The 144,179-nt window shown below is 41.9% G+C and overlaps 1 protein-coding gene across 6 annotated transcripts; it reads left to right on the top strand.

Moving 5' to 3' along the window:
- Positions 1–35,877: 35,877 nt before the first annotated feature.
- Positions 35,878–141,306, top strand: ZNF608 (zinc finger protein 608). Of its 6 annotated transcripts, none has more exons than XM_045204472.3 (10): positions 35,878–36,162; positions 39,495–40,586; positions 83,669–83,924; positions 130,486–130,573; positions 131,104–133,558; positions 135,467–135,884; positions 136,447–136,619; positions 137,670–137,823; positions 139,673–139,754; positions 140,335–141,306. In XM_045204472.3, exons 2-10 carry the CDS (start codon positions 39,681–39,683, stop codon positions 140,339–140,341), a joined length of 4,539 nt encoding a protein of 1,512 aa, XP_045060407.1. In that variant the 5' UTR covers positions 35,878–36,162; positions 39,495–39,680; the 3' UTR covers positions 140,342–141,306. The 6 variants fall into 6 exon arrangements, with proteins under 6 accessions (XP_045060407.1, XP_053766728.1, XP_053766723.1 ...); XM_053910748.1 differs by lacking the exon at positions 35,878–36,162 and adding an exon at positions 37,439–38,481 and having other exon boundaries at positions 139,708–139,754; XM_024571474.3 differs by lacking the exon at positions 35,878–36,162 and adding an exon at positions 37,440–38,481.
- The last annotated feature ends 2,873 nt before the right edge of the window (positions 141,307–144,179 follow it).

The raw sequence follows: 144,179 nt of genomic DNA, 5'->3' as shown, positions 1-144,179 counted from the left end.
TATGATAGTTTTCACATTGAGAAAAAAATACTAGCGTTGGTCAGGTGGCTCAGTTTGTTGGAGCATCGTCCCTTATACCAAAAGGTTGCTGGTTCAATCCCCGGTTGGTATATGTGCGGGAGGCAACTGACATATGTTTCTCTCTGTCTCCCTCCACCCTCCCTCCCTCTCTAAAATCAATAAACATATCCTCAGGTGAGTATTTATATATATATATATATTTATATATATATGTATGTATATATATATATATATATATATAAAAGAGACTTGAGGATTTGTTATGCTTTTATCTATCTAAATGAAAGTAAACTGGACACAAAGTAATAATTTCTAAAAGAGAGAAATTTAACAATAAATATTAGATTAAAAATATTTCACCATTGGCGGATATGTATATATAATTCAATCTGTATCTAAGTTGCTATTGGGCTTATATTTAGAAAGTAATGTTTCATATAAGAGGCTAACATTGTTTTCAACCATTGCAGCTTTCAATGTTCATGGTATGAATATCTAAATATGTTCTTACACTGTCTGGGACAGATGTCTGTACTTTCCATGTCACCATCGTACACTTCCATTGGATTTACTTATTTTAAAAAATGCATTTTCCCCTAAAAAGAAGAAATTAAATAATAAAAGCACAAAGTTAGTGTTTATAGTCTAACCAGTACTCTTATGCAAAAAAAAGAGAAAAAATCAGAGTTTGTGGCTGTCTTTCTGTGTTGAATAGAGAGAGAAGACCCCGGAAAGAGCTTAATTTTTGGCCATGGAGCCTGCATTTCAAATAAATTTTCCTAACACCTAGATATAACAAATGTGAGAAACAAAATGTCACCTTCTAATAGAGCAGAAGGTTGAAACTGTGTCCATTTATGCTTGACCTCACCTTAATAATACTGCAGATGTAAGAATTGGATATCGTCCAGTGGCAAGAAGTTATTGGAAGAATCGGGAATATGTGTGGAACTCAGAAACACCATTTGGGGAGGTTTATGCATTCCTACTCATTTTCTGTTCATTCATACAATAATGCCTTCATTCAGTAAGGGCTTACTAAGCAGCCGTAATGTGTCACACCTGGTGAGTGGGCATGAAATGGTGACACAGTCCTTGCATGTAAGGAATTAATGCTCTTGGTAAGAAGATGAGATAAATTCTCAGGTTACTTTTGTGATAGGAGGTGCAGGCTGGGCTCGTGCAGCTCCAGAGGGAGCTGGTCACACATTGGCTACGATGCAGCCCTGGAGCCGCCCCAACCCAGCCAGCAGGTACCCCCATCTCCCTAGACGCGGTGATTAGTTCAGAGATGGGCGGGTGAACCAGTGAAAGCCAGTTAGATGTGTGTGAAGAGATGTTCGCTGGAACTTCTGTCTGCCTGAGAGGCTACCAAAAGGAGCCCATCTACTTTCTGGATGACGAAGTATGAGCTGAGGTCAGGAATTGCTTCAGGTGTTGTGACATTGGGAGCTGTGAGCCTGGGGTTGTTGGACTGCATCATACGGAGCTTGAAGATGAAGGCAGCAAGTAGGCGGACAGAACGCCCACCTCTAAGGGGCAGGAAGGCCCCCGGTCCTTAGAGACATCACGGGAGCAGCGGAGAAAGCCTCTTACAGAGCCAGGACTAACTCAGTTGCATAAACCCATAACCCCAACTTTTGTTTGTTTGTTTAAGCCAGGTCGGATGGGATTTGTGGAAACATGCATTTATGTGTGTATGTATTTTTAATTAAAGTATAGTTGATATACAATATGACATGAGTTCCACATGTACAACATAGTGTTTCGGCACTTACACAGCTTACAACATGATCATCATCGTAAGTCCAGTAGTAACCAATTGTCCGCCAGCTTTTTTATTGCTATGATATCGTCAATAATTAACTGAGATTTCTTGTCACAACTGCAAGAATCCTGACATAGTCACCAACACTGACATGTCCCCTCTAGGTAGGTTTTGTGCCTCGTCAGGTCACGCTCTCCTAGAGGTCCATTCTAGTTTAGGGCAAGATGGATCCCAGCAGAGTCACGGAGACATGGATAAGCTCAGCCTCTTTGAGAACTTGACCTCTAAGTGCAGAGGGGGAGCCAACTGCTTCCCAGTCCATCAATTCTCACTCAGCCTGATGTCGAGATGGTGACAAAGAGAATGGATATTAAATGGAAGTATTTTTAACACTCAGAGCTAACCTCCCAAGTGACTCGACACTATACTCCTGGATGGGGAGGCTTTTATTTTAATATCCTCAGTGACACATAGGAATGTGCTCAGCATTTCTGCAATGCTTGATGAAGTTTTGCTTTAATTTTTTTGTTATTATTGTGGTCAAATACACATAGCACGAATTTACCGCTTTAACCATTTGGGAGCGTACTGTTCAATGGCATTACGTTTATTCCCAGTATTGTGCAACCACCACCTCTGCCCACGTCCAGAAGTGTGTCATCTGCCCAAACGGAGGCTCTGTGCCTATTCAACGACACTCCCCACAACTCCTCCCTGCGTCCTGGGAACCTCTATTCTAATTTCTGCCTCTAGGAATTGGCCTATTCCAGGTACCTCATCTAAGTGGAATCACACTTGTCCTTTTGCATCTTATTTCACTTATATTTTTAGGGTTTATCCATGTTATAGCATAAAGGTTTTTAAAAGCATATTCCTCCCTCTTATACCCTTAAGTGTGTTTAAGTTCTGCTATTCAAAAAATAACATCACTATTGGGTTAGTTTTTTTTTTAATTAGGTTATACTCTGGAACTGACACATATTTAGGACTCAGGGGGAACCAGGTAATATACCAAACCCTTTACATACGTTACATTGTTTAGTACTCACAATCCTAGGAGTTACGTTGCTTTCGAAGCCCCAGAGTTGCAAGATCACCTGGCACTGTAACTAGGATATAATCCCAGATTCCTCTGACCCAGGGCCCATGCTTTTCCCACGTGTTCACATTGTGATGGTCCAGATACTCCAAATCAGAGAAGTTCTAACTATAAACCTATTTCTAGTTTTTGAATAGCTTTAAAATTTCCAGGATAATATGTTTATCCTCCCAACTATGTTTTACTTATGCTGACATAAAAACTAGTTCACTGTAGCTGGCTTTACTTAAATCTTTGGCTTGGGGCTACCCACTAGAAACCTACTGAGTGACAGATAGTCTTACCTGGGGACTCAGCTTTCTGTGTCCAAGCCTGGGGTCACCACACATCCAACACACACACAGACTGGCATTTGTCTGAACGCCTGCTGTGCTTTGCACACTCTAAGTGCTCAATATATTTGCTCTATGCACGAGGTATCCTTGGCTTCTCAGAGAGGATCTAGGCTCCCTCAGACATGAGTGCCAGTGAACATCCATGACCATTCTCCAATGACCGATAGACCAGGGGAAAGTTTAGGGATAGATGGAGTTTGCCTCTGCCTCTTCTGCCCTCTCTAATCCCTTCAAATTCTCTTTTCTTATTCCCTTGAAATATAAATAAATGCAAAATTACTTGTGATTTTCTGGATGCTTATTGTTATTACAGAGCTCACTATTCTTCTTGCCCCTCTGTGCTACCATCCTGACCAACCCAGAGGAATCTTGCCCAGCAGCCCCAAGGGCAGAAGGTCCAGGGCCACTTCCCAGCTCAAATCCTGTGTGATCATATGGAGGCTTGTAAAACAGGGTGCAAAAAGTCATTGAGCAAAATGATATCTTGTTTCCTAGAGGCAGAAAAAAAGTGGGTCAGAGGTTTGGGTTCCTAATTTAAGGCAAACCTGGATTCTGGTTAAGGACTTTAGAAGACATTGTTCAATTTAACAAGCAAACTGCATTGCCATTTCTTCTGAGACCATTTCTCTGAGTTTGGATCATCGCTAAATGTGCAATTATGCACTGCATTCTTCACTCACATATAATTTAGCCTTGTCGATGACTCTTTTGGGACACGGGGGAAGTAGTGTATATACTGGCAAACGAACAGGCAGTGCAGTTAGCAGGCCTAGGTTGGAATCCCAGCTCCAACACTTCGCTTCCTGTGAGGTTATGAGCAACTCTCTGAACCTCCCTCTGGCAATTATTTACTTATCACTGTGTAAAAAAGCAGCCTTAAATTTAGCAGAGTTTAAACAATAACTTTTTTTTGGTTTATTATGTATGGGTCAGAAATTTGGACTAGGCTGTACTGGGCAGTTCTTGTCTCTCCTGAGTCACCCATGCAGATAAAGGTATACAGTGGCTCGAATGGGCTGGCCTGGTCTAAGGTAGTGTCACCCACTTGTCTGCTTGTGGCATCTTTGTTCCCCTCCCCTCACCATTCCAGCAGGCTGGCTTGGGCTTGTTCACACATTGGTGTCAAGTTGCAACCACAGCCAAAAGAAAAGAAACCCATGTGCAAGCACTTTTCAAATGTCTGCACACACTTGTAATGTCCCATTGGTCAAAGAAATTCTCACGGCCAAACCCAGATTCAAAGGGTAGAGAAATACACTCTTACCTCTGGCTGGAAGGAAAGGCAAAGCCACATTTCAAAAAAGCACCGTTACTGCAGCCATCTTGAAAACAGACTCCCTTCTTTCTCTATGAAAGGGAAACAATAATATAATATGGAATATAACATTGTTGGGAAAACTAAACTTATTCCCTTCTCTTTGTTAGCTCAGTCAGTAGGGCATAGAAACGGAAAGAGTGTGGGCTAAAGTAAACTCGCTTCACTATGGAGAGTCGGAATGCTCAGGTGAGGCATTTGTTGTCCAGTTTCCCACTCTGTCCGCAGCACATACCACTTTGTCCAGCTCGGGAAACCTTTGCTGCACGATGAGACGCAATTCAGTCACTTCTAACTTCCTCTTATGACGTGACTTCCAGTCTTTTCGGTGCACTGCCCCATATCTAGACGTGTGATGTCCTCTCGTCCTCAGTTCTCCGCACTGCACACAGCCGCTTGGTATATTCAATGGCAACTAGAGAAGGATAGAGGTATCTCTTGGTTTGGTTACTTCACTTTTATTAATGTAAGATTGAATTTCTTGGCTTGTGTGGAACTTGTAGGTAACTAAACTTCCTAGGATTTTTCTCTAGAAACTACTATTAATCCAAATATTAATCTTGTCCAATCTCAAAATTGTCACCAAAAATAATGTTTTAAATACCATAAATAAGTGTTGCCCTTGTTCAGTCGATCTTCAGTTTCCGGCTCATCACTCTAATTTGCCAAGATTTGTCTGAATTTACATTATGCCATCAATAACGTTGGCTTGCCTTCTCAGCTTTGTACCAAGTTCGTATTTGATAATTACACTTCCTTTGTCTTCAGCGAAGTAGATGGTAAAATGTTGGGCAGGGAAGCGTTTATATGGAGACCCACCGCTGCTACATCACTAGAATTCTCCCTCTTGGTGTAACCAGCCACGCGCCCACTCAACTCTCCTCTTCTCTGCTTTTCATATCTGTACCCTCTCTGAGCATGTCAGGGCAGTCTGGCATATGTCTTGCTGAAGTTAAGGTATCCATTGTTTATAGCATTCCATTTTACACCTACCTATTTAAGCATTTCCATTTTTTAAAAAGAAAATAGTTGGTCATGGTTTGTTTTCATGTTGTTGTTGACCCATCTGCAGCCTTACCTACACTTGGATCCACCTTCTTTACCTGGCCTCTAAAAAGAAGGTGTTCCCAGGGAAAATATCCCTAATTCAATCAATGTTCTGCCCCTCTATTAGGGTCTCCTCAAGTCTTCTTGCAGAGTCCAGGCATTCCCTCTCTTCTGCAATGTCTTCCATCTTTATTAGATCATTGCCATTACCACTGCAGTATTGGTTCTCAAACCTGACTTTGTATCAAAATCATGCAAGAGGCTTGTTAAAACACAGATTGCTGCATTTCACTCCCAGAATTTCTTATTCAACAGGTCTGGGGTAGGAGTAATAATTTGCATTTCTAACAAGTTCCCAGCTGATGTTGATGCTGCTTGTCTGAAGACCACATTGTTGAGAACTACCAACCTAATATATCCCATCTCATTAAAAAACATGTATAACAATGGTGCTCTCTCCCTCCTGGGAGCATGGCTGCTCCTTTCCCTTGCCCCTCTCCTTCCCCCACAGGCACACATCTCCTAAACTCTAAGGGACCGCTCAAGACTTGCAACCAGGGGAGCAATGGGCAGTGGCAGCTCATCCCAGGCTAACCCCCTGAACCTGTTCCCAAGGTTGCCTTTTCTCTGACTCTCCAGTGAGCTGACAGCAGCCCCACCTTGGCTCACTTCTTTCCCATAATGTTTCTAGAGAGCCAAAGCAGGCCCGCCGAGACTCTCGCCTGTTGCTTCTTCTAAGCCCTTCCTTGCTTCACTGTCTCCAGCTTTAATAGATATATTCTCAAAAAACGAAACCCAAAACTCCCCTCTGGTTTCACAAATACTTTCAAAAATGGTGCTCCAGTTCCCTCTTTCTCTTCATGAACAAACTTCTTCAGATTATTATCTAATCTTACAATCTCCATTTTCTCACCTCGTGTTCACTTTGACACCATGGAAGCATCTTTTAGCAAGTTCACCAGTGGTTTCCTTCCTTCCTTCCTTCCTTCCTTCCTTCCTTCCTGTCTCTTTCTTTCTTTCTTTCTTTCTTTCTTTCTTTCTTTCTTTCTTTCTTTCTTTCTTTCTTTCAAGATTTTATTTATTTGTTTCTAGAGAGCAGGGAAGGGAGGGAAAATGGAGGGAGAGAAACACCAATGTGTGAGAGACACATCAATTAATGGCCTCTTTGCATGTCCCTAACTGGGGACCTGGCCTACAACCCAGGCATATGCCCTGACTGGGAATCAAACTGGCAAACTTTTGGTTCACAGGTCGGCACTCAGTCCACTGACCCACACCAACCAGGGCACCAATGATTTTCTTGTTGCCAAATCCAAAGAACATTTCTTGCCCTACTCTTATTCTCTCCCTCTACTACATTAAGAATGGCTTTCTTAAAATGCTTTTCTTTTCCTACTAGTTTCTCAGATATCATATTCTTTTATGCTTTGCCTCCTAATTCACCTGCTTGTTATTCTCTTTTGCTGGCTCCCCCTACTCTACCCAAATCCTAAATGTGGACTGCTTCCAGGCCTGGTTCTAACCTTTCTTCTCTATCATATTCTCTCCCTTGGTGATCTTACCTAGTGCCATGGTTTTAAATAACACAATTTCTACATTTATACCTGTTAGCCAAGACTTCTCTCCTCAACTTTAGACATATGTGCAAGTGGAGACCCTACGTCCATATCAAATGTCTCTCAGTCATCTCAAAGTTAAATCTTTATGTATCATTTTAAACCTAGTCCTCTCCCAATTATCCCCGTAGTAGGAAGAATTATGACCTCCCAAAGATGTCCACTTATGAATTCCTACAACCTGTGCATGTTACCTTAGGTGGCAAAAGGGACTTTGCAGATGTGATGAACATTAAGGACCTTGAGTTTGGAAGACTATTCTGGATTATCTGAGCGGACCCAATATAATCCCAAGGTTTCCTAAAAGGCAGAGAGAGGATAGGGTTTGCAACAATGAAAAAGAAAACTAGAGGCATGACACTGGTGTGATTATCCGGGTGGGCCCGATCTAATCCTTCAAAGCACAGAAACTTTTCCACCTAGGGCTGCTCCCTGCAGCCCTAACAACCACCAACCACCAATCTGCTTTCTGTGTCTATGGATTTACCTATTCTGGCTATTTCATATAAAGACAGTCATACAATATGTGCCTTTGTGTCTGGCATCTTTGCTTAGCATAATGTTCTTCAAGTTCTTCCACACTGTAACATGTATCACTACTTTGTTTCTTATTAAACTGAATAATATTCTAGTGTGTTTGTGTGTGTGTATGCGCAGCAATTTGGTTTTTTAATTGTATTTTTTCCATTACTATTTATCTCCCTTTATTCCCCACCCCCCAAAATCACCACACTGTTGTCCATGTCCATGAGTCCTTTCTCCTTTTTGCTCAATCCCTCCTCCCGCAAACTCCCGTCACCACTAATAGCTGTCAGCCTGCTCTCTATCTATGAATCTGTCTCTATTTGGCTTGTTAGCTCAGTTTGCTCATTAGATTCCACATGTGAGTGAGATCATGTGGTATTTGACTTTCTGTGACTGACTATTTCACTCAGCATAATGTTCTCCAGGTCCATCCATCCTGCCACAAATGGTAAAATTTTTCTTTTTTACAGTCAAATAGTATTCTATTGTGTAAATGTCCTGTAGTTGTTTTGTCCACTCACCTACTGATGGACACTTGGGCTGCTTCCATATTCTGGTGATTGTAAATAATGTTGCAGTGAACACAGGGGTGCTTATGTTCTTTGGAATTAGTGTTTTGGGTTTCTTCGGATAGGTATAGTCCCAGAAGTAGGATCACTGGGCCAAAAGGCAGATCCATTTTTAATTTTCTGAAGTATCTCTGTACCGCTTTCCAAAGTGGCTGCACCAGTCGGCATCCCCACCAACAGTACAAAGGGTTCCCCTTTCTCCATGTCCTTCTAGCACTTTCTAGCACTTGTTTGTTGATTTGTTATGATGGCCATTCTGACAGATGTGAGGTGATATCTCGTGGTTTTAACTTGCATTTCTCTGATGACATTGAGCATCTTTTCATATGTCTATTGGCCATCTGTATGCCCTCTTTAGAGAAGTGTCTATTCAGGCTCTTTGCCCATTTTTTAATTGGATTCTTTGTTTTTTGGTTGAGTTTTCTAAGTGCTTTATAAGTTTTGGATAGTAGCCCCTTATCAGATACATCAGTGAATATGTTCTCCCCTTCTGTGGGTTGTCCTTTTATTTTGTTGATGGTTTCTTTGCTGTGCAAAAAACCTTTAGGTTGGCTGTAGTCTCATTTGTGGGTTGTTACCACTTTTTCACTGTTGTGAGCAGTGCTGCTACGCTATGAACAATCATGCACATTTGTGATTAACGAGTCCCATGCTGGCATTTGGGGTGCAGGCAGTGACTTCTAGAGCATGAGCCATATTTAGTTCTTGCCTGTTTCTGACTGTCCACGCATCTCTCACGCCCCAGGATTCCTCAGAGTCATCAAGAGCAGCTCCATGATCACACCTGCTTAATCACCGTAGAATTCCTAATCAAATTGTTTACTCTATAGATTCATACAGCAGGTTCCATTCTTAATAGGGCTGGAGACAGAACTGGTGGTAGGAAGAGGTTATGAAGAGTTGTAGGTATAGTTAAAATGATGATTAAAAAAATACATATTATGAGATAACCAATGTGCTAGTCTGGTGATAAACTCTGTTTCCCTGAGAAGAGCTAGTAACCACCAATATTTCCTGAATTAAGCACTTGGAATCCCTTGGTGGTATGTTCAATGCCATCTCCCTTGTTAGAAAAAATTGATCTGCAATTAGATATATATTAAGCCATTACAATATCATTGCATTTTAATGATTTGAGTCTATGAAAATATGTAAATTAGTAATGGCTTATTAAACTCTACAGTTTTGGGTTATTTTACAAAAAAGATCTGTAGATATAAAATGTTAGGGGGGGACTGACTGGGGTGGGGTGGAGGGATGGGGAGAAAATGCAGACAATTGTAACTGAATAAAAAAAATAAAATAAAATAAAAAATGTTAGGGGGGAAAGCCTTTTGTATATTTCTTTACATCTGTCTTCAGTGAGGATGACAACAATGAAAATGTTCATGCAATTAATAATTTTTAAAAATAAGTGTATTAGCTATTACGAACAGAAACGATTTCCCTGAAAGCTGAGTACCAATACTTGTTTAGGTCTAAGCACCCCATCTCCATCCCTGGCACTCTGTTTTGTGCTTTGAAAAGCTCTACTCAATTCAAAACATAAATTTGGAAAAGCCTTCCTCCCTGGCACCCTCTGAGAGCTGTAGTGATGGCGGTGACTTAAACACTATTTCCATAGCTACGCTGGCTTCTAGACACAGCTGAAATGCATCTCAACAAGCATGTGTGAAAATGGGAAGGGAGGGAAAAAAGAGGAGACAGAGGACACTAATTTTCCTTCTTTGGAGTAGGAGGTGTAATGTCTTTATAAAGTAATAATTAGGAGAAAAACAATTACTGGAACCTTATCTGGACCATGCAGCTGTACTTCCTCCTTCTGCATTAGCCGTGTTTCTAAGGTTATGACAAACCATGAAAATTGCATCTTTAGAGAAATTTTATTCCTTTTCCTATGATTTGATTGAAACAGACAGCTACATTTTGTGTATATATAATTAGGCAGTAAAATAGGCTTTGAAGGCAGGTTTCCATTTAGTATGTGAGTCACACGCACAACAGCCTTTCATTCAACAGCCAAAGACTGATCTTTTTAATGCCCCAACTCGCTCAACATGTTTTCTGAATGCTACATCTTGCACGGAGGGGGGAAGAAAGGGAAAGGGAAGAAAATCTGCTTTTGCCCATATTTCTTTCTTTCTTTTTTCATCTTCTTTCCAAAGGAAAAACAATCTGAAAAGCCAATCTAGGAAGTCTTTGATGATTGAACCTTACGACAAACTGATTTTTATCGTCCTTTTCCCAGATTGTCGTCGGGGCACCAGTGGCTGCTGCACCAGTTCTTGGCGTGTCTAATCCCTCTCATAAAAGGCCATTGTGGCAGCAAAACTGAGACCAATGGCTTTTTCATTCTCCACCTCTCAGCTCTCCACAGTAATGGCACCGGGTCTCCTCATCATGTTTTTCTTTCAGATGCATAGTTTCCCCCCTTAACAAGGTTTTTTAAAAAGGGAGGGAACCAGAGGGGAGAAGAAACACAATCCCATTTTCTTAGTGCTGTCTCCATATGTGGCACTAAGTGCTTTTTTCCCCCCGAACTTAAATTAGGAAGAGCATTTGAGATGCAGCCTGTTTTATGAAAGAGATTTTTCCTCTGAGGTTTTGAGTGCAATGAGAACAGCCCTGGGTGTACTTTTTTTCTCTTGTAATAGAAATCAGGCCGATCAACTGTGCATCATCAGGCCTTATCTGATTAAAAAGCAGCCGCCTATTAATCTCTATCCTTTCATCTCACTTATACCATTTGCTATCTCCTGTCCCATTCTGGCAAATCCAGAGACGGAGAGAAATAATATCCAGCTACTTGGCTGATTTATGCAAGTGATAGTTTGTGTTTGTAGAATGCCTTTCATCTGAAGACCTCAAAGGGCTTCACGAACATTATCACAGTCACCGGGCCCAGCTCCAACATAAAGAGCCTGGGACGGCCATCATCATGTAAATCTAAGTGTCTAGAGTGATTAGTACCCTGGTGACCAAGAGCGATGAACTAGGATCTCATTTTGGATGTGAAATTTGATGTCCATGCAGGAATTTCAATTTCCAGTTCAGGCCCCATCATAAGATAAACCACTCAGTATTCAATTTACCTCCTGAGATGTCCCCCTGGGGAGTCTACTCCCCAAGATGAAGGGCTTTACATGACAGGCAGGTGTATATATTTCTTCAATTGGCCTAATCTAATAAAGCTGGACATGATTTATACGTGCAAAATGTTGCCGTGTTAAATAATTCAGAATGAAACTGCCTTTTCTAGTTGTGCTACAAATAGATGTCAATCTGCATTTGATGATGCCTGTATCCCATAGAGAATTTGGACAGACCGGGAGAAAATATATTCCTCGTGCTGGGTCTGAGGGAAAGCCCCGGGGACAGCTCTCCTAACTGAGCCTCCTGAGTTTGGCCCAGACCCAATGAGATCTTTCAAAGGGGGCTGTCCTTACTGGTTCTGTTTGTGTGAGGAAGAGGACTGGCTTCCATTGAAGACTGGGGTGCCTATCAGGGTTTCTATGCAAATCTAACACAGAGACTTCCCTTATTCTAAGAGAGGTGTCTGTACGTGATCAAGGCCCCAAGAATAATCAGCTCCACCTCCTAAATTTCATATTCCTCTTCCCATTTCTCCCCTATTTCCTACCTCACACTCTCCCCATTCTAATCTCATTCCCCCAGCCAGTGGATTTTTAAAGGTTTTTTCCCCACAAAAAAAACCCTATATCTCGAGCCAGTATTTTTTATTGTAGCTTCTCTCAAATAAGATCATAAAGTTTGCATTCATCATTTTCATATTAGTCTTATCGACACAATAGGGGTCATCAGGTTGGAAAAACAAGCCATCCACATTTCCTCAGCACTCTGCTTCTGAACGTCACTGACGGTGTGCATTTACCACGGTCCTCTCTTGTCTTCGGGCTCACATTCCACAGTTTCAGTCGTAAACAATCCAAAAACATTAAGTGGGAAATTCCAGAAATAAACAGTTTTTGTTTTATATTGCATGCGATTCCGAGTAGCGTGAGGAAATCTCACATCATCCCAGGCCGTCCCCACCCATGATGTGAATCACAGGTTTTCCAGCACACCCGCGCTGTGTGCACGCCCCGCCCCTGAGGCCCTCGGTAGCCATACCGGTTATCAGACCGACTGTGGGGGAGTCGCAGTGTCTGGCACTCACCTCGCTTCCCCTCATCACATGGGCGCCGTACCATCTCCCATCACTCCTAGTATCACAAGAAGAAGAAGGGCGACTATGGTACAATAAGATATTTTGAAAGAGAAAAGCCACATTCACATAAATTTTGTTATGGTATATTGTTATTGTTCTACTTTATTGTTAGTTATTGTTGTTAATCGCTTACTGGCCCTAATGTATAAATTAAACGTTATCATTGGTACATATGCATGTTTAGGGGAAAATGTACTATATATGGGGCTTGGTGCTGTTGGCAGTTTCCGCATCCCTCAGGCATAAGTGGGGACTACTGTGTTCCATAAAGCGTAACAGGCATTATGTCCCATCCGGAGCCTCTTGGCTGCTGAATATGAAATGGCAGCATTAGGAAAATGATTCAGCCAATATTGGGAGATTCTTGATAACTTCAGAATGCCTATTTATAGTATCAACTTAGCCCAATTTTATCAATGGATATGATAAACCAAAGGAAATATATATCCTGTACCTTTATTAGTGAACTAACCCAACCCAGCAGTCAGGCGTTTCATCCATCTTTAATAGCTGACTAGACACCCAGCCTGCGTTACATGAAAGAGGCTGCAGCCAGTGGCCGAGGGGGAATGAAATGTGCCCCTGAGCCCGTGCCTCCTGTGCTCACAGAGAACCAAGAGAGGACTTTTCTGGGGCTGGCTTTATTTCAAAGGGCAGTGCTTAGTTATTATTCCCTTTAATGCAAGCCTGTTTTTTGTGCTTATTTTCAACAAAATTTAGAGGAATATTCTACATTTAGGAAAGGAAGTTTTTATTAATTTTTAATGAAGGAGTGAGTACAGTCAGTATTAAAATTTCTCCTACCCCATGAACTTCCCTCATGTCATCCTTTTCTGTTTTCTCCTTAGCATTTTTTTTAGTTTCAATATGCTGTAGATATTTATTTTTTAAAGTATATTTTATTGAATATGCTATTATACTTATCTTATTTTTTCTCCCCTTTATCCCCCTCCACCCTGTACCCCCCTTCCCTCCAGCATTACCTTTCCTTAGTTCGTGTCCATGGGTCATACATATGTTCTTTGGCTTCTCCATTTCCTATACTATTCTTAACCTCCCCCTGTCTATTCTATACCTACCAATTATGCTCCTTCTTCCCTGTACCTTTTCCCCAATTCTCCCTCCTCCCCCTCCCCAATGATAACCCTCCATGTGATCTCCATTTCTGTGATTCTGTTCCTGTTCTAGTCATTTGCTTAGTTTATTTTTGTTTTTAGGTTCAGTTGTTGATAGTTGTGAGTTCTCATTTTACTGTTCATAGTTTTGATCTTCTTTTTCTTAGATAAGTCCCTTTAACATTTTATATAATAAGGGCTTAATGATGATGAACTCCTTTAACTTGACCTTATCTGGCAAGCACTTTATCTGACCTTCCATTCTAAATGCTAGCTTTGCTGGGTAAAGTCATCTTGGGTGTAAGTCCTTGCCTTTCATGACTTTGAATACTTCTTTCCAGCCCCTTCTTGCCTGCAAGGTTTCTTTTAAGAAATCAGCTAATAGTCTTATGGGACCTTCTTTGTAGGTAACTGTCTCCTTCTCTCTTGCTGCTTTTAAGATTCTCCCCTTATCTTTAATCTTGAGTAATTTAATTTTGATGTGTCTTGGTGTGCTCCTCTTTGGGTCCAACTTGTTTGGGAATCTCTGAACTTCCTGGACTTGCATGTCTATTTCCTTCACCAGATTGGGGAAGTTTACCTTCATTATTTTTTCAAATAAGTTTTCAATTTCTTGCTTTTCCTTTTCTCCTTGTGGCACCCCTATGATTTGGATGTTTGAACGTTTAAGTTGTCCCAGAGGTTCCTAAGCTTCTCCTCATATTTTTGAATTCTTGTTTCTTCATTCTGTTCTAGTTGAATGTTTATTTCTTCCCTATGTTCCAAATTGTTGATTTGATTCCTGGTTTCCTTCCCTTCACTGTTGGTTCCCCATATATTTTTCTTTATTTCACTTTGTATAGCCTTCACTTCTTCCTTTATTTTGCGTCCATACTCAATCATTTTTGTGAGCATCCTGCTTACCAGTGTTTTGAACTGTGTATATGATAGGTTGGCTATCTCTTCGCAACTTAGTTCTTTTTCTGGAGTTTTGATCTGTTATTTCATTTGGGCCATATTTCTTGGTCTCAGCATACCTGTTACCATGTAAGGGGCAGAGCCTTAGGTATTCACCAGGGCAGGGCAACCTACTTCGCTGCATCTGTGGTGCAATATGTGGAGGAGGTTTCAGAGAGGGAACAATGCCACTTGCTCAGCTCTTGCCCCACTTTCTGTCACTTCCCCCACTACCCTCAAGTGAATTATGCCCTTTGAGGTGCTGCCCTGGAGCTGAGTCCTGGGTGGTTGGGCTTGTGTACGTTCTAGGACCCTGTGGGCCCCTCCAATGGACTGTCCTGTGAGACTGGGAGTTTCTCCCACTGCTGCAACCCCCACAGATTTTTACAGTCAGAGGTTTTTAAGGTTTATTTTCCTACACTGGAACCCTGGGTTGTGTGGTCTGTGTTACTCCCCAGTTATTTCTCCCGATTTATCCACCCATAACTGTGGGGACCACCTGGTCTGCCAACTGCCACCTTGCCACACATCCTCTCTGCCCCAGCTGCCCATCTCTTCCCCTCCTACCTGTCTGCATGAATGTTTCTTCTTTAACTCCTTGGTTGTCAGACTTCCCATACAGTTAGATTTTCTGGCAGTTCTAGGTGGTTTTTGTTTCTAAATTGGTTGTTACCCTTCTTTTGGTTGTGTGAGGAAGTGAAGCCTATCTACCCACATCTTCATCTTGGCCAAAGTCCGCTCTCTATAGCATTTCTTATTACCTGAGATCATATTTATTTACCTGTTTACTTACTTATTTTTAAACTTCACTAGAATGTAAACTCTGTGACAGCAGTGAATTTGTATACATAACAGATATGTCTGGGTGCCTGCAACAGAGCTTAGAACACAGTGGGTGCTCAATAAATATTTGTTGAAGGAATTAATCAATGAATGAATATTGGTAATATAGTGACTATCTAAAAATAGATTCTGCTAAACATATAGATCAACATTTGATAGACTGCTAATTTTTTAATTTTATTAATATTTAGTAGTATAGAAATGACCTTTATTTCGATTGTTGTTTCTAAGAAATATCAATCCACTAGAATTAATTATAAGCTAATGTCCATTAATTTTCTATATCCACTTTATCATATCCGCATTAAAAATGAAAGACAATATGAATACGAATGACACCAAATCAGTGCAAGATGCTAATGTGAAGTTATAATTCTGAAACAAAGTTTAGATGTAGGTTCTTGGTAGTTTACAGTATTCAAACTTATTGACTGCTTTTTTGTGGAACTCATACACCAAGCCTCTTTCAACTAGCCTATGAATGAAGGACTGGTGTTGCTAAAGCCAACACATGTCCTCGTACTGTCCCTTCCCTTCTTTGCAGATCACGGACCACAGCAGTTGAGCATGTGGACTTGGCACTTATGCAGGCCAAGCCCCAACTCTCCCACTACGCCTTCATTTCCTACTCCCCACAAGGGGGTAATAGTTCCAATCGTAATTGTGTGTGAGTGTGTGTGTGTGTGCGTATACATGAGGGAGAAAGATTTTTGAAAGAGAATTATGTACAATACCTAGCATTGTGCCTGGCACATAGTACTCCATAAAAGTTAGCTATAAATAATATTAGTAGGAGCAGCAGTAGTGGCAGTGGTTTAGTCATTACTATCTTATTGCTTATTCCCAAGCACATTTTGTTTAGCCAGTCTTAACTTCTAGAACAATGTTCAATCTTTTTTGTCTCAAGCCACACATAAACTAATTACTAAAATTCTGTAGCCTACCAAAAAAAATGTATTGTGATTTTTGCCGATCTGACCATGAAAAGTAGGTGTAATTTTGATTCATTCTTACCAGAAGGCTATTGTTGTGTTGGCTGGTGTCATTTCTTTGCTTGGCAATCTAAGGAAAAGAGGTCAGTGCCCCTGATTAATAGTCAGGTGTTGCATGTTTTAGAAATTATTGCAGTGCACCAGTTGAAAATCACTGTTCTAGAATCTATTCTATGTCTACACTTATCTCCATCCCAAGGTCTCCCTTCAAATAGCCTCTTTCCTTTGGAATTTGTCTGGCCCACTTCTGCTTTTATTGGAATGGATTAGTCAGCAAATGTGCCTTTACTCATGGTTGTCCATGAGCTTCATTGAGCCTCCTAGCTTGGCCATTATCGCCAGCATCATCCACTTTGCCCATCTCTGGAATCCCAGGTTCTTAAGCCAGCCACCACCTTGAGCCAGCCTCTCACTCTGAGGTTGAGAAATGGTTTCAAGAATAGCCCTGAGCAATCATGCCACTGCCTCAGGTGTGTGGTCCTGAACAAAACACGTGCAAGCTGAGTTTCCATGTTTTCAGCTTCAAAATTAAGGGAGTTGGGTTAAAATAGTCTCTGAGCTCTTTTCCATCCAAAAATATTTGATTCTATTTATGTAATATTTTCTTTACTCCCATACCTGCTCAGGTTAAATTTTCAAAGAATTTCTACTGTAGCAAAATGTTCAACCTCCCTTTATTTCATCAAACGTTAAACTGACTGATCTAGATGGCATATTTGCTATTATGTCTTTATCTCAACATCTCGCTATAGCTCTCAGTTTCTAATAGATCAGTTTCTTAGGCGCCTATGTATAGAACTGTTTTGACTCCTCTACCAGTTCACCCTGGAACTAAAATTTTGGTGTGTAGTATTGGCACACTGATTACACCCACCTGTAAGATCCACACCAGTCAAGATGGAATATCGTCCAGCTACACATTCATTTGATAGTTTTACTAGTCAAGTTACAAAGTAAAAATGCATTACATTTACAGATGGCTTTATGATTTGTAAGTATATTCATACACACTAGCTCCTATGACCCTCTCAAGAAACTAATGAGGTAAGTAGAGCAACAACTTATTGTCCCAATTTATAACAAGAAAAACTAGGGCACAGCAGAACACTTAAGTGGCTTGCCCTAGGCACCACAGTTGATTAATGACATCTAGGACAAAAACTCAGGATTCTAACTCTGAATCTAGGGTTCTTTCCACGGTGCCCGGCCCCATTCTCAGCCAGCTTGCTCATTCCACTAAGTGCAAGGGCAAATCACAACATCCTCTACGGCTGTGAGAGATTGGTTACCCACGAACCACATTGCTTTATTTGGGCAGAGTTAGTCAAGGAATTATTATATAAAAATAGAAAAGCATATATATATTCATATACATATGTATATGAATATATACATACATGTCTAGTCACAGCTTAAGCCCTGTGAAAGAAACATACGAGTACAAAGTACCATCTGTCCACTTGAAGTCTTGAAAGGCTGATGTGTGTAAGGAAGCACCAGAGAGAACACGTGAAAATCTATGGAGCACTAGATCATGTAGTACACAGTGCAAAGAAATAATTAAATCAGAGATGTAAAATTTATTTGGGCTAGAAACTGCGGTGTGTTTAGGTTTACTTTTTAACCTTGGAAGAATTGTATGACTTGGATTGAGGAAACAAGTGAAAGGAATAGTGAATTATAGGTAGTCATAGGGTGTTGGTTTTAGGAAGACAGCTTGGAATCATGTAAAAAAAAAAAAAGGCAGGAGGAGGGGCTTTGGACTCATGTAGACCTGGGTTCACATTCAAGCTTGATATCATTCTAGCCTCCGTAATAGAAATGACCATATGAATGTCTATTTTGTGCCAGGTTTTATGTTACATGCATTATTTCATTTAATCCTGTAGGCAACCTTGCTACTCTCAGTGCCTGAGAGAATGCCTGGCCCATAGCAAGAAGAATGAATGTTTGTTAAATTATTTAATATAAGAGTATGGTCCTTATCTTATTTGTAAGGAAACAAAGGCTCAAAAAAGTTCTATTACTTGCAGTAAGCCACACAGCTAACAAAGAATAAAACTGGGACTTGAACGAAATCTGTCTAATTTAAAAATGGGGATAAATACTCTTCTGGGTTGGTCATGGGTTAAATGAAATAGTCTGGCAGAAGGCTGAGAACAATGCCTGGCACTCGGAGAGCGCTTAAGTAAATATTAGGACAAAATATCTCGCAGAAGTAAACTGATATGGGCTAAATGCAAAACAATAAGGAGGGCAGGCGCACAACTATTTTTGGCTTTTCAACAGTTTAAGGCAATGTGTTCAAAGTTGATAGAATTTCAAATGACCCATGTAAAGCAAATATTTGATACGATGTTTGCTTTCATGCTCAGCCATGGCCATTGTGACTTAGTTTTTTCTGCCTAATAATTTTAACCTTAAGCATAAGAGAGACAACTGAATGACTTTTCCTGGAATAGTCTCCATTTTCCATATTTAACAGTGGTTTAAGAATATTTCCTATAGTGATATAAATGTCATTTGATACTTCCAATTCATATAATACCTTAATAACTCTTTGAGGTGTTGAAATAAAAAAATAAGCATTTTGTAAACAACCTACATATCCAATGTTAGTCTGTTCAGGCTGCTATAACAAAATACTATACCCTGGGTATCTTATAAACAGGAGAAATTTATTCTCTGCAGCTCCGGGGGCTAGAAGTCCAAGCTACCAGATTCATTGCCTGATGAAAACCCACTTCCTTACTGAGACACTTCCTCATTTCTGGCTGTCTTCTCACTGTAGCCTGGAGTGGTGAGCAGGGCAAGCTAGCTCTCTGCAGTCTCTTTTATAATCTCATTCATGAGGGCTCCACCCCAATGACCTAAGCACCTCCCAATGATCCCATCTCCAAACACCATCACATTGAGCAATAAAATTTCAACACATGAATGGGGTGGAGGGACATAAATATTCATTCTACAGTATCCATCAATTGGAGCACTGACACAATAATATAGTATTTCCATCCTAAATATATTATGCATCACAAAAATAATGAGATCATTTATATGTACCGAACTTGGTAGATCTTTTTCATTTTTTCTTAAGTGAAAAAGTATTGACTAATTGCAGAAAAGTTGCAATAGGGCAATCCAGTTCTAGCAAGGCAAAAAACCAAACTTCTATATATCATGTATATGACTGTAAATTCATGGAAAAAAATGTGTGGAAAGGTACATGGTAAACTATTGGGAGAAATACTGGGGAAGGGAACATGGTTAGGAGGAGGTTGACAGAAAGCTTATGGCTTTTTGCTTTAGGTACATATGTATTTTATCCTTAAAAAAAACTTTTTGAAATGGGCATGATTATTTTTTATTACTTTCATTTAAAATTCAATAGGGATTATTAATGCCCTAAGCATACCTATATAAAGAATATAACAAAGAATAATTCTTGCCCTGGTTGGTGTGGCTCAGTGGGTTGAGTGCCAGCCGGCAAACTGAAAGGTCGCAGGTTTGATTCCCAGTCGGGGCACATGCCTGGGTTGCTGGCCAGCTCCCCATTGGGGGCGTGAGAGCGGCAACTGATCGATGTTTCTCTCACACATGATGTTTCTCTTTCTCTCTGTCTGCTCCCCTCTCCCCTCTAGAAATGAATAAATAAAATCTTTCAAAAAGAGAATAATTCTCTACACAACACCCTTCTACCCAAAATTCCATTGAAATGCCAGAAAGTCATCTTTAAGAGTGTGACAAAACATGGGTTACCATATATTTTGAGAAATTCCTGGAAGGTAGAAACCAGTGGAGATGGAAACCAGGATGAAAGCTACTACAAAGGTGAGATCAGTAATCTCAAAAATGGCCTAATGTGTCTAAAATGCAACAAGGTCCCAGTGTAATCCTCAGGGCTCCTGAAAAACCACACTTGAGAAAGTTTCAGTAGTAGGGCTCATCTCCTTGTTCCTTTGCCACATCATCTGAACAGCCAGAAACAAAGGTTTTCTACTTCCAGATTATTACCCTAACAGCTTTTGAAATAATAAGAAATAACTGCATTCAAGTTGGAGAGAAACTCTATGTAACACAAGGTCTGCTGAGGGGAGGAAATATATGCTGAATTCAGTTCCCCTCCTTTCCTTTTATATGACATTTGCTCCTAGGATAAAACCTTGACCAGGGGCCTCTGAAGCGGTAGTTCTTACAGGTGTGTGCTGCAGGCAGCCCCCGAAGGAACTTACAAATGCTAAAAGGAGCTCCCAACCCAGAAAATAAGCTGTGAATCTACTCTTCCTTCCCAGATGGCGAGATATCACCAAACATTTGAGGAAAAACACTTTGAAAAAGAGACTTAAAATTTAGGATGCAGAAGAACTAAGGCCTGAGGGAAATGTCTTAAATTATAGAATCATGAATTCAAACTAGAAAAAGAAATGTAGTATTTTGAAAGATTTGCCCTGGCTGGTGTGGTTCAGTGGACTGCTGGCCTGCGAACCAAAGGGTCACTGGTTCAATTCCCAGTCAGGGCACATGCCTGGGTTGTGGGCCAGGTCCCCAGTAAGGGTCATGTGAGAGGCAACCACACATTGCTGTTTCTCTCCCTCTCTTTCTCCCTCCCTCCCCCTCTCTCTAAAAATAAATGAATAAAATCTTTTTAAAAAGAAAGATTTAAGAGAATATTGTATATATAAAAATAGACCGATATTAAAAAGAAACATTAACATTTTGGAATTAAAATTTATGATTATAATGAAATAAAAATCTTCAATAGCAGAAAGAGCAAAATGGATATGCTGTGATCCAACTAATGAGCAGGGAAATTGAACCCAGTGTTTCTATCAGAATGTAAGGCAAAAGGACAATGTAATGGCTGAATGGCGTTCCCCCCAAATTCATGTATTCAAGCCCTATCCCCCCGCTGCACCTCAAAATGTGGCTATATTTGGAGATAAGGTCTTTAAAGAGGCAATTAAATTTAAATTAGGTCATGTGGGTGAGCCCTGGTGAAATCTGAAGAGTGTCCTTATAACAAGAGGGAGTTTGGACGCACAGAAAGAGAGAGCAGGGAGGCATGCGCACAAAGGAAAGGCCATGTGAGGACGCAGCAAGAAGGCAGCTACCTGCAAGACAAGGGGAGAGGCCTTGATCTTGGACGTCTGGTCTCCAGAAGTGCAAAAATAAATTTCTGTTGTTTAAACCACTTAGTCTGTGTTATTTGATTCGGACAGCCCTAGCAAAGTAATATGGACAAAAGTCTGGAAAGTATGAGAAAATAGTTAAGAAGATATATCCAGAATTTTGCACATTTATTCAATAAGATTTCTAGACAGGTAGAACAGAGGTAATGGAAGAAAGAACATAATCAAGAATGATTCCCATCCCTGGCCGGTGTAGCTCAGTGAGTTGGGCGTCATCCCACAAAGCGAAGGGTCACAGGCTGACTGACTTCTGTCAGGGCACATGCCTGGTTGTCGGCCCAGTCCCCAGCGGGGGCGCCGGTGAGAGGCAGCCGATTGATGTTTCTGTCCCTTTCTCTAAACAATAAATAAATAAAATCTTTAAAAAAAGAAGAATTCCCAGATCTGAAAACAAATAAAAGCCTGCTAATTAAAAGACTTGCTGAGCAAAACACATTAAAAGAACACCCACAACTACACACATTTTGAAATTTAAGAAACAAATCTGAAAAAAAAAAAGTGACGTGAGCTTCCCTGTAGGTAGTTATCTATTTGTAAGCTAAATGGACAGGGAGTTTTTTGCAGCCCAGCAGTAATTCTTGATGTCTTTACCGACTCCCACTGAAAGAATCAAAGTTTAGAAATGGATCAGAGCCTAGAAGCTGCTTTCTAAAAATCTCTTATTTCTTTGAAATAAGGAAATTGAGTCTCAGAGAGATTAACTATCTAGGTGTTTTAAAAAAAAATACTTTCAAGTGCTCCCTTTGGCAGTACATACACTAAAATATAATTTAAAGTTCTTTGACGCCCTCCCATAGACCCCACAGGGGTGGGATCTATGCTCCCTCCCCTTGAATCTGGGTGGGCCTGTGACCACTTCTACGATGTTTACCACCGTTCTGGTGTTCCCAGGACTGCCCTGGATTTAGCACTGCAAATCCCCAAGGAAACAACTCAGAACCAGGCAAACCAGGGTAGCGGGTCCCCAAAGAGGTGACTTAGGTGTCTTCTAATGTTGGATCATAAAAGGCCACGCAGTCATCACTCTGTTTACTGGAACGCTCACATTCGGAGTCTGCCGTGCGGCTACCAGGCTGGACCGGCCTTGTGACGGTATTTTAGTTGGCAGTTGCAGCTGAGCTCAGCCCTGCAGGCCTCTCCCCAAGGCGCGAGAAGTGCGTCCGAAGATGTCTTCCGTGCAGGAGGCCAGCTGCGTACCACCACTGGGCCTGACACCGCATGGGTCAGAAGGATTCGTCAGCAAGGCCTGATCTCGTTACTGACCCTCAGACTCATGAAATATATAAAATTGGTTGTTATTTTAAGCCACTAAATTTGAGGGGCTGCTTGCTGCATAGCGATGATCAGAAGAGTGACTGAAAAGGTCGGGATCCTCGGTGCCTTCAGTTCTGGTGCAGGGATTGGTCTGCCATAGATCAGCAATGTGGTTGTATTTTCTTTCAGAATTAGCGTACATTCTCTTCTTAAATCGAGCTGTGGCTTTCTAGGGTTAGATACAATTATTGGTCTATATAGTAAGTTAATGTTAAAGTAAACTCATTTGTTCAGGAAATGATTATAAAGATTTTTTTAAAGCATCTATTTCTGGCTCAGAGTATATTTTTATATGAGTCTGCATCTAATCAGAGAAAGAAACCAAATAGTAAGTTGAACAAGGGAAGTTTAATATAAATAATTATTAAGTATAACAGGGGATTGTAGCAATCAGAGACTGGCTGGTAAGAAGGTGAAAGCGTCATAAAGAATATAGGAATAACAGATACATAATGTAATATCAGAAATAACAATATAGTACAGCCACTATCCCTGGTGTGGAGATGCAGATCCCAGGAAGAGCTCTCCCCCCACTCACTCAGAGCTCCGATCCAGACCTGTGTGGAGACGACATAACCTTGGCTCAGTGGACGGCAAAGAAGCCATTGCGGGGCCCTGCCAGCAGAGCTTGGAAGAAATGGCCCGTCAGAAAACTGCAGGAAATTCGCCCACGAGTGTGTTGGAGAAGGCTATACCCAGGGACGTGTCTCAGAGAGGCATTAGGTTGCAATATGGCCAAAGGAAGCCACTGGTCACTATACTTCACAGGAGCAGTGCCACGCTGCAACAGGAGTATCAACCCTTTGGCGTCTCTGGGCCACCCTGGAGGAAGAGTCATCTTGGGCTACACATTAAATACATTGCGACATGTAATCACAAAAAAATCTCATAATGTTTTAAGTAAATGTATGATTTTGGGTTGGGCCACATTCACAGCCATCCTGGGCCACACGTGGCCTGAGGGCCGTGGATCAGCTGCAGGAGCTTGGTGCTGAAAAAGCCACCAGTGCTGCCACAGCCTACCAAGTGACTCTGCTGGAACCAGGATACAAGACCCTTTCCTTCTGCCACGTCTCTCTAGTGCTCTCTACCAGCAAAGTGTAACATTGTGCCAGCTGGCAAGGAAAAGTGTTTAACAGGATCAGATCCACTTTCACAAAGCAGGCAAAAGGGGCAGAATCAGAGTAGAATGGAAAAACAAATAAACGAATAAATAAACCTGTCATAATTATTAACTATGTACATCAGGATTTTACTTTAACATATTAGTCTTCTCATATAAAGTTCTGTAAAGGGTTATCCAGATGTTTCCAGAAGGTGAATACTTTTGATGGTGACAGTCATATGTTTAAATATCATGCTAATTTTCTGATCATAACTTTGATATGTACCAAATCATGAAATGTTGCTTCTAAAATTATTAAAAACCCCGTTAGTGACTGTACGTAGGCACAAGGCTACTACTTTTTACTTTTTTAGAGTGATAGAAATATTATAAAATGAAATGTGATGATAGTTGAAAAGTTCTGTAAATACACTAAAATTCATTAAATTGTACACTTAAAATGGGTAAATCACATGGTATAGAAATTATACCCTGATAAACTTTTTCTTAAAATCAGACACTAATTATATGACAAACTTTTCAAATGGGAAAATGGATATATATTTACAGGTCTGAAAAAATGCTGGGTAACCTGTTTTTCCCCACTAATTCATTTAATAATTTTCATACTGTTTTCACATATTACATGCATATCCATTCCCTATATTTTTCCCTTTGTATATTTTTCCACAGCTACAATATTTCATGACTTCCATAAATCTTTTCTGATCCCTCTCGAGAATAATACACCACTCCCAATTATTTTTTCCATTAACATATCTGAATGTTTTAGGAAATATTTTTAGAATATTTGTATAATCATCTTTAATATACAGTTTGATACTGTTGGTAGCAAAATGCTGTTTATCATCCTAGGAACTTTTCTCTTTCTAACTATTTCTTCTTTTGCATTGAAATAAATTCTTTGAAAGGGCCGCTGAGGTTGCAGATGATTTTTATTTTGTTTTCTACTTGAAACAGTCTTATCCTGGAAGTTATCTGTGACCTGGGGTTACCTGAGATTTTGATAACCCGGGTCCTGGAACCGGACGTCCTGGGCTCTGTTTTCCAATACCCACGTATGCCTCAGCTGAGCCGGCAGGGGTGTCCAACCCACGGCCCCCGGGCCGCATGTGGCCCCGGATGGCTATGAATGTGGCCCAACACAAAATCGTAAATTTACTTACAATTATGAGATTCTTTTGTTTTCGTTAGTGTTTGTGTATTTAATGTGTGGCCCAAGACAACTCTTCTTTCAGTGTGGCCCAGAGACACCAAAATGTTGGACACCCCTTAAAGGGATACCAGAAGTCTATTAAATAGTTTCTGGTTTATAGAGGAAAAGGTTAATGACTTTGCAGAATTATGTTCATCTTAAGTGACTGTCCAACTTTAAAATATATATATTTGAAAGTAAAATATAAAAAATGAGTCCTTTTCAAGATTTAACCAACAATATTTTTTTTTGTATTATCAAGTCTACACAGTGTCTGGAATATAGACAGTGTCTACTATATGATATTTAAATGAATTAATAAAATAACAATACAAAATAAAGTAGTGCGATTTTAATGTGAACAGCTCTACTTCGCCTCAAATGTGGATCAATGACAAACATTACTTTTGGTTTACATGTAGCCATTTGGGTAAAACACAAACTTTTACTTCAGACAAATGTAACCCCATGGGATGTAAAAGCCCTAAAGTTCCTTCTTATTTTTGTCATCTAACCCTGTTGAGAAAAGGAGAGACTAATTTACATCAATACACCCATTAATTTTCATACTCGGACAAGACAAATCTGTTCTAATCTCCCAAGTCAAGTTTCTTCCTCCTTAACTCATCAGCTTCCCAGAAAGCTACTGAATATACAGAATTGTTGAGAGCTGTAGGTGTTTGAATAAAAATATTCTAATTATCTCAGCCTCTATTCATGTGAGCCGTCTCATGTCCATGGCTTGCTGGGACTGCCCTGAGTCTACTCCCTCCAGTTTGAGCTTCCTGTGCTAGAAATGACTGAATGGTCTCTGCCCCTTTCCCAATATGCTCAGCTAGGATCTTTGTTTGTCAGTGACCCTCTTAAACTTCAACTACCCTCTCTGCTGACTCCTTTCTCTCAACGGGTGCGTTGGAGGCTGTTTCATATTAGAATAATACAAAATAACAAGACTCTTTCTTCAAATTACCCTTCTCTATTCCCTTTCAACACCAAGCTTCTAAAAAGAATAAGCTTTATCTAATCTGTTTGCTCCCCTACATTTTGGTTTTGAGCAGACTCGTTTCTGCTACCATTTTACTTAACAGTTTTCCCTCTATGATCAATAAATCTTTCTCCAAATAAAAACTAATTTAGTCCTATACTTACTTAATTCCCTGGTGCAACTGGAATTGTTGATCACTCTCTTCTTTTCCGAGGTACCACTTACCTAGTTGTTTTTTAGTGTTTGTTTTTTAATCTCTCTGCTCAGACATCCATCATTCAAACAGTTATATTTTCTGCTCCGAACTTAGATGTCGGTGTTCCCCAGGGATCCCATTTTTGGCCCTACGTACTATTTGTTGACATTAACTTTTGCTTCAATCAACATGTTTTTGTTCTTAAAGACCTATCTTTCAACAGGGTTTCATTCATAAAGACCTCTTCCTGCTCTGGATAGTTTATTTAATTTGGTTTAGACTATTCTTACAGAATTTTTACTTTCTAAATAGAGGGTTTCTAAGTTCAGGGTTTGTTTATTCCATGCTTACTATTATTGTTTGTTCACTGCCGATATATTTGGTGGCTTGAATATTATCTCAGTACACCTTGAGCTGCCCATTAACCACTATTGTCGCCTGCATTTGGGGGAAATTCTTTCTTCTATTCTCACATGTACAGGTTCAATATAAGTTCAGTAACTTTACAAACATTTTGATCACTACAATTTCCAAGAACTCAGACAGGTATGCATGATATACAATTTCCAAGAACTCAGACAGGTATGCATGATATAATTCATTTACTTCTTCACGGACCTTTTCTCACATATGTGTGACTGTAAACTAACTTATAAAAGATCCAGGAGTTTTCCATTGAATCTACTAGAGCTAGTGCATTCATTGTCCTGTGATAAATTCAAACTCCTCATTACAGGGGATACAGGCACTCCTTTAGTCCAGTCTGGCGGAGCACACTTTTTTATCCATTATGAAAGACTACCCTTTTGTAGGCTGACACAGCACAGAGACAGGGCACATAGCTTGGAGAGCAGAGCATAAGCTGGATGCCAGCTTCCATTGTCCCCTCCCCACAACACCTTTGTGAGGGCTCATAATGGCCCTACCTGAAATAAATCTTCTACCTACAGCCACCATTCCTCCCCTCCAGGGTCCCCATGAGCTAGCTAAGCTGAACTAACGCTGCTCTCCTATTCTTGTTTTGCCTCTGTACCTGGGCTCCTTGTGTTTCCTGAGCGTGGCACGACCTTCTGTCCTCATCCGAATGTGGCACAACAGTTTAACCTGTTTTTTTCCTAGAGCCTATCCTGATTCCTTATATAAAGCTAGCTGGTCTTCTTCCAAAAAGTAATATTTTCTTATTTATTATCACAAACCCTTTTTGAGTTTGTCAAGTATCTTATGTCAACTACAAAACGTGAAGCATCTCAAGAGCAGAGGTGATGTTTTCTTCCTTTTCTGTATCTTCTGGGAATGTGTAAACACAATAGAGGCTTGTTGAATGAACATCTCAGACTTAATCAGGAAATGGGTTAATATTTGTCAAATGCTTAGCATAGTAACTTTCACAGAGTAAGTGCTACACAAGTGTTTGTTAAATAAAATGAAAGGTTGATAGGACATGAGTTCGGGTTTGAGAGGACTATTGTTATTATAATGAATGATAATTGAGTTCATAATTTATTAATATACTCAGAAATACTTTCCTCTTTTATCACTAGACATTTAGTAATGTGGAACCATGGATAGAAACATTGCTTTCTTTTTATATTCCATTCGTTTTTCTAATTATATAACATTTCTCTCACAGTGATAGTTAAATCTCATTATATTTAATGATTTATCCATTTTCTGCTGTAACAGTTCTATCAGTGACTCCTTGTGCTATAATCTCATTATTTCACAAAATTATATCCTATTTATTAAGAATAGTGACTATTACCATGACTTCATCTTCTTCAAATGCTCTTTTTAGTCTCAGTGTCATAGCCTTTTTTGTGAAAAGATTAAATATTTCTTCTCTTCAGTTAGCTTAATTCTATTCAATGTTGCATATGTCATATAGTATCTTTTGCTGTGTGTTGCTATTTTATATAAAAATTTAAGTCTGTGTCTGAACCGTTAGTTTCGTTTCTACAACTCTTTTTTTGAATGAGATAGAAAACATGCACTGAAGAAATCTAAATCACCTAATGTTTTCTTCCAGTGTATAATATACCTATAAAAATATTGAATCTCCATTCCTTAATTTCTACATGGGACTGATTTTTTCCTTTCTTGATTGAAATATAGTTTGTACAAGAAATTTATAAAGTGTTCAGTTGAGCCTCCTAAGTACACGTTGAAAATATAAATAGAACATTACAGATTTTTGCCATATATGTATGACCTAGCAAATGAATTTTAACCCAAACAAATAAATGAAACATGGTAGGAAGCAAGTGGAATCTGCTCCTTGTTTAGTATGCACCCCAATGTCAATGGGGACAATTTTACCCTATTGGGTTAACGCCAAAAATATTCCAAAGCCAAGGGATAAACTCTGTTTCTGAGGAGCTCCTTCCTTATCTAAGACCTAATAGCTTTGTTCTTTCAAATTTTAATACAGATATTTCCAAATATATGTGTGTTATATGAAGAATAATATTATGATCCCAATGTACATACTTCTAGTTTCAAAAACTGGCCAGTCGTATGCCACTTTTAACCTCATTCTGTCACCCATTATGGTATTTTTTTTAACGTTTAAAAATTTCCAATTGAATAATAACAAAAACTGATTTAAAAAAAAATCCTGAGTCGTAGGTACCACTTCTCTGTTTGGCATAATATTGATCTGTGGTGAAAAATGACCATGTAGCTTTTCTTTGATTGAAAAGCATTTAAGTTCAGTATTCTTTGGGGAAGAAAATTTGTCAGTGGTCAAGCATCCAGGCACCAGCTAGACTTCCTATGTTGAACCTTGGTGCCTCCAAGATTTGGCCGTGATACTTGAACAAACCACTTGTCTTTTCTGAGTCTCAGTTTCCTCCTCTGATGATAATAGTACTTATCTCATGGGCGTGCTATGGGGATTAAATGAGTTAATATGCATGAAAAAGTAAAATGTTTCTGGAACATGGTAAGCCACACCTATATTTCCCATTATTATTCACTTTCTTGAATTAAAAACCTCTTCTAAATTTGAAAGAGTTGTGCATCCTTAAGGCAGGTGTTGTCTATAAGGATGATGATATAAAATTTGAAAACACCTTTTAAAATAATAGGGTGTAACATCTTAATGATAAGGAATGATACATTGTCTCTTTTGTTCCTGAAAAATAGTCTTACATGACTACTTTTCAGGATTCAATTAAAAGTGTTCTAATTTAATGTTTTAGTTTTTAAAATCGCAGAGAAATTCTAGTCGGGACAGGTAATGTGAAGAATACAAAAATTAAAGCATATGTTAGAGCAATTTGTTCATTTAACTTTTGTGGGATTCTTCTGAAATCCAAGGAAAAACCATGAGAACACAAGTAAACAAAACAATTAAAATATGGTCAGAAGAAGAATCCCCAGCCGTGGCCAGGTAGCTCAGTCGGTTACAGCATCATCTCGACACACCAAGGTTGTGGGTTTGATCCCTCCATCAGGGCACACGCGAGACTCAACCAATGAATGCATGAATAAGTGCAACAACAAACCTCTCTCCCCCTCTCCCTCCCCCTTCCTCTCTAAATAGTTCTTTCTTCTTAAAAAGAAGAGATATCCCCATGCATTATATTCTATTCTTAGCAGATCCCCAACATGCTCATTATGTGTAAAGGCTTTTTAAAAAAAAAAAATACAAGATGCTTCTTGGCTGATTTTTAAAATCTTAAAAAGGGAGGACAGAAGGAAAGGAAAGAAGAGAAAAATAAAGGAAAAGAGAAGAAAAAAAGGAAAAACAACAAAAAAAAGAAAAGCAATTAAAATAATTTTGGAAGTAGAGGGTCACAAAGCAGGCTGGCAGGGAGCGTGCTTAAGCTATAGAAACCTTAATATACTGGCCCAGGAGTCAGCCAGTCAGGACCCTGAGAACCACATTTCCATAATGGTGACTGGCTGGTGGGCTGGAGGTTCAGTTGAGCTGAGTGGATGGGGAGGAGATACTAGGCTGAGAAAATAGCAAAACAACTTTCTGGCTTTCTGTTGTTTATTGCATATTTTCCAAATGATTGTGGTGATTCATCCTTTAGGAAAGTTTGTTTTGAAAACAAAAGAAGCACAGTTGTTCACAACAAAAGTGATATTCAGCGGCCAAAGGAGCTGAATGTAATGGTACTCCTTTATTTTTCTTTAAAACAAAGTGTAGTCTCCTGATTTTTTCCAACCAAATATGTTAAGACTTCCTAGAAGATTGAGAAGGGTTGATTTAAGTTGCAAATTAGACAGGGGTTACTATTCTGATAAGCGAGTTGGCTTTATTAATGTGTTGGCCTTGTGAAATACACATAAATAGAATGAAGCTTGTAAAGTGTAGGGAAATCCTTAAATGTTAGCACCAAAAGTATATCAGGTACTTCCACAAATTAAGGGGGTTCTGCTACTCTTCCACTCTTCCAAAAAAAGCTATGCTAGGACATTTTTTTCTTACAGCCATATATATGTAAAAACTAGATACATTTATCTATACATTTGGTATTACTCTCACAATTCTTAAACTTATATAAATCCACTGTCATTAAGTCAGAGATTTCAGAAAATGACAAAAGGGGGAGCAGAGAAAGCGAGGCAAAGAAGGAAGAGCAGGACAGAGCGGCCGTACCCCGCAGCCCTTTGGCTCACTCCTGCTTGGCGGTTGTATTTTGTTGTGGTGGTTTTAAAGCCACACAGGGCAGTGACAACATTTCACCTACAAGTTTTAACATTTATTTTACAATCATTCTTTCCACAGACCATCTTTCTGGAAATGAGAATAATTCTGTAATTCAGATTAAGCAGAAGTATTTTTCAGTCTCTCCCAGTGACCATTCCTTGGCTAGCTAACAGACCAGCCATTCAGAAGCAATTTTCTTCAGGCTGAAATTATGTGCTGACCGTAGCAGATCACTTCCCATAATAACCCTTCCCCCCACCCAACGCTAAATACAATCTGTCTCCTACTCACTGTAATAACGTGCAAATGACTGTAATTTCGCAGACAAGAAACAGCCCAAAGTGAAACATGTCTAAACAGAGGTCGATTTGAAAAATCAGGGCTATTACCTAAATCTGTAAAATACATATTGTAATAAAACCAGCAATAGCAATCTCCAATAAGTAGTTTCAAAAAAAAAACGTAGCTTGTGTTTTGATCTTCTTTATGCACCCAGTCTCCACTGGCATAAAAGAAAAATCCTTTTCCTGAAATGGTTTCATTAGAGGTGATGTAAATTGCCTTATTTCGCTAACCAATTTGCAGACCTTGCTTGGGCACCGGTTCAGATATAGTAGCCCACACCACACCACAAGGGCCTGGGCCAAGTGGAGGTAAGATTTCAGACACTTAACACTGACCTACATTGCAGTTCTCTCAATGTGAGCAGTATACAAATGTTTTCCTTTAGAAGAATGTGCTGGTTTGCAATATTTTGCTAGGTTCTCTAGAACTGCAGGGCATAAAAGGGATGGGATATGCTGCTTTTCCTTCTTGATTACTTTAATGTTGAGGATTGGGACAGAGGGAGAAGTACCTCCTTTCACTTTATAGTTCTTTACTATTAAAATTCACTGTAGCCTTAAATCAGAACATGGGAAAGTTGCTTTATGTCATTGCAATTTGTTTAGGTAAAATCAGGTTGTAAAGATTTGTGAAGACATTCATTATTTTCCTTCCCTTGGCTCTATGGTCCCTTTGTTATACTCTACAGAATTTAAATAGAAGGTGAGCTAATAGGGCATAGACATGACCTGAAAAGTTAACACAACTGTGTTATACAGTGCATGTAAATGTCCATGTTCACGAAATGTATATCCAATGCCTTCTATGTCAGGGGGAACACTATGGGTGTCTTTCTTCTCTAACATGCTCCTCCACCCCCTACTGGAAATGTTTCCACGTGCAGGGTCCTCTCTCTTCACTGGACACCTTCTTCTTGGCACTTTATTTTGGTCCAGTGATATTTCAAGATACTACAAAACGTCCCATGTTTGATCAAGAACACTGCTCACCTCTTTTTGGTGACACTTGTCTAGAGATGGGTATTGTTACAAATACTCCACAGAAACTTGAATTGGAATTAACAAGCAATTGTGAGAAGGCAGAGAGTTTTCTTCAAAGGGCCTTTCAGAGGCAGGAAGTTAGGACGGTACCTGTAGCTAAAAGGAATGAAGATCTAGTGTTTGTGTGGGTGTTTAATAAATCCCCAATTCTATATTCCCTAGAAACCAGGGCAGGTCACCTGCCCACTGCCTTGAGGCAGGTCTCTTCATAAACAACCCTAGACAGATAAGAATCTTTTCTCCACAATCTTTCTTGAGCAGTCAGAAAGTTTCTCATTTCGTCTAAATTAAGTTCCTCTCCCCATAAATTAAGCCCATATCCAGGTAGGTTTTATATATAACTTTGCTTTCCACTGTTTCTCCTTGACCTTGAGTAAATCTCATGTTGATGTAGGAATAGATTTAGAAGAGCTAGGCCCAGGTATAGACAAAAATAAAAATCCCAGAAATTATTTCTTATCCTTAATAATATACCAAGAATCGGAGGAAATACACACACACACACACACACACACACACGACAACAGGGTTTTCCTGTGTTACTGCTTGGAGCAAAGGTCTCCTCAGCATTATGTAATTCTGCCCTTAAAAAGGAGTAAAAATCTTGCACCAGGACCTCCTGATGGGTGCAGTAAGCGCAGCGGCAGAGCTGGTGGTGGTGGTTATTGGAGACGAAATGACACTCCTTACCTGCTCAAACTCCTCCCAGCGCCTCCTAGACTCATTTCCAGACAGGCCCCCCCTCGAGCACATCCTGCCTTGACACACACTGAAATGTAAAATTACAAAGGGGACACGCTACAGAACAGTGTAGTAGGTGTTATCAAATACATGCATACGGATATTAGCAGGGAGACCGGTGTATTCTGTTACCTCGATAAAAGATAGACATAAAATTGTCTTTTCTAAAATAGAATTGAGCTTACCAATTTTGTGGAGGGGGTGGCTTCGATTTTCTAAGCTGGTCATTATCTTAGCGTCAGTCATCAGCTGATAGCCTTCTGATGTCTCTTGATTGGCCCTTTTGTCAAACAACACAAAACAAACACACCGCAAAGCTAGTGTAACAACTGGTTTATTCAAATCTCTTGGAAGAACTTGAAAGGCAGGAGTAGGGGTGGGTGGAAATGGAGTGTGGAGATGTACTGGAAGGAAAATGCTCGAAGTTACTGAAATGGTTTGGTTAAATATGTGACTGAGCTGAGTGTAAGTGTTAATCTTTCACCAGGCGGGTTTGTCCAAAGGGTTAGGTCAAGATCATTTGAGTATTAGGAAGCCTACACTTTGTTTTTCCCAAGGGAGTATGTTGGAGGAGTGCTTTCCCCCTTTTCCAACTTTACCAGGTCTTATTTTCTATGCCTTTTGAAGTCCTGTTGTTTTAAGAGCTATTGATTTTTCCAAAGTGATATAAAATATGGGGTAGCCTTGGGCTTCCAAGGCTGAAATGTAGATGACATTCTAGGGACACAGAAAGTGCCCAAGAGTGATCTGGTCCTTTGAGGAACCACCCTTCCAAAGGGGAAAAGTTAGAAACCACCATATGGTGCTGGGTTACAGGACCTACACAAATTGCAAAAGCTGTACATTAAAAAATATAAAACTAACATCAAAGTTAAAATGGAGGGTAAGTGGATATGAGATACCTAATTTGCCCCATTTTATTTGTTAATATACAGCTTTGATTTGAATACAAATCTATTTAGGGAGATCTAGGGACTATTACAGTTTGCGTTCCTCTGGTTAATGTACCCCAGAAAAGGGTGGAAATTGCTCTTTATTATTGTTTGCAGCATCAAATCTAGTTCATGTTGGGTTGCAAAATAACTAATTGGCATTTGTGTGTGTATGAACTAAATATACTGAAAGGTAAAACAGGAGTCAATAAACATTACTTAAAACATGACAAATATTTTTATTGATCTACAAAGGTATCACTGAATATTTACATCTTAAGCCATCTTCTGCTAGCAGTAATTCACTCTCTAGGTCCATTTGACTCGGTTAAGACAACTCTCTTAAATTGTAGTTGTCGTGGGAAAATTTACAATCCCAGTAGCTCTGGATCTTCAAGCGTGGAATCCTGATGCTTTCAATTAAATCCAGAGCACTGTTTGACTTTAGAATTTCCTTATTATAGCTCCTTAAGTACTGGAAAATAACAATAAAAATAAAAAATAAAAGTGCTCTAAAGGCTTAATATATATAAATACATTAGCTTAAGTGTATTAGCTGGTACAGTACAATACTGAACTTATTTCATACTAACCTCTTATCCTGTGACCTCAGAGTCCTATTAACTTGGTTGCTGGCATTTGTCCCACAATAAACTCTAAAATATTTCTCTGTTCTTGGTGGATTGCCCTCTGCAGTAGTCAGAGGATTCTGACATCCCCCCCTTCCCAAGGTAGGGTTAAAGCTTTGGGGAAAGGCACACGCTGACAATCCGTGGGGTTAAAAATGCCGACTGGGACTGTTTAATGGGTTAATCTTCCTAGCATATTTTATCTCCTACAAATCGTTTAAAAAAAATGAGGCTGGCCCAAGGTGTGAATATGGTTGGCTGGGTCCTTATTTTGTATTTTTTTTGGAGCCTCCTAGGGCCAGGTGGGAAAGATTTGTTACTAATTCCAGGGCAGAACCATTCACTTAGTGGTGGTTAAATGGTTGCCAGCTTTCGCACTCCAGTGCTGGTAGAGCAGAAGACTGGAAACAAAAGGGTTACTTGTTTCCCCACCACCGCCTTTACCCCCAGATTGATTTTTCTTATTTAATCAGCGAGTAAAAAGAGAGACACAGGGAGGAAAAAAAAAATGGAAGAACGGCAAAGTGGTGGGGGAGGGTTGAAAGCCAGAAGCTGCTCTACAGAAAAATAAGTCTTGGGAGTTCACGCTGCCGAGTCCTTGCAACCAAGGAAGGGAAGCCAACAAAACGCTCGCAGTCATTTCTACACAGCCAGCCCCCCTTTCCTCCTCGCTACGCGCTAGTGGCTCATTTGGCTTCCCTCTGCCACCGAGAGATCACATACATTATTTCCCCCAAGATAACACAATCAAACTCGTATTTACCGACATCCTCTCCTCTCAGCCAGCCTGTTTGAGATTTGTTTTAATAAATGTTTTACGTGAATGATGTAGTAATTGAAACGGGCGCACCATTTTTTCCCCTTCTTACTGCAGGAGGCTCCTCTACCCCAATCTGGATGGAAAATAAAACGCTTTGTCTCCACAACCACCCCCCACCGTACCCCCACCCGCTCTCAGTGTGTGTTTTATACGTGTGTATTTCTCAACCCCCTACAGTAGCCAAGAGAAAGCAGCTAGCCAATGAGAGAGCCCAGTTTCATAAAAGCTGCTCTCTGATTGGCCCAATGCGAAAGGGCAATGGGAACAAAGAAAAGTCCCTTTCAGGTATAGAGGCTGAGAGCTTCTTTTGCTCCACTCCCCCGTGTGTGTTGTGTTTCAGTCCTGATTTCAGTGTTGCAGAACAAGCTTGTGTGTGTGTGCACCAGGGGGATTTTTTGCTTTCTTTTTATTTTAATTTTTGCTTTTATAAAAAATACACAGGACAGTCTGTGACATTTGATGGTCCATCTTCTTTAATAATAAATTTGTTGAAGAGATTATAATTTCCAAAATAAAGCGGCTGCAACCAAACACATTCAATGCAGTTAGAAGGAAAAGGTCAACTCGATGCAATACAGACCGTAAGTACGGTTGCGTGGTGTGTCTCTATATAGCACTTAGCGGGGACTTCATGCAGGGGAATGTGCGAGTTTTATGCATTGAAATGAGGAACTAGTTACAGGGTTTGGCTTTTGCATTGAGAACAACAACCCAAGAACGGTGAATTTTAGCCAGTGGAGGGTGAAGCATTTGTAACTTCACACAAATTAAGCTCGACTGGGCACTCGGGGTAACTTAGAGTAAATTACCTTTGGGCTCTAACCCAAGGAGAATAAAAGTGACACAGTTACATACCCTGGTCTGCAGTGTCCATTCTGGGGCTCACCTCACCTCCTCCCTCTCCTGTTCTAGCTGGGCAAGACCTTCTTCCCAACCGAGCCAGGAAAATGGGGGCAAGGGCAGAACAAGACGATTTCAGTCTCCTGTCACATCTAGTGCCCAATAATTTAATATTAAACAAGGAAATAGTCATCCATTACATCTAATGGTTATTATGACCATTTTCCACCTCCTTAAAAAAAAAAAAACCAAGCAGCAAAAACATTAAGAAAAAGCCCCACCCAACCCAAACAAACCCACAAATAGTAACAATGGTGTGTTTATTACAGGACCTGGCTTGGGAGCTGGTAAAATATTTTTCTTTGTTTAAGACAGGAGGGGTCCCCTAAAACCAAAGTAGCTTAGAAAGTGCCCTCCACCTTCGACTACGCGTCCCTATCCCTGGCCCCTTGGGAAAGCCTACAAATTGCAGATAAGTTGAGGAAAGGTTTATAAGGTGTTTCTTTAAAACATCTGCTTGCTCTTGTGCTCATTACATTTCACTCCTTCCGAACTTCCGAGAGCACAGGTCTGGGAGAAATGTTTCACATTCATAACTTGTAGCTGCGCCCACTGAAGGGGGTGGGTGGGTCGGCGGGGTGGGGAGACTGTGTGCAGGGGGAGGGGAGAGACCTTCAGCTATTTTTTTTAAAGACCAGATCAGTATTTTCTTGATACGCTTGTCACCATTTTTGTTCTCACGACAACCAATTGAGCCCTTGATCCTCACGTGATGTGAAAGGCTAGCACTGTAACAAAATCGCTCCTTTTAGATGGTTGGTTGTTGCTAGCTCGCCCATCCCCCGTCTCCCAGCCCCGACATTTCCAGCAAAGCGACTCTCCACTTCCAATCCATCAACAATTCATTACTGCTTTTAGCTTCCAAAACGCCAGCTAATTAAAAATACTAAGCCAAGCTCAGGGGCCATCTGACTAAACACAGGAGGGGGTGGGTGAAAGAGGAGAAGAGAAAAATAAATAAAAGGGAGACGCACCGTTTGCTGCGACTGTAAACCGGGAAAACTGTCCTGGAAAAGGTCGCCTTAAAAAAAAAATCTTTTTTTGACTCTAATTATCGAATTACCGCCTGACTGATTGGCTTGAGCGACAGCGGATTTTCCCCCCTCGGGGACTATACTAGGAACTCGGTTCCTTTTTCTTGAAACAACATAAGACAGGAAAACATCACATCCTTTAGGTTTCGAAGGCTGAACCAATTTTAAACGCCGTTATTTTCCCTTCCCTTCCCCCCGCCCCCCCGCCCGGAGCGAAAGCTGTTATAACTGGTTTATCAGCTCACTGAATCATCCGCTCCCCTCCCCCTCCACACCTTTCTTTTTCTCCTCTGGCCCCGCTTCTCAACCCTTCCTTTCTTCCTCCTCCTCCTGCCTCCTCTTCTTCCCCCTCCTTTCCTCTTAAGTTAGTTCAAGAAATCAAATCTGTCAGGACAGGCGGAAAAATGCCACTTCCCGACTAACAGGCGGAATCCAGCCCAGATTTTCAGTCCTTTCTTCTTCTTCTTTCTTCCCTTTCACTAATTTATCCCGATGTTAGCACATTCTGTCTTGTTACTAGCGGACGCCTGTAGGTTTGCTACATGGGATCATTACTTACTGATCACGGTGACTCTGAAGTCTGGAACTGAAGGCGGAATGAGAAGTTGGGAAAACTTTTTTCTCTAAACTCGCTCTTTTAAAAAAAACTATTATTCTCGATGCTTGTTAAGAGGAAAAAAAAAACCTTTGGTGCTTCTCTTGTGAATGTGAAACATTATCTTCCAGCTGTACAGTGACACATTTTTTTTTTAAGGAGAAAAGGACTCCTGATCCGTTTGCCAAAAGGGGGGTGGGGAGGTGGAATAATGTTATCGAGTGATTATTCTGGCTGAGATGTGTTGTTTGGTTTCTTCCTTCTTGATCATTTGGTGTTTAAGTAAAATGAGGCACAGGCTTGTTTGCCGAGTGGAGTGGGAAAGGCATTTTGATTTGCTGGCCTAATTAAAAAATGATAAAGGATTAAAGGTAAGCAATGTCTGTGTGTGTATGTATATTTATTTATTTTTCTTGACAATCAACTGTTAAAAAGGGGCTGATCCCTTTAAAAACCGTTTTAACTGATCTTTGTCAAACACACACTCATTTGCGGTCATTGAGGCCACCTTGGCGCAGATCACTTAAAGTGTATGTCTTAATCAGCCTCCCTGTGCAGGCGGTAGCCCCGTATTTCACAGATTGAGCAAGTCTGTGACCTAGGGCTGTGGTAGAGTTGTTTAGATATATATATTTTTTTTAATCGGAAGGCAGATATTTCACTTTTATTTAACACTGTCTTTTCTATAGAGAAATGCTCTTAAAGACGTGTGTGTATTTCAAAAACAAAATTGTGTAAACTGTTGGGGAAGAAAAGATAGGAGGGGAGGGGATGTGTGTGGGGGGTGGATTATTGGTTGTTTTTTCTGTTCCTTACTGGGAACAGAAACCAGATTGCCCAGACAATTTGTAAAAAGAAGTAATAAAATTAGAAATAAGGAAAATTTAGCAACATCATTCTTAAACTAACCTCAGAGAACTTCCAGGGTCTTGTTTTTTACACTGTAAGATCTAGGATATGCTCAGGGATGTTTAAAGCCGTGTTCCTGCCTCTTGCCTGAGTGTTCAAGCTGTGTATCCGATGTTGAGATATCACTTGTACGTGTTAGAAAAAAATCCTAAGCTCTTTTCTTTCCTCTTTTTTTAAACCTTTCTGGAACTGACTCAGATCCTTAAGATATTTTAATGCCTTACAAAAGTGATTATCTCTGTGTTGTTGCTAAAGGGACTTTTCTTTTTTAGCTACTGTAAGATGCTTACTGGCATGGGTATGTTTTGGGGGGTTGGTTATTTTCCTTTATACTTGATATTGGACTGTGGAGACAATACATGAGCCACCTTACTCTCCATCCTTCCCTGTACCCTTTACTGACTCCCCAGTATTAATCGTTTTTTATTCTGGTAACACCCAGACAAGAAATATTCGACTTTTCCCCCCTTCACAGGAAAAGGTGGACCTGGACTGAAGGGTGTAAAATCCCTGGACACATTCCTGGGCAGGAAAAAGAAGAGGAAGATTAGAAGATTTTTTTTTTTTCCCCTAAGAGAAAGCCCAGCGGAGCTAAACGAATGTCCCCTCATCTCCAAAGGAAAGTTCATCGGATTTTTATTCTAGAGAGCTCATCTTCAGGATGTCAGTGAACATTTCTACTGCAGGAAAAGGTGTGGATCCAAATACAGTTGATACTTATGACAGTGGCGATGATTGGGAAATCGGGGTTGGAAATTTAATAATTGATTTGGACGCTGATTTGGAGAAGGACAGACAGAAATTTGAGATGAATAATTCCACCAATACCACTAGCAGCAACTCTAAGGATTGTGGAGGTCTGGCCTCCAGTGGGGCCGGGGCTACCACAGCCTTATCCGATGGCCTAAAATTTGCTTCTGTTCAGCCTTCTGCTCCCCAGGGGAATTCACACAAAGAGACCAGCAAATCAAAAGTGAAAAGGAGTAAAACTTCTAAGGATGCTAATAAATCTCTGCCTTCTGCTGCCTTGTATGGGATTCCCGAGATCAGCAGCACTGGCAAGAGGCAGGAAGTCCAAGGGCGCCCTGGAGAGGCAACTGGCATGAATTCAGCGCTGGGTCAAAGTGTGAGCAGCGGCGGCGTCGGCGGCAACCCAAACAGCAATAGCACCAGCACCGGCACCTCCGCTGTCACCGCAGGGGCGGCCTCCTGCGGGAAAAGCAAAGAGGAGAAGCCAGGTAAAAGCCAGAGCAGCCGAGGCGCCAAGCGGGATAAGGATGCAGGGAAATCCAGGAAGGACAAGCACGACCTGCTTCCGGGCCACCCGAATGGCAGTGGCGGCCAGGCCACTTCTGGGGGGCACCTCTATGGCTTTGGGGCCAAGAGCAATGGAGGTGGCGCGAGCCCCTTCCACTGCGGGGGCACTGGGAGTGGCAGCGGCGCGGCTGCAGGGGAAGTTAGCAAAAGTGCCCCGGATTCAGGGCTCATGGGAAACTGTATGTTGGTAAAGAAGGAAGAGGAGGAGGAGGACAGCCACAGGCGAATCAAGAAACTGAAAACGGAGAAGGTAGGATAAAGTCGCCTTCCTAGATCTCCCACTTTCCTCTTTGTGTGCATTTGTGTGGGTGTGTGAGGGGTTGTGCCTTTGTGTGACTTTTACACTTCTTAGTTGTGCTTTCTGATTCCTTGAGAGATTTCTATTACATGCATCCTTTCCCTGAAAATTGGGTGTGGGGGGAGCTTACTTGGGTGCAGGGTTGAGCTCTTGCTTCTCCTGCTGCTGGTGCTGCTGCCTGTGGTGCTAGTGTTTGGGTCCCCAGGTGGGAGGGCCTGGGTGCTCTAAGTACCTTTTGCCCTGCAAAAGGGCTCCTGGCCAGTCAGCCAGTGGTGGTGTGCTTTTAATAGAAAACCTGTGCATGCACCCGCTTGACTCTTGTCCTGGTTTCCCCCCTAAGGAGAACGGTCTTCTGCTTTAATTTACATGTCCTAGTATTTCTGGTAATGTGTCCTTAGGTGCAGGGCTCACCGTCCCTCCCTGGTGAGGTATGTCAAGGATGCTCACTCACAATCCACCCTCAATCACTTATTTTTTTTTTCCAAAAAAGTCAAAGGATCTCTTTCTCAGATGGGTTGCTTTTGTTGGTCCTGAATTAAACACCAACCTTGGTGTTCCTGGGTCACTGGTTTCATAACTGTAGAAAGACTGGAATGGTTTTTTGGTGGCTGCTAGGTAGGACTTCAACCCTTGTTTCCTCACCCAGTTTTTAGCTGGAGATTTAAGAGTGTTATCATTTAGATTTCTAGCTTGTCTGGGAGCTGAAAGGTTGCTTAAAAAAAAAAAAAAGTGAAATAGACTTGGCAGATTGGTGTTCCTGCAATGTGCAAACATAGCCAGAGGATACTAGAGTTATACCTTGCTTTAAACAGTGGGGATTGTGGACTTAGGCGATTTGGACCCTTCCTCCCATCTTTGTTGTTGTATTCAAGTCCAGTTAGACCCTGCCTTTGAAAAATCACCCCCTGTGTTCTGCTGCTTGGTGCTGGAGGCCTGTGACTTACTGGTCTGGTGATTGTTGTACGTTGAGCTATGTCCCAGGACTGAAGGTGTTCTGTCCACTGGGTAGGTTGGGAGTGAGCTTGGGGTGTGAGTGATGTTTCTAAAAAAGTTATCTTTAGATTAATTCTACAGGTTGTGCCTTGCCGAAGCAAAATTCATATCATGTTTATGGTGTGGTTGTTTGGAAATATGCTTACTAAGTAATTTGATTTTTGCTATTTCTAACTTGATCAGAATTGTAAGACGTCTTTAGGTAAATTTTTTGTGTACAGTTATTCACTGCTTTCTACTTAAACCATTATACTTGTGTTGATGTGTGTATTCAAGATTTAAGTTGGGGTACAGGAATGAAGTTTTGATTTGATGATTTTAGAAGTTGATGAAGGTACATTGAAGTGTAGATAATGCCAGAATCGCAAAAATGCTCCGAACGCTTCTTTTTATTCATGTCCCCTTGGTCAGACAACATTTTTACATTGATGAATTTCAATGGAATTTTTTAAATTCTAGGTTTTAATTCTTATGTTTAAATGTGTAGTTTCGCTTAATTTCTGCTAAAAGGCATTCTGAAATCTTATTACTTAGTACAGTAGGGCATTTACTTTTGTTGCCAATAGTCTTCAAATTGCAGTTCTAATCTGCTCTAACTATCTAGATGAATTGCCCTAATCCAGTGCTCACAATGGCTGTGGTTAAGGAGTCAGAGCCATTTGATTGGATTCACTGCTGCGTGGAATGTGGGAGGTACTGCCCTTTTGCATTCCCCTTAGCCTTTTAATCTTCCAGCCAAATGTTCACATTCAACAATTTTGTTTAGCTGGCAATCGGAACATTTCAGTATCTCAAAGCCTGCTGTCATGGCAACTGAGATTAGAGCGTGGTGTCGGTTCTCCAGTGTTTTGTGTTCTTTTTACTTTCCAGTCACAGAGGAAACTGGATGAAGAATGGAAGAATTAAATTATTCATACCCATGTAACTCATCTTCAGTCAGAGCAGCATAAATGTGATAATATGAACTACATAAATGAAGAGCAAACAGAGTCACGACAGGCCTGCAATGGAGGAGGGGAGAGGGCTCAGGGCATTCAGTTCACTCCATGGTGTTGGCGCCTGGCACTTCAGGGATGGTGCCCAGGGACTCCAATCCTGCAGGCTGGCCATTCTCTGTCGAGCTGGGTGTTGGCCCAGGAACACTGTTCCGTCAGACTTTCCTCCCCACCCTCACCCCACCCCACCCCAGAAAGGCTTTTCCTAAGAATGTTCTCATCCTTGGCACACAGATATGGCACTCCCTGCACAGATGCCACCCAGGGAACGGACACTTAATTCCCTCAACGTGTGGTTGTGTAAATTAGACTTCAGTTTAGAAAATACTTACTCATGGTAGGAGGGATACCTACTTAGAAGGTTAGGAGGTAAAGATTTAGTGGGACGAATGTCACCTGACAAAGATATTTCAACACTGAGGCATCCTTGAGACGGGTTTTTTGACCTCTGGTACAGTGCTTTAATTCAGTCTTGCTTGATTATCTGAGTTTGTGAAGGGCAAGTGCCTCAAAAGTGAAGATGATTAATTTTCAGCAATCAGATGTGTCTTATGATGGGCCACATATGAAAACCAAAGGGTATGTGTGTGTGCTTGTTTTCCTCTTCCTGGTTCACAGGAGATTCATAAGACTGGCTGTCACCGGTTAATTTTCACAGCATACTTAAATGTCTATTTTTGGTGTGTTTATTCTGTTTCTTCACTACACAAAGTCATGTAAAACATGATAAATTGGACCTCATGAAACCTAATTAAATCAATGAGTGTTCTACTCCTTTATGTGGAAACCACAAGTATGTTGTAAAAGTCGCCACTCCCTTAATACGTGAACAAAATCAAAACATGCCATAACTCTAAGATGTTTGAGCTCTATTTCTATAGCCCATTTTGTGGTTAAGCCACCAGTGACATGTCTGAATAAGTAGATTTGACGGGTTGGCTTTTGGCTGTTAAAACCTGCTTCTCCACCTTCCCCCTCCTTTCTTTTGAAGCATAATAGCCTGTGTTGAGGCTCTTCTGCATGGCTCCTCCTTAGCTGTCTTAACAGTTTTGACTTATCAGACACAGGCATTCAGCTGGGCTAAATGGTTAGCGATACATAGGTCTATTTGATCGCTGGGAAATTCAAAAACACATAGGTGACTTCTTAAAATCGGTGGCTACTTAGACATGAAAGGCAAAGGAGATCTTACAGTTGTGTCTTAGGGTTCTGACTACTCAGTACATGTTCAGAAAGGAGAATTGTTTCTCCAACATCATACTGCTTTCTCTAAGCTGGTCCTTAACTGCCTAAAGGGGGTGTCTGCAAATGGATCTGTCTATAAAGGATATCATTCGTTGTATTTTATTCTCTCGTAGAGGCCTTTTAACACTTCACTAGGGAATTCTGGCACATTTTCTGAGCGAGTGTGAGCAGTTTAAGAACATATTTTGATGAATGAGTTTTGTGGATGATATATGCTTTCCCCCCCAAACATAGTGCCCCTTACAAATTCTGCCTAGAGAGTGCAGTTTATCTACTGTGAAATAAAAGGGCCGAAAGGTCACTTGCTATAATTAAAGAACAAAGTCCATTGTTGTTGGACAACAAACTGTTTTGAAAGCTTCACAAGGGATTTGGCTGTTAAAAACGTTGGTAACTAAGGGTGGCTCCCAATCAACATTGATCTGGCTCCTTTTCTATGGGCTTCCTCCAAGGGTGATGTGGCTTTTGAGGTGGGTGCAGAGGGGCTGCCCTTTCCCTAAGGAAGTTTTCTGTGAGAACCCATGCAGCGTGGAGAATCTGTATGACTTAGGAACATCACTGAGTTCTGAGCATAGTATTTGAAACCTGCTAGGTTTGCCAGAGAGATTTAAAAAATCCACACAACTGATCACGATTGAGCTAAAACGAGATAAATAACATTTAGCAACTTTTAATAACTTTGCAAATAGTCTGTAAAAAAGGGGTGGGGAGGAATTGATTGTCCAGATGTCACAAGGTTAAGAATGCTCTTCAAGTGAAATTGCTTGGCTACAAGATGGTTTTAATTAGAGTGTTATAAAGACTTATTTTTCCTAAGCAGCATTTTATAGTTAGTAAATGAAATGTATGCCGAAAGTGCTAAGCAGAAATCTCCCTAACCACAGAGGTGTTCAATAACCAGATTCAAACAACATGGAAAGTACCATCTGTTCTTCGTTTTCAGCATGAAAAACAAGGATTGAATGGCTGAGATTTGCCCCAATTTTGACTGTGTCTGTGTATGTTTTTTTTAATTTAAAAAAGTTCACCTGGTACTTCATAGAAACTTGAAATTGCTGTAATATGAGCAACACTGTGAAAACACATGTTTCTACATTTATTTTAACCAGTTCCACTTTTATTTAAAAAGATTTCCAGAAGCCCAGCCATTGAACACTTTCTAATGGTTATTCAGTTCCTGCAGGCAATCACAATGAGGGGTCAGTTCTTCAAAGATCTAACCATTTAGTCAGTACCTGAATTATTCTGTCAATTTTCCCCCTGGAGGCAAAGGGGAGCAAAGGCCTTCACGGGGGAACGCTGGTCAGCGTTTATCGGTTAATCTAATTGTAGGTGATAGGGCTGTGGACTGGTGTTTCCTGTACAGAGAACCTTACTCTCCTTAAGAGCTGTAGTCTAGGACTGTTGATAAGGAGGAATATACTCTTGAAATGATGATAACTTTTTGAGTCCTTGACTTTTAGAAGCTGAGCTTTTTGGTTCTGGTTTTAGTAAGACCCCTGGGTAAAAACATTATCGGGCCTTTGTTTGAGGTCTTTTATAGAGGCTAATGACTGGGCTTGTGCCTCCCCGAGATAAATGACATTATCTCCGAGAGGGCTGACAGGAAACAGACATGTTAATGGTGAAGCTGCGGGGAGGATCTGCTCGGGTTCTGACAAAAGAGTGGAGAAGGGACCCCTGCTTGTGGTCATTAACACATAATGCATTCTTGCTCTTTCTAAGAGGCCCTTGATAATTGGAAAGCTATTTTAGCCACAAGCACTTAAATCATAAATCTACTACTCCTAGCTCCTCTGCATTCTTAAAAGTAGCAAAGTAATGCATTTTTTTAAAAATGGTGGCACTTGTGGGCTGGGTGGTAGTGACGTTTGGGAGAGCTGTGCCCTTGTCTGTATCAGGTGGGATCTCTCTTTAGTCTTTCATCATTGCTCAGTCATCCCTCTGCTTTAATAAAGCAAAAAAAAAAAAAAAAAGTAACCCAAAAGCTAAAAAGAAATCATTTTCATACTTGAAGATGTCTCACAGGAGAGGGATAAAATCTATTTTTTGTTAAGTGGGGGGAAAGATTTTGCTCAGTGATTTGAATTTGATGAAACCTGCCTTTTGAAGTGTATGTTTAAAAAGTCATGGGTATAACTGAGTTTCTATGCAGTTTAAACTCTGCTTCTTGAACGGAGATAATTGCCATGTTGAACACACTCTAGAGGTGCAGAAGAGGTGGAAGGATCATGTTATTCTATTCTTTAATATTGAACACTGGAAGTTTTTCATAGTAATTACTGTAGCACAACATAGTTTTGATTGCCAGCACTCTGAACTTGCCAGGGATCTGAACATTCAGGGTTTTGCTTGAAAACTAAACAGTTTACTCCTAAATTACATATTTCTAGCGTAACATTCTCATAGAACATGGAAGCCAAAACTAGAGAATACCTGGCTGTCCTTTATAGCAACATTATGGTGGAAATAACCTTTCTTCACTAGGATTGTTGTCAATAAATAATAATTTCCTCTTAATCTTTACATTTAAGGTTGTAGATAAAGAGAACAGGAATGACTTAAGTCATCATTATAGACTAACATAGGGATCATACTGGTGCCGTGTAACCCTGGTATTGCATAGGTGTGTGTACATAAATGTTATAATTGTGTATATAGATTGCTGGGTTCGGAGTGGATTGAGAGTATCGCGTTAGTAGGGGCTTCCTCCTCCTCCTCCTCCTCCTCCTCCTCCTCCTTCTTCTTCTTCTTTTTAAATATCCGTCTTGATTTCATGTTGGTTCTGCTGCAGGGTAAATGAGTCCATTTGTGTCAAATTCTCTTCCCCACCTGAAGTTCCACTAGTGGCTAATGTTCTCTGTTGCAAGTTCTTTTTAATTTAAGACAAAGGTTTTGGTAACTGTAACAAAGTTTTTGCAACTGAATGAAAGATTGTTAAATTATTCAGCCAGTTGACCAGCAGTTGGGCCTTATAATGTTATTTTGAGAGGTCTAAGGATATTCAAGATGGCAAGACCGACACATTGCTTCTGAAGCTGAGATCTGTATATTTTCGAAGGTTTGGTTAGAACTACCTTTGGGTTTTGCCTGAAAAACTGAAATGGTTACAAAGCAAATACTTCTTACATTTGGATAGGTCAGTGGGTTTTGAACTACGTGGTACTCATCTGGTAATCAGAAGGCTTCTCTCCCAGACCTCCCCAACCCTTCAGGGAAGCTAAATGAAAATTTAAAAACATATATTACAGTTGTAAAAGAGAAAAGGGAAGAGTATTTTAGTTATAGCAAATGGGTTTGAAGGGATGAATAAATACTACTTCTGATTTTTCAAAGCTACTCTCTTCTTTCTCCTCCCCACCCCTGCCTCACTTGATTAGTATTCACTGTGACATTCTAGCTCTACCACTGAGTGGGTTTTTTTTTTTTTTTTTTTTTTCATCCTGGGAATCCTCATTGTCAGCTAGCACCTTAAGAAAAATGTGCCTACAGGGACGTTTAGGCATATTCCAATAATGCCATATGAATGTAGCTTTTACAGTTTAAAAATATATTGATTATATTTTGTGTTGTACATAATGATTTTAGAAAGCAGGTATTTAGGTTGTGGAATCGGCTTATTATGTTAACCGGAGAGCAGATGGCATGGTGCCACAGACGTGTAATTTTACTTAAAGGGACTTTTAAGGTTTTGATGTGTTTTCTTTTCCTCTTATTTCCCTGATGGCTTCTTTTTATTGAAGGGTAACTTAAGGAGACCTGGTAGCAATTTTACTGCCTTCCCCTGACAGTTTGAAATAATAGCTTGGTCTTTGGTTGCACTGATCTTCTACCAGTCAACTTGATTCTGGTTTTTGTCATGTGGCAGTGAATTAAAAAAAAGAAGTGTTTGTAGTATGTTTTAAGAAATGGACTCTTTTATGTGCTTCAATTAGCAACAGACGACAAAGTCACAATTGGTCACACTTTCATAAACTCCTAGAAGTCACTGTTTGTGCGTCCTTTTGATTAAAGAAAACGCCTGGTTGGTTTCTTGGGAAAGTACATCTGGCCCTCGGGCTGCTTTAGGTACACCTTTTTGTCTTCCACATTAGTCACTGAAGGTGCAAAGGTCATGTCTAAATTGTTCCTAGTTAGATTAGCAAGCCTTCCCCAATCTGAAGGGCTGTAGTCTTTTTGGTTGCTACACGCACCACATGTTTGAATTCACTTGGTGTAAAAGTATCATTTGTTTCTAATGCCTAGATTTTACAGTTTTACCCATTCTTCCCTTAGAACATCATTAGGATGAGTTGGAAAGCATCTCCTAATTTTTTTGCAAAGTGTGCATAAGCCAGACCAGATTACTTTTGGATTTCCTGTCACCTCCTTGGCTGATTTTATGGATGGCTCATGTTAAAAGCAACAATAATGTTTGAATTGGAAGGGTTGGAGCCTCGGGTTTTCATTCTCATGGAGAACTGTTTATTTGTGTGTGGTTCACCACAGTACATGGATAATGCTATCAAATCTGTGCTTTATTATAGGCTTATGCCTAGCACAGCAGCACTTGAGTTATGTGTCTCTGTGTTTTAGTTTTTTGCCAATTCTTTTGTGATGGAAATGAAATTAGAACTGAATCTTTGCAGCCAAGGGGAAAATAGGCACAACAAATAGAAATTGTCCCTTGAGCCAGTTCAGAAATAAGCAGTGATGATTTAAAGAAACATTTTTTTTTCAAAGTAAGTGAAACATACAGAAAAGTGCTTCATTTAACTTTTCCGTGAAGATTGCTGGAAGATGAGCCCACTCCAACAACTAGGCTTTATCCCTTTATATTCTTTCACATCTTAAGTAACTGATTGAAAAAAAGCAATTCACATTCTCAAACACTGCAACGGCTTTGAAGGTGGAATCTGAGTAAGTGATATTGTTTGCTTCTGCTCCCCAAAGGGAACAGCATGATTTTAAAACAGAGCAATGGAGCTTTTCCGCATCAAACTCCATTTGGCCAATTGCATTTACATTCCTTGCCCAAATCCTTCACCAGCCTTTCCAGTGATGCCGCAGCAGATGCCAGACACTGAAGTAGAAAGCGAGCAGCTGTTTCCATTACTCCATTGCTGTATTATCCTCCGCAATCTGCTTTCTTTTGCTCTCCCCTCCCCCACTGTTGAAATAAAGAAACCTCTCGCTCCAACTTTTGTGCGCTCCACTTTATCAGTCTGCAGGTTTATCTTATCTGGACCCCTGGTTTCTTCTGAAGGCCTAGTTTATTGTTTCCCAGCGGGAGCCTAAGGAGCCCCTGGAGCCCCAGGGGTGCGGCCCCCGGGCTGTGCGCTCCCTGTGGGGGGCGGTGGGGGCACGCAGCCCACAGCCAGGACGTGCCCTCCTTCCCTCCCTGGACCCGTTTATAGCCCTGAGCGCTGTAAATCTGTCAGCTCTTCGAGAAGCCCTCACCTCTTTCTTCATTTGCTCCAGCTTCCAGTTTGACAACGTTCCCCTGAGGCGGAATTCTAATCTGCTTCCAATTAGTTGCAAAATGTGACTGAAATTTCCACATTATGACTGCTGTTTTACTTGCACGCACACATCTAGAAACAAATTAATGCTCTTGAATATTTTTTTTTTTGAGCCCTTGGATTTACTTTAAGAGGAAGAGTTTCCAACTGTTGTGGAATGACTTGCAGGACTTGTATTTCTCCCTCAAACCCCTGTATACTGAAAGTATAGATGAGGCCTGTCCATAAAGTATCCGGCCGTGCAATATGAAAAATAGACATTTATTGAAGAAATTAAAAGATACAAGGAACATTGCACACAGGACAATGATGCTTCAGTCCCCTTCCGAGTAGACACCATGGGACCTCACACAGTCCTCCCAATCACCATCAGCTGCCCCATCCTATTTTTCTGAACCTCATCGGTGATCTGAAATCTCTTCCCTTCCAAAGGTCATTTTAGTTTTGGGAAAAGGTAGAAGTCACAGGGTGCCAAATCTGGGCTATAGGGGGCCTGAGTCACCTGGGTGATTTGATGTTTCACCAAAAAACTCTGCAGGAGATGTGATAAATGAGTGGGCACATTGTTGTGATGAAGCTGCCAATCACCAGTTGCCCATAGCTGTGGCTTCCTGAATCATCCAAATAATTTCTGTGGAGGAACGTTCAAGTTTAACACAAAATTTGATGTAGATTCATTGCTCTACTCGCTCAGTCATTTTGAATGCCACAGCCACACAGTACACAAGCTCACTCAATGGCATCTACCTCCCCCCCACCCCATGAGTACAGTGAAGTCTTCATTGTTCACACATGCACATTCCAGTCCACTCTCCTTGGCTGTTGTGCAAACCATTCTTGTTATGTTAACAATGGCCGGACTTTTTCCAGACAGAATATTTCTAGATATACATCACAACATCTAGGGTGGGGTTCCCCCATCTCTCAATAAGATTTTTCCATCTTTTCAATATTTCTCAAAATGTATTACACACATTTAAGTTAAGTTTTGTAGTATTTCTAAAATAAAACAAGCATGTTTGCCTTGAACAGAGGGGTCCTGATGCAGTGTTTTAATAGAACACAAATGTACACAAATTAACTTCTAAATGTAGCTTAAGTATACTTGTCCAAAACAGAAAATACTTGTCCACTTGTAAATTCTTTCATTGGATATTCAAAAGCTGTAAACCCAAATAAACAAATTGGGTGATTAACTGGCCTAACATATACAAGGGCAGCACAATATTAAAGATGTCATGATGGGCTTTAAGTGTGTCTAGCCAAAGACCACATCCTTTACAGCACGCCCTTCAAAGCTATTGGAACGTTTGGGCTGCAGTAGTTATGGTGGCTGGCTGGCTTTCTGCTACTTTACATAATCCACTATTAGGAGAATGTGCTGGGCCCTGGGCTTTGGGGGTCGTTCAACTTTGAGGGAGATCATTACCCAACTCTGTTTCCCCCTTTTCAGTGATTTTTTGAAAAACAAAGATATTGAGCACTGGCTGGTTTGGCTCAGGAGATTGAGTGCCTGCCTGCAAACCAAAAAGTCACCGGTTTGATTCCCAGTCAGGGCCATGTGCCTGTGTTGCAGGCCAGGTTGCCAGTGGGGGCGTACGAGAGGCAACTGATCTCTTCCACATCAATGTGTCTCTCCCTCTTTTTCACCCTCCTCTAAACAGAAATAAATATTAAAAAATACAGATATTGTTCTGCCTGATTATATGTAAATATTAGAGTTCTTTAAATCTTTGCTGCTGAGAAGGTCAAGTTTAACTGAATTTATTACATGTCTTAAAAATTTTTCTCATATATTGGCAAATTTTACTACAAAGGCAGTGGGTCTCTGGCTCAGTATTTGCAGAAAGGAGGTACTCTTACATTAAAGGATGCAAACATTCAAATTTACTGGTGCCTTTTATAGTAGCGTTGGGTCCTCACCATCTTGGCAGATTGATATCAACAGTCATTCGGGCTTTACAGAGGTGCAAAGAATTTTATTGATGGTCAAGTGGTTATGTTGATCACATTACTTTGTATTAGTTTCTCAATAGCACTTTCACATGTAAATAGGTCAATTTTTTTTTTCCAACATCACTGTCACATCTGATCATAAAAGCTCTGTAATGATTTATTCATTACGTACTTTTTTTTACACGCTGTTTTCAACCTCTGTAACTCAGGGGCAGAGCATTTATTTCACTTCATTTAAAACAAAACATTTTATGTTGTATTTATTATATATAGGATACAAATTAAATTATTTTATTTGAAAACTTTTAGCTATGCCAAATTCCACAAAAGACATGAGTTCTCTTTGTACCGCTTCCTTTCTTACTCAGTGACTGGTAGTAGAACAAATAGCCAGATTGAAACCCTTAAAAAATTTAAAATGTGGGCCTTTAAGATTGTAGAGACCTCCTAGGTTAAAAAAAAAAAGGAACTTGTTGCCCTATAGTGAAAGACTCACAATAGGCACAATTGTGCTAGCCCCACAAGTCCTGGGGTTCACTAATTATCCTTTAATGAGGTCAGTCTGCCTAGGCTTTTTCCCTACCTTGGGAGGAAAATCACACAAGACAGTTGGAGTTCAAGTGGATCTTGCTGTATTTGCAACTTAGCATAACTGCTTTGAAGGTCCCCAGGGTGCTTAATTGGAGCTGGGCATTTTTGTTTTGGGGGAGACTACACACAGCTCCCCATTGTGTGAGTAGAAGCCACTGTGCATCTTGGAAGCATTACGTGCTTTTGTTGATGGTGCATAGCTTTATAAACTCCAAATGAGCTTATTGCCTTTTAACCATTGGGAGCACTAAATAATGGAAGAACCTAGAAGTCTCTGGGTTGGTTGGGTAGCTGCCAAGCAGTTAAAAAAAGAAAAAAAAAAAGGAATGAATGGTTTAGTTGTAAGGCGAACCATTTGTTTACAGATTAAGATTTATTCGGTCACTAAGTCCTGTGAACCGGGAGGTGAAAGAATGAAATTGTAAGGTATAGGAATTGAATGCCCAGTGTTAGGTTTTGTGATCATGCTCGGCTGTTTCACCCATTTTTCACAAAAGAAGAAGGAATGAATGGTTTAATGGTGAGAACTGCCTGGCCAAGTGTACTTCTTAAGCTGTAAAAAGAGAGGGAGAGGAAGGTGGAGGCAGGTTGTCATTTCTTTGCTGCCTTCAATTTCTAGGAAGCTAGAAATTGAAGGTGCTTCCAACTGAGAGAGGGACAATGGCTGCTGTTGAATTTTCCTGTTTGTTCAAATGACTGGAAATAGTGGTGGTGGCAGTGATGGTGGTGGGGGCAGGGAGTGAAAGGTAGAAAGAAGGTGTGTGGCAGAGGGGGTGGTTGGTGGGAGAGTCTTTGTTAAAATGGCTCTAGACAGGGCACTTCTCTTGAGTCACTGGAGCCCTTTATGGAAATTCTTCACCATTTTGTTAGCTGGTGGCCACGGTACCAAACAGAGAGGAACTCTCCAGCAAGGGCAGTGAAGTGGTATAGAACGGGTGGGAGCAAGGGAGCGCAGTTGCCAGGCAGCCAAAATTTCAGGATGCCTTTTTTTTTCTCTTAAGGACTAGATTCTATCTAACAATAGAAGACCAAAAGCCACAGCATTTGTTCCCATTGTAGTTGTAGTCTGCCCTTCCAATCCTTTTATAAATAACAGGCTTAAGGAATCACCAGTAAAGTGTTGTTTTCTGGAAGTATCGTTGTCAACACTCCCCAATTTAGTTTTTATTTTTACATTAATCTTGGGAATGAAACCCTTTATCTCAGAGTGCTCTTTTGTGTATAAACTGTCACCCTAATGATAACTCAGGATGCTTACAAGTGTTGTTTCTCCATGATGTCTTTGTGTTCTGTTTGGCCGTAAGAAAGCAAAGCCCATTCCTTCTGAGCATTAAAATTACTTGTTTGTCGCTTGATGCATATTAGATAAATAGAATGTTTTAATATGTTAAATTGTCTTACCATGATCTTGTTTTGTTTTTCTCCTTACTAAATTCTGGTGCTGTTATTTGGTGTCATGGTCCTTTGGAAATGGCTTGAGATTTTAGTCTAAATTACGACTGATAGTGTCATTTTGTAGACCTTTTTTTTTAGGTGTGATGGTGAGCAAGAGATGGGTAAAAGGAACAGGGGAGCAAAAAGGGTGTAAAGATTTAGGTTTAAATGGATTCAGCCTTCTCAAATTAGTGACTTTTTAATGTGCTGTTGTTCCCTCCAATGCGTTTTTATTAATATTTTCCATATCAGTGAAGAAAGAGCCTGGATTCTATTTGTGAGCATCCAATAAAATTTTAAAAATTTCAAACTTTTAAATCTCATAAAATTTAGCACTTTTATAGCCATTAACTAGGCTAAATTTCTGTAAATACATTTTTATAAAATCATGCAAAAAAAAATTATGTGTTACCAAATAGGGAAATCCCTGCCAATGCTTACCAAAATCTGATTTCTTTGGGTGTTGTTTGACTGTTAGTATGTGCTCACCCCAGGTTTACTTAGCAAACCAAAGCAGAGGTGCCTAGATGAAAAAAAAAAATAGCTCATGTTAATATTTGTGAGAGCCCAGAGGCTTTGCAGGCTTGAAATCTTTTTACAGTTTTAATCCCTCCGGGAAAGAAAGTTTGTGTTTTGTTTTGTTTTGTGTTTATCAAATTGTCAGTGTTTCCACAATGTGAATGTTTCTGAGGGTTCAAAAAACCATGTAAACATACCATATTTGAGTGAGTTTAGTCCTTCCTTGCTCACATGTACACAAAGCACAGGGGAGCTGCTTCTGAGCTCCCTGCATATTAACAAGGGTTCCGCTCGTGTCTGGTTCCCCTTCTCTAACCTCTCTATGGGCACTATTTAAGGGGATGCTTTTTATTGCCCCCATAAAATGTGAAGGGAAAAATGCTAACCTTTTAAAGATGCTCTGAAAATAATTTTTATAAACCTGCTTACACCCAGGTCTAGTACTTTCTATCTTAGCTCATATTAAGGGCTTAGTTAAAGTCTCCTTTGAAAGGCTAGCATATGAATCCATAAGCCTGCTATAAATTCATGTACATTATTTCCTTGTAAGAACCAGTGTTTTCCACTTACCCAGAGCTAGCACAGCTCTGGAGTTAACTTCCAGCAGAGAATCCGTCCAGTTTTAGGTTGATAGCAGTTCTGTGGTAGCTTCTATTGTTTACCTGTGATTAGATGACAACGCGGAATCAGTTGCCCTTGTTGGATTTCAGCTCTGAAAGCATATTGAATCTTACAACACGTTGAAGTTTCCTTTTCTGACACTTATGGTAAAATCCGAAGATGTTCGAACATTTTTGTACTTAAAAAAATCTAGAAAATGCCTAGTTCATTCAAATGACATCTGTACTGGTGTTCAACCCATAGACACAGATCTCTTCAAATCACCTCCGGGTCAGGCGAGCACACTCTGGAAGTTAAACGCTGGAGGGAAAATAGGTGCTGTTTTATCTTCTGTCTGTAAAATAAATTCTGAAGGCTTTTGAAGAATTTCATGTTCACTCCGTTGCGACTCACTTTGGGATCTAGAGTGATGTCAGTTGTACAAACACTCTGTGCAGCGAGGCGCGTTGCCTCCATGCTGTTTGAGCCTGAATGTGCATGCGTAATTGGGGAGATTATTGGAGAGAGCGGGTTTGGCTGTGGTAGATGTGGTTTAAATTCTAGCACTGAGCATGGCATTTACTTTCTCAGCTTACCCACAAAGTCTGTGACTAATTTGGTGAATGTGAAGATTTTAGTCCAGATGGTTAGGTTTAATTGTAAAAACTGGAAAAATTTCAAAGTACCCTTTGGGGAAGTGCGGGAAATACCAACTAAACAACAAAAAAGAATGGAAAGTAACTACAGGTTACTAAATATAGCGTATTTGTACGTTATGTATTTATAAACACACATAGACACTTAATGTGTGTATATACACCAGCGATTTTCAACCTTTTTCATCTCATAGCATACATAAACTAATTACTAAAATTCTGCAGCACACCAGAAAATACATTATCTTTTTTGCCAGGGTGACAGAAAAAGAGGTATAATTTTGACTCATTCACGCTGGACGGTTATTGTTGTGTGAGCTGTCGTCACTTTTTTAATTTTTAAAATTTGACCATCTCAGGGAAGGGAGGTCAGTGCCCCGACTAAAGTCAGGTGTTGCACCTTTTAAACAGTCTCGTGGCGCACCGCTGTGCCTCTTGTGGAGCGTGGGCTGAAGAGCACTGATACGTACAGAAGTCAAGGAGAAGCTTGAAGAATCTGTTCTACTGGTTTGTATGAGCAGATAGGATCAAGAAGAAAGTGATTTTTAATGTTTAATGATTTAGTATGTCTGTTTAAAGTGATTTGGCCTTTCCTGGGCTCAAAATAGGTTTCCTCTCAAGTGTGTTAAGAGCTTACCACTTTCCTGTCACCCTCTCTTTTCTTGGTTAGAACGTTGGCAGTTACCTCGGCAGACCTTAGGGAATACCACCCTTGCTCAGGCCTTGGCTCATGCCCCCTATCTGTGATACCCTCTGAGGCCTGGGCCAGCCTGTTCTGGTGACACTGCAGCTGTGAAGCTCAAAGAGTGCGTCAGTTTGCAGAAAGGGGCGGTCAGATGGTGGTCAGTGCTTTCGGAAGACGAGCTTACTTTTCAGCTTCTGTGTATTCTTCACAGTTCTTGCATTTGGTGGCCATGCTGGAATGAGTACAATGATCTGTACCGATGCTTTTAAAGGTCTGATACTCAAGACCTTTTGCTGGTTGCTGATAGAAATGGGGCCCTCGCCCTGGCTGGTGTAAAACCAGCCAGTGGACTGAGTGCCGGCCTGTGAACTGGAAGGTCACAGGTTTGATTCCCAGTCAGGGAACATGCCTGGGTTGCAGGCCAGGTGTCCCCAGTTTGGGGTGTGTGAGAGACACCGATCCATGCTTCTCTCGCCCATGTTTCTCTCCCTCTCTTTTGCCTTCCTTTTCCCTTTCTCTAAAAATAAATAAATCTTTTTTTTCTTTAAAGAAAAATTGTCCCCTCTTCTCTTTTAGATGGTGACGCCACTGACCTGAATCTTGGGCCAGTAAATTAGCTTTGAAGTTGGTGGCCTCAGAGGGCTCCATAGTGAACTTTGTTTGTACTACCTAGAATTACAAGGTGAAATGGAGGGAAGAAGAATAACGTAAGATGGACAGGAGAAGGTTAGACCATGGGGCTGTCAGTAAGATCTGCCTTATTCGAGTGGAATGCCTGGGGTTTATGGCGTAGTGATGTGCAAGACAAGCAAATGGATACATTTCTTACAAAGGAATGGGAATATGCCCCCAAATTTATATATAAACACATTTCATAATATTCAGAAAATGTAGAGAAATGAGTTAAATTTATACGTATTGTATTTACCATATATCTATTGCTTTAATATTTGATTGTCAAGTTCTCAGCATTTTAAAGTGGTACAAGGAACGAGCTTAAAGCTGTCTCTCGTGGTGAGGAAGATGAGCAGCAGGCCGGCTGCACTGTGCTCGTGATTTTCAGGAGATGGAAATGGTGTAATCTAGGCCAAGAGAAGGTGCTTCCCGAAGAAGCAGTAAGTGTAGCTCTGGGAGGATGTGATTGTCAGTAGCTAGGGAGAGTGAGATAAACAAAAGGTCAGCTGCCCCAAAGCAGAGGTGATCTTTGCTTTGATCCCCTTGGCTAAGTCCCTTTTTATAAATGTCTTTCTTTTACCTTCTGATATGCCCCTGTCTGCTCAGGCCCTAATTTTTCTCCATTTATCAAGATCTTTGCCCTCCATTAGCAATGTGTTGAATGACCTTCCTGGTGACTTTAAGAAGGTGCCACTGCCTCATTGGGAGTGGACTTTTGAAAGCTGAAGGAATGGAGCTCAAATGTGGGGACTCTCTGCTGGGGAGAGAGGCAGGAGCGCTTTTATGGTGTCTTAAATCACACCGTTTCTGCACCAAAATCTGTTTCTTTGTGAAGCTGGTTTTGGAGAGAACCTTTTCGGTAGATGTTTCTTAAGATATCTGAAGCTGGCAATAAGGTGTAAGTGCTGAGGTTGAAGCAGGGTCTGACATGGCTTTTTTTCCTTTCTGATTTTACAGTGGATATTTTAAGGGACTTTTATAACTAATAGAAGGAATGAGGTTCCAGTAGCAACCAAATAGGCAAATGAGACCCTGAGGATTGATGCTGCTATTAAGTTATGGGATGAGCCAGACTTGAGAGTGGTATTATTGTCATACATTGATATTTTCCTTCTTTATTAATACACATGTTATATAATGTAACATATACAATATATACATATACATTTATGTGAGTTGTGCTTTCTTCCACTGCACATTTCTAATATACCTGAATAATTTGATTTGAAGAATAGAAATAATAACAATAATGTGTGTAACTGAGAAGATTCTGTGATTCCGTGAGTGCACCTGTACAAGGTCAAGGTGGAATTTCAAGGACACAAGTCAGAAAGATAATGGGTATGATGACCTCAGTGGTGTATTTCTCACCTGCTCTCAGTTCACAGCAGGCTGGAGTTCCCCGCAGCAAAGGAGAGGGTTGTAGTGCTGACAGAGCATGTGGTTGTGTATTCTTTGTTTTGGAAATCTTGGCCCGTCTTAGGTAACAGTGGAGAAGAAGCTCATTGGAAAAACAGAGTGGAAGATTTTGCCTGCTTGTTGTGAATTTCGGTTGACTTTTCTTTAAGACCTTGGGCACTAGGAACTGGGTGTAACAGATAGGGTTGAAGCAGGGTCTCATGTAGCTATGGTTTTGACACCCAATTAGAGAGTACTGAGTCAAGTGTAAACCTGAGATGAGAGAGGAAAAAATAAATTGAGCAACTGGTGCTGACTCGAGCGGAATCAAAGCCTGGACTCCCAGTTGATTGGATGTTTGCACTTTTTTCTGGACATGCTTCTTAGGCTCCCTCTCGGCTGACTGCACATGCTGTCATATCCATCCAGGTGTCACACTTGGAATGTGCTTTGGACAGGCCGTGTGCAGATTGGATTGGGATTTGGGCACAGGCCAGATCACGCAGGGCCTTTGTAGGCCATGGTTAAGAGTTTGGATTGTAGTTTGAATATGATGAAAAACCTTTACATAGTTTTGAGCAAGGGAGTGACATGATTTGGTTTGTTTCTGAGCATTTGCTTGATTGCTGTATGGAGAATTGATAATAGAGAGGCAGGAAGAGAAATAGGGAAGTCAGTTACAAGACTTTTCCAGTAGTCCCAGCGAGACATTGTCAAGAAATTGGTGGGAAGAGCCTAGTTGTCCAAGGCTATGAGACAGGACTTGGGTTTGGCGTTGTGAGAGAATGAGAGTTAAGGATAACATCTCCAGTTTGGGGAGTGGGTGGGTGGAACCAACAGCTGGAACACACTTTTGATGTAGTCCATGGCAGCCAGGTGACGATGCCCAGTTGGATGGCCAGTGTTGGAGGCGTAGATTGGGGAGTCCGAGATTGGGAAGTGGGCCTTACAGCTTTGGGGCTTGCAGAGGTCACCTGGAGAGTATTATGGGAAAAGATGGGGACCTGGGGCTGAGTTGTAGGGCACTGGAGGAGCTGGTATTGAGTCCACTGCGGAGGAAGAAACCCAGCCAGTCTAGTGTTTGTGGAAAGCACGCCAAGAAATTCTAGCAAGAAGGGTGTAATCAGATGTGTCAAATGCTTCCAAAGGTCGGGTTAAGACCAGACTCAGAAGACAGTTGACTTTAGAAAGATGACTGTTGTTGTTGATCTTAACATAAGTGGTTCTGGGGTGAGAGGCAGGGATGGGGGCAATAAAAGTCTGATTGGAGTACTTGGATTTTACATGGGAGGTGAGGAAAATGGAAAATGATATAATACACACATTTTCTATAAGAGACAACATGAGGTCAGGGAGTATCTATATCATTTTTTAAAGTAGGATACTCTAATAATAGCCTGTTTATATGCTGATGGGAATGATACAGGAAAGCTGTTCATACCAGAGAGAGGGGCTCAGGGGCCCTGGAATAAGCACAGGGCTGGGTGGGGCCGCTCTGCAGCCCGTGCAGGCCCTCTGTTGTAAGGGGAGGAAAGTCGGGAGATACGTGCAGGCACAGGGCCGTTGGGAGGCTTTGTGGTGGAAAAATTAAGAGGTTTTCATTTTTATCATTTTCAGGATATTGTTGCTATGTTAAGGGATTCTTTGTAATACAGATTTGGGGACGACAATTAAATATCCATTCCTTTGTGTATTCTCTGCCTCTTCCTGCAGTTTAGGGTGCTTTGAGTCTTTTGTGGTCTCACGATGGACACATTAGAAAGGGGCAGGTGTCAGCACAGGTCTCAGTTCATTCTTCCTTCATCCCTCAGCAAATATTTTTTGAATGCTGACAGTGTGGGTCTTGAGATACAATAGTAAACAAAGTCTCTGCTCTCGTGACACTTATATTCTAGTTTATTCGGGAGAAATGAATATGTTTTGACTGCAGTTAAGTGCTGTAAGGGAGAATCAAGCAGGTGGAGGAGGTAGAGAGGGATGGTGGGAAAGGAGAGTTTATATTTGTTTATGTTTGAGTAGGAACCTGGCAGTCAATCATGTGTCAGGGATGCGCTCTGAGAAAAGCCCCGTCAGGCAGTTTCGCTGCTGTGCGAGCATCTCAGAGTGCACTTGCACCAACCTAGCTGGTGTAGCCCGCTATTGTAATGCACGTGCCGTGCGTTTTCACAGGGCTGGCCGTGCAGTAGGTTTGTTTCCACCAGCACCACCACAAACACAGGAGTAACGCACTGTGCTATGACGTTAGGACAGCTACAACGGGGTCACTAGGCCACAGGAATTTTTCAGCTCCATTATAATCTTTCGGGACCACTATTGTATATGTGGTCCGTTGTTGACCGGAATGTTCTTACGCGTGCCTGACTGTACGGTAAGGAGGAGGCACTTCTAGACCCAGGGAACAGCCTGTGTACAAGCTTGGAAGAGGGCATGTGCTTGGTGTGTTTGAGAAGACATCAGGGAGGCTGAAGCTGAAGGCGGGTGACAGGACAGGTCTGGGAGATGAAGTCCAAGCAGGAGCATGAGGCCAGGCTTTCTGAACCCTGAAGAACCAGGTATCACTCAGAGGGGGAGGGATTGGGGGGTTTCGAGCAGGGGAGCCCCAGGCTGTGACTGATGTCACAAAAGGGTCTCAGTGTGGGGAACCTACCCTAGGCTTTACTTCTGGCTCTGTTCCCCAGGTCTATTGATCTCATTCTAGTTTCTAAGTGGTTAAGGGAGATGGGGGCATTATCTTGTGTGAATTATATCAACTGATTTCAGGTGCAAGATCATAAATATTGTTTCTTTCAAAGACAAAATGGTACCTTCTTCAGAAAACATCAAAAAACAGGCTATTACTTTCCCAGAATGGTGTTTTTCAGTTGTCTGTAATTGTGTGTACAACACACGCACACACAGACGTGGGTGCGTGGGTACTGTTGTATTAATATAGTTGATTATTACTAAAATGATGGACAACAGAAATGTAAAGGGATGGGGCGGTAGCATACATAGAAAGTTCCCCTTTCCTCTCACCTCAGGGGAGCTCTTGCACAATCCCCAGGCATTTAACATGGCTCCTGCTTTGGAGACCGGTCCAGAGGCCTGAGAAAGTAGTTGCATTGATCAGAATACTTTTTGTTTGACTTAAAAAAAATTTTAAAAGCAGTACATAAGTCGATAAAAGTTTAAATGAGACTAAAATATTATATAATGGAAAGTCGGTTTTACTTCCCCGTTAGAACTGCTCCCCAGAGCCAATGACTTTTAACAGTTTGGTGTGCCTCGAAATAGTCTCCATGTGTTGAAGCATTTATATTTATATTTCTTGTATTGTTTCACAGATCAGAGCATGTTAAGGAAACATCTATACCTTGTTCTTTTCCCATTACCATATGTCTTGGATGTCATATGTTACCTTTCTACCTTTGATTCCGTAATTTATTTAACTGATCCTCTACTAATAATATTTAGGTGTTTTCCAGTGACAAAATATTTTGGTGAATATCATTTTTAATTCATTTCAAAATTTAATTGTCCCTCAACTTGATTTCATCCATTGCACTCTCACCAGACAATGGAACACGAATTGCCTGTGCGTCTACAGTCTAATACTGTGAATTATAATATTTTTGACTTTAATTTGGGCTAATCTGAGAGTTGTCCATCATTTTAATTTTCCCTTTTCGTGGAAGTCACTGTATTTCTTAGTTTTCCTACAAGTTGACAGTTTCTAACCCCTAATTTTCTAGTGGGTTTTTGTTGGCCATTTCTTATTGATTTTAAAGTATTTCAGTATATATAATTACATCAGTTCTTCATGTTTTGCAAGTTTTTTCATGTGCTTGCAGATTTTTTCCTCTCTCTTTATTTTTTATTTTGATTCTGTTTATGCTAGTTTCCCCCCCCCACCAAGTAAATATCTTAAATTGTGTAGTCAGGTTTACAATTTATTTATTTTTATGGCTTCTGGGTTTTGTATTGTTGCAGAAAGACTTTTCTCCGAGATTATTAAACATTTTTTTCTTGTACTACTTTTATGGTAGCTGACTATTTGTATAGTTTTCAACTTGAAGGTGAATATGATTTTTATCTTACTGGCTTTGGGGTTATATTTCAATATAAACAATTTTGACCCAATATCCAAAATCCTTGAGCCCTTAATTTAAAACATTGTTCTTAATCAGAGCTCTGCATCTGAATCACTGGAAGAGTTCTTAATCTTTTTCCTTTCCCCGAATACTTAGTCCCAGGTTCCCTGCCCCACTGGGATTCTCTGCGCTGCAGGGGACCTTCTTTGTGTGCGTTTAGAAAGGCTTCAGGCAGCTCATTTGAAGATGTCTTTTTTCTCTCTCCCTCAAAGGCAGATGTTAAGAATCGTTAGTAGAATTCCCTAGTTTTTTTCTAGGTGCTTTATAAAACAATCACCACCACAATGCTTTAAATATGACTTCATTAAGTGTTTTACAGGTGGTTAATTAGTGTACTTGGTCAAATGGGAGGTGGAGCAGGAAGGTCTAATGATTTTCAGCTCCAGCCCTAGGAATATTTACAGCCAGATAAATACCCGTACTAGTGTTTCCTGGAATCCTAGAACAGAGCCATCGTGCACCGTGAACTGCTTAAGTAGTAAAGGTGAGCAGTGGCTTTGCTTAGGTAGCCATTCGGTTTAGTAGCGTGTAGATAATTGTCTGGGAGGCAGGTGGAAAGTTTGGGAGTGCATAAAGCATGAAGTTTTTAAGTGTTACCACTATGGGTCTGAACTGTGGAGGTCATATCTTCTGGTCAGCTGAACGTCAGAAAAATCGCCAGTTTGCAGTCACGCCCTCGACAGACCAGCAGACTCAGCAGAGCCAGTACATCCTGCAGAGGTTGGTCACATGCAGCCTTCAGGTAGATTGGTAGCAGACCCCTGACTTATATTCCTGCCGCAGTTGTGGTCCAGGGGAAGAGCTCTGAAACTGGTAATTGGGTGGGTGTTTTGGCTTTAACTTCTTTCACGACCCTGGGCAGAAGCCACTGTCTCTGCACCTTAGTTTCTTCTTGGACTACATTTTCTGAGTGTCCTTTCAGTTTCAAAAAGAGTTGTAATTTCCCCCACTCCTACTTATTGCACTGGAGACAAGCATATTGTGTCTACATCTCTCTGGTTCTGCGCTGTTGTCTGCGAATGCGTGTTTCCCTGCCAGACAGAGACCCTGCAGGGCATGGGTGCTGTCATATTTATTTTAATCTCCCTAGCACTTAGCCCTGTGCCTGATTCTAGGTAGTGCTCAGTAATTAGGTGCTGTGTTGCAAGGAAGGGAGGTCCTCAAGGCTGGCTGCTCTGGGCCCACATCTTTTGTCTTGCTGCCCCGTAGAGATTATAGGCAAAAGCATTGCTGGGAATTACCTGGATTTTCACATATCTTACATTTATGTGGCATTTTAAATTCTTTAAAGCATTGGTATAATTGGTTATGTTGCACCTGCTTTCCTGGGTCTGGTGGAGCACGTCTGTTGAATTTTAAAGAATTAAGATAAAGATTCTTTACCCAGAAGGGTTCTGCTGTGTCAGAATAACAGAATATAATGGCATCCTGTTTGCCGCCAATTTTTGTCTGATGATTTCTCTACCACCCACAAAACCCTCAGGGCTAAAGTAGAAGGCTAGTCTTGGAAAAAAGTCGTTATCCAAGTAAGAGAGAAGTGCCTATTATAAACTTACAGCTTAGGTGTGACCTTGGGAAAATTGTCTAAACCAAGTTAACAATCTAATTTGTTTAAAAAAAAAAAAAAAAGCCAGCTCAGGTGTTTGGAGTATAATGAGATCTTAGGAATGCAGGGATGGAATTTGGCCCCTTCATCTTTGGTAAAATTTGTGTAAGAATTTGGAGCGCAGCCCATTCTGACAGCTTTGGTCTATAATCATTGATTGCAATCACATGTCATTAATAGTCATAACTGTTGTTAAACACAACAGTGGTTTGATTTTTTACCTTGAAGTGGCCCATTAAACTCAACATGTTATTAAATACATTTAAAAAATACACTTGCCAATATACATTTAATAGATTGAAACTCTACATGTTTATGGTGAAAGTCTTTTTCACCTGAACCGGTGGTTGCTGCGTTTGGTAGCTGGTGCACAATGGTGGTTTCTCTAGAGTCTCTAGTGCACAGGTGGAAGACGCAAGGCCCGCGGGCCGAATCCGGCCCCCCTCCTTGTTTTATTCTGCCCAGCACCTTGTTTCTACCTGGTGGCAGCACCGAGCTCTCACTTAACTGTTAAGGAGTAGTTACATTTATACAGTCCTAAAATTACATTCGGCCCGTTGAAGGCAACCACGAGGTTGATGTGGCCCCGGTGAAAATGAGTTTGCCACCCCTGGTCTAGTGAGTTGTGTGCTTTTCTGACATTGAGAGACCTTTTGCTGGAAAAAAGATAGGGAAAAGAAATCTAAAAATCAGATGTGTTGTAGAAGGTGATGATGGTGATGGTGCCCATTAATGAGAACTCGAACATCGTCTGGAGGGTGCTGCTTGCATACCGTCCACAAAGCCTGGAATCATTTACTTTTGAGGTCACCCCCCAAAGTAAGTTTCCTAGGTTATTTACTCCAAAGGCTATTTACTTTCTAATATCAGAAGTGCGGTCAGTAATTACTAATCTAGCATCTAGCTGCCCAAGGAATGTTTGTTGAATTCATTAACACTGTAAATTGTTAAAGCCATATCCTGTTGATTGGCACTTCAGCCTTCGAAGGTTGTCAGAGAACGTGTAGCTGCTCTGGTTTTACAGGTGGGGAAAACGAGGTGTAGAACTAATGCAGGGCCTTTACTTAACAAACATGTCTGGAGTGTGCTATACAATGAAAGAGAAGCACTCCTCTGCCCTTGTCTTTTATCACCAGGTCCATGCTTCCTAACTCTGTTTTAGGTTAGGATTTTATTGAGCATCTATGCACTCTTTCTCTCAGAAGATTTAAATGAAAAAAAAACAAGAGTGTGCCTGTTACAAACACATAAAGCTTGCTTCTATAATTACATGGTTTCTCAGACTCCACAAAGACTTTGAACTCTGGTAAAGAATCTTTGATTTAACAATTGCTTGTCAGCAAGCTCTTGAATTAAGTGACTTACTTAGGGGCCAAACAGCTTGACTACTGAGAAGCAACAGGAACCCTGTGCTTTTTCCCCCTCCCCTAATGTTTTTCTCACTACCCCATGCTGATTTTGAAATGATGAACAACAAATGAGATGTTAGGAAAGCACTCTGTATAGAGTGTTCTACAAATAAAAATTCAGAGAGATCTCTAAGTGTTAGCAGGGGAAACCCAGGCCGTGCATGGTGTAGTGTGGCTTATGTTCATGTCCTAGGGAACCTGCTGGAACCCTGCTACACCGTTAGTGCCAGCTGTTTGGCTTAATCGGGCCATTTACCAAAATACAGCAGTCCTCACTGGTATGTATGAAATAAATGCTGTGCCTGTGGCATATAGTTTTGCAAATGCTTTCTATATGTGGGTTGTGAGGGCTGTTTTAATTCTAATTGCAGGACTATCAGTGGGATTTATATCTGTCTTCCTGAGATGGTTGGAAAGAAGGAATTTAAGTATTTAAGGTTAGATATCACACATTTTGATTTTTGTGTTGTACATTGGCATGAACCATATTGATTTGAAGAAACTCATTAATGTTGCAGGTTGGTACTCAGTTACTTTTAGCTAATTAAAATTTTCTAGGTGGTGGAAATATAAGAAATATGTGAGGTTTTACAAAATTTCTGATTTTTGAAGGTAGAAACAAAGCCAATGTATAGTAATTAAAAAAATAATTTAATATATGACTCCATTTGTTTCATTCCAGCATTAAAAAAGGGGTATGAGGAAGGCCTGCCTGTCTTTCTTCACCAAATAGCAGTTTTGCAGACCCTTACAAGTTCCCATATGTTAGTGAAAAACATTTTCCAAGAAATTGGCAGCACTGCACTTTGTAGCTGATGCCAGGTTCTTCCTTGGGCCAATTCAACAGAAAGGAGAGGGGAAAAAAATGCCTTGTTTTAGTGGCTGAATTAGCCTGACAGGCTTTCACATCGCCCCTCCTCTTATTAATATTCTTTTTGATGTGAGCTTGTAAAACAGAGGATTGGCTGTTAATCTCCACGATCTCAAGGGCTTTTGGCAGTGGCCCATAATTGATGTGTTCACATGGCTGTTGTCTGACTACTAATGATTAGACAGCAGTGTTATCTACCAGCTACATCAGTGTTGCTTATAAATCACACTTGATAAAGTGCAGCTTCATTTCTTCAAAGAGTCTGTACATGTCTACATACTTTGATAGAACTGCCAGAGGCATTTCATGATTCTATGACAGCTTAGATTAGGTTTATTTTTCATTTCTGTTTGACAAAATATTAGACTTTCTAATGCTTGTGAAAGAATTTTTTTGTTCCTCTAACAAGGCACTTGGAGAATGATAGGCAGAGAAAGATCGCCTGCTCTCCACCGGCAGGTGTACAGTGTGGTGGCAGGTCGTATTTGGGCTTTTGCTGCTTGTGCTGAGGTGTATGCAGTAAGGCCAGGCCTCTCGGGGCCGTGCCATTCTGAAAGAGGAGCGGAGGCCACCAGAGAGGAAGTTCTGAGAATGTGGGTCTGCACTCAGATTGTGACATGGCTGGGACAGGCCATCTAGAACTGTGAAACTGCAGCAAATGTTCAGTCACAGTGTGTGCTGAACCCACGCATCAGGGTATGACTCCACTTTGTAGAAGCACAAGGGAAAGCAAGAAGGTTTTACAAGAGGAGGAGGTAACAGCCCCAGAAATTGTATCTGTTGTCTTACTTCTGTGCCCACACGGGGACACTTCGCTGGCTGCAGACCCATCCATCTGCCCAGAATTCTGGGCACTGCAGAGATGAAATCAGGCTGCACATTGCATTTACATGGTGGGTTTTGATTGGAAACTGCTGAGTCTTGGGCCTTTATTCTACTCCAAACTCCTGTGTCCTTGAGCTAACTTTCTTCATCTATAAAAGGTACACAAGAAAAGAAAATGATTTCTAAAATCATTCTGCTGATCTCCTTGGGCACTTTTGCATATCCTTGGGGTGTGTTATCCCAGAGCCCCTCTGTCTTCTTGCTAACATTAGTTAATAATCTTCAATTTTTTTTTCTAGGCCAAATGATAGATGTCAAAGAAGTGTTTATATTATTTGATTTCAAGAAATGGAATTTTTTGCCCTGGCCTGGGTGTGGCTCAGTTGGTTGGTGGGTTGTCCCAGACTGAAAGGTCATAGGTTCAATCCCCAGTCAGGGCACAAACCTAGATTGTGGGTTCAATCCCTAGTCAGAGCATGTATGAGGGGCAGCTGATCCATGTTTTTCTCTCACAATGATGTTTTCTCCCCCACTCTCTCTTTTCCTCTCTCTCTAAAATCAATAATAATAATAATAAAACCTATCCTCAGGTGAGGATTAAAAAAACAGAAATGGAATTTTTTTTTTACTAGGTTTAAAAAAATTACATAGCTTTTATAAGATGTTCATGTATTTTAAGGTATGTCAGAGGTTAAATATTTTATCAAAATATACAACTTTAACTTAGAATAAAATTATATGGCAAAGATTGGGAGTTGGGGTTTTGTTAATAAATTGTTATTGTTGTGAGTTACAAGTGCTCTAGAATATAGGAATGCAGAATAATGCATTAATACCAGGGTTACCTGAAACAAATTTCCTCTGCCCACTCCGCCCCACCCCAACGAAACAGAAGTTACATGAGATCTCAGAATGCTTCCCAGTTTTTATTAAAGACTTAAGATTGTTAGTTAAAACGAATGCTTGATAGATGTGCCTTGTATATAATATTGGCATTTTACACAAATAAAACTCTTTTTTCCAGTTTAGCTTCTTACTTGTATCCTCACTTCTAGGTGCCAGATTTACTTCTTAACTGCCTAATAGTGTCTTTGACGAGTATTCTTTCCCCCTAGTAAACTTTAGGGCTGTAATTAAAATAAACACTGTAATGAAGTAATAAATATTTATTGATTAGTATTAGCATTGAGGGCCAAAGGTACTTAACTAAGCTGCTTATCTTAAAATGACTTGTGGTTGAAGGAAATACCGTCCCATTTTTAATTAAACAAAACTATTGAAATGTAAGTTATTTTGGTTATGGCTATTGGATTTTAATGCAGTGTGGAAAAATATTCATGATTAACTTAGAGAAGATAGTCTTTAAGTGATGTAAATGGATTCTTCATTTAGTTTTGATACATAAAGCAACTATTAGAGTTGATAATGTAGCTGTAAAATATGAAAAAATCTATTAAAAGATTGAGTATGGTTTTGATTTTATAAAATATGTGTGCATATGTAAAGGCTGGATGGTACTCTTAGAAATAAAAAATTGGAATACCTTAAAAGATTTTTTTTGCCATCTTTAAATAATGTTTTCTTTAAGAAAGTGCTATATGCATATATGAGTTTCATGAAGTGATTACCATCATGGCAAAACTAAGTATGCATTCTTCAGTTTTAAAAAAGCTACCACTTCTTGACTGATGATTTAAACCATGATACAAATAAAGTTAATTTAAATTTAGCTTAGTCTCATGCAAACGCTGTTTACAGTTGTTTGTTGACTAATGGGAAATTACTGTAATATTAAGGGGAGCATAGTAAAAATATACATATTCATATAAATGTGGAAACTTGTGCGCACAGGATGCATTTAGTTTGTTGTTAGTATATAGAATATTTCCTTTACTATCTGCTTTATTATTGTTATTATTTTTTGGCTACATCATACAAAGTTTCGTACTTATTGGTTAAGAGATCCTGGACAGGTTCGAGCGTCTGCTTTAAAAGTTGTGGCCACCCATTTATTTTGGAGCTGATCTCTTACATTCTATGTGACCAAGCTTTAGAGCAGGTTTTATTTGATAAGTATGGGATCGGGGGAATTTCCCCTAATATCAGTCTTAATAATTTGTGATAGCGGTCTAAAATCTATTCTGAAACAAGACAGTTAAATTAAATATTCTGGAAATAGGGGTGCTAAGAAGGTGTGGCCTGTGTCTCACCCCCCCAAGTAAGCCCTCATTCCTTTTTGACTCTAAAGAGTAAATAACTAAAATGGATTAATGACTGTATAGTAAAAATAGTCATATTCACTTTTATTTACTTCTGTGTATTCTTTTGACACCATTTTCACAGTGTTTAAATTTCTGAAGTGACCCCTATGAAATAGCTAAGGCTGGCATTATTTAAAAAAAATAATAATAAAACAAAGAACATACTTTATTCTTTTAGGATTTTTTTATTGTTATTCTATTATAGTTGTCCCAATTTTTCTCCCTTTAACCTCCTCTGCCCAGTCCGCCTCCGCACCCATGGTCCATCCCCACACCATTGTCCATGTCCATGGGCCCTTCACGTATGCTCTTTGACTCGTCCCTCCGCCTTCTTTCCATCATTATCCTCCTCCTCCCTTCCCTCTGGTAGGTGTCAGTCTGTGTCATGTTTCCATGTCTCTGGTTCTATTTTGCTCTTAGTTTATTTTGTTCATTAGATTCTTCTTATAAGTGAGATCATATGGTATTTGTCTTTCATTGACTGGCTTATTTCACTTAGCATAATGCTCTCCAGTTCCATCCATGCTGTCGCAAAAAGGTAGGAGTTCCTTTTTCTTTCTGCTGCATAGTATTGCATTGTGGAAATGTACCACAGTTTTTTGATCCACTCATTTACTGATGGGCACTTAGGCTGTTTCCAGCCCTTGGCTATTGTAAATAATGCTGCTATGAACATAGGAGTGCATTAAGTTCTTTCGAATTGGTGTTTCAGGATTCTTAGGGTATATTTCCAGCAGTGGAATTGCTAGGTCAAAAGGCAGTTTCAATTTTTAATTTTTTGAGGAGATTTTACACTGTTTTCCACAGTGGCTGCACCAGTCTGCATTCCCACCAACACTGCACTAGGGTTCCCTTTTCTCCACATCCTCACCAACACTTGTTGATTTATTAATGATAGACATTCTGACTGGTGTGAAGTGGTATCTCATTGTAGTTTTAATTTGCATCTCTCTGATGGCTAGTGATGTTGAGCATCTTTTCTTATATCTATGGGCCCTCTGTATGTCCTCCTTGGAGAAGTATCTGTCCAGGTCCTTTCCCCACTTTTAAATTGGATTGTTTGTCTTCCTGGAGTTGAGTCATATGAGTTCTTTATATATTTTGGACATTAAACCCTTGTCCAATGTATCATGGGCAAATATGTTCTCCCATACAGTGGGTTCCCTTTCATTTTGACAATGGTGTCTTTAAGGCTAGCATTCCTCATGCCATTGCGCAGGTACTGACACTAGACGATACCGATCTCATTCTGAGGGTAGGATTCCCCCTGGGACACCGGCTTCTGGAGGAGGAAAAAAAAATCATTGTTTCCCCCACATAAAATCGTGCTGTATACCTGATTCTAAATAACTGTAAATGTACAATTCTAGGTCCAGATATTTTGAAGTTTTCCATTTCATTTGAAAACCATTCTTTGGTTTTCAGAGACCATAGTAGCATGATTTTAGTGTGTTGGTTTAGCCATGTGACAAGTTCAACAAGGCCTGTGAAAATGTGCTGTTCAGGTCGGTGGACACAGCGCTTGCTGGAGACGACGGTCACGGCTAACGTTTGTTGAGTTATGTGGTTGGGAAAATAAGGGCTTTATATGGATTATCTCATTTGATGTGTCTATTACATTAAATACAAATCAGCAGTCCCCACTTTTGGTGAGGAAACCGAGGCTTAGAAAAGTTGTAAAAATTTAAGATTATATAGCTAGTAAGCTAATGATCTGGGAGTCAAATACAGAGACTGCCTTCTTATTTTTTTACACAGTTACCCAGTTCAAAAGCATTACTGGGACACTTGGCATGGGACATTGACCTGTGGGTCATTATTCTCTGGGAGAATGAGCTTCTGGGACTGATGATCTTAGCTGTCCCATCTATGACTAGACTTCTGGGTGAAAGAACTCCAGGTGTCTGGGAGTGCTTGACTCACTGCTAGTCTCCAACAATATGTGTTTGAGAACATTAATTTCTTCATCTAATGCATTCGCTTATAAGGGAATTAAAATATCCTGGTTTTCAAGATTAAAGTGTTGAAACACCTGAAACACCTTGCAGTTACATGGGATGCTTCAGTTTCACCTATTCTTATAGGAGCAGAGTTGTAATTTGTTGAAAAACATTTTTTTAAAGAAGTTTGTGTGTGAGCTCTGTGAAGGCAGAGATCTTGTCTGTCTTCCTTATCATTATATTAGTGCCTAGCTCAATGGCCGGCATTATAAAGAGATACTCAATAAATGTTTATGGAATGTTTTAAGTTAGCATTGAAGTATGCCTCCTTGTGTCTTTTCTCCAGGTTATCACTCCTGGATTTTATTTGGAAAGCTAAAAAGTAGTGGGTAATTAATTTTTTTCTCTTTCCCTCATTCAGAAATGGATATGTATGCTTACTTCTTATTTCCTATACTTCTCCCCACTCCCTGCTTCCTTTCTCCCCTTTCTTCCTTCTCTCTTCCAACACCGCTCCCCCATCTTCTCCCCATCTCCACCAAGTTACACTAGAGCCCAGGGGTGGATCTGTGTGAGCTATTGAAAGTAGAGTTGCCCCTTGAACAACATGGGATTAGGGGTGCCAGCCCCTCTGTGCAGCCAAAAATCTGCATGTAGCCTTTGACTGCCCTAAAACTTGACGACTGATAGCCTATTGTTGACCAGAAGCCCTACTGATAAAATCAGTTAATACACATTTGGTATGTTACATTTATTATATATTGTATTCTCGCAAAGGTAAGCTAGAGAAAAGAAAAAGTAATGGAGAAAATCATGAAGTACATTTACGCTATTTATTGAGGGGGGGGGACCTTAAGTGGACCTGCCCAGTTCAAACCGATGGTGTTCAAAGGTCAACTGTACAGATACTTGCCATTAATTAGACCAGGGATCAGCAAACTTTTTCTGTGGAGATCCCATAGTAAATATTTCAAGCTTTGTGTGCCCAGATACAACTAGGATTTATGTAGGTACTCATATGATGAGAGAAGGAAAACAATTTCTACAGCTTTTTTAAAATTGATGAAAATTAAAACCTAATGATAGAAATTGAGTACAATTTGTAACATAGGTCTTCTAATGAGAAGAATGGAATTCTCTTTATGGGGGATGGTGATATCATTTCACTTTAATATGGGTTTGAAGTTACTGGTTGCTATTATTAAATTGATTGTAAAAATTCATTTGTAAGAAACATTCTTAGCTTGTGGGCTGTATAAAAAAAATGAATTTGGCCCAAGCGCCTCTGTTTCCCAACCCTTGAACTAGACTGTGGGGTAAAAGACATCCCGAGCAGGTTAAACTGCCCTTGATGTTCTTCCTCAGTAAAGGCTCATTGCTCCAAGACTGGGAAGGTGTTCACATTTGATGAAAATGGAATATGTACCCTGGGAACAAGAACGTAAGAAAACGAGGGAACATATATATATATTTTTAAATATTTTATTTTTAGAAAGAGAAGTGGGGAGAAAGAGGAGAGAAACATCAATGTGTGGTTGCCTCTTGTGCACCCGCAACTGGGGACCTGGCCCGCAACCCAGGCATGTGCCCCATTGGGTATGGACCCTTTGGTTTGCAGCCCTGCATTCAGTCCACTGAGTCACACTGGCCAGGGCCCAGGGAACAAAATTTTAAAGGTACAACAGAAGCAAGAGAGAAGGGAAGGAGAGAGAATATCTCTGGTCGAGGCCTGCAGTGACTCTCCAGGGGAAGTGCCTTGGACAGGCCCAGGTGGGGTCAGTTTGAAAAAGCACATTCAGGATGCCCTTTGGTTTTGCGATACAGCCTCCTGAAGCGAAGGCCTCATTTTCTTATTGGATGCCTATCACATAAAAAGGTGGAGGGAGCTGCCATGTGGCGGTGGAGTTCGGCTTCTCAAAAGACCAAGTCAGCTAATGAAAAAGGCGACTACAGCCATCGTGGTAAATCATTATTTCTTCACCTAAATGGAAGCAGAATATTCCAGGGAGGTGTGTAGGGGCCACACTGTGGGCTCGCCAACGGCTGTTGGGTGAAATTAAAGGTTGCATTAGGAATTACTAGCCTTTAAAATAACCTGCTCTTCTGGTGGGTAGAGGGCAGTAGGCTGGAGCGCTGCTCCGCACAGGCTGCTGCTGACTTCCCTGGCGCTGCCACCAGCCCTCTCAGACCAGCGAGGTCTCGGGGCCGCTCTCCTCTGGTGGCGGTAACTGCGCTCCCAGCAGCCAGCCGCGCACCATCAGTGCTGGGGCCGCAGGGTTCTGCGTCTTCTCCCGACACCCTCTGCACGTCCCTGAGCCTCTCATTCGCCAGGGACGGCCCTCTGGTCTGGATCACCGAGTTCCACATCGTTCTTCCCACCTGCCCGCAGGTGATGCGCCCCGCCCCCCCAGACCCTGCGCGGGGCTGCGGCCTCACCAACCGAAATGGAACCCGGGCCTCGGCTCTGAGCTCGCCTCGTTCCCACCGCTTCCCAGCGCCACTGTGATGGCTTCCTCACGCCCTCCGTGCCCTCCGCCGGCAGCCCCGCCGCCGCTCTCCCCGCTGCTCTCCCCGCCGCTCCCCGGCGCCCCCTCCCACCCGACCCGGGCGCCCCGCCCCCGCGTTAACGCCCCCTGCGCTCTCCCGACTCCACAGTTACCCGCGGGAACCCCTGCCGTCTCTGACCCCGACGCCTTGAATCCCGGAGCCGCATGGCTGGGCTCTGCCCGAACCCCCTCCCGCCGGGCTCGTCTGCAGGTCCCCGCACCCTCGGCCGGCTCCCCGCCGCCGGGGCTCCCACAATGCCCCGGGCCCAACCGCCGGCGCCGCCCTGCGCTCAGCTCGTCCCCTCGCTCGCCTCGGGGCCCTCCGCTGCTCGGGGGCAATGCTTGGCTCCTCTTGGCATCTGGCAAAAATTTGTTGGATGATGAACCAACTTCCCGTGGTGAGGCGCCGTTAGGCAGCAGCCCTAACAAAGGGGAGGACGTGGGATGAATACACTGCCCCCGCCCCGCCCCCAACAACTGGGTCCTTACAGCTCCCTCCCTGGTTGATTTCAGGGCCTCTGCAGACGAGCTGAGATAATAGTCTTCATCACGGGTCCTCTCCTTTGTGCATTGTATTTGTTTACTTTTATTCTAAAGTGGACTGGCTTAGCATCTTTTAATTAAAAATTAGTGCTTAAAAAATGAGGAAAGCACATGTTCATGTTAAAACTCATGCAGCACAGAAGGCTGGAAAATGAAGTGATCCCTCTTGAGTGTTTTTTATGGATGAAATCTCTAGAAGGATGAGTAAGAAGAAACTGTTGGAAGAGAGGGTCTCCCTGGAGAATGACCTATATTGGCTTTTGCAGTCTGCTCTGTTTTCAGGAGGGAGGACAGAATTCTGGATGTGTGAACAGTTTTTCTTTTTGGAGGGGGGTGCATACAAGAAGAAACTTTCAGAAGTTTGAGTTACGGAGCAGAACTTGCTAGAGGTCATGACAGTCCCTGATAGGATATCCGATGACCCTGGGAAGTGATTTATCTCTCAAGACCTTAGTTTCTTCGGTTTACAAAATCAGATGAGAAACCTCACCCTTGCCTTTCATAGAGCTGTGATAAAAATGAATGTGTCTCCAAGGTGTCCTCGAAAATAGGTGTGTAGATGGCTGTAGGAGCAGGACCTCTATGATTTTCTCTCTGTAACCTTTTATCTTTGTGATAAACTATGGCGATCTTTACTGAGTTGTTTGATTTGTTATGAAATTAAAATTTCGAAGCTTTCTGTAGTTTGTTGAGATTGATTGGTATTTAGCATCCGCATTTGGCTCGTCTGGAGGGAGGAGGGACAGTTCGTTAGTGAAGAGCCTCTTAGACATGCATTTATGTGAGCAGCATTTAGATTTCACAGGGAGAATCAATGGTAGCAAGATAGTGTGCTGGGCGGGGAGTCCACATTGCCCACTTCTGTGGCTGACCCACCGTGCTTTGGAAAGGCAAGTTGTTGCCCATTTCCAACACCACCTTCGTTCCCACAGAGCGTGACTCAAGTACTTGTTATTTATAGGACCAACATGTATTGCATTGATAATTCAAATGTCTAAAATACTCCTTGTAGTGGGCTCTCCTTCTTGGAGCCGCCTTTCCCTTTCTTCACTTCTTCCCCCCAGGTGCCTTACCTTTGCCTTTCTCTCTCCTAAGCTCCAAGGGCCCTTCTTCTGCCTCTGTCACTTGTTTCCTGAGCCCAGGCAGCCCCGCTGGCTCACTTCTACTACCTCTGTAACTTCCTCTTACAACTTGAAAATAAATAAAAATTTCTCCTTTTAGGTAGTCACAAGATTTCGTAGTATAAGGTCAAGAAGGTCTATTAGTAGAGAAGATCAGGAATAAGGTGATTCTGTTGCCTCCACCCCCCGACCCCCAACCACCAAACAGGCTTTTCTTTCCATCCCTGCCCTCTTTTCTCCCTTCTTAAAATCATGCCTGTGTCCAGAGGAGTGTGGATGAGAGACCAGCAGTGTACTGATGGCCAGGATCTGCAAAGGTACTCAGTGTTCAGAGGTTATGAAGTTGACTTGCTAGTAGTATTGCACCCATGTTAAGCCAAGTCCAGAATTAAAAATGCAAAGTTTTACCATTGAGCCTCTTTTCTAAAAGTTATATTCTTAGGGTTTGGGGACCCGATCTAATTGATAGAAATGGGGTTTGTATGAAACTTTTGAGGGATTCCCCTTTGTGCAAAGTAAAGGGACTCATGAAAAGGAATTAAATTCAAGGAGACAGACATTTTTAGTACATTTATGATGGCCTCCTTTATTTGTGGCTTATTTTTGTTTGTTTTTTTTCAGTGTCTTTGGAAGTAGGCAGGGTGAGTGGAAAGCAGACAACTCTTAGCACAAGACAGGAAAACACTGATCACTTACTGCTGCTATTTAAAGCACACCCAGCTCTCTGAGCCCTGGAGGATGTCAGCAGCACTTTTGAAACAGATGAAGAGTCAGCAATAGGACAGGTTTTTTTTTCCAAGGAGCACAGATGAGGCTAAGTATGTGGTAACTGATGTGGCCTGGTGGGAATGTCCCCTCCACCTCCGTGTGTCACTTCCCTCTGGAGTGCTCTACCTAGTTGAGGGCCTTCTAGGGGAGAACTGGCTTGGCTTCAAAAAAAACCAAAAAAATGAAGAGATTGAGTTGAGCAGATTCATCATACTCTTATTTTTACATACTCAGTACGTTTTCTTTTGCTTTGAAAAGCTGTCACTATTAGAGAATGAAATGAAAAACAGTCACTGCTGTTGAAAGCACGTTTTACATGTGTGGCTGGCCTGCCTGTGTCTCTGCTTTGTGACCTGCCTCTGGGGCCGTTTCTGGAGGAATTCACTAACAGTTAGAGACCCCCCTCAGCTGCCTCCCCAAGCAGCAGCACAGAGCCCCTGGATTGGCCCTTCTGAGACTGTGGGGTGGCAGGGGTCCTGGCTGGAAATGGAAGCATTTGTCTTGGCCCTACTGGCCTTGGGGCCAGAGCCCTGGTGCATCCCCAGGCCAAGCTCTACCAGGTCAGAGGCTAAGCCTTTAAAGACACTTGAGCAGCTACTTTTATTTAGGGCAGCATCTGGCCTTCACACCTGGGAATGAGGAAACAACAATAATGGTATAATGCCCAGTCGTTGTACGTAGTTGTAACTTTTGCAATTGGATGATTTAAAATAATAACAACAAAACAAACCTGAGCTTTGGTTTCAGTGCAGTTTTTAGGTGAGGCTTCTGAAGGGATTGCAGTATTTGCTTGGACACATGTGATGCACAGTTCTGAACCATGTGCAAGAAAAGGTGTGTGTGGCTTCTTCCGTACAGAAAAAGGTCAAAAAACTACCTTGGCAGGAGGGTTTCTTTCCAACCGGTGTTCTGTTTTACATTTAGGAGAGTTTGCTTTTGCTGTACATCACTGTGGGTTCAAATTCTGGCTTGGCCACTGACCCTAAATGACCTTTTAAAGTTACTTTTCCCAAGTTTCGTATTTCTTACCTGAAAGTACTTTCCTCACAATCTTCTTGTGAAGATTGAATGAAAGACTGCAGAGTATAACCTAACTCCTCCCTGCTGTGTTACATGTGTTGAACAGGAGTTGCTGATGTTGTTACTCTTTTTACAAGAAAGCTCGTGCACTTCGGACTCAAAGGCATTTGGCCTTGAATTTCAGCTCCTTACACAAGTTGACCATCCTCTGAGACTTTACAGTTTCTGCCTCTATAAAATGTGGGGATGTTGTGAGAGTTAAAGGATGTGGAAAATGTGCGGTGCCTGGTACATGACCCTTAGTCAGGGTATGCCCATGTCGTTTCCAAAGTGAGCTGTAAAGCACATTAGAAATGACCGAATACAGTTGTTCCAGGTTTGTTTTTCAGGGATGGAGAAAAGATCAGTGCTTAAGGAAAGAATTTTTAAAGAAAAAATTTTATTTATTTATTTTTAGACAGAGGGGGAGGGGGGGAGAAAGAGTGGGAGAGAAACATCAATGTGTGGTTGCCTTTCACATGCCCCCAGCTGGGCACCCAGACTGCAACCCAGGCATGTGCCCTGACTGGGAATTGAACCAGTGACCCTTTGGTTTGCAAGCTAGTGCCCAGTCCTCCAAGCCACACCAGCCAGGGCAGAACATCCCCTTGCTTTGCTAATGAGGCAGTGAGGTTAGGCAGAAAGGGTGGTTAAATGCAAAGTGAGAGGCTGCCGCAGTGGTCACCTTTAAAGAGCTGTGATTTCCCCTACATGAAGTGCAGTGTCTGTCTAATGCTTTTCAAATTAAAGAGGTGACTGTGGGCAATCTCATAAAACAGCCAAATACCAGGATATAGAGAAAACGTGAGCATTAAGTAATCGTGCCCCAACGTGCTCATAGAATGTAAAAATATTGACGAGCAAAATAAAATGCCATTCCCATTCTGGTTGTTGGCGACTGAGAGCCCCAGGATTGAGGGGTCAAAAGCAAGAGGTATGTGGAGATTTGTGGCCACAGATGGAAGAAACCTGGGGCAAGGCCCCGCCAGGGTTCAGACCTGCCTTGGGGTGTGGGCAAGAAGCTTTCATTAGGCTGCCTGTCTTCCTGGCCCGGAGCTTCCCCTTCTCCCTTGCCTGGCAACACTTGCCGTCCTGAGCCACCTGACCATCCTTTGTTGGGTCTGAGCAGAGCAGGCGTGCCCACTGGAGCACCCCCAGCCTGGCCCTGGCGACTCCTCCTCCTTTGCTGTCCACATCTGGGTACTGGAAAAGATCACTGGCTGATCCAGTCCCCACTCAAGTGATGCAGAGCTGCTGCCACCAGCACTCCAGCTGTGGAGCCTCCCTGGCTCATCAGCCTTGGAAAGCCCTTGAAATAAGGTGAACAGAGAAAATATTGCCAGAGTCTGTCTGCAGATTCCCCCCACCCCCAGCCCTCTGATTACACACGCTAAGTGCCGCTATCTGTGTAAATAACCTTTTCTTCCCCGCCTCTCTCCACCCTCCCTGCTCCCCCCTCCCATGCTCTTGGGCTCTCTCTAGTGATAAATAGCCAGGCTACTGCTCAGCATGCGCCAACACCTGGGAATAATCATGCAAAAATAACAGTGAGAGACTGCCTCGAGTCTGTTCTTGACATTAACTTTCTTCAGTTTGACAGGCTGCCACCACCAGCTGTTAGACTTATGGGTCTTTTTTTCTCTCCCCCCGTTGGAGATGGCTGCTTTCCTGCTTTCCTCCTTGGGGCTGTAATAGTTACATCAGTGTCCCATCAAGATGACAAAAAGGAGCTTTGACAAAGGAACCATTGCTAAAACTGTCCAGTTCTCTGTTCTGATCTTCTATTCCAGTTGTTAGTGTTAATTGACTACTAATTCCCCACTGATTTCTTAAAGGAATATCTGATTATTACTATTTCAGGGTATCTCCAAAAAGGTATTTATAACTGCCTCTTATTTTTTCTTTCTTTATTGTTATTCTATTACATTTGTCCCAGTTTTCCCCCCTTTGCCCTGCCCCCCTTCCTCCTTCCATTCCCCGCCCCCCACCCCCCCCCCAGTCAGTCCCCACACTGTTGTTGTCCAGGGCCATGGGTCATTCATATGTAACTGCCTCTCTTGAATTGCCTTGGAATGTAGCAAAGCTCAGCATTTGGCCTTACAGGACCAAAACACCTATTGATTACCTTTTAGTTCAGGTCTGAAGTATGTTTATAATAATGACAATATTGACAACGACAATAGCTGTTATTTGTTGAGTGCTACCTGTGCAACTCATTAGCCAGGTGTCACTTCCATTTTACAAATGAAGCCACTGAGTCCCACAGAGATGAGTGACTCTCCTAAGGTTATGTAACTAAAGCTAGAGCTGGATTCCAGCTCCAGAGACTGACCCTGCCCCACACTGTCTGCCACTACATGTTGTTATTTGTCCTCAGGCCACCTTGGGTGCGTTTTCTGCAGTAACAGTTGTAATTTTGCTGTATCCGTATGATTTGATTTGGTTAGTGCCCCAGTTTCGCCCACTCTTATTTTGCTAGCAGCACACACAGTGCCTGGCACACAGCAGGTGTGTGGAAATTATTTATTGGGCGGCTGTGTGATTGAGTTCAGGTGAGTAAAAGGAGACTTTGGAGGTAGCAGCGTATGAAAGATTGCAACGAGAGAGGTGCAATGTACGAAAGGAGCACTTGCCCAAGCTGAGCTTCTCAGGGTTAAATCCTTTTTCTTATACTTTTAACACACTTTAAGTGCACTTAACCATGCATTTGGAGGGGATTATACATTTACGTTAAACATACAAGGGTATAAAAAGGAGCTTTGTAAGTTTGCATGAAGGGTTAGGGAACCGTAATGTCAGACCAGGGCCATTTCTCCCCCCCAGGCCATTGTTTACTGAGCTAAGCACTGAACTGAGCCTTCGCATTGCATGCATCAGCTCATGGAGTCTGCACTGTGACCCTGTGCGGGTAACGGTATTCTCACTCCCACTTCTTAGACCCAGAGTAGCCAGGCAGCTTGCTTAGGGTCCCACAAGTACCAATGGGGTCCAGAGTGGAACTCAGCACAACCTGAGGTCCACCACTACCAAGTCCAAGTGTACGCTGCCTCCTCTCCTGAGGGAGTCCTTGTGAGAACTGTTGGTACCCTCTGTCTTAACTGCATTAGTTGAAGAAATTATGGTTCACTATAGGGGGATCAGTGACCTGAGAAGTCAGGGTACAGTGGAGCCGATCTTCTATATAAGGCAAAAATAACTATTAAAAACCCTCTAAAGTCCTGCTTTACATATGGTACATGTGGTTTTGTGTTAGACACCGTGAGATACACGAGGGAACTGAAACCTTTCAGGGGAATATCTCCCACTGGGGGCATTCACAGGCAGAAAGAGTTGGCTTGGCCATACTCTGAATTATTTCCCATCTACCCTCCCCCCTCTTTTTTGGTCTCCGAGTGTCTGTTGAAACCCTACTGTCAAGTTTTGCTTGTAGGAGGCTGCTCTTCCATTTTCACCTGGGCCGCCATAGCTCATCGCCTTTGTACAAATAGGGGCCACGTTTTTCTCTAGAATCAGTAAATAGGGCTAAAGGACCTGCTACCTAACACATTCTGCAGTTGTCTCTGGGGGAGCTGGGAGCCCAGATCCAGCTGTCCGTGCCTGGCCAGGTCTCTCAGGCTGAAGGGAGTCTCGGCCCTGGCAGCCGATGCCACAAGGAATGTGGGCCCAGCATAGCGCATTATTCAAGTATTATATTTAGAGATGGTAGAAATTCAGACATTTTCCTAATTCTTTGTGTTGACAAAAAAAAAGGCATGTGTTAAAAGTAGTGTACCAGCAGTAAAACACCCGTGGGGTGGCTGTGATTCCTTGCCCCTCTCCCACTGGCGCCCTCGGGGGAGAGGGCTTCCAGTACACCACACGGGGTTTTGTTTTTCACTCCCAGCTCCAGGACTGCCAGTGGAGAAGAGCGCCCTCTTCTCCCCACACCGGTTGTGGTGACCGTGCCTGTGAGAGTGGGAATTTTGAGCTACTGTGAGGAAGCCAGTGCAGTGGAAAAACTAAGAAAAATTCCTTTACGTAAAGATTACATAAAGAGTAATCTTTAAAATTATATTACATGCTGAGTTTTCCTATCCAGTTTAAGGGTTTTAGACTGTTATCAACTGGAAGGCTGTTGATGATGAAGCTCATGTATGTAGTCAAACTCTGAACTGTAGCTTTCTCATTTTGAAACATGTGCGGACAAGGCTGCAGTGTCCCTTCTATAAATGACATCAACTAACCTTTTTTCGTTGCATTTGGAGTGTGTGGATGGAAATAAACACAGGGAACTTGCTGGTAGGCCCAGGATACCGCAGCCTCTCTTCTCAAGCTGCCTAGATTCTGTAGAAGTGTAATCTTTGGGATTGCATACGTATATCCCAATAGTGGGTGAGTGTGTGTGAGTGTCTGTATGCAAATATGTTCATAAGCAGAGTTACATGGGAGTAAGAATTTAGTCTGGAAATTCCCTTTTGATAGGATTTGTCATCACTATTAGAAGGCCAAAGAATACATCTTTCAGCTGAGGAAAATGGGCTTCAGTGAGGTTACGTGATTCTCTGAAGTCATAAGCTGAATGAGTGTGTCAGAGTTGGGGCCAAAACCCTAGTGTCGCATGCCCTGTCCCGATAGCTTCTGTTGCACACTTCGTCCTGTTGTGTCCCCATCAGACAACTGATGCTAAGACTCCTTGCCTCTCCTATTTTATATCATTTTCTTGTTTATCCAATTGAAGCTATGTTTCTTTCCCTTGGAAGTAACATAGGCTGCCCATCCAGTGATTCAACAAACAGTTTGGAATATTGTTGCACTTTGTCTGTTCAGCTTATATGCGTAGCATTAAGTTTCAGTCAATTCACAACTAGCTATATAAACTAAGGGGTTGTTGGGAAACATGCAAAAAAAAAGTATAGTAGCTGGTTTATAACTTTTCTTTAAAAAAATTCTAGAAAGCAATTCCAATCACACACAATCTTTTAGTTGTAATAAAGACTACAAAGTAGCAATGGTTCCCCTCACCCTTAAATGTTCTCCCTCAGAACCTCTTTCTTCATTTGTCAGCTCAGTTTTAAAATAGGAACTATCAGTGTGAACTTTGATCCACATTAAGCTGCATTTACACGAAAGCATAAATCACCAGATCTGGGGTTTGGGGCTGTTAAATGCTTTACTTTCTTGGGCTCTGTGATCAAGAATGAAGAACAATAAAAAACCGTGGAGCAAAAGAGGTTTTATGGCAGCTTTGAGAGCAGGAAATTAAGTTTCTTTAACATGCAGTTGGATGAAGGGCTGTTCTATTGCATCTTGAATCACTCAGGCAAGTGAATGTCAGTTTATCATTTTAGTGAAATGCAAACTGTAGAAATAGTTCCTACAGTTATGTGAACAAGGAGCCCACACAGATGACTGCTTCAGCTGTTTAACCAGGGAGCACACTTCCTCATGTGACTTATCTTGAAATGCACTCTTGCATTTTTTAAAAAAACAACAAAGACTATTTAATATTACATCTGTAGCCAAGTGTTGGTTTCTTACAAAGGTTAACTGGGGCTGTGTGTACAACAGACTATGCTGGCATTTTACCAGAGCAACCTTCTATCTGTCTTTTTATACACAAACATGCAAGGCGTTGTTCCCTATATGTAGATGGTGTCTGTGTGCAGAAGGGACATGGGGATCTGGAGTCCTGGTGCAGACGTGCTTTTGCATTTTGCTCTTTCACACCTGATAACCTGTTAGGAGGGCCAAAGCTATTGTGTAGCAGTCATAATAGTTGTTAAAATGGGTCCAGTGAGTGACTGAGTTGGTTGATGATCTACCTATTTAGTATGTACATAGCTTTTCGTTTCATTATGGCCAGACTCCTGAACTCTTCTAGGTGAAGGACTCCTCGGCTGCTCTTTTGAGGACAGGGGCGCGAAGGGATTACAAGGTCGTGCGTTGGCTGTCCACTTCATTTCCTGGGTTTGGAGAGAGGGCTGCTGAGTCTTGGTTAAACTCATGAGGGATCTTTACAAGTTCAACCACTTAAGGACTTGTGCATTGCAGAAACTCAAATTCTGTCGATGTTGGGCACATTCATTTATTTCTCCATTTCTAAGAATTTGGCTAAACTTTACAATAGAACACTTAATTAGGAGTTGATACTTAATAAATACATGCTAATAATATCTGATTTATGGGTTTCAGTGTATGTAATCAAGTTTATGTATTTTGTATATTCAGCAGAATAAGTTAATATATTTTAATAGTGATTTTAATTCATTATGGTTTATAAAGTACTTTGAAAACAATTTTAGTCCATCTCCTGTGCTCAGATGTCCAATGATGCATATATGGTGTTTATTAGAGTTTCTCCTTTGGAAAATACTATAAATTTGAAAATAAGATTTTATTACAAGTGGTAAATAGTCCTAATTTTACAAAGCATATTTTATTTACATCTACTGAGGCTGGAGTTTGTCTATGGGTGAATTTAGAAGGACATTAAAGGCCTGGCTGTAATTTAGGAAGCCAGAGCTCCAATATTTGCTTTTTTTGGCATGAAAAAATAAAATGCTCATTTCTATTCTGCTTTATATTTTGGCACCATTAAAACACTCAGAGCATATTATAATTGCAAATGGATGTGGGGGGTGATATATTCTAGAAGCGATGTAAACAGATCGCACTGAAAAGAACTCGCAGAACACAGCACCACTGCAGTAAGCCTGTCTGTCTTTCAGGTCGACCCCCTGTTTACAGTGCCAGCACCACCGCCGCCGGTCTCCAGCAGTCTCGCCCCTCAGATTCTGCCCTCCTACTTTTCCCCGTCTTCATCCAACATTGCAGCACCGGTTGAACAGCTTTTGGTTCGGACTCGTTCCGTGGGTGTCAATACCTGTGAAGTTGGAGTAGTGACAGAGCCTGAGTGTCTTGGGCCCTGTGAACCTGGGACCAGTGTGAATTTGGAAGGGATCGTGTGGCATGAAACAGAAGAAGGTAAATACAATTTATTTTTTACGTATTTCCTTGTGCCCTCTTTCCCTGTGATATATTTATGTCCACCTGTGTGGGGAATTTGCTTTGCGGTACTCAGAGAGGAAAGAAAAGTGGTTTTTGTGTTCTTTGGATTTTTGTTGAAATACTGTTTGTCTTTTGTTCATGGCTGCTTTTACTTTCAGAATGAATCAGGTGTCCCTCAAGGTGGTTTTCCACTTTAAGTGCTAACACGAAGGACTGTGAGAAGCACGGTGAGGGTGACCCTTTCCTCTCAGAGCTCTCATGGAAATCAGAAAGTGACATAGATCTCACGTTCATTTTCACCTTGTTGTGCCAATGGAGCTGTCTGTTTGGACGGGGTGATTTTTGTGTTGTTGAGGCTTATATTTACCTTCTGAATTGAGCCAGGGCTCTTGCATTTAACAAGGGCCATCACCATGTTGTGGCTCTGGCTGTTTGGTGCTCAGAGGTAATGAGGCCAAGGTCAAAGGCTTTAGCCCCAGAAGCCAGTCAGTTCTCTTCTATGGCTGAGTGGAGACCCCTTAAGTCAGCAGGCCTTCTGGCAAGCCTAATCCGTTAGCGACAAGAGAAGCAAGGTACAAGAGAAATGGATCAAGATTGATCTGTGATTGCTGTTGGAGATATAGATCAGGCTATGGCTTACTGATAATATATCCAGATCATGGCTGGCCACGTCTATAGAATGTGATCATCAAGTACTGTGTATTTCAGATGGCCAGTGTCTTCCACGGAGGCCAACAGATCGTTAAAAACTAAATAGAAAGGGGGAAGCTGCATTGCTCCTTTGGGGATGATAGAATAGAAAAGATAAGGAAGAAGCGTGCTCCAGAGCATACTGGGAGAACACAAGAAAATGAAGAACACTGGGGAAACTTTTTTCCTCTAAGCGAGACTGGTCAAGGATAAAGGAGGTGACAGTTGTCAATACCGTGGTCTTTTGGGAGAGGAGAAAGGACAAGGACTAGGGGAACAAGAAGGGTCTGAGAGTCAAAGTCATTGTTTAGGTTTCTCTGTAACAAGGTGAAAAGTTCCCATCCAACACACACTTAAGGGGAGAAAATAAAATATGCACAAAAGAGGCTGAGTGGATGGGAAAGGGGACTGACTATATTGGGAGGGATTGTTGGGAAAGGAGTCATTGAGAGAAAATGGTTAAGAATGAAAACTGGAGAATGAAAGGAGAGAATAAAAATAAAGAATGAAAATCAGGTGACAGGATTTTCTGTAAACCTAATTATCTGAAGGCAGAAAATAGTTTAAGCTGTGTTAAGGTAGAAAAAATTCTTAGAAAAATTTTTGATTTTTACATATTGCATTAAATAAACTCTTGTAAGATATATTTCATAATTAGATAAAACATTTGTAAGTAGTGTCAGTAAGGAAAAATAAACTTTAATTCTAAAAGATGGAGCCAAAGAAAGGAATGAAAGCAGTAGATGTGGGGGCTCTCTGGTTTGCTCAAATGGAAGTGATGGTTAAAACTTACTTTTGTCTTCAGAAATGTTGGCCATTTGGGAGGTCCTCCCTCTTTGTACTTTTAATTGAGAAGCCATCTCAAACAGTTTCGGTAACCTCATTGGGACGACTGGGTGTGAGAGGAGCTGGAATTACGATTTCCCAGACTCTTGCTTATTCAGATGTCGTTCTGGGCGGGGCACAAGCGCCTCTGTCATGGGCTGTCTTTGGACTGCGCACAGTCTGCCTTCCCTTAGGTTTTCCCTAGAGCAGAAGTGATGTCAAAGGGCTTCAAACTGGTATCTTGGTGCAAACTGTATAGAGAAGGATTTCAGACATAGTAAGGTCACACAGTTAATTAGTTTGGATGCCAATTTTCAGGAACAGAAAAAGATTTGGAAAGAGTAACGGTTAATTTTATAAACTTGAAAGTAAGATTTTCTTGTACTTGGATAATTTACTCATTAGGGTGAAGCACTATCTTCCATTTCTTAGCTGTGACTTAGTGCTGGTCAGTTTATTGCTTGTCATTATTTTATTTATTCCAGTGTGCGGGAGGGTGAAGTTCCTGCCGTGTACCTCCCCAGGTGGTAGATGTTGTAAAATTAGCCACAAACTTTCTGCAACAGCTGTAAGGCTGGGGATATTTTCCACTTTGCTTAGAAATCTGCTTCGTTTTGACCCTTAACCTTAGCCTCCAATAAAAGATGAGATTATTTAGAAAAAATTCTGTGTTGAAAAACTTGATAAAGTTGATCATGAAATTCTGATACTCTGCACATATGCTTGAAGAGCTTAACAGCATTATTATTGCGGCTGCTGTTATTAGGTAGTGGTGTATGTAAAGTCTCTCTGTGTTCACCCTCTTTTCTGAAAATCAACCTCCTGAGTCCCATGTACAGGCTGTGATACGCTGTACCCCATCCCCCCCCCCCCCCTCCGTGGATGTCTTTCATACATTCACACAGCAGGCTGAGAGCTGCAGAAAGAAGCTTTTCATGCTCAGTAATGGAGCCTCGGGCAGCTCCCACCTTATTTTGACTGCCTCCCATTTTCCAGGACTGGAATGTGTGGTTGTTTACTGTGGTGACAAGAGGTGCTGGAGCTGTTAAGAGTCATTCTTGCTGAATAAACTAAACTTCTGACCCCCGTGGAAGAACTGGTCTCAGTAAAGGCCTGACTCCTAAGATGTGTTTAATGTGCAACCATTTTCAAGAGCATTCCATTTGCATTTTTTTCTCAGTACAGTGTTTTTAAGGCTCTTGTACCAATTTAAAAATTAAACCCACTTGACCGTTCATTTTTCCCTTTGGGGAAGACGGAGAAAGAAACAGAAGCCATTTGGAGAAACACATGTAGAGAGCTGGAAGAGCGGGATTTGGGGAGCAGGGGAGGAGGAAGTAAGCCGCAGTAGTCTTCTCGTATGAGCTTCCATGAACAAAGAGCAAGTCAAGCGGTTATAAAACTGTCAGTAGCCTTTGACTAATGTCCTGTAGATTGAGTTGAATAAAAATCTCTTTCCTGCCTTTTTCATTTAGAGGGTATTGTGTAACTGGTAGTGTTTTTCACAAACCTAATTTATGTGTATTCACGCATCGAGGGGGGTGTGTTGTGTGTGTGTGTGTGTGTGTGTGTGTGTTTGTTTCAAGATCCTAGACATTTTAAGAGCTTGTATCTTCAGCTTCAGGGAATATTGAGCGTTCTTGTGATTTCTCTGGGTGGTGGTGGGGAGCAGCCAGACGGGAGTATGAAATCTCCACTGAACACCTCACTGTGTTAGGCCTCCTCATTTGAGGAGGAGGCTTTGAGTCACGGACCTTACCCTTCGTGGTGCTGCCAGTCTGTGAAGTCTGGTTGCCTGAGAGCCAAACTGTGCTCAGGAATAAAGTGTTCCAGAGAAGATTCCTCTGGAAATAATTAGTGGGTTTCAGATCAGGCTTAATAGGAGAAAAAAACTATTCCTGCATTTGGATGTTTAGTTACTCCACTCTGATCTGTCTGCTTTAAGGTGCATGCCGAGGAGCAGTGATGTATTGTACAAAATTACTCGCAGATGTTGGAAAGAATTTCCTTAGCATTTCATTCCTGACATTTGGGGCACACATGCCTATGTATAGTTATTTGTTTGAAAATTTGCTCTCTTGGGGAGGGGGGATAAAACAAAACAGACAAAACATGGTGTGTACAGCAGTGTGTGTAAATACATATGTATTGAACTTGGCTTTTTAGCTCTTGTGAATGTATTTTCCTTTTGATTTTTATTGAATCATGTTTCTCATTGGGCTTTTTTGGTTTTTGCCTCCTGAGAACATGCTCGGTTTGGCGGTGTCCATGGTTCATTGTTAAGGCTGTCATTTACCACCGCCCTGCCTCTCTGTCATCCCCGTCCCCTCCACTCTCCTATTGGTTAAGCAAAGCCACTGAAGAAAAGGAAGTGAGAGAAAGAAAACTAGTATTTGCCAATGACTACTTTTAAAACATCTCTCAGGTGCAGAACAGTGGATCTCAGCTCTGTGCCTTTGAATCACCTGGAGAGCTTTTAAAACACACTGATGGCCCGGCACCACTGCCAGGCATTTACTGGGGCTGGGTGGGCAATGTGCTCTGGTTTGGAGACCTGACATCCGTGTAGTTTTTCAAAGCTCCCTGGGGGATTCTAACGTGCAAACAAAGTTAAGAACCACTGTCTCAGGGGAAAGAGGGGATGTCCTGGTCCTTCGCAGGCTGCTTGGTCTTCTCCCTTTAAGGAAGTTACAAGTGTTATTGCCTCATTTTCTTGGATATGCAATGGCCAGAGACACCTGTCCCACTTACCTTGCAGGTACATAGAGCCTGTCAAGATGTTGCAGCGTGGTAAGCGAGCATGGTTGTTTAATCACAGTGCTAATGAGAAAGAGGGTCCCGCTTTGATCCTGAACATGGACTCCACTGAGGTTTGGGGGGAGCTTAATGAACAGCTAAGTGGTTCCACTTCCTAATTTATCACTATGGGCAGGTGGACCTTACTATTTGCTTCTCCAGTGAGCCAGACACAGTAGCTTTGTTTCTGTGGGGACTCCACTGAATTATTTTTGAAATAGTTCAAAAATCCAGAGTATTAAAGGAGTTAATGAGGTAGCAAATAAAGGATTGTATTTAGAGAACCACTGGGGTTTTTCAGAGAAGACGACGGAAATACAATTGGCAACTTATGATATGTTAAGTAGTTAGTTAAGTATGGTTTTCTTGAGAAGACTTATTATTAACACCTGGTGTGAGAGGAGAAATGTTTGTTTCTGAGGCCCTTCACCTGATATTCTGTGTGTTTTCCAAGGAAAGAAAAGTGCTCTTGGGAATTAATGTGTTAAAAGTAATTAATTAGAGAAGTAAGCAGTGCTCTTTAAACCACCAGAGGTGTTCTTAAGTTCTTTTGCTTCTCCTGCATCTCCAAGGTCTTACATAGGATCAGTGTTTGAATGCACAGGATAGGGGGCTTCAGGCTAATTCATTAACTGACAAATGGTCTATGTAACCAGTGATAAGTATTGTTATTCCTAGTCGGCAGTATTTACTTACCAGTCTTATTACTGAGAATAGAACTTTCCTTCTTATTTTTGATTGGAGGAGAGATTCAATATCAATCCAGGCTCACTTGGTGTTTTTAGTAACTGAGCATGGAGTTAGCACAAGACTTACTAAGTGACTTACTGGTTATTGAAGTATTTCCCAGTGATTGTTTAAATTCAGCTTTGATTTACAACAGGGGAGTAAGATGCCCACTTTTGCTTCTGCATTCCGTTACCTGCCACACCAGTGATGACTGTGTGGGGCAGTAATGGAAACACTGCCTGTAAGTACTTTGCTAAACGGACGGTCAGTCAGCCCCAGTGTGGTGGGTGAGCGTGTTGTTTACTCACTGTGCTAATGAGAAGAAAGGGTCCAACCGTGAACCTCAATATGAACTCCACGGAGGTTTTGAAGGGCTGAAATAACCAGTAGCTAGTGCCACTCCGTGTGTTGACTGTGACCTTTGTCCTCAGCTTTCTGGGCCATCTTGCAGTGGTGGTTGCCAATGAAAGCGCGGCTGGTTTTTTGAGATTCCTCACCATTGGTGATTCCTTGAGGTTTATCGCCATTGGTGGCAGAGCAGCCTAAAGGATGTACCATCCACGCTGCACAGGGGCTGCCCGTTTTCACATGCCAGAGGCAACCCTCACAGAAAATGAATTCCGGGTAGTTGCTGACCACACACAGTCTTTGTTACCTCTGATGATTCCATGTGCAGTGGCCACATTTTTTAAATAAAAATAAAGTTGGTTTAGGATGTATGTTGTAAATAACTATAAAACTATATATCATATAAGCATTTTCTTTTTTAAGATCACTGAGACTAATGGTACTAGGGCACAGGAAAATCAGAAAGCAAAACTGGAGGATGGGTGTTCATGTAGTGGACACTCAGAAAAGATTTCTTGGATGAAGGACAGAGAGAGGAAGGGGACAGGGGAAGGCCTGTCCATGTTGTTGTCCAGGGGTTTGCTTTACTTTTAGACTGCCCAGTTTAATTCTTTCCTGATGAGGTCATATGGCCAACATTTGGATATGATGAGTGACTGTGTGCTTTACTGGAAAACAAGAACATGGACGGTCACTTCCCCTCTGGTCAATTTGAAAAATAAGCTGCGATGAGGTAGGATTCAGCTTGTTTTTAGACCAAACATTTATTCTTTTGTGTCATTTGTGTGTATATTTTGGTGGTGGCAGTAAGTGTTAAGTAATGAAGCAGTAAGTTTTAAACTCACTGTGTTTTGTTACTCCATTAGGTTGGTTGATACTGTAGCTAAACTCATGAGACATTTAGCCCTGACTGGTGTGGCTGAGCTGGTCGGGCGTCTTCCCGCAAAGCAAAAGGTCACCAGTGTGATTCCCGGTCAGGGCACATGCCCGGGTTGCATGTTCAGCCTGGATAGAGAGCCTACGAGAGGCTCCTGATCGATGATCTTTCTTGCCCTTGTTTTCTTCCTCCCTTCCCACTCTCTAAAAATAAATAAATAAAATCGTTGAAAAAACGAATGTAAGGCTTTCAAAACCAACTTTTCTTTGGATTTAGGTGTACTAAAAGATTCAAGAAGTTTACTTACAAGGTTTGTGTGTGTGGTATTGTCACATCTCATCTCCTTGTTGTTCTTTTCCCTGTAAAGGAATTGGTAAGAAAATCTTGAAAGACTTTTAATATACTTTGCACTGAAAATCTATTTTCTAATTACAAAATGCCAATGGTCTTATGGTTGCAAAGAATAGCTGTTGGCTCACCTAAACATATCGATTAAAGTATTTCATTGACTTTTTTATAGCAGTTTTATTGAGATATAATTCGCATAATATACAAGCCAGCCATTTAAAGTGTACAATTCATTGGTTTCTTCATGTGTTCAGAGACAAGCCGCTATCACAATTAATTCTGGAGCATGTTCGTTACCCCAGAAGAAACCCTGTCCCCATCTAGCAGTCACTATCACAAAACCCCACCCCACATTTCACTGATTTTTACATCTTTCTTCTTACTTGATTCTTCATGATTTTTATGTGGAAACACGTATATTTTAGGAGAAAGGATGGATTGATTCATTGGGCACTTTATTCTGTGGCCGGCATTGAGTGGGGTTTGCTCGCCAACTAATGATTTTCTTAATCCTCATAAAAAGTCCAACATAAATTATCATCATCTATATTTTAATATGGAAGACTCAGAAAGGGACTCACCTGTTCGAAGCAGATAGCACACCTGGGGAGTGAATTTGAACCAGTGTGCTGGGTTTCTGTCTATCACTGCTCAAAAGTTCGTGTATGTATTACAAAATGCTCTGTGGAAAGTGGGAGTAAGATGTGGCATAATAACTGGAGTTTTTATTTTTAAGTACCGAATGATAGGAAATTCTTTACAGTTCTAGCATATGATTTTTGGCAGGAGTAACTGAATCAGCTTCAGCTGGGTTGATGTGTGCAAACCCTCCCGTTCGGCCCACTCTGCTGTTAGCTTCCTAAGTGCACAAATCCCATCTGTTTTATTCACTTTTGGATCCCTAGCGCCTGGCACAGAGTTAAGGGTGCCATACATATTTGCTAAATGTTGCTTAAATTCATGGAACAAAGTGATAGAGTTTTATACCTGTTTAAGTTTGAGTAGTGTAGCTTTCTAGTCAGGAATATGTTACTTTTAAATTAAGTTTGGCCAAGACAATCTGGAAAATATAGTTCTAGAAATCTACTTTGTCACTGATTTTTTTAAAGCCATTATAAAATCTGATTTATTATATTTCAGCTTCCAGCCTTGCTATTGTTAGCCCAAAAACCACAAAAAAAGGAGAAACAAAATATTTAGTATGCTTTTTTTCCTTGTCATTCATATCTTCAATATGGTTTTTATTTGCTGATTATAAAGAGGATGTATGGTCATTTTAGGACATTTTGCGGTGGAGGCAGGGTGGGGTGGGGGGGCCCAAAAGAAGGAAAAAAAATCATCTATAGTTTCACTGAATAGGCAGTCACTTTAATTTGTTAGTTTACTTATTTCTCTGCTTTTCAATATGCATTTTAAAAAATGTAGTTGAGGTCATCTGTTGGATATACTTTTGAATATTGCTTTCTTGTTTAATCTTAACATTAAAACATAAGCATCTCTGATGTTTATACCACTTTCTCTGAAGCATTTTTCACTGATAAATATCCCATGGAATGGACACAAAATTTAATTTAACTTCCTCTACCCTGACTAGTGTGACTGAGTTGGTTGGGCATCGTCCCGCAAAGCTAAAGGCTGCCGGTTCAGTTCTCCACCAGGGCACATGCCTGGGTTGTGAATTTGGTCCCTGGTCAGATGAGTAAGAGAGGCAACCGATTAGTTTTTCTCTCTCACATCAATGTTTCTATCCCTCTCTTTCTCCCCACCTTACCCTCAAAAAAATTAAATTCCTCGAATGATAGATACACAGAAGCAGTACATAGTATGTCTATGTGCATAAAGTTTGTGTAGTGTTTCCGAATTTGCTATCATTATGCTAGGATCAGTTTTCAAGACCCGGAGCTGCCGAGTCAAAGGACACACGCATTTTTAATGCACTGGAGCACATGCCAGTTAGCTGCTCTCCCACATGGCCGTGCCATTTGCTACTGCCCTGGGTGAGAACGCCTTTCTCACTCACCCTTCCTGACATGGGACTCACTGACATTTTGATAAAGGGGATGAGATTCTAAGTCAAATGCATAGCTTGAAATGTTTGTAGCCGCGGTGGCACCCTAGATAGAGAGGGAATGAGACTTCCCCCTTAGTAAAAATCAGAATGGGTCAGCCATAGAAAGCAAGTGTGCAGGCGATGTTCTTGAGAGAGCATGTGGCAGGGGTCTGTCTTGGTGGGGCACTTTGCTCTGGATGATCGAAAAGTTTAGATTTCACTCCTGCTTGTTTCTACAGTGACATTTTATAGCTTTCCCTCCAAGTATAAGAAGTTAAGAGAGGCTTTTAGATATGAGGAATTCAAACACCCAGAGGAGGAAATTTGCCTGTCAAACATCCATTCTGAACTGGGAGGAATCAAAGCCACTCATGTTTCTGTCTCTCCAGACAATCTTTCGTTTGGGTTCTGCTCCTTCAGTATAAGGACGGACAAAGACAGGGTCTTCCTAGAAAACCTTCACGCCTCATAATTTGTTGATATATATGTAGTTTGCCACTTGACCTTCTCAAGCAGTTTGCAGCCTCTTCCCTGGCACCCCAGCCCTGCGTCCACCCCACCCCCAACATTTATTTCTTCTCCTGGCCTCTTCCTTGGGCTTCTTCTGTGTAGCTGCAGCAGGAGGAACTATCCAGGTAGTTTTTAAAAGTAATATCTACCAAAGCATTCCCATATGTACCCTTCCCAGCCCTTATGTTCTCAAATAAGATTGGCTAGTATTTCCCTGGCAAAAAGAAAATAAGCTATAAAGTGGGAGAAGGCATATCGTAGGTTGCAAAAAGCCATTCTCAGCAAAGAAAGTTGGGGGAATTAGGCTCAGGGGCACAATTGCAGAGTATCCAGCCAAGCCTGATATAACACTGTCAGGAGACCCAAAAGAGGTTGGATAAAGAGTGATGTGTGAGGTAGGCAAGGCCCTTATTGCTCATTTGATCATTAATTGCTTATAACTGAATAGTACATTGAGCAATTATATAGACACCACACCCATATATATTCATTCCATAGTTAAGCCTTCTGGCCCATAAATGTATTTCAGACACTTCCGCAGTATTTCAGTCCTGGGGCATTAGAACTGTCGCTGTTTCCTTTACATGACCCATGACACAATTTGGTGCGTGTGAACAATTAAACACTTCGCCTGGGAAACTTTACATCGCTCTGCCAACACCATCTAATTAGCATCTTCTCATTTATGTGGGAGATTCCTATAGCTAGCTCTATTACTTTGATGGAGAAACTGAGGTACAGACAGTCTAAATAAAATGACTGTGTACACTTTCTGGATTTCTGGTTTCTACCTAAAATGATCACCCTTTCCTGTTTTTAAGTCTGTGTTTCTGTGTGTGTGTGTGTGTAACCAATTCTTTTAAAAATATGATAAAGGGCAAGTAAACATCGGGTTGTCAATTTGAAGTTCTGACTGAAACGTGGGAACTTAATTTGGCTTATAGAGTGAAATGTTTTTTTAAATTTAATATTCATCAAATATTTTTACAAAAATACCCAAAATGTTGTTCTTGACTATGTATTTTGTAACAAGAAAAAAGAAGGCAGCCAACTGCTCAGTTCCCGGTCATCCGAGGGGCGCCCCATGTTTTTCTGGCTCAGTGGGCAGCCTGGGTCCCACCAGCCCTTCAGGGAGTCCCAGGCACATCTGCACAGTTTGTATGTTGTTGTGTAGCCCTCTTCTCAATGTCCACGTTGACAGACAACTTTCGAAGTAAGTCAAGTTGAAAGAGCTGACTGAGGACATTTAATGTGTCTTATTTGGCCTGAGCAGCAGCACAGGCCAGCTCCTTTAAAGAGAACCAACAAAGACTGCTTTCCATCGCCTCCCTCAGCTTCGTGAGAGGACCTGGGAGCTTTTCCGAGTGTGAGAGGCCAGCCAGGTCCAGACAGCACTCACAGCGAGCTGCTTCTTTCCAGCACCTTGAGCATACACACATGAAATTATTTCTTGTCTAAACAAACATAGAGGGGTGGGTACTGGAAACACAGAAAAACCATAGTGGGGCTTGGGGCTTGGCTTGGCACTCTGATCCTGGAATTGAGCTGCCGTGGAAAGCAGGCATGTGAGAGGCGCTTTGAGTTTAGTAAGCTTTTGAATAGTCACTTCAGGGCAGACAAATGAGGAGGCCATAGCCTGGAACTGTGGCAGTCTTTAGCACTGGCACCATATTGAACTTGTCTCTTCCGTAACGCCTCTCTCTGCTTGGTAAGGTAACTGAAAGGCATTATCATATTCACAGGGAGTTCTAAAAAAAAAAAAGTAAAGTTCTAACTTGATAGTGGGACAAATGACCCAGTCAGATTATGGGAACGGCAGGTCACTTTTCAAAGAACCAGAATGTAGTGAGCTACTTAAAATCATGTTGACTGCACATTAATCTTCAGAGATTCAGAAGGAGATCATTAACCACAAAGTCCTCAGTTACCAGAGAATCTCTGAAGTGTACACCCTCTAGGACATCTCACTTTATATCTGGCTTTTGAATTAAGTATCTCCTTAAAATAAACATCATCATTCACCCCAGTCCTCCTGAGCTTACAATTTCTTGCAGTAGCACATTTCCAAGGATGGAATTTCAACAAAGCATGACATGTGTTGAGTGTGACTGTTAAGTATTGGAGACTGTGGTTTAATCGTCCACCTTATTTTCTCTAAGCAAGGAAAGTGAAGTATGGGGAATTCATGACTCGGGTGGAATTCAAGGCAGAGTCTAAAGGAAAATCAAATGTCACGGAATTCTTGTAGCTTCAGTGAAGTTTAGAAGGGATCTTGTTGGGATCGCGTTGTCTTGTCCACGTTTGTTCACCTCAGGGTTTAAGAAGAGGTTGGGCTGGACCATACTGGCTCCTCCTCTGAGGAGCCACTCAGGCCTGGCAGCTAACCCCAATCCCCTGGGGTCTGGGTTCCGATTATTGATAGGTGTTTCCACCCCCACCCCCACTTCCACTCAGATTTAACTCCCACTCTCTCATTCTGATACACTGAGCCAGAGCTTACACTACACTTCACCGAAGGAAGGCAGGTGTACTTAGCCAAGGGGTATGCACCCTTGTGTGCATTCACTTACTGTAAATTGTTTGCATACTTCGGAAATTAGAAAATAGTAGTCTGGTGTTTACAACGGACTGTTAGGGACCTGTCGGGGAGCCTAAATTTGCATTGTTCTTTCACTCCACAAATTCTATCAACTTCAACTTGTTATGGTTCAGTGTTTGGTGTCATTGGCCCATTTATTTCACTCTGATCATTAATAAAAAGTGAAAAGGGATAGCAAGAGTGCCAGGCCAGTTGGTAAGCATAATATGATTGATTAGACTCCAAAATGGAAACATGAAAATCTCTTGAAGGCAGCCAGAAGCTCTCTCCCACTGCACTGAACTTTTTTGGTTACTTGAAGAGTGAAAAGTATCTGGAATGACAGTACCTGACTGAGAGAGCTTGTGAGGAGCTACGTGCACTTCTGTAATCCCCTGTGCTAACTAAGCAAAGGAAGCATTTTATATTTCATACAAAATATTATGTTTATTAAGTTCTAGAAGGGCATGTTGGCATAAATCAAGAAGCACCTGTAATGTTTTTATTAAAAATTATCCTTTATCCTTTTGGTTACAATTTTCTAATATTTATTCATCAAGCAGATTTTAAAAAAATGTATTCTTATGGAATACCCAGGAGTTCTTGGTATTCTGGTTGTGACTGCTCCTTGACAAACTTTTTGAGAAAAGACATGCGGCTACACCATGAGGAAAACCAAATTAAAACAAAATTATGTAATTGCTATAACTCTGTGGCTATTGTTATTTATGGGCAGTAACAGCAGAGGAAAGGGAGACTGGTTGAAAGAAAAAGGAAAAGTATGTGACTAGTAAACTTCTGTTGGGAATTCCCACTCCCAATCATTCCCACTTGTTCTCAAAATATAGAATGACCTAATGAAGTTCTTTAGAATCTTCTGCTTCCTCTGCTTTTGCTGACATTATCCCTTGTTCACTGTGAAAGCGAATGTATTTTGCAGAAGCTAAATGACACGAAGTAGTTCAGGAATGCCTTTGGATGTTGGGTAAGTTTGATAAGGTGCAAGGGAAACATGAACCCTAGGAAAAAGCACTAGACTAATGTGGAGAGAGGGAGGCTGTCTTCTTGCTGTTCTCACCCTCTAGTTGTGTTTTCTTGGCTCTGGGCCTCATTTTCCTCATGTGTAAAATGAGGGTGGGGTTTGGAACACATAACGTCTTAAAGGTACCTGAAGCTTCGGGGAGCAAAGAAGTATGAAGGTCATAGGGTATTCTTGCCAAAATCATTTAAGACTTAAAGGATTTTGCATAAAATTCTTAGCAGTCAGCCTTTGTGGTGTTACCCTTTATATCACCCTCTGGGTTAGTGCCAAGTCCTTTTGACCAGCAGGTAGGTGTGACTGGAATATCTAAAAGCATGGGTCAGTTTCTGGAATTCTTTGTTTACTCAAATCACTTATTGACCTAGAAGCAACTGTGCAGGTGAGGTGGAGTCTGGTCTTAGTAGGCTGATATTTACTTTATGCTCTGATCACTCCAAGGAAGAAGGAGCCGTTGAAGACATTACCTGATAAGATTCCTACAATGTAGAATCGTAGGTTTCATTAGCAGGCTTTCAGACCCTTGGTCTAAAATCCCTGCACAAGCTCCAGTGACTTCTAGTACTGCTGTCTCTACCTTGTGTTGAGACTCATTATTCATATAGTGTTATTTGCCAATGTCACCCCAAAGAAGTTAATTTAAAAAGACTCACTAAGATTTCTCAAAATGCCCAAAGACGACTGAAATAGAGAATTGGCTGCACGAGAGTTAACATGCAAGTATAGTTTAAGAAGCCACAGAGTACAAGTTCTACCAAAAAATAGTAGTTTCTTATTCCACCTTTCCCTTCTCCCAGCTCCTACTCCCCAGAGGCAACCAACTTCTTTAAACCCTTTTAGCTGCTGTTTTTTTCCATATGTTGAAAACCCATGTTTATATGGCTATTTCTTTATGTACATTTTCAGTTTTAGGTATTTTATGTTAACTTCTCATTGTGGAAGATGATGATTTAGCTCTTTTACTCCCCTGTACAACACACATGTATTTCACTGCCTCTCATTCTCCCAGTGCAGTTAGGAGTTTTCTGTTGCTGTGTAACAGATCACCCCAAAATGTTGTTCCTGAAGACAACAATATTATCTCAGCATTTCCATGGGTCAAGACGCTGAGAGCAGCTTAACTTGGTGCTTCTGGCTCAAGTTGTCCAATGAGGTTGCAGTCAAGCTATGGGCCTGGTACCACAGGTGGTTGAGGATTTGCCTGGAGCTGAAGGATTCACGTTTAAGTTCACCTAACATGGTTGTGGACACGCTTTAATTTCTCACGGGCCTTAATTCCTTGCTGTGTCACATGAGTCTGTTCATAGGGCTGCTCATGACCTGGCGGTTGTCTTTCCCAGCAAGATCCAAGAGAGAGAAAGCCCAAGGTGCTCCAGAGTCTTTGTATATAACTCAATGTGAGAAATGACAGACCATTACTTCTGCGTTCATTCTATTCGTTGGAAGTACCTCTGATGCATAGTCAAGGTCAGGAGGCCATCACACCAGTATGTGAACACCAAGAAGCAGAGGTCATTTGGGGCCAGCTACAAGCCTACCTACCATAAGTAATTTTTATTTTTATTTATTTTTAAATATTTATTTACTTATTTTTGGAGGGGGGGAAGGGAGGGAGAAAGATAGGGAGGGGAACATCATTGGAAAAGAGAAATGTCGATTGGCTGCCTCTCATACACTCCCAGGTGGGGACCAAACCTGTAACCCAGGTACGTGTCCTGACCTGTAATTGAAGTGGCGACCTTTCTCTTTGCAGGACAATGCCCAACCAACTGAGCTACACTGGTCAGGGCCCTAAGTAATTTTTAGTTTGATCAATATTCAGTGTTTACATTATGACTCTGTTGTTCATATGGAAAGTAATACAATAATTAATAATACAAAACTAAATAAACTCCGTGTTGCACAATTATAAACCCACATCTGCCCCACCTTGCATTCTTCACAGCACATCCATACACCTTTCCTTTCTCATTCCACTTCCTCCCTGGAGTGAACAGTGGCCTTGAGTTCTTGTCTGCTTAGTGTCCTATATACCCATCACTAGTTGATCATAAACTGTCATGGCAGAAATACAAATTGCTCCTCAGTTTGTTGAAATGCATCAAGTAATCTATAGATTGTACCTTTTGAAGCGGTCTCTGCGGAGTCTTCTGATCCGCTCCAATCTGGACTGACAGCGCAGGCCGAATGCTGGGCTGTAAAAATCTGAGCTCTCCCTTGTGCGTCATCCTGGAGACTCCATCTGCCTCTTATGCTCCATACCCTACTTCCTGGGTCCGTCTCTTGTTTCTGTCTGTCCCTTCATTTTGGTGAGGCATGTCTTCCAATAGCTTCCTAAGAAAGGGTACATGGGAAGTAAATATTTTGAAATCTTGGATGTTTGAACATGTTTTCTTTCTACCTTTACACTTGATTGACAGAACGGCTAGATGCCAGAATTGGTTGAAATAATCTTCTGTCAAGCTTTTGAAGATGTGTCCATTGCTTTGACAAGTCCAACGCCATCCTGATTTAAGATCTTGTGTTCATTACTTATGTGCTTCCCCCGTCTCCCAAGCCAGCACCTTTTCTGTGTCCCTAGCATTCAGCCATTTCTCAGTGACAGCCTTTGGCATGAGTCTTCTTTAACCACTTATGCTGAGCTTGGTCTTCTCACCGGAAACTCAGGCCTTGTAGTGCTGGAAATCTTGCAGATGTATTTCTTTAGAAGGATATAATTCCTGTTTCCCTGTTTTTTCTTTCTGGAGTTCCTTTTATTTTTAGAAGTTGATTCTCATATATCAATCTTCTACTTTTCTTATCTGTCCCACCCCTTCCTTTCTTAAATCTCTGGCTTGTAAGTTTTTATACATTTTCTGATATGGAGAGAGTTTCTCAACTGTATCATTCAGGTTTTTCACTGAAAAACATCTGTTCTCATATAGTTTTCATTTCTGAAAGCTCTTTTTGTGTTTGGAATTGTTTTCTTATAAACAAGCAAAGCAAACAAGCAGAACAGAAAGAGAATCATAGGTATGGAGAACATTGGGATGGTAGCCAGTGGGGAGGGAGAGCTGGGGGAATGAGGGGAAAGGTGAAGGAATTAAGAAATAGAAATGTGTAGTTACAGAATAGGCAGGGGCATGTTAAGAGCAAGTATAGGAAATGAAATAGCCTAAGAACTAATGTACATGACCCACGGACATGATCAAAGGCGGGGGGATCAGTGAAGGGAGTAGGGGGTGCTAGGTGGAAGGGGTGAAGGGGAAAAATTTGAGACAACGGTAATTGCATAATAATAAAAAATAAGTAAAATTGAAAACCTTAAAAAATAAACAAATTTTAAAAACTATTCTAGTGTCATGAGCACAGTGTCTCCTCGTGTCCGTAACGATGTAGTTTCCTCTCGCCTCCCTCTTTCCATCACTCTCTTTTTCTCTCAGCATTGTTTCTAAGTCCTCTAAGTTACATTTTTTTTTTTATTGTGTGTTTGTTTGGGCACCTGTCTTTGGGGTTGGAGACTGTCCTCAAATGCCTGATGATCCTTGGCTGTCTGCATCAGAGTGATAACATGCTGGTTTGAAGTTCCGCATGCTTGGGTGGGCGATTCTAGTGGTATAGGGCCATCTGGGTGGATTATTTCTCTAGGGGGTCCCCCAGCTGGGCATTTCCATATGCCTTTTCTCTTGCTTTAATTAGTTTCCCCAGAAAAGCATTCTCTGATTTCCTGGTCACTGACATTTTTATTTTAATTCTGGGGAAAAACAGGTAAAGTTTTCACTCTCTATTGTATAAAGAAACTTAATCTTTTTTTTGATTAACCATAATATCTCTAATATGAGAAAACTCCTAGAGAGCCTTAATTTCCATTGTTGAGTTTTCTTGGTAGCTACCATTTATTTCATGACCCGAATTTGAGATGATTTCAGTTGATTTTGAATGGGCACTTTACTTCTACAGAGAAATCAAGTCATTAATTTATTATTGTCATAGCTTATTTGGCCTCTGTTTTTCCAAATTTGGTTTTAGTTATGCCTGGTATTCAGACATACTATCAATTTGGGAATTTAAAACAGTGGCATATAAATGAAACAACACACTGCCATTTTTGTTTGGATATTGGTTATCTGAACAGAAGAAATTTAGTAGCTTTTGGTGGACAGACTCCCCCACCTCCAGCTCTACCTGCCTCCTTTATAGATCCTGGCCTGATTGTTATTTGGGGTTTAAACTGTTTCTTTTCATCTTTACTTAGCAACATGAGTTGCTCACCAAGCTGGTTTTTCACAAATTCCTTTCAATGTTTGTAGCAAAATGCTCATCCACTTGGTTGTTAACACATCTTTTAACACCTGCATCTCTAAGAAGGAAGTTGAGACAAGTCTCACAAACACTTTCTTCTACAATATGGAAGGACAGACAGAAGCATTGACAACACGTCATTAAAGCCAAGGTCCGTTCACCTTATTCTGAGGTAGAACCAGGCCCTAGGGCAGGGTGTATCTGGAAGTACTCTGCTTACTTAACCAAAGCACATGCAATTACAGTTGACCCTTGAACAACGCCAGCGTTAGGGAAGCTGGCCCCTGGCGCATAACTGATGAAGGTCCTAAGCACACTGCACACAGGGATTAAGGACTGTGCCTCTGTTTTTGATCCGCACTGGGTTGAACCCTTGGATGCAAAACCCAGGGCGTACAGAGGGCCGACTGTATTTTTCTTGATAACAATCCGCTCTTAAGTGGACCCTGCGCAGTTCAAACCTGTATTGTTCGAGGGTCAACTGTACTTTTACATTCAGGTTTTTCTTCTCAGCCTAGAAGGGTGCTTTTTCCTTTAGTCCACCTACTTTAGTTTAATAGAGAATATTTACCTTCCTTATTGAATGTAAAGATTGTGAATAATAACACTGATACCTTATTCTGAAGCATTCTTGTCTGTCTGGTTCATGCATGTACCCCCGTGCCAAGCACTTGGGCAGCCACCAGTAGGGAAGTGTTGTCTGAATGGGCCAGTGGGTGGGTGGGTGGATGGTGAAGAGAAAGGAGGTCAAGGTAGTTAGCCCATGACTTTGAAAACTACTGTCCCTCCTCCTGTCTGCCTCCCCAAGTGGCTCAAGCCCATGTTGGCGCCCAGGAAGAGCTTGTTGTGTGGGTTTCATGCAATTTTGTCGATAAAATCAGTAAGATGACAGGCAGTAAGTTGAAGGGAACTTATATCCTTACAAGTGTTACCTGTGAGGAGCACAGTTAGTAATGCTGGAGTGAAAAGAAGCCTCCTTTCAGATGGCCAACTTGATGCAGGAAAAGCTGCTCATTTGTTTTCAGCTTCAAGGAGATTTAGAGCCTTGGCCTCCCTGACAGTAGCTCACGGTGGAATTGTTTTCCTGCTCCTTCCTCTAAGCCTCCTGCCCCGCATGGGAAAGGCTGGGTGTTTGCAGAACTGGCAGCACCAGGTTCTTTTGCAGACAGACAAGGAGTTATGTGCCAGGGACTTTTTCTGACTTAATGGTGTGCTCTTGGGAAAACACACCGATTCTTTTTCGTATCTGAGGGCAACCACAGAACCTCCCTTGGGAAGGCAAACCAGAGTCCAGTCACTTACCTGCCGGGAAGGGAAGTGTCAGAGCGAAAGTTCCTGCCTTGCTCGCCTGGGCAGAGCTGTCACTGGCCCTTCCTGAAGTAATAGGCAGACAAGGAAAACACACGTGTCAGCGAAAGCGTGACCTCAGCAAGTGCCAGTCAGATTCAAACCTGTGGCAGGCCGTACTCCCGGCTGTCCTGCCACTTCGAGATACAAGCGTGAGAACTGAAACGACGGTCCATTGTGGTGGGGGTGGCAGTTCCAAGACGTCCTTTCTGGTCTCTGGTTAAGCCCCCAGCCTGTTTAGACCACGTTTACAGGAACCTGCCAGGGGCATGTGTAAGGGGAATGCAGAGAAAGAAACTCCGGTAGGTGTTATGTTTGTGCGTCCTTGGTCAGAACTTTCATTATTATGTAGGTTTCCATGATTCATCAGATTCATTTTGGACTTTTACAGTTCAATGAGTTTTGTCCCAAAGTGGAGGCGTTTGGGTACTGAGAGTTGAAGTTTTCACATTTCCTGGCAATGCCTGGATCTACATTCTAGGAATTGCTTCATTGCCAGCTTTTCTCCTTTTGGCAATGGAAACTGCGTGAATAATGCCTTCTTTGAAGCTCCTAAGGCACACAATAAGCTAAGAACTCTAATTGAACTTTACAAGCTGAAGAGGCTGACTTATGGGCATTTGAACAAACTTCTAGTCACCCTAATTTAGTAAGGATTAGCTGCCAAAAGCCAGGCAAGGCTTTATTTGATCCATTTATGAATTAAGAGCCTGCAGTAAATTAATTACCATATATTGGGGCTAATAAAATCTAGCAGGATGAGAATGCCTTTGGGCCCCTCTGCAGAGGGGAACAAGGACAGAGCTGCTCCCTGGTATCTGAATGTTTCCTGGCCGCAGGCCTTCCTCAGTGCCGGAGAAGGATGGTGTTCACGCTCCGTGTCCATCGGAGAGGCATTTGAGCCAGCTTTTGGCTCAGTAACTGCTGGAAGGCTTTGCTTTATTGATCATAATAAGCTGTTCGGTCTTATTAAAGTTGCATCATGGAGTCTGGTTTTTAGGAGTCCTATTGAGAATTAGTTGCAGAAGAAGTGATTTGCTTGTATTTTCCGGCAGTTAACAGGCCAAGCAGATGGGAAAGCAGACCTGAAATAGTTGGGTTGGCTGCCTGCCACTGTTATATGAATTTTGATTTGCACAGATATGTAATGGTTTTATTTTTCCCTTTTTGGGAAGTTCTTGCCTAGGAGCCTTGGGAGAAGGGATCCTTGGTTTTCGGTAAAATGCACCCTGGGGAGCACATGTAGCTTCAGCGTGCCTCCGAGACCCTACCTGGTGTCGCTGAGAGCAGGGGGGTCCCACAGACTCCACGGTCTGTTGGAGCGCAGAGGACCGGCTCCAGGCTCCCATGGCTTCGCAGGGAAAACGGTTTCCATTCACAATGTGCCTTGTGTTTTTGGGTTGTTTCCTTCTCTTCAGGCTGTGTTCACCAACATATTGGATAAATGGAAGAAAGGGTGTTAAATTTATGCTTTTAATAAAGCATTTAGATACAAGTGTGACATAAGACAGACCAGCTTTTGGGTGGAGATCTGTGTTCTCCCTAATTCAGTTTCAAAGGTGTGTTTTATTAAGTATACGCAAAGCGCTATTTCAAATGTGTGTGGAAGGTGCAAAGAGCAACATGAAAGTGGACATAGGTTTCCCACCACCCAGCTGGAGAAGTACAGTCACAGGACCAAGCCCTTTGAAAACCCCTGGGGACCCTTTCTTCATCCCACTCTGCTTCGTATTCTCCTCTGTGAAACCAGCATCCTGGATTTTGGAGGTTTTAGTCCCATGTTCTACCACATGGGATCTCTCTGAATTCCCAAATAATTCATTGTTTGTTTTGCCTGTTTTTGAATGTCTTATAAATGGAATCATATACAGTATATTTTCTCAGCTTGCTATTTTCACTCACCGTTAAGCTCTAGTTCATTTTCACTGCTGTATCAGGTTGTTTGAATCGCCATTATTATTTATCCATTCTTGTGCCTATGGTCTTTTGGATTGTGGCCAGTCCTTGGCTATTTTAAACCTTGTTCTTGTGAACATTCTTGTGCATGTCTCCGGGTATCCAGGCCCGTTTTCAAACAAACCAATCCACTTTAAACAGTACGCTGCTTTTTTAAAAAAAAAACAAAAAAACATTTGTTTTGCTAAACGGTATGCCACAAAAAATGTCAGGAATTATAGATTATAAAATGACCACTTACTACACTCTTCAAAGAAAGGCCCGTATTTACACAGCAATATAAAGGAACAGTAGCCTAGTTTCTCAGCTCTTAATAGTGGTCCAGATAAAAGTCATCGCTGCTGCAAAATGCACTTCATTAATGTTTGTTAAAACGACAGCCTGAAGAGTCACATGGGATTTTAACATCAAAAAGGTAAATATTAAGGAAAGGAAACCTCCAGCCTGAAATGCCCGCCTCCCTTATGTGCGCTCGTTCACCTGGGCTCTCTGAGTTCACAGAGCACTTACTGTGTGCTGTGTGCGCTCGCCACGAGGTGCTGGCTGGGTTTCTCCAGTGGCAGTCACTGAAGGCCTTTGATGGCATCTCTTTAACCTCCTGTAAGTCAAGAACACACTAGGCTCTCCATAAATATGGACCACTCGTGAAGCCTGTCTTCTAAGAGAATGCGTGTTGAATGAGTAGAACTCGACCTGCCTCCTGCAGCTTCATCTTGCTGCCCACAGCCCTGCGCCTTCCTGTTCCCCTCTGCCGATGCCCCCCAGACCTGCTGCGTGGCCGGCAGTGTCACATCTTTCAGGTCTCCGCTCTAATGTTGCCTCCCCAGAATTCCTTGATTCCCCCAAACTAGTTTCTCTCCTGTAACTTCCTCAACCCTTATACTACTTTCTTTTCTGCAGGGACTTAGTATCTAAAATTATAGTTGCTTGCTTGGTCGCGATCTGCCTTGTCCCCCACCATGTGTGACCATGGAATCTATCTTGTTCCCTACTGAGCCAAGCACCTAGCAGTGCCCAGCACATGGGGGGTGGGGGGCATAAAAATATATTGAGCAAATGAATTTTCCTTAAATAACAGGTAGGTGAAGGATACTGCTAAGTAAAGGATGGCTGTAGTCGTATGGTATGTATCCTGGTAGAGACAAAAGACTTTCAAGCAAGTCATCAAATGCCATAGACCCTGTTTTTCTCATCTGTGGAATGGCATTATGGATGTAGTAAATATAGAAACATTAATAGATATAAAATTGCTTTTTTAAAATATGGAAAAGATATGGTATTATTACAAGTGTTGTTGACATTGTATAAATTGCCCTTAAAGTTGTTGAAGGGAACTTGGATTGGAAGTGTCTTAGAATTTTCCCGTCTTCAAACATAAACGTACCAGCCAGGTTAAGAGGCCCCGGAAGACTTCGTTTCTCAAACCCGTGACTCCAAGTCCACCTCAGTAATTTTCATGAAGAGTCTGCACACATTTGAGTGACATGTGCACATAGCTAACATGAGCTGGAAACTTGCTAAGAACACTTTTATTTTCTGTTCAACAGTTAAGCATTCACAATCTATAAATTTACCCTTGCTGATACCCTATAATAATATTCTCCTGTTCTTTCATTATTTATCTGATCAGCTGAGTTGCAGTCTTCAAAGGAGACCTTGTTTTTTAATTTGTTATTCTATTGGACAAGCGTTGTCATGTGCTCGACAGAGAAAGATCGTTGGGATAAAACCTTACTGTTTAAATATTTTTAAACTTAGAATCTCCTAGACCTGTTTTTCTCAACCTAGACTGCACATTAAACTAACGATGGGAACTTTGGGGAAATGCCATGGCATTTTCAAATATTCCGATTCAGTTGATTTAAGATGGAGTCTAGACATTGTGTTTGTTTGTAGTGTTTATAACTTCGTGCTGGTTAGTCTGGTCAGCAGTGAGTGGTGAGAGCCAGTGCACACGAGCAGGTCACGAGTTCACCAATGTCCAGTGGGGTCATCTGGGGGAACCGAACATCCTGACACTGAGGCACCGCTCTCCCGGGTTCCAGTTTAAACTGGGCATTGGGGCTTTAAAGACCACTCAGGGGCTTCTAGTATGGAGCAGTTTTGAACAGCTGTGGGCTCCTTGGACATAGAGCAGGACACGGAGAACTAAGTGAGCAGCGCTGCCTGCTGCTACTGCTTACCTGGGAGGCTCACTGAAACGCACACCCCGCTCTGGAGCTCCCCAGGTAGTTTTCCTGACCGGGCGAGTTTGGGAGACACGGCCCGAGGCCAGTGAATACTCCACTTCTTTCTATACTATGTTTGTCGGTGCATTTTCTCATAATTTACCCGGTCTGCCTCTGAACAGAGAAACCTGCTTTGTAGGCACTCACTGTCTAATGAATAATTTAAACAAAAGTCTTTCACATTTAGGAAAATGTATATGAGCAGTGAAAGGCCTCAATTATAGTTCTTTCACAGAACTATTACAATTGCTCTTTTTCTGTAGTTAAATCATCATAAACTACATGCTGCATTAATCTTGACATTATAAACCTATTCAGAGATAAACATTCGTTCAGAGAAATGTGGCAAATTCTCCGCCGTTTATTCTAATGAGTAGGGATATCACCTGTAATTAAAAGCTAAAACCGATGAAAAAGTCTCATTGTACTTGAAGGTCTCCTTCTCTCCTCCCTGCCCCACCCCCATCACGCCCATGTAGTCTTTTTAAAATAAGCGGGGGTGGGGGTGGTGGGGGAGGTGGCTATTCCTGGTATGTGTTTCACTCTATTTCGTTTCCATGATTTTGATCTTGTGGAGATAACCAGATACAGTAGTATATTAAAAACAAAAAAATGAACAAGCAAAGGTGAAAAGCTGAGGCGTTTGATAGAATTGACCACGTTCTATTATGTGCCTGGCACTGTGTGAGCCACCAGAAATGAAAAGTACCCATCTTGTGGTTGGAGGATAGATGTGAGTGTTTTGCAGTGTCTGAATAATGTAGAAGTTGTTTAATCTGCTAATTGGTTAGTCAATTGCACAGTAATTAAGCATGGGATATATATAGCATTATACTGTCTGGTGTTTCTAATCCTTTGTAAGAGGCTCCCATCATTTGCAGAAAGATCTTCCCCACCCCCACCTCAGTTAAGAGACTGTGTTTAGTAACAATGACAAGCACTCCCAGCTTTGTGCTGCCCCCATTTGAAAGGAAGCACGGACTGTGCTCACAGTCCCGCCCGGTAGAGGACGGGGGCATCGGGTCATCCAGGAGAGTGCAGTCAGGCCACCTTCACTGGGTATTGGAGCTGCATGACAGTCATCAACTGCCTGTGCCCAGTCTGTCATGTTGCATCTTTTTCTGCCATTTGAGAAGCCAAACCCTTGCATCCCTCCTTTCTTCCTAGTGTATCCATAGTCACCCTAATTTGGTAGGACCTTTCTGTTGTCACCGTGTACTGGCTACGAGCCTGTGATAAACGACCTGGGTTCCTGCTTCTTTCTGATGAAAGAACTTTTAGGAGACATATTTGTTTTCTCTGGGTTTTCTCTGAACAATGTCAACATCTGAGATATTTGCCTTTTAACATTCGAGATGCTAACATCAAAAGGCTGCTCCTTCAAAGAACTTCATGTTGCCATTTAAATGGTAATTACTTTTCTTCTGGTTTAGCTCTGGGCTTGGTAAGTTTAATAGGCTCAGTATTACTATGTTATACTTGTCAGTACTGTGAGATGAGAGTATGAACCAAAACCGCAAAGTTCTGGTCAGGAAGACAGTTGAACACCTAGATGGGAGACGGTTCCCGTGTTAGCTAAAATCTTAATTAACCTCTGTTCCAGTGAGAATAGTGAATACAATGTGTCTGTTTCTTAGCCACAATTTCTGTTTTTCCATCTTGTACACATTTTTCCTTTAGTCCCTGGGGATATTGAAGATAATTTTGGTTTTCCCAGTCAACATAGCCGGTGGATGTTTTTGAGGGTATGGTTTGATTACCCCTTTTTTTGCAGATTCATTATTTTCATGAAGAGTATTTGAGTCATGTTTTGAAAAGAGTGGGAGGCCTGGAAGGCAGAGCAACCAAATCACAATATTTAGGGGCCAGAGCATGGTATGGTTCCTAAAATAGACCCTCTCCCCCAATTCTAATGTGTAACAGTACTGGCGGCCACTGATACAGACAAACCAATTTTGCATTTTATTTTTTCGAGGAAGAATTATGTCAAGTTTATTTAACTAGATGCCTATTAATATGTTGTATTTCTGAGAGTTTTTACAAAAGGAAAGTCTTGGCCTTTTTACAACTTTGCTCGGTGATTTCTTGATTCGTTATTTGATCCTTTCCCTGTAAAGTTGGGCGTCCACAATATGAGGACCGTTGCCTTTCTGTGCTCGCTGTGATAAGAGAGCCAAAGGACAATACAATGTGTCCATTTCTTAGCCACAGTTTCCGCTTTCTTACAAAATACGTTTGGTTAAGGGCAAATAGATAAATTTGACTGTTTAGGTCCTGTGTGAGTGGAGGCATTTGGGAGAGAAGGATGGAAATTGGATGAGTGGGCCTCACCTCTTCTGTAGTCGTTATGAGAAGCTTAATGTGGAATGGGATTTGTGTTTGTGGTTTCAAATGACCTTTTGGTTACCGCAAGTTATTTAAAACCCCAGGTGGCGAGGTGTGTCTTGGCATATCACCGACCTAATAATTGAGTGGGAGACATACAGGCTGAAAAAGACTTTTCTGGGCTTCTCTTCATATTGTGTATCTCTATTTCCTGACCACTTAGTTAGAGCCTCCTTTGAATATTTTATTATCCACTTTGTCTATAATCAAGACCACCCACCTGATTTTAACCTGCTGACTTTTTTTTCCTGCCTTTTTATTCCCTCAAGCCCACAGTGCATGTGTATTCATGTTTTTGCTTTCCATTCACGGAGGTCTCCAGCTGGGAAAATATAGTGTGTACAATACTCTCTGCCTTCAACTGACATTGCTCATAAATTGCAACAGAAACACTGCTATCAGCAGCTTAATAGCAGGTAGAACACGGCTCTGCATATCAAGGCTCAGCAGGGTACAGAAACTATGGTTACCAAATTTCCAAAGGAGAAGGGGAGGGGAGAGAAAGTTTTCCATCTAAGAATAACTGAAACAACATTGAAAATTGATTCACTGAAAGCAGCCTTTTGAAAATGACTTACAAGGGCTGACTCAGTGGTCACTCTGCTGTCACGTTTTGCCGAACTGTTTTTTGAAGACCTCACCAGAGATTTTGTGGTGGAGCAGTGTCGAAAAGGCAAGCTTATTTGCTTCTCTCTCTTCCTTTCTTCCTTCTTTTCTTCTTTCCCTCCTCCCTCCCTTCCTCCCTGTGCCCACCCCTCCTCTCTCTCCATCTCCTTTTTCTTTTCCAAAAAAAGAAAAAAGAAAGAAAAGCTCATTAATAAACTAATGAAAAGGGTACTGGTTGACCCTACCTCAGTGATTAGGTGGAGCTGGAGGCTCCCCATAGGCACATGCCCCCAACTTACTGGTGTCCCAAGCTGAGGAGCCCTGCCTGTGCCGTTGCAGAAGCTAGCCTTGCTATTTGTCTGGCCTCTGGGCCACAATTTATGTTGTCTTGCAAGTGACCTGTTCAATGATTTGACTTTTGGTGAAAGTACACACAATTATGTATATATCAAGATGTTAATATTTTAAGCAATGATGTAAAAAAAAGGATACTTTTATTTTTAGATCCTTTCTGTTAAAAAGAAAAAAGAAAATAGGTAGCTGCTCCACTGTGAGAATCTCCAGTGCTTCAGCACATCATTTTGTCTTACTAGGAGAGCTTATATTAATATTGGGAGAAGCCCCTAATTCCCCTCCACTTCTGTGAGAAGCCATAGCAGAATTCTGCCTCTTACCAGAAGAGATTAGTGCAGATGGTGAAATAATTCTCTCTTTAAACCAAGCTAAGCTGTTGTATTAATACTCCTGTCAAACGGCTCAGGTAGATGAAAGGTTCCCAGCCTCATGCCAGACTCCGTGGTGATTTTTCCGAAAGGAATCACATAATACCTCCTACCCACCCCCTGCAGTCCTGTCCCCCAGAATGTTGGAAAGTAATTAATCAAAGTCTTTATTCCCCACTTCTTTCCTGGAAAAAAAATCAACATGGTTTATGTATGTCTTATTTCGTAAGATGTATGTTTTTCTTTAAAGTCTGTTAGCCTTGTTGCTCGAAGAATCATTTAGGTACTGGGAGTAGAGCTAAAAGTCAGTGTTCTTAGTAAGCAACCAAGGGGATTTTGACTGCAAGAGTCAGGTAGGCCTGGGTTTGAAAACCACATATACCATCTGCTTAGGAACATGTATGTGTTTGAGAGAAGAGCTTCAGGTCTCTCTGTAGTTCATCCAGGAACCAAGGGTCAGAAACCTGCCCTGTGTTTCCTTCACAATTGGAACCCCAGTTCTTAACGTTTAGCAGAAGCCAGAGCCTCAAGGCGTGTGGATCTGCTGTCACTGTCACTGAATTTGGCTTGGGTGGTATGCGTTTTCGCCCCTTCCCATCAGGTCCCTTGGCCACATACCATCGCCGTTCGCCAGGGGGACGTGATGACTGATTGCCTCTTCCAAAGTAAATGCAGCGAGTGCCCGGGGATGCAGCCCTGGCCTTTCAGCCATCAGTGGCTGCTTTTTGAGCCATGTGATAAAATGAAGGTAGCAGACCAAGAGGCTTACAGTGCCAGATCAGATAAGCTCTATTTCGTAATGTGATTTACTACAGTGCAGAGATGCGGGTGGTGTGTTGGGGGTGGGAAGAAGGGGAGTCACCAAGTTCATTTCTCTTGTCACCTGCACCTCTCTTACCAAGGTGCTGTCCCAGGGAGTCTGTGGTCGTTTACACTGAAGCCATCGGAGGACTGATTCATTACACTTTTTTTTTTGTTGTTATTGTTTTGTTCTTGTTCTTCTCAGTGCACTAAGGAAAGGGGAGGCCCTGGTTCCTGTGTTATCTGCCACAGGACTTTGCTTATTGCTCAGTGCTCAGGCACTTGTTTTACCCAGATGGCAAAGAAGCCTTTTCTTGGGTCTCCTCTTCTCCATAGCAACTCTGATCATTTGGATGTGTGTGAGTCTCACTGGGGCCAAATGCCACAACAGCTTCTGGCTGTAGGCCGGGCCTCCCCGCTGTGTGGTGGGCTGTGTGGGCTGTAAGGAACTTCTTGCTCATTGGAGCACTGAGCACTGAGAGACTGGTGACTGCGTCCCAGCCACCACCCACCCTGGGTGCTGCTTTGTGGACAAAGGATAATTGGAAGTCCTGGAGCCTGGGATGAGTCATTTCATCTCTCTGGGCCTCGACTTCCTTCTCCATAAAGAGAGCGTTTAGAATAACTGATCTCCAACACTCTTTTGTGCTTGAAAATTACATGAATCTTTTTTGTTTTTTTTTTAAATGAGAATTCTGGAGAATTTTATGATATGATGAAACTTACTGTGTAAATCATAGGCCTTGTCATCTAGATTTAGTCCCCTACTATGTTAGGGCAGAGGGCAAAGGGCAAACACCTTGCATGGATGGGCCAGATGTGTGTGCTCCCCTCTTTGGCTGGTATACATGGGAATCCTAGGTGATTGTCACAAACTGGTACCGGACCCCCAGGCTTCAATCCCCAGTTCTGCTGTTTACGGCCTATGTGACCTTCTGCAGTAACTTATTGCCTGCTTTTATGCCTCAGCCCATCCTTTGTAAAATGGAGGTAATATAGTACCACCCCCATTGGATTGTTAGGAGGATTAAATTAGTTAATGTTTGTAAGACATTTTGAATACTGCCTGAGATAGTCAGCACTAAATGTGCTTGTTAAATCAGCGCGCAGTGAAAGTACTATCCCCAGTGTTGTAACAGTCAATCTAGGCAAAGACAGGAGTGATTTTCATTAGCCAGTCTATTCTCTATATAATTCAGGAGACCGGCCTAGAAGATAGGAAGATGCTCGTACTTGTAGATACTCTTAGAGTTACGAGTGGTGTTTATGTCCTTTCTGGAAGCCACATTAGGCTGTCTTGACTTCAAGTTCTTCCCACAAAGGTGCCCCTGAGGGGAGGGGGAATGAATGCATCGCAGGACGTGCAGTGAGCTAACGTGCTGTCCTAAGAGCCCGGCTTCGGTGCTTGTCAGAGGCCGCTTTCCTCTGAGGTCACAAGGCAGGTAAATGGGAGGAAGAGGTGTAGTTGTGAACAGTGCGTTATGTGTAAATGCTTTGTAAAAAGTATTTATTGCTCCCTCTACAATCCCCAAACCCACACTGGTACATTTCTTTCTTTTATTGGGTTGGTCAAAAGGTCTATATAATTTTTTCCATAAAATAAAAGACACATTTTTCCTTTTTAACCATAACTTCATTGATTTGGCTATTTTGAGTATGTCGACTGCACCATACTATCCCCCACATGGTATAACGTTGATTGTTTTCAGTTCATGTCTGGATTTGATCTCTATCGACTTCAACTGGTCTTCCCGACCGTGGAGCATCATCCAGCGAGAGATCTCCAGCTCGAAACTCTACAAACCACTGTCGACACGTTCAGTCGGTCACAGCATCTTCTTCACACACTGCACACGTCTTCCTTTTGGCATCTCAGCTGCATTTTTACCTTTCTTGGATTAATAAAGCATAATATGCCAGGAATGTCACTCATTTTCTTCCATCTTCAATATTTAAAATGGCTACACAAAAATTTGCCAATTTTTGATAAGTTTTTTTTAAATGCACACTGATATGACCGCTGTCAAAATACAGTCTAACAAAATTGTTTTGAATGAAGTTAAAGACAACTAAGTGCTACTAGAGCCATCTTAGGGAAAAAACCAAACGAACTTTTTGGCCAACCCAGTATTTCTTTTATGTAATGACTGGGGTTGTAAATGCATTCTAAGTAGAAGTAATCTTGAATGATTGATCCTAAATTCCTCATTCACTCAGGCAATTCATTTTTACTTTCAGCCGAATTGCTAACTTATATTAAGTAAATGGACGTTTACATCTCTGCAATCTCCTGGCATCTATATTAACCATATTTACTTACATGTTGATTACTGGCATTTACATTGTTGCTGTTATGGCAATGTTTTTTTAGAATAGGAATTTTTATAAAATCTTTTTAGTATTTCTTTCTTATACATTGTAGACTATTTGCACAGTGTGATTTATGCATATTTACCAGGCTCCTACTTAAAAATATGTTATAACATAAAATTAGATGAACTTAATCAGAATTAAACACTAAATGCCACAATTTGTTAAACAGATTAAAACACTCAATCACAGCAAACACAGTTTATATTTTGATCAGTTGAATTGTGAAGAGACTCGTCAAAATGAGTTATCAATCTTGTGGGGAAAACAGTGCCTTTACTGTGTTACGAAGGCAAGGGTGTTGAAATGGTGTCCTTTCCATCTCCTTCCCTTGAATTAGGAGCCAGGTACTTGACCCTTAATAGCCCAAAGACCTGACACTTTTGAGGAATCCGATCTATTTGTATTATTGGGAGAGCGTGGGCTATTCTAAAGACCACTGGGAAAGAAACCCTTCCTGCATTTCAGTGGGCAACAAGAAAGGCCTATTAGAAGCCACAGGCTACTTGCTGAGGGCAAGCAGTGAACATTCCTGGTTCCAGTAATGCTGACTTCCAGTCAGTGTGCCACTACCCAGTACCAGTTCCAGCCCTCGCACACATCCCGTGGCACAGTAACCAAAGGGCAGGTGAAATAATCTGTGCCAGCAAAGGTCACAAGAAAACATCACCCAAAACTTCACCCGAGTTTTTCACTGTAAATAATCACAAATGTGTCACCTAGGAGTTGCATTGCTGAGCACTAAGTTAAATAATTTTATATCTCCCTGAAATCAATTTCTGGTTATCGCACATGCAGATTGAAAACCATGGCGTTAAAATTGACATCGAGCAAATAAAATTTATGTTTCCTGAAAGGCAAAGAAGGCTGTCATTTCATGCTTCCTAACCCTCATCTTCCATTTCCCTTTGGTACACACAGGCAGCCTAGGATGCGCAAATGGACGTGGCCGTTATGAGAGAGAGCTTTCTGCTCTGTCAGCTTTGTTTTATAAAAGCTCTGTTTTCTTTATTGCTTTTATCTATTACATCTGTGAAATTTATTTAAGCAATGACAAATCTCTCTGTGGGGCCCAGAGTCTGGGAGAATAACCACGGGCACGCAGTCGGGAGGAGATCTGTTGGCTATGACTGTTCATTAAATTGCAGAGAGTGGTGGGAGAGGCCAACCGTCCGGATCTGCTGTGGCTGGGCAGGTTACGGTCTGTGTTTAGAGCTTCTGCATTAGGTGAGCGACAAAGGGACCTCACCAATCGCTCCTGTAAGAGTTCCATAAAAATGGATGGCTTTTGCAATCCCAGAGGAAGTTTTGTGTTTTTTGTAACTTGTGAGAGTACTTATTTTGTAAAAATTTCTAATAAAAATAGAAGATACAGAAAACGAAATTGCATACATGTATATTGTTGTCAAGTTATTTTTAAAGTGGAGAGAATCAACTGAGATGGGCACCTTTTACTTAGGAGGTATCAAAATCAAGTGACAGCCTTCAGCTCCACAGTTTTTACTTTTATATTGTGATTTGTATACATAATTGTAATATTGAAGTTCTCCTATAGTTTTATTCATTTTAATATTTCATTTGCCTCTAAAAAAACATGTATTGAGCACCTGCTCTTTGCCACGCCCTTTGAAAGACACGGTGTGAGAGACCGGCAGGTGAGATCAGGTGCCGACGTGTCCCCGATGTGACGGTGAGTCCTGCGGCAGCAATGTCCACAGGGGCGGTCAGGCACTCTCAGGGCTGCCTGGCTTCAGCACGCCAGAACTTGGACATTTAAAGGCACTTTGAGGAGTGAGGCAGGTGAAAATTAAGCCGTGACCGTAGAAGCGTAACCAAGGCCTGACTTGGGAGACAAGGGGAACGGAGTTGGGAATTTAGTAAGGAGTTAAAAGAGGCATGATTTTGTGCCTGGTTAGATATGAGTGCTTCAACAAAAGAGGCCTGGAATTGTGAGTTGTGTCTTCTTTGAAACAACAACTAAAGTCGTAAGAAGTTGGAACTGTAGTCTAGTGAATTCCAGAATCATCCCTCAGTTTTATCCTGTGGATACCTTCTAAGCAGTTAAACATAATTAATGAGGGTTTCCAGGTTTCACGCTTTTTCCAGACCACTGTTTCCTCCTACAAGGCACGTTATGGGAGAGAAGACTAGTAATTCAACAAATTTAGGTGTGTAGCCATTGGTGTGCCGGTAAATAGTCAACCACCGGCCCTGAGGTGGAGCTGTGGGGTCGGGGAGGAGGGGAACCCTGATTCCCAGTGTTTGCTGTTTTCTGTGGTGTACATAGCATGCTCACCACGGTCAGTTTCAAGCTTCCCATGTGATGCCCTCGGGCGTGAAGCTGGGAAGAGATGTGCACATGTACAGCACGTGCCTCCAGGCCCACCAGGGCGCGGCTGGGATAGTGTTACCTGCGCCCGTGGACCCCCATCCCTGCACGTGTAGCTCCTTCACGAAGCTGTGCTATTTACAAACTGAGGTTTATGTAAACTCATTAATTTGTTTAGGAGCATGGCATCAGAAACCAGACCGCCGGTGTTCAGATCTCTGACTTCGTAACCTGGGGCAAGTCAGTCAGTCGGTTAAGCCTTCTTAGAGCTAATTTGCTCATCAGTAAAACAGAAATAATCAAAGAACCTGGCATGTAGGTGCTGAGAAATGAAATAATCTTTGTAAAAACACTTTTTCTTGTGACCTGCACATAGTAAGTAAAGCACTCGGTCAATGATCCTGATGTCTATTTTCCGTCTACACCCCCCGGGGACAGTAACACACATGCGAGCTGCCGTTGTGTAAAGAAATGCTTATTTTATCCGTTTTGAATCACCTTCTTTGAAGCGTAAGAGGAGACCCCAAATTTATCAGTATACCAAGATTCAGCGAGCAAATCCTGAGTTCACTTTGTCCACGGTCGTAAACATTTTAGTGATACCTCTTTTGGCCCCTTACAGCTTCCATTTTTATTGGCTCAAGTCTTATAATTTGTAGTCTCTGTTTGTATACAACAACTACTTGAATATTTTAGTTGACTTTCTTTGAATCTTTTACTAACTTACTTCTGCACTGTAAGAAATAGGGCTACCCAAGGGAGTCCTTTTATAGAAGAACAGACTACACATTCAGTTTTTTAAAAAATAATTTACAAAAAACATTTGGGCCCTGGAAGCCCATGATACTTATGAGTTTAATGTGCTTTGACCATGCATTCTTGGTTAAGTTAGAAAACTCTGATTTTCTTTCAGATTAAAGGTGAGTTGTACTGAGTGGCATCAGAAAATGCCATGCGCTGCACCAAGAGGCTTTATTTCTCAGGGCTGAGAACACAGTTTGTTCTCAGAATCACCACCCTGATGGAAAGCTTAGCAATCTAGGATTGTAGTCACATAGCTTGGGGTCAGTACACTATCAAACACACACACAGAGAACAGAATGCAATTGAAAAATGGCTTTCTATTTACTCGTTCGGAAAAGTGTATACTAACTTGTATATACTGATTCACGTACTTGGATGTACTAAATAAGATAGCATAATCTCTTGGCTAAATGGTGGATTTTGTGGCTCAAAATTTTCAAATCAAAATCTTAAGTTAAAAAAAAAGCCATTTATTTTTTGAGCCAACCCCACACGCTCCCCCCCCCCCCCACAAGTAATTCAATTTCTGAAATGTCAACATGTGATTTCTCCCTTGAATCATTCAGATCCTACCCTGTTGCTCCACACTTTCAACAAGTGTACTTGGAGGTGAGGGCTTGCTCAGTGGCTGACAGGTCTGGACACCCCTGGGTGCTCTGGTGCTGACTCTGGACCAGGCCACTGCCTTGCCCCTCCCTTTTTTTTTTTTTGAGAGAGGCCTGTTTGGGTAAGAAGAGACAATAGTTTGCCTGGTTTTTGTTTTAAAGGAACCGGAAAGTCTTTGGACCAATGCTTTTGCGACATCTTTAGAGTGCAGAATTCTTCAAACAGAGCCTGAATGGAATTTTGTGCTCTTCACCCTGGGGCCATCTCGTTGGTCGTTGGCTGTTGGCTGCTCACAGATATAGCTACTAGTTTCAGCTGAGAAAATCTTCAATTATTTTAAGCGAAGGACAGCAAAAGGAAATAATATATAGGTTTCTACCTCATTTTTCTATCAAACATTTTCCTGCCCTATGTACTAATCCCCGGAGGTATTTGCCAACTGCCAAGTGTTAACATTGTCCAGCCAAACATTCTGTGTTTGCATTAGTATTAGATTTAGCCATTCAGAGACTGATTGGTACAAATCAGATTTTTGTCCACAATGTGTGTGCATGTGTGTGAACGCTTGAGAACGTTACAAGGCAACCTGGAAAGATGTTGGAATGTTGAGTAAGCTCTTCTCTCAATGAAAAGCGGGTGTATAGAACGCACCCTGATGACGAGCTGCAGTTAACAGTGCATTACTTCAAGCAGTGGAAAGCCTTCAAGCTGCCTGCCCTGCAGGTCAGAGTCAATAAAGACTGAGTTACTAACAATAGCCTTTCTCTCTGGCCGCAGCCTTGGACTTAACCCTAACTTCATCAGACTGGAGAAGAAGAGAATAAAGCGAACAATGGGAGTCTTGGAAGGTTGTCTTGGGGCCTAATGCTCAGAGGCCGTAACAGCTGTCAGAGCTTGATTGATTGGCTCTCACGCCTTAGTCCCCAGTGCAAAGCACTAATGTTCCAGCCTCTTCTGAGAGGGTTGATGTGCCACCTGAGGTCAGAACGTATCAGCCTGTGGGGCTAATGTTTCGGATGAGGCCAAAGTGCAGTCAATAATTTATACAGAAATTTGTGCTTACAGTCACAAGGAAAGCAAGTTTTGCCCTGAATTCCAATCTGTCCAAAAAAGAACTCTGGGTCAACCTCAGATCTTCCCGCTTACATTGTAGTGTGTGCTGATAGCACTCAAGACAAACTTCAAAATCATCATGGAATATTTATTTAGCAGTTATCATGCGGAAACAAATTTCAGGAGTTTCAGAATTGATAAGTGAAATGGGGAAAGGAAACATCAGCAATTTTGAATTTATTAAAAAACAAAAGTAAGTCGCCTCTGGAATGTAAGAACCAGATCAGGTTAAATCATAGTGACTGTGGAAACTGTGGAGTGTCCATGGGGAGCGTCCTGTTACAAGCTCTGAAATCGAGGTTCGCTGCACTGACAACATGGAGAGAAATGTTAGGTAATATCAAGGACTGGAAGGGGTACAAGTATCAGAGAGGAGGAATTAGGTTTCACTTAGATACTTGGAACACTTCATCATCAGGTTGGCAGAGAAATGTAACCAAAAGTCAGCTGAGGTGGCTGTGTGCCACAGTATGTGGGAGTGTGTGTGGAACATCTCTGTGTCTAAATAAGCACATGTATTTATACACACAGTGCACAGAAATAGACAGCAGAGCAGTTGCACCCAGCAAGGCTGGTCAATCAATAACCAGCTAAGTTTTGTTCTGCTCCAGCAAAACCACGACTTGCTCCAGTAAGTGCTAACAAAGCCCCTTTTCCCTCTGCCCTGCTCTTGGAGAGCACCATTAGTCATGCTTCATTAGGCTTGTTTACAGAAAAGAGCTGGTTTCTAAGCAGTTATTGAAATACTTGTAACTCTGTTGGGCTTTTTTTCTTCCCTGAAAGATAAGAACTTTGGAATGTGGTGTGGGGGAGGGTAGGAAGGCAGCCTCTGACCATTGTCAAGAAAACTGGTCTGTTCAGATGGGAATTGCAAAGATGAGTTTGCATTTAACCTCATCTGCGACCCCAGAGCCTTGCTGCAGGGTCTCATTTCGGTTGCCCAGGTACTGGGGAACCTTTCATATTGCCCTTTGTAATTTAGACAGATGTCAGGTGTTCAGGTCAGTTTACTGTTCCTGAGAACTTGACTGGAGGTTTCCTTACCCCGAGTCTCCAGAGAGGAGGCTTGACTGATTTGGAATTGCATTTCTCGGTTGGCTTTATTATTGAGTGGTGACGTGAGGGAATGTTTGCTTTAAACAATGGGTGTGTTGGCAAGGACAGCTTTATATTGGCTGAAATTGGTATTGGGTGTAGAAGTAATAAAAGTCATTAACGTTGGAATTTGCAGCCCTTAAGATACTAAAAGATAGATATGCCAAGTGCACAGTTAGCCTGGTGAGCAGGAATACAGGACAATCAGTGCGGGTGCTCCACCTAGAAGGGATGCAGCGGCTTGCTGGCTGTATTTGGGGGTGGGGGATTCTTGGTATTTTGGCATCTCCCTCCATTCCTCAGCTTGTGACCTCTTTGAGGGGGAGTCTCGAAGATGAGGAAGCCCAAGTTCATTTGCTGAGTGACTCTTTGGTGCCAGTGCCCACGTTAAATGTTTTACATAAATCACACCTTATTAGATAGTGATGCTCTCCCTATTTTATCGGTGAGGAAACTGGGGCTCGGAGAGGTTTAGTTCAAGGTGAAACAGCTGTTAAGCAGGCTGTGAGCCAGGTGAGTGTGTCTCCAGAGCCATCTTTTCAGGCACTTGGGGGCTCCTTTTGATCACCAATCACTCTTTTATTCTTTCTTCCTCCCTAGTCCTGAAGGTAAAATTGACTGCAGACTGAGCTTGATTAGAGTTAATTCCTTCAGCTTTCCTTATTACATTCTGAACCAGAGCCATAATTATGTGGCTTCACTACCAGAGTGTGTGAACTACCTCCCGCACTGCTGCAGGGCCGGGACACCTCCAGGTGAGAACAGAGCTTTACCAAGGACAGAAACCTCACTCACCCCATTGCTTTTCATTGCAAGGGTACTGACTCTGGTTTCTCTGACACCTACCTTCCTTGTTTCCTCTTTAGATTTGCAAAGATGGGGACTTTTAGGTGGCACACAAAATATGCCCCTTTGTGTGCCATGTACATGCAGGGCCTTCCCGTGTGCACACACACAGAGTTGAGAGAGGCTGTTCCATGTTTTTCAGGTGCTGTCATAAATTGCTATTTTAAATTTCAGCAAGTGGAATAGTAGCAGAGTGATCATCTCTAGTAAATGCTGTTGGCCTTTGTAAAGAATGGCTTGTTCAGAGGTTTTATGATTTAGGGGGACACAGCTGGTGGCCAGCAGAGCTGTACGAATGAACGTGTGTTCTCCTGGGCCCAGAAAAGCTAGAGATGAAAAGGGCCCAGAGCTGGCACAAAAGCAAATAAGCACTCTCACTTTAAATAAATCACCATAATTTATATGAAGCCTGGTTCTTCAGTCCCAGTGAGATACATGCATCAGTAGCAGCTTTTTGATGTGAGCTTAATTGTCGGTTCATTCCCACTGCCCCCTTGTATCTCAAGGACTGGGGATGATGAGAAATTACCTTAAAACACACTCCTACAATCTAGAGTTACATTACCCGTGTTTTGACAAGCAATTTGCTAGCATTGAAACCGGAAACTCTGCTGGTCTCCCATCTAGATTGATCTATACTAGGTTTGTGAGGAAGACTAGTGGTAGAGGTGTAAGGAGGACTGATACCTCCTCGATGTTTTCAGAGCCTACCCACCTCGCTCTGACATTTGTCATGGCTTTTAGATAAACAGGGAGGGAGAGACAGACAGACACACACACACTGATGCAGGAGAGAAACATAGATTAGTTACCTTTTTGTGTAACTGGTGATCAAACCCGCAACCTGGATATGTGCCCTGACAGGGAATTGAACCCGTGCTCTTTTGGTCTAGGGATGACGCTCCTATGAACTGAGCCATGTGGGCCAGGCCTCCTTTGCATCTTTTATTTTCATTCATCTTAGTGATTACTTTGCTTCCTGCCTGCTCCCCCCTCCCTTGGTCCTGCCATGGGGGGAGCATTGGACAAGCAGCAGATTGCTGCCTGAACAGGAAGTAGGGAGATGGCAGGTAGTGTGAAATGACTTTACAAATGCTCAGTATCTTATATGCTTCCTCCCCCTCTTAGCCCTAGAGTACTCTCATGTAGGAGAAGTGGTATAGAGGAGGAGCTTTTGCCCTAAGGATAATTGCCCCCCATCCTGGGTTTTGCTGTTGTCTTCACCCACTTTTCAAGTTGAAAGTGACAGCATTGTGGAGACACTGGCTGTAGGCGTTGTTAGCTCTCGTAATTAGTATCAAGTGCAGGACGTGCCAGGGTCTGATGATGTGAAGGCCACATTCTCTCAGCTGCGTCTCTCGGCGGCATGCAAGTCTGAAAGTGCTCAGAGAGAGGCTACTTCCCCTCTTCTGCGGGGTCCTGGCTGTGTGCTTCGTGCTGGGCCTCATGTACTGAGGTGTCTCCAAAAAGGACACTCTTAAAGGAATGATGTGTTAGGAGATCATAACTGTGTCATTATTATGGCTCCATAGCAGTCCTAGTTGAGGGAATACTTACCTAACACTTTTCCCAAACGTTTGAATGCTTTATTTAAAGGACAAAGAAATAATCTAATGAGCTAATAACTAAAGCTTGTGAGACTGTATTGGGGGAGTCAATTCTGTTATCATTGGCATTGAACTCTGGTTTGCCCATGAAGAAAGGGAAAAGAAGGGGACTGAGAAGTCATTTTGCTACTCTAATGAGGAAATTGCACCTTAAAAAGGACAGGGCTTGAGGAGCCTGTTGGCACTAGAAATCAGTCATCTAATGCATCATATTTCAAATAAACTAATATGTGTCTTCAGAGGAGCAGAGAAAATTCAGGTTTACAACTCGGCACCAGGAATCAGAGTGGATGCTGTTGCTTGTCTCTGTGCCGCCAAACCTCAAGGAAAATTTCATCAAACGCAAGAAATGAAACTCTGTATACAAACATAAACATATATACATATACTGTATATATACATATACATACATATACATGTTCAGTTCATGCATGTAATTCGTTCCAGATGTCTGTCTCAGAAGACATATTTTTTTTCTGTTCTGTCTCCCCTTGTCCCTCCGTCTCCCTTCTACCTCTTCCTCTCCTTCACCTTTTATCTTTTACTTGAGCATATTGCCACATCCTGCTGTGTGTTGGCTGAGTGTTAATGGACCACAGCCTGAAATGCATCCCCTCGGAGGTGCTGGAGGTGGCTTTGGTGCAGCCTGGCTAAGTGTCTATGGCTTGCTGCTCTTGTCGAATCCAGCTCAGGGGCCTTGTCTTCTTCCCTCTGCCCACCCTCCCAACACTAGCACCTTAAACCTGTCCCCCTGCTTATCCCCAAGGGGGCACCCTGGGCACCTCAGCAGAAACTGTCAGAGGACCTGCCCAAGCACTAAGGGCTATAAGATTGGGGTATATATTTTTTTCAAAACTAGTTTCAAGCCATCGAGGACAATGTTGCTTTAGTGTATATATCTGCTTAACTTAAAAGCATATGTTCTTTATTACTGATCATGTTTAAAATTGCTTTCTAAAGTTCTATGTGATATTTTGTCATTATGCTCTTTGTTCCCCAAAATGTCTATACTGACATCTGTGACATCTTGTAACTATGAAACTTACTAAGACATAGGTACTGATTATCTAGAAGAAGTAAAGCATCTCTTTCTGCAGTAAACATTGAGCTGTAATGATTTGTTTTGATTGGATTTTTTAAAAAGTTATATCTTAGGTCATCAGTGTTCTTGTTCCTGTTTGAACTTATATAATAGTTGGTTGTGAAAATACTGCCACCATGCACATATGTGGCACAGGCTCCTGTGCAAATGTATTGGACAGCATCTTAGTGTTCCCAGAGGTGCCTTACAAAGGCTGATTTCTGTTCCCTCTTCTTACCCACAAGACTTCTTAACAGGCTATTGTATTTTCCAGAAGTGGGAAAGGATAATGTTACTAGGGAAGCAAGAAAAGAAAAGCAGCAAGAGCTTCTTTTAGCTGACCAGTCAACTGGATATTGACCACCTGTCTTCATGGGAAAGAAATAGATGGCAGTGAATAAGCGAGAGTCTAGTTTTCCAAGAAGCTCAATGATTTTCCCAAATCAATACAGCTCATCAGGCCTCAGAACAAAGGCTGCAGGGGAGGTGACAGTGATGGAAGTGGCTCTGTGTTCTTTTGTGTATTAAACCGTAAGACCCATGGGGAAACAAGGTTTCTTTAGCCATGGGTTCCCCCCCGCATTTTTTTTACCTTTAGGGCTTATTTGGTATATTTAGAGGGGGAAATCCTTTCAGATTTTTTTAAAACCCATTTCCAGAGATTGTATCTGATGATCAGATGTACTTTTTAAAGAAATAAGCACAGTCAAGTAAGAAAGAATACCGTCTTTTAGCATGTAGATTAGAACAGCATTTTGCCATTGCTTTTTGCTTTTTGGTGTTGGTTTATTATATTTATTTAAATTAGATGAACCAAAAGAAATGCCTCGGTGTCCAGATTAACCCCCAGCAAATAAAGAATCATAATTCTCCTCCCATAAACAGACCGTGTTTCTAATGTCCTGAAAAATCACACCAAACCCTAATAGGAATGCTGAACTGTCATCTGAAAGGTTATAATTAACATAGATAGAGTGGTGCCAACATATTCCAGCCGCCGACAGAGAACATCTATCCAAACCAGCAATTTTTAGCCCTTCAGTCCTTTAATCTTTAAGCTCACTGTGCTTTCATAAAGTAGTACATTAACACCAGAGCAGTGTGTCTCTGGGGTTAATGGCTGGGGTGGCAGCACACTAGGGCATAAAGTGTTTCATTACACTTCCCTTTGGTAGTGCTGCCCTGTCTCCCAAGCTCCATTGCCCTGCACTGTTTGTTCAGATGAAGCCCAGTGATCAGGGTGGCTAATCGCAGTGCTGTGTTCCAGATGGTTTGATTATGGGACGTGGTTAAAGTGACTCCTCAAACATTTGGCCCAGCAGTGGGGCTCTTTTAAAAAGTTCTGCGTTTTCTGGTCACGTGACAACGCTTTTCTTGTCCCGGTGCTGCGTGTATACTTGGCATGGGTACCAGGAAAGTCCCTCCAGTTTTTGACTGTCCGTTATTTCACTGGCAGCCTTAGTTGTAAATTTAGAATTTCCCCAAGTAATTATAAACTCAGCCTTGTGCTTTGAAGAAAGACCAATCTGAGGGTTGGAAGGTCTGAAGCCAGAAAAATGAACAAGTGCACTACACAAGACTCAGATTTTTAAACAGCGCTGGCATTGGATACAACAGAACCGCAGAACAAACCGTTGGAGGGAGTTCAGTACAAAGGAGCAGTGATAAATCACACGTTGTACAATAGTCACATTGTATAAAAATATAAGGTAATGTGATACCTTAAATATATGAACTTTATGTCGTACTCATGAAACCAGCATATTGTGGCATTTTTATTGTTACTAATGTTTCTACTAGAAAATGTATAAAAGGAAAGAAACGTGTAAACTTAAAAAAAGGGGGCTGTGGCCTAAGTGGGTTATATTTCGTTGTCATTAGAAGGGGGTTTCTGTGTTCCGCGTGAGTGCAGGCCAAGTCTGCCCAGATGCGGTGGTCTGAATGAGCTCAAAATCAGCTATGTCTGCCTGCATTCGGCGTCTGCGGCGCCTGGCAAAGAATTCCTGTCCCAGGGATGAGGCACTTGAAAGGCTCTGAAACGGCCTTTAAACTGTAATACAAACAGAATGCTGATCCACTGGGAAATCAGCCATTTGCCCAGTTCTTGAAGAAACATCGTCACAAATACCAGAAACAGTAATTCATAAACCATATTTATAGCATTTGGAGCCAAATCTCCCTGCAGAGAATTTCTATCATCTATACACTAGTGGAAGATTATGCTTATTGAAAAAGTATGGGAACAGTGAAAAGAAGTGACTGAGTAAGGTTCAGATCTAGCTTCTCTTCAGTCACCACCTGCTGGTTCTTAAGTGTGGGTTGAGCTCTCTGTGGGAGCTGGGCCCTGTGCTCACAGGGCAGTGGGTGCAGACACTGCTCCTGTTTTGGGGAGTGCAGTTTAGTTGGCAGAGATATACTATGTATAAGTGGTATAAAATGTTAAAAGGACCTTGTATTTGGTAAGACAGTCTTGATATTGTTTAAACGAGGAAGAGTTTATTTGCTGCTCACCTAATAAACTAAGTCAGTGTTCCTGTCCGGTGAGGGCCCTCGTTGTCATTCAGGTCCCAGGTGAAGGAGACCCTGCCATCTTCTTTGGCCTTCAGGTTTGCTGTAGTCTCCAGCCCAGTAATCCAGAAAGGGGAAGAGATTAGAGGAACATGCATGGGAAATTCTCACGGGCCAGGCCAGGTCTGGAAGTGGCACATACTAGTTCACTTTCCTTTCTTAGAACTGAGGCACCAGGCCACATCCAACTGGTAGGGAGGTGAGAAGCAGCCAGCTGAGGGTGGACATGGATTCTGGTGGGCGCTCATTGGTGGGGGGGCTACACGGAGTGCAGGGAGGACCCAGGAAGGCTGTTTATTGGTGGTGTGCATGGTCTGTGTGTGACTGGAGATGATTTTATCCTTATTTGTTCCTAACTCAATAGGAACCTTAACTTTTCTTGGGAATTTGGACTAGGATAGCTTTAAAGTTGTCTTCATGGGAATGCAAAGTGACATGAAGAATGGTTGAGGAAACTTGTTTTAGCTGGATGGGAAGAAGTGTGAACTGGGCGTCAGAAAGTGTCGGAATGGTCGTTGCCCTTTCTGGGTCAAAGGCTTTCTGAGTCAAAGGCTGTCCGGCGGACAATGGTGGACTGTCTCTCCAGGGCATCAGAAGGCACAGCGAGGACCACAGTGGTCAGACAGATTTTAGTTCAGGACCAGGAAAAACCTTTAAACAAGATGGCTGGGAACACGAGAGGGCAGTCCTGGGTGCCGCGGGTGGTGGAGAAAGGGGCATGCACACACAAGTGTTGGCTTTCTCACCTCACAGCTGTTGCATCGTTGGGGCTTTGGCCCACCACAGTCCTCTCAGCCTTCAGTCCCTTGTGACCTGTAGGTTTCTACTCTTAATATTAGCTTTGCCTTCCATGTTACTATTTTCAGATTCCTAAAGTAAGGCCCTGTTTAGTTGCCCCTGCCTCTGGTACCCAACACCGGAGCAGGCAGGTGAGGCCAGGGTTAGGATTACCGGTCTAGGAGCCTACTCCCCTGAGATTGCTGTCTGAGTGTGGACTGTGGGCAGGACAGGCACTGTGAAAATCACATCCAGGACCTAGTTTGTTGTGATGGATTAAGGCGCCTACTCCCTAAGTATGGGTTATATGCAAACTATACTTCTATTTCTGGATTACAAGGTATGCCTGTGTTGTTTCTGTTACAAGTTTGCAGACTCTTGAAGTACAGAATTTGGATGGAGTTCCAGCCAGAACATAATTTGATTCCACAGCACCAAATAAGTATCTACCATATAGCCTGTAGATGCACAATAAATGCTTAATGGGCCATTTCTCTGGGACCACTTAACTGCTAAGTATTGACAAGAGGAAATAATAGAACACTGTGACGATGGAGTCCTTATGAGAGCTCCGGGCTCTTTTGACTTGTAGAGGGAAGGGGCTTGTGTTATAGAAAACAGACCACATTCTTATTAAGTGTCCTATCGGTAATATGCTTTATGGGGGGCAGCAGCTTAGATTCTATAGCAGTATCTAAGACAAAGCCTTAATACAAAGAAGAGAATCCTATGTGTTGAGCACACTCACAAGCCATGAGTTGTTCTCTTCAGCTGTATCCTTCCTTTATTGGTAGTAATCATCAGATATTTTTCAAATATAAAGTGTTACAGGGCAGGCATTATTAGAATTTCAGAAAGACCATGCCCGGTCCATGAGTGGAAAGGGAGGATAGTAAACCTGCTGGGACAGTTGAGAACATAAAGATGATAAGGACTTGTGCAGGTTGCCCCCGGCAGCTAGCTGGCTCATAGGGTGGATGTTTGAAAGAATAAGTGTGCATTAAAAGAAATATTAAATTCTTTTGGAAAAATGTACACATATTTCCAATTTACATAAAAATTAAGGCAGAAATATAACTATGCCCAGGCTTACAAAATTCACATTTGTACTTTTAAAGGACTGACTTTTACTTGGGGCATTTATGCCTTTTTAAAAAGTAAAGTTTGCTTTCTATGATCATGGGTTACAAAGTGTTCAAGATGTTCAGCAAAATAATAAACCATGCACATCTTTTAGAGCTGAAACACCACCTTTATACTTGGCCTCTCATGATAGGATGCTGTCTAAACAACTCATGGACTTCCTTGCAGAGAAACGATACACTGGGTAGTTTATGAGCAGCATTCAGGAAGCCTTCATTTCAACCCAGAGCAGCAGATTTGGCTGTGTGAACGGGGGCCTGTGTGTATGGTCCCATGTGAATTCTAGGTGGATGTAAATACTCTGGCATTGTGAGGTGGCTTGTACATATGAAGAAAAATAGACACAAGCACACATATTTAACTAGCACTGAGTGACGGAGACAGTTCAAAATCTCCCTGGGAGTAGAGCATTTATTTTGAGCATTTTAAATACGGAGAGCTAATAGAAAAATAAAGCTGACCTATTGAGGCCCTTTGAAATTGAAAAAGGACTTTAAGGGTTTTTCCGCCGAGTACTACTACTACTACTACTAATATTGCTTGTACTTAGATAAGAGGCCTGCTTGTGTGGCTTCTAGAAATAGTGTCAGGCCATGTGAATAGTTTTACAGTGTGGAAGTTGCAACTGGAGTTTAGTCTTTGTGACAGCTTTCAATAGTAGACCCTGATAACCAAGGATTTGCTTGTTTGGGATTTCTGCCTTCTCCCCCACCCTCAGTTTCCTTTTGTCCTTTTTGGAGGTCAGGAATTCGGTTCTGCAGGTTTGGAGCGGGCTGGTAGGCTGCATGGAACTGCAGGGCGTGGGTCGTAGTGGTAAATCAGCACGATCATGGAGACGTAGCTTTCATCACACAGACCAGGCCACAGTGATCGACCGAGCGTGGCCATGTGGGCAGCCGGCTCTGGGAAGCCCGGCTTGGCACACAGGTCCCTGCCTGGCCCACCAGCCCACGGCCTCCTCCCTTCGCCAATCTCCTTTATCCTCTGCCATTGCCTTGCTGCTCCCTGAAGCAGGCCTCGGCTCAGCCAATCAGACACGAGCGTTCCCAGCAGGCGCTGGCCAACCAGTGGCCAGCATTTGCTGGAACCGCGAAACCCTTAGGGGAAAAGCAATAACAAAAGCCTTTCACTGCAGACAAATGTTAAGTGTCTGTGCAGACTTTTCCTGTTTTTAATTTTATTACTGCAAGAATGGAGGGTTTGTTGTTTCTTTCATGTTTCCTTTCAAGCAATTTTAATTATACATTTGTGCTACATCAGGGACTCTGGAACGCAGTGATTGAGCCTATTGCATCGAAAGCAGAAATGCAGTAACCTTCTGGCAATACAGATATATTCTTGCACTGTAAATATAGCTGACATGCTAAAGAATTTTAAGCAGCTGCAAAGGTCTTTGACACCACACACAGTGCCCCAGAGAGCAGATGATGAGAAAACCAGCTTTGTCTTCCCTTTCGTCTCCTCTCCCGCCCCCTCCCTTTTCCTGAAGGGATGTGCTCATAAAGAATCCTTTCCTCCAATTGTTGTCTTGTGCAAATTTTGACCAAATGCCTAATTACCACTGATTCTCATCCCAATGTGAATTTTTATATTCAGTGGTTTAAAAAAAATTTTCCTGAGGAATTAGAATGAAATCACCCGCAATCTGAGGAAATGCTTGCTTTGCTCATGCAAGCTTTTTCCTCTCCTGCTACACTGTTGCTAGTGAGTAAATTCAGCTGTCACCTAAGTAATAGCAACATAGACCATATGGGAAACAATTTTTAAATCTATTTTTGAGACTTCTAGAAGAAATCCTTTCCCACTACTTGAGTCCCAACCCTTCAAACATTTTACCTGCTCTTAAAATGCTCCCAAGGAAATGAGTCTTACCTTGTGAGGTGTCCCTCACCACAAAGGAGTCCAACATGGGTTTTCTGTAAAATTCAAAATGGCAGTGAGCAAGTGAGGAAACCAGCTAGAAATAAATAGACTTTGGTGTTTCCAAGAAAGAGTGTCTTGAGGAGAGGGGATAGGTATAGAAAAGAAAACACAGGCTCAGTTAAATATTTAATTTCTTTACTCTAATATTTTATGTATGTCTCAAAATCTAGGTCCTTGTAAAAATATGCTTTAAAGGAGTGATTTAAAAAAATATGGCTCTTGTCCTCTAGCGAAATAAAGAGGATGTTATATTTTATTTCCCTGTGACATTTGGTATACTAAGTGCACTTAAGTTTCGTAATTCACAGATGCAGCGCTAAATTAAATTGTCTGTCTGCAAAGCAGTAGGGAAAAGCAGAATGGCTTTCAGGAAACAAGTGTGCTGGTTTGAGGTTTTTTTTTCTAATCTTCTACGGCAAATACTTACTAAAGTTGATTCTAAAGATAACCCCAAGAGCAAACCTATTTTGCACATTTATTTTCTTAAGAGGGCTGTTTTAGGAGTCTTTAAAATGAAGCAAAACCAGACAGCAAACCAGATACTGTACCAAGGCTGATTCTTGTCTCATGAAGCCAGAGAGGGAAGGAGTGGGAACGAGAAATCATAGCTAATTGTCTACTATCTGGACTCCAAGCCCCTGCTTCCCTATGCTATATGTATGTTTGTGCACCAACATAATTTTTTCTAAGTAAAAATCACCATTATTTTATATTGTTGAATTAGAAACAAAACCAATTCCTTTCAGTCACCTTCTGGTTTAAGCACCGGTAACTGGCATTTAGTTTTTGTTGGCTGCTTGCCAAGCGAAAGCAATTATGTGTAATAATAGAAAAATTAAGAGGTGAGTGTTGCTATTTTACAGCAGGACATGGCAAAAACCATTTCCTCCTGTCAGCAGTATCTTGATTACACTCTCACACACAGCTTTACCCTTTTGTACTGCATGCACATGAGTACTCACACACATTTCCTGTGGGTTTTCATTTGAGGTCACTGAAACCAGAAAGAGGAAGAATGCAAACCACAGCTTTTGAAAGTAAATGAGAATAAAACTTTGCTAGTAAAATAATGATGATGATGATGATGATGATAAATAATGAACTGGAAAAGGCATAGTAGGTGCTAACCATGCTCCTCTTTCATTCCCCACACCTGCAGGTGTCCTAGTGGTCAATGTCACGTGGAGGAACAAAACTTACGTAGGGACCCTCCTGGACTGCACCAAGCACGACTGGGCCCCTCCCAGGTATGCACAAGGCCTTTTCTTTCAGGTTCTGTTTTTTCTCCTCCTTCCTCTCCTCCCCCGCTCCTTCCCCTCTCTACCCTCTCTTTGCAAGGAAACTATATAGAGAGATGAATAATACATAAAAGTCTGCCTGTAATTGAAACCAAGCATAAGGGAAATGAGCAATTCAGGATTGAACACAGTAAAATGCAGATGCTGGATTTCTTTTCTGTCAGGAGATCGCTGCTCCCTGCCCCCTTCTCTCTTCTTTGTTTTCTTCCTTTCTCAAAATGGGAATTTGAACTAGATTTGAACCTGGTTACCTGAGCTGTTTTTCTTTGGTTTTTCTGAGGAAGATTATCAGCCTTTGGCAGTCTGTTCTTTTGCAGGTGTTGAAATTGTCAGTGGAAGAATAGGGTGTGTTTCCCTTATCTGGGTCCAGCCCTCAAGCTGTTGGGGTGGTGACTGCTCTTTGTGGCATTGTGTGCCTTGTGTTTTCATGGGGCTCTTTGGGGGCTGCTCCTTTTGATGTCTGTTACTTTCTTCCCTAGGTTCTGTGAGTCACCAACCAGCGACCTGGAGATGAGAGGGGGCCGGGGCCGAGGGAAGAGAGCCAGGTCTGCTGCAGCTGCCCCAGGCGCGGAGGCCAGCTTCACTGAGTCCAGAGGGCTGCAGAACAAGAACAGAGGGGGCGCCAATGGGAAAGGGAGGCGGGGCAGCCTCAATGCCAGTGGGCGAAGGACACCCCCAAATTGTGCTACTGAGGATATCAAAGCCAGCCCATCCTCCACCAACAAAAGGAAAAACAAGCCTCCAATGGAGCTAGACCTGAACTCCAGCTCCGAGGACAATAAGCCTGGGAAGCGTGTCCGCACAAATTCTAGAAGTACTCCCACCACCCCTCAAGGGAAACCAGATACTACTTTTTTGGACCAAGGCTGCTCATCTCCAGTGTTAATCGATTGTCCCCACCCAAACTGCAACAAAAAGTACAAGCACATTAATGGCCTGAGATACCACCAGGCTCACGCACACTTAGACCCAGAAAACAAGCTGGAGTTTGAACCTGACAGTGAGGACAAGATCTCAGACTGCGAGGAGGCCCTGAGTAATGTGGCACTGGAGTGTGGTGAGCCAAGCACAAGCGTAGCAGCTTATGACCAGGTGAAGGCGCCAGCATCCCCTGGCCCGGGGAACCCCCCTGGGACCCCTAAGGGGAAGAGGGAGCTGATGAGCAATGGCCCAGGTTCGGTTATGGGATCTAAAGCTGGGAAGAATTCTGGCAAAAAGAAGGGCCTTAACAGTGAATTGAACAACCTCCCCGTCATCTCCAATATGACGGCCACATTAGACAGCTGCTCAGCAGCAGACGGAAGTTTGGCTGCTGAAATGCCCAAACTGGAAGCAGAAGGATTAATTGAGAAGAAAAATTTGGGAGATAAAGAAAAGGGCAAAAAAGCCAACAATTGCAAAATGGACAAAAACCTCTCCAAACTGAAGACTGCCCGGCCCATTGCCCCAGCCCCAGCCCCCACTCCCCCACAACTGATCGCTATCCCCACTGCGGCCTTCACAAGCACCACCACGGGGACGATACCCGGACTGCCCTCCCTCACCACGACTGTTGTTCAGGCCACACCAAAGAGTCCTCCGTTAAAACCCATTCAACCAAAGCCCACAATTATGGGGGAGCCCATCACCGTGAACCCAGCTCTTGTGTCGCTCAAAGACAAAAAGAAAAAAGAAAAGCGAAAGCTCAAGGACAAAGAAGGAAAAGAGACAGCAAGCCCCAAAATGGATGCAAAGCTGGGTAAACTAGAGGACGCCAAGGGAGCTGGGAAAGATTTATCTGGGCATTTTTTAAAGGACCATCTCAATAAGAACGAAGTGCTGGCTAATGGACTGTCGGAATCTCAAGAGAGCCGAATGGCCAGTATCAAAGCCGAGGCTGACAAGGTTTACACGTTCACAGACAACGCCCCCAGCCCTTCCATAGGGAGCGCCTCGAGAATGGAGTGCAACGCTTTGGTGAATGGGCAGGCGCCCGTGGCCCCACTGCACGTGCTAACGCAAAATGGGTCTGAGGGTTCTGCAGCTAAGACGAGCAGCCCCGCCTATTCTGACATATCCGACGCTGCCGATGATGGTGGTTCTGACAGCAGGTCAGAAGGCATGAGGTCCAAAGCCAGTTCCCCATCAGATATCATTTCTAGTAAGGATGGTGTTGTGAAAGGGCATTCTTTAGCTACAGCACAATCATCTCAAATGAAAGAGTCCCACTCTCCCTATTACCATGGCTACGATCCTTATTATTCTCCAAGTTACATGCACCCTGGGCAGATCGGCGCCCCTGCAGCTGGGAATGGTGGGAGCACACAGAGTATGAAAATCAAGAAGGAGTCTGAAGAAGATGCAGAAAAGAAAGACAAGACAGAGCAGTTAGATGCCAAGAGAGTGGACCATACTTCAGCATCCCTACAGCCTCAGCACCAGTCGGTGATCACACAGAGACACCCTGCCCTGGCTCAGTCACTTTATTATGGCCAGTATGCCTATGGACTCTATATGGACCAGAAGTCTCTGATGGCCACCAGCCCTGCCTACAGACAGCAGTATGAGAAATACTATGAGGACCAGAGGCTGGCAGAGCAGAAAATGGCCCAAACTGGGAGAGGAGACTGTGAAAGGAAAAATGAGCTGCCCTTGAAAGAGCTGGGCAAGGAGGACAGTAAACAGAAAAACATGCCATCGGCCACAATCTCAAAAGCTCCCTCTACTCCAGAGCCTAGCAAAAACCATTCTAAACTAGGGCCATCAGTGCCTAGTAAAACTGAGGAGACAGGTAAATCGCAGCTTCTCTCCAATCACCAGCAGCAGCTTCAGGCCGACAGCTTCAAAGCTAAGCAGATGGAAAACCACCAGCTTATTAAGGAGGCTGTAGAAATGAAATCTGTCATGGACTCTATGAAGCAGACAGGTGTAGACCCAACCTCGAGATTTAAACAAGTAAGATTGTGGAGCGTGGCCCCCACAGGGAGAGAGCAGTCTGAGACCTGTACATGTCTGGGCTTGGCGGTTAGCACTTCTTCGCAGGAAATAAGCCAAGGGTTTATTAGGGTTTATTCCTCTTGTCTTGAAAAATATTTTAAAAGACTGTCTCAGGAGTTACTGCGTACCTCTGAAATGTACATTACTCACGGTGTCCTAAAGAGAACCGTGGAGACAGGTGCTCTTTGTGTTCCACGATCCTGTTAACTAACTGAATCTGACACAGTCCCTTCCTTTGTCACTGAGTCCAAAGCGAGGGAATTCTGCAACATGGCCACCGAGTTTCCTTCTGACTTCATTAACACTGAGATTCTGAGTCTGATCTCTAAAATATTTCTTGTTCTACATTGACAAATTTCTACTGGCATTTTTTAGGAATATTAAAACCGGGTTCCTAAGGTCACATTTCCCACTGAACTTTGCAGTAAAATTTGGGATCCAGATGTCTTTCCCAGGGCGTCTAAGATACCTGGATTTCGGTTTTACACCTGTGTAAAGTGCCCTAAAGCGATCCCAGTGACGGGTAGATGTGCCTCGAGCAGTCATCCCAGAGCCCCGCCAACCTGAGGTTACATGTGCAAATACCTGGAACTCGGTCCCCGTGAAATCACACATGTGCTAGCACTTTCTGTCACGGTTCCGACATCCTGACTCACTGCAGTCCTGTGAGTGTTAATTCTGGAATTTCCCGGCGCCCCCACCCCACTCCCATGCTTCGATGTCCTTGGTGAAGCAGAGCAACAAAATCCTTTTCTTCATGTTCATTTCTAACCAAATGTCACACCTTAGGCCCAATTTTGAGTGTTCACTTAGAACCTAAATGCCCAGTGGGTTCAGATCGTGAATGGGATGGGGGTCACAAAGGCCCTTCCTGAAGCCTGACGCAGGCTGTGGCTTCACGGGCTGTATTAGAAATGCACAGTTTTGAAAAGGGGGGTTGTAGATGGCTTTGTTTTCTAATAGAAAAAGAATAAATTGTGCTATTAATTTGAAATTTTGTTTTGATTAAGATATTAACATGCAATGAGATGTGAGCCGATATACTAATCCTCAGCTACAGATGAAGAAAATGTATTAGGAAACCAAGACTTTCTTCCCCTAAATGATATTAATTGCTGTAGTAACTACTTAAATTTACTGTTACTAGCCTGAGTTGTAATTTAAAAAATTTTTTTTCTTATGTAAGATACTAAAAGGGAAATGAGAGTTAGATTAAATATGTCTGAGCATGTTATATAATGTAGAAAAATGACATTAAGGGCCCACCTCTGAATTCTAGTAGACCCATGGGGGTGTGAAGCCCACCCCCACAAATGGGCAGCAGGACGACCCTGGGGCTACTCGGAACTTTAAAAGATTCAGTTTTGCCTTCTGTAAAAGTGATCGATAATAATGCCTACCTATTGCCGTATTTTGCTGTGTATAATGTGTACTTTTTTGCCCACGTTTTTGAGGGAAACATAAGGATGGACACTATACATGGGCAGTGCCTGAAATACCTGGTACCTGTTCTTGTGTTTTGTAATTATTTGTTACCTAAAATTTCTTGTATTATAGTATGTTCAAAAATAAATGCTTAAATTCCTTTATAATACAAAAATAAGAGTCTAAACATAAATAAATAAAAATTTGAATTGAAATATTGAAAGAAGATTTTTTCCCTGAAATTTTGGGCCCAAAATGTGGGTGCACATTATGCACGGCAAAATGCGGTATTCTGTGGGGGAGGTAAAGCTCTGTGCAGTGTGAGCATGTGGATAAATGTTAACTTAGTATTGGAAGTAACAGTAGTGGTGCTGTCATAGTGATGGATGGGTTTTTCTTAAAAATCGAAATTTTAAAACAAATCTTTTTCTAAAAAATCAGGATCCAGATTCAAGGACATGGCATCATTACGTTTACCAGCCCAAATACCTGGATCAGCAAAAGTCAGAAGACCTTGATAGAGAAAAGAAATTAAAAGAGGATAGTCCCAGGAAAACTCCCAATAAAGAGAGTGGTGTGCCCGGCCTTCCTGTATCATTGACCAGCATTAAAGAGGAGCCCAAAGAGGCCAAGCGTCCTGACTCTCAATCCATGGAGGAGAGCAAGCTGAAAAATGATGATCGAAAGACTCCTGTGAACTGGAAGGACTCTCGGGGAACAAGAGTGGCTGTGTCCTCGCCCATGAGTCAGCATCAGTCCTACATTCAGTACTTGCATGCTTATCCTTACCCACAGATGTATGACCCCAGCCACCCTGCCTACCGGGCTGTTTCTCCCGTCCTAATGCACAGTTACCCTGGTACGTGTTGTGGGTTCTAACTATATTGGAGGGAAGAGGCTGTGTTCGCATCTTAGCTATTAAAAACTCAGAATACGTGATTAGACACTTCAAGAGTGCCATTTGTTTTGCTTGTTTTTATGCTGCTTAAAGTCCCCAAAATGCAACTGATTTAATGTAAGAGTTCTTTAAGATGAAATGTCAAGAGTCCTCAGCTGGTGTCTCCATGGTCTCTGATAGGCCGCTGTACTGTTAGACTGACGGATACTTTATTGCCTGTGAAAACATTCTAAGTACTTACTGTCATAATCATTACAGTTACTATTCCTTTCACTTAAGCAGGCACATAAATGTATGAAATAGCTATAAGCTCAATTCTGTTTATAACCGCCCTTCATCAGGATGAATTAACTGGGGGAAGAAAATTGGAGAACCTAGATACAGTGTAACGATGATGTAGCCCATTCTTAATGTAATCCCCTCTGTTAAGATCTCTGATTCTTATCCCAAATTCATGTAATACAAACGATTTTTTTGAAGATGTAGCTCATAACTTGATGTGGCATTTGTTGTTTATCTGCAGGGGCCTATCTGTCTCCAGGATTTCATTATCCCGTTTATGGGAAGATGTCAGGGAGAGAAGAGGCAGAGAAAGTCAGTACCAGCCCTGGCATGCACGCGAAAACCACCACTGAATCTAAAGCACTGGATTTGCTCCAGCAGCACGCCAACCAATATCGCAGCAAGTCTCCTGCTGTAAGCCTCCTTTTGTTGTCATGTAGAAGTATTGTGTGTGCGGGGGCGGGGGACACACTAGAGAACAGTCTTAAAATATAAGTGGTTTCGGGACCCAGCTGTGATTCCTGGATGCCAGTTTATCCTAACACATAAAGAGTGGAATGTTCAAAAGTAAGATGGTTTCACACGTGAGGAAATAAAGTTGTTAAAGCGTGTACAGTATCACAAGGTTTTTTCTGTTGCAAAATCTATACCTTGCCTTCCCAGGAGGATGCTTAATTAGGTGGATATTTAAATTCATAGGAACCAACTTTTGGTGCAAAATATTTGTGATGCAAGGTGTTTTGGTGCACTGGCATGGCAGAGTGAGTCACTTGGCTAAGGAGCGGTGGCTGCACCTGCTCTCCTTTGGCCTTGACTCGCCGACCCGTCCCTGTAACTCAGCTAAGTAGCACAAGCATGTGTCTTTGTGAAACACGCCCTAGTGACACCACTGCCCCCTCCACCCCCGGCCCCCAGAAGGACTGCTGTGAAGAGAAACAAAAGAAAGGTCGTGGTTCTTGGCAAGAAAGAGAAGTTTGGACTAAAATAAAATATAGGGTCTGTGATGAGAATGGTATGTGTTTTCAATGGAACAAAACAAAGATGGTTAAAATTATGGGATAGATTCTCCCTCCAAAATGTGCATGAAATAGAAGAGGAATCAGAAGACTTGACCTTGAAGAAATTTCTACAACTACTTCTTTTCCTTGATCCATATTTTAAAGTTGTTTCTGGGAAGAAGTTGGGGTATATTCTAAACCTACAATTATGAGTGAACAGAGAGAAGTCCTCTTCAGTCGTTTGAGGAAGACATTGATGCTGCTTTTGGGTGGACCAGTTCTTTAGCGTTGACTTAATTCCTGCAGAAACCAAAGCCTTTTTTTTGAATTGATCTTCAAATACCAAGTAATTTGAAGTATCTGTGTTTGCTTTTTAATCATTAACACATATTGCTGAAGGGGCAAAGGTGGTACTCTTCCTACTTTTTCTCATAGAATTAATGGGGAAATCACTTTTCTATTCCAGCCAGTGGAGAAGGCTACGGCTGAGCGGGAACGGGAAGCAGAAAGGGAGAGGGATCGCCACTCCCCCTTCGGCCAGCGGCACCTGCACACGCATCACCACACCCACGTTGGCATGGGTTACCCTCTAATCCCTGGCCAATACGACCCTTTCCAAGGTCAGCAGTCTATCGTCATGGTGCCTTTCTTCATTTTGCTTTGGAAAACAGTTGCCCAAATTGCCTTTCATGTCTTAAAACATAACTGAGCTTTGAGTTAACATTAGCCCTGGGCAGGATTTTTAACTTGTACTCCCTAGTATTTCCTAGTGGCAAACCTAAAGCTATCCCACATCTTTGTATTCTATTGAGACACAGAATTGCTACCACTTAATAATTGTCACTTGATGATGTTATCAGCGGCTTACTGTTATCTCACAGACTGAGGGTGGCTGCTGGTGCCTGGGGCACTAACTGTAACAATCAGAAGATCAGATAGCTACTTGAGGGAAATTGTGGGGAAGAGGGAGGCACGGTGGGAGGCTTTGGTGAAACTCCTTGTCCTGAATTTCTGTAGGCCTTTTAAGATGCCCTTTCCCCATGGAAGTAACAGAAGAAGGAGGTCAGGCTCAGCACTTTATAACCCAATTCAGGGACTCTTCACAGCCCTCTGCTGCTTTGACTCTTTCACGAAAGATGGAGGAGCATCTTTTAAAACTCCATACCATTGACACGAGGGAGCCTTCAAATCATGGTGTTTCAGCTGGGTGTGTGCCATTTGTCGTAACACTGTCACCTCACTGCACGCAGGTGGGCCATAGCACCACCTCCACCAACAGATCACCTGCTGGGATCTTGCTGGTTTAGCTTGGGCTGCCATAACAAAGTGCCACAGTCTCTATAGCTTTAAACAGCAGGAATGTACCTTCTCCTAATTCTGGAGGCTGGGAGTCTCAGTCGGGGTGCCAGCATGGTCGGTTTCTGGCGGAGGCTCTTCCTGACTTGTGGGCAGCAGCCACCTTGCTGTGTGCTCATCTGGCCTCTTCTCTACATCTGGACCAAGCGGGAGGGCAGGGGAGGGGGGTGACTCTCTGATGTCTCCTCTTACAAGGACACAGATCCTGTTGGATCAGGGACCCAAATTATGACCTCATTTAATCTTAATTACTTCCGTATAAGTCCTATCTCCAAATACAGTCACATTGGGGTTATGGCTTCCAACCAGGAATATTGGGAGGACACAGTTCAGCCCATAGTGCTCGCCAAGTTTCCTCTAACTGTGCTTGTGTGAACACAAGATGATATGTTTGAAGGTGCTTGAGAAAGTGGGAAATGCTATCCAGATGGGAAAGGGTCATTTTCACTTACTCAACTCACCTTGCTCCGTGTTGACTAGGGTGTTAAAGGGAGAACTTAAAGGACATAGAGGGAGAGAGTGATCTTTCCTAGGTTTGTTTCCTCTATTTTTTCCAGAATTGTTTTCCATAGAATTAAAAAGAATTTTCTATTGGCACCTTCATGACCTTTGGAGCTGTCACATTCTCTGAGTGTTACCTTTCTCTTGCACAGTAAAAGTTAGGGTTTCTGAGTTTGGCATTGTGTTCCATCCTTGGGGAAGGTGTTAAAGTGATCAAAGTTATTACCAAAGTATTATATTCTAAGCAAATAGCATGTTGCTTCTATAATTCACTGTGACTTTTGATTCCTGTTGTTACCTAGTACCTATTATTTCTCCTGAGCTTCCTATTCAGGAGTGCATGGAAACCATTGAGCACCATGCAGAGCTGGACAGATGGAATGCTGTGTTCTCCTTGAATAGCTATTAAGAAGACCACAGAGTGTTTGATACAGGGATAGATACTGGTGAGGCCAAGGGGTTTGTACCCTGTCCTTGCTGCACGAAATATTTTGTGTGTGTTCAGGAAAGGACATGTCACTGCTATCGCATCTGCAGCCCTTCACCACTGGGCCTGTCTCTGCTCTTATCCTTCCGAGTGTCACAGAAAGCCTGCGTTTTTTTCCCCATTAGGCTTGACCTCTGCTGCCCTCGTTGCCTCTCAGCAGGTGGCTGCCCAGGCATCTGCATCAGGAATGTTTCCTGCACAAAGAAGGTAAACATTCTTTACATTTTGAATCAGTTTTTTAGGTAGAGACATTCAGTGGGTGGGAGGAGGCAAGTATAGGCATTTTAGACCAAAAACTTAGGGCCTGAGGATTTTATATTATCATTTTTAGTGTGGAGTATGCTTTTATTCCACACTATGCTTTACATGCAACTTCTATTCCATAAACTGCATTCTGTAGCTGTAATGTAGGTGAGTACTTAATTGATAAGGTTTTTAAACAGTTGGAAAGTTTCTTAGGTTATCCTCATAGCTCTGTTAAAATAACTCACTGAGGCTCCCTTTGTGTTATTATGTTTAAAAATAAACTTGCAAGAGGGGAAGTTTATTTTCATAATGCTAAAGGTAATATTGGTTCTTCATTTTAACTATCCCTCAAGTGTTTTGAAAAAGAAAATAATATATTTTCACAATGTATATCATTACCCTTGTGTTCATTCATTTTCTTATGGAATTGAATTCCATGAATTGAATAGAACTAAAATAAGCCCGTTGGTCTCATGGTTGTCAGATTTGCAGTGTCAAATGTGGATAGAACCCTGTGCTAAGGTTGTCTTTTCTTTTGCAGAGAATAACAAGATTGGAAATGGACGTTGTCATGTGACTGGATCACATGGGGAAGCGCTTTATACAGACATCAGTTCCATGGTGTTAATTTGAAATGCCTTAATGGCAGGCAAAAACCAGTCATTTCATTTTTGTAAATTACAGATTTTATCACAGAGTAACAAATGTTGCTGTAATTAAACTTCTGTTTTATATATATATATACGTATACATATATGTATATATACATATATATATTCTTTACTTTTTGTATCAGTAACCAGGCTCGCACACACAGGGTCTGCTGCCAAGTTGCAAACCACTCAGTAAAGGAAATAAAAAATGTATTTGTCATGTTGAAAAGTGTTAGCCACAAAAGGCTGCTTACTACTTTCTTTTCCTTTTCCTTTTAAATTGTAAATAAATGATGTTATGTATCAGTGTGCCTGAACCTTGCATATCCTTCATATATTTCCTGTAAGCCCCTCGGAAAGGCTAACTGTGATGATGACACTTGGTACAGTTTAGATGTCTATTTGGTGGCTCCTGTTAAAGACGCATCAGTGTAAAAATGTTTCTGTAGTCACTGTTTGTACTTGTGTATTGTGGGAAATACTTTTGGAAGGCATGGGGTTGCCAGTACCACAAAAAAACTGTGTTGTACATAATGTAAAGATTAAAATGGGGGAATAGTGAGCATCTGTGAATAATGAGGTGTCATTTTTTGATAATCTTGAATGGCAAATAACCCAATAGCCTGCATACCAGAGACATCTGTGATTGTTCTATTACTTGAATAGTCCTGCAGTCCTTTTTTTTTTTTTTTTAATGTTTACAATTATCCAGTTTTAGAAGAGAGAGACTTTAATGCCATTGCCTGGTTACTTGTTTTATGCTGTAATCTAGTTTATTTTATGTAAAATGTATATTGAATGCTTTCCTTTTTTATACCTGCCTTAAATAATTTGGCAATCAGAATTAAAAAGTTTTTTTTATAATGGCTTCTTGTCTGTCTCATGTTATTGCCACCTGGCCGATAGTGATTCCAGTCTCCAAAGAAAGGCTTCCTAATAGGATGCATTTTCAGTGCACAAGATACGGTACACAGATAACTTTTCTTATGTGGCACACAGGTATGACAACCAAACAGTATATTTAATTCAGCAGATATGTGCATATTTGCTGAGCATTTACTCCAAACAGGGAGTGTAATATTACCGGAAATAGGTAGATACAGGTCTCTGATACGGAATGATATCCCACAGGTGTAAACCTTGTGACAGATGCACAGTAGATAACGTGTAAGAAGTGTCAGCTAGCCGTTTATTCGACATGTCATTAAATTGTGTTACTAGAATATTTTATGCAAAATGTACAGAATTAACTGATTCCTCACTTGCTTTCTCCCTCCCTCCTTTCCTTCTAATAAATTCTTTTTGGACACCTACTTCATCTCAGGCCTTATAAGATGCCAGGGTATAGCAGTGAGCAAAGCAGACAAAATTTCCTATCTCGTAGAGTTTTCATTTTCTAGTAGGTGGGGTAGACATAAAATATATTAGTAATAAGCAGAGTACAGCAGGTCCCCAAATAACATTTTGTTGAACTTCTTTTTGTTATAATGTGAGTAGATAAATTCTTACTTACTTAGCCTATGGTAAAATTGATTTCCTTATGTTATTTCACTTAAAATCACAGAACCTACTTGTGGATGTTAAGTGAGCACTTCTTAACTGCACATTAGATGGATGGTAAATGCTATGGAGAATAACAAAGCATGGGTGTGGGGGTTTGTAACGGAGTGGAGCGGTGTGGGAGGCCTCACTAGGGGAGATGCGGAAGCGGTCGGTGCACACGACACGCCGAGGGGCAAAGCACTGCAGTGAGGTGGAAAGCAAGAGCCAGAGCCTTAAAGAAGGAGTGTGCTTCCTGCGTGTGGACTGGTTGATTTCAGTGCTTCGTTCCAGCTGTAAGTTTTTAGGATTTTACTATAATTGCTAATGACAGTTTTACCGCTTGGTTTTCTAAAAAGTTCTTTAAGTTGACAAAATTTATCTTGGTATAATTTGCTTAGCTCCCCTACTTAGAGGACTGTGCTTCACAAGTGAATAGATTTCTGCAGTCAAAAAGAAGTGCTTCCTCTGGTTTTGGAAAACCACCGTGAAGTGTTTGCTTGTGCTGCATGCCTCGTGGGTCCAGTCCATGTTCTTAATGCGTTTCAGCAGGATGATCTTTCTCCCAATTTTCAGTGTGTTTTCTTTTGAATTTCGTCCATGTTGTCATTTATAAAAATACTGTTTATGGTGTTTCTTGTGACATATAAGGGTATTTCACATACTTTCATCATTTTTTTGTTATCAAATTTTTTCAGTTCTTACATCATATCCAGATGTGTCCTTGAAGACTTGATCTAATTGCTCTTATACCAGTTAAACAAGTATGTTTCCTCTGTTCGGAATAGGGTTTCAAGTGTGTCTGTCAGTGGCCTACATGCTGACCCAACAATTCAATTGTTGAAACACAGGAGCAGAACGAAGGTCAATTTCCATGTCCACCAGCTGAATTACTGTGTTTCTGTTGGTGGCTCAGCGATACTGTGGATTCCTGATGCCTTTCCTGCTTTTAGTAATAAGTATTTTGAAAAATCACATAGAAGCCAATTTTGCCTGTCAGCTGCGAAATGACTAGTTGTATGCTTTTTACATACCAGACTTGTAATCGCTTCCAGTGCGTGCGTGAAGAGATAGGGTATGAACAGGGGCATTAGGCCATGCTTAACCCTGCTACTACAGTAAACAGGAGTGCTGGTGCATACCGAGAGATGTATGGCCGAAAGGACGCTGCACTTTAAATACTGCTCCCCCAAGGCTGTACTGGAACATTATTCCTGACTGGTTTACATGAATCACTAAATGAAGTTTTGTTTCTTCCCCTTACTGTTACGGCGTTTTTGCTGATGACAACATGAATTGCCAAAGGCCAGAGCTTGTTTATGTTATGTGTGCCATTTCTCTAGCCGAGGACCTAGTCAGCACTGAATAGTAGTACATTAAAGATTCCCAAAAGACAAGCATGCTTGGCTCCATTATATTACTATGATGGATCTGTCATTAATACGGTTCTAATTGTTTTACTTTTATAGACATAAAGTCAGTCCCCTTAGCGACTAATAATAGGGTTTATTGATTTTACTAAACATTATTCATTCCAGGCCTGCGCCTATCAGCGTGTCCTGAACATATGCAAAGGACCTGCAGTGATGATACAGTGCACATTAACTTCATGGAGACAGAGACTGGAGAGTTGTTTACAGCTGCAGCCCCATCGCATACAGAATGCTAAAACAAGGTAATAGGTGCCACATAGAACCATTTGGTCCTAGATTAGGATCTCTGATGGCTTCTTCATGGAAACTTGCCATTGCTGGTCTGCCCAGGTCATTAACAGTTGCAGAGTGAAAATGCTGGCCTTATGTATTCACGGGCTGTGACCCTGATTTAGTGTGGTTTCAGCCCAAGAGTCTGGGAGTAACCAGAATGAATAGCTCCGATTGATACAGGATAAAACAGCAGTTTAAATGATCACTACTGGCCATTTCACTCCCTCCCTGACGCTGAAAAAAGAGAAGACAGGCAAAGCCATTTATTATTATTTTGTCACTAACCACAGTCATCCATTCCCTGCTTCCTGCAGAAGCCTGGGTCTCAAATGTTGTTTGCTTTCAGTTAACTTTAGGAGAGAAAACAGTGTGGCCCACTATGAGCAGTGCTTTTGTCATGGATTTTTAAAAATAATTTCTTAACAAAATCACTATTAAAGCAGAGGTTCCCAACCTCTGCACTATCGAGATATGGGACCAGAAAATTC

The sequence above is a fragment of the Desmodus rotundus genome, chromosome 1 (assembly GCF_022682495.2).
Source record: "Desmodus rotundus isolate HL8 chromosome 1, HLdesRot8A.1, whole genome shotgun sequence".
Classification (NCBI taxonomy): Eukaryota; Metazoa; Chordata; class Mammalia; order Chiroptera; family Phyllostomidae; genus Desmodus; species Desmodus rotundus.
The sequence above is the reverse complement of the archived record's forward strand: the minus strand, read 5'-3'. Positions and strand labels throughout refer to the sequence as shown.

Excerpts from the sequence above, each read along its gene's own strand:
- ZNF608 (XM_045204472.3), top strand. The coding sequence starts at position 39,681 with ATGTCAGTGAACATTTCTACTGCAGGAAAAGGTGTGGATCCAAATACA. Across the intron at positions 135,885-136,446 it reads CCTAATGCACAGTTACCCTG|GGGCCTATCTGTCTCCAGGA; the intron begins GTACGTGTTGTG and ends GTTTATCTGCAG. Across the intron at positions 136,620-137,669 it reads ATCGCAGCAAGTCTCCTGCT|CCAGTGGAGAAGGCTACGGC; the intron begins GTAAGCCTCCTT and ends TTTCTATTCCAG.